This window comes from Equus quagga, chromosome 14, assembly GCF_021613505.1.
Source record: "Equus quagga isolate Etosha38 chromosome 14, UCLA_HA_Equagga_1.0, whole genome shotgun sequence".
Classification (NCBI taxonomy): domain Eukaryota; kingdom Metazoa; phylum Chordata; class Mammalia; order Perissodactyla; family Equidae; genus Equus; species Equus quagga.
The window spans coordinates 86,864,034-86,977,551 of NC_060280.1; the positions used below are offsets into that span (position 1 = coordinate 86,864,034).

At 42.1% G+C, this 113,518-nt stretch overlaps 3 protein-coding genes across 3 annotated transcripts in view; 2 read left to right on the forward strand and 1 right to left on the reverse strand.

The window, feature by feature from the left end:
* Nucleotides 1-4,890: 4,890 nt before the first annotated feature.
* On the reverse strand, nucleotides 4,891-34,633 carry LOC124252045 (zinc finger protein 709-like). The gene is made up of 4 exons (XM_046685142.1): nucleotides 34,530-34,633; nucleotides 7,798-7,924; nucleotides 7,533-7,593; nucleotides 4,891-7,139 (listed from the first exon to the last, which is right to left on the reverse strand). The coding sequence occupies exons 1-4, from the start codon at nucleotides 34,530-34,532 to the stop codon at nucleotides 5,744-5,746; spliced, it is 1,587 nt and encodes a 528-aa protein (XP_046541098.1). The 5' UTR covers nucleotides 34,533-34,633; the 3' UTR covers nucleotides 4,891-5,743.
* A 12,633-nt stretch (nucleotides 34,634-47,266) lies between these two features.
* On the forward strand, nucleotides 47,267-69,590 carry LOC124225642 (zinc finger protein 14-like). The gene is made up of 5 exons (XM_046638288.1): nucleotides 47,267-47,573; nucleotides 66,768-66,893; nucleotides 67,093-67,153; nucleotides 67,550-68,381; nucleotides 69,546-69,590. The coding sequence occupies exons 2-5, from the start codon at nucleotides 66,860-66,862 to the stop codon at nucleotides 69,588-69,590; spliced, it is 972 nt and encodes a 323-aa protein (XP_046494244.1). The 5' UTR covers nucleotides 47,267-47,573; nucleotides 66,768-66,859.
* Nucleotides 69,591-94,352: 24,762 nt separating this feature from the next.
* The window catches only part of LOC124252040 (zinc finger protein 709-like), a 52,405-nt gene continuing 33,239 nt past the window's right edge, over nucleotides 94,353-113,518 (forward strand). Inside the window, exon 1 of the mRNA XM_046685139.1 lies at nucleotides 94,353-94,486. Within this exon, the coding sequence (XP_046541095.1) occupies nucleotides 94,484-94,486 (3 nt within the window). The 5' untranslated portion in view covers nucleotides 94,353-94,483. The remainder of the gene's footprint in view (nucleotides 94,487-113,518) is intronic.

Here is a 113,518-nt window from a genome sequence, read left to right on the forward strand (position 1 = left end):
TTGTTTGGGTTTTTTTTTTTTTTTGAGGAAGATTAGCCCTGAGCTAACATCCATGCCCATCTTCCTCTACTTTATACGTGGGATGCCTACCACAGCATGGCTTGCCAAGCAGTGCCATGTCCGCACCTGGGATCCGAACTGGGGAACCCAGGGCTGCCGAAGCAGAATGTTCGCAATTAACCGCTGCACCAGTGGGCCAGCCCCTACACTGCCTTGATTTTATGTAAAGAAACACTAACAGGATGATGAAGCAGTGATCAACACTGGTCATGTGAGGGAGGCTGGAGTCAGAGCAGAGGAGCGGGGCAGGACGTGCAGGCAGGGGGTCTCCTTAAGTGAGTTTCTTCTCAATGGAATGTTTAGCCCTTCCAATGGATTGTTTACATTAAATAAAAACAGAAATTTTTAAGTACAATATTTTCCTATGCTTAATAATTATTAACTTTTGGTTTATTCACTAATATGTGTACACTATGGTCAAGCCAAGTTGCCACGGGGATATTGGCTTGTGGTTTTCCTCTCTTCTTCGTCTGGCTTTGACATGAGGGACATGCTGGCCCCAGAAAATGAGTTTGGCAGTGTTTGTTCTATTTCAACTGTTTGGACGAGTTTAAGAGGGGTTGGTGTTACTTCCTTGAATTTGTTCTTATTTGGTGTTGGTTCATCCAGGCTTCCTAATGTTTAATTCTTTCTTGGTAGGTTGCATGTTTTTATGAATTTATCCGTTTCTTCTAAGTTATACAATTTGCATCTAAATATTCATCATGGCCCCTTTTGATCTTTTGGAGACATCTGCTGTACTCTGTCCTCCTTCATCTCTGATTTTATGTACTTGAGTCTTCTCTCTTCATTGTTGGTCTAAGAGTTTCTTGATTTTATTTTTTTTTAAATGGAAACTATTGTTTTTCTATTCCCTATTTCTGCTTTAATATTTATTATTCCTTAACTTTAGCTAACTTTGGGTTTATTTTGTTGTTCCTTTTCTGCTTCCTTCAGGTGTAAGTTTATGTTGTTAAGTTGATATCTTGTTTACATAATATAGGTGTTTTTCATTATGAACTTCCCTTTTACTACTCTTTATACTTCATCCCACAAGTTTCTTAAGTCTTTTCATTTTTTTCTTGTGATTTTGTATGTGTGTGTGTGTGAGGAAGACTGGCCCTGAGCTAACATCTGTGCCAACCTTCCTCTAGTAGGTGTGACACCTCCACAGCATGGCTTGGTGACCAGTGTGTAGGTCCACACCTGGGATCCAAACCCACAAACCTTGGGCTGCTGAAGCAGAGTGTGTGAACTTAACCACTGTGCCACCAGGCTGGTCCTTGAGTTGTTTGTTTGTTTTTGAGGAAGATTAGCCCTGAGCTAACATCTGCTGCCAATCCTCCTCTGTTTTGCTGAGGAAGACTGGCCCTGAACTCACATCCATGCCCATCTTCCTCTACTCTATATATGGGATACCTGCCACAGCATGGCAAGCCAAGCGGTGCCATATCTGCACCCAGGATCCGAACCAGCGAACCCCCGGCCACTGAAGCAGAACGTGTGCACTTAACTGCTGTGCCACCAGGCCGGCCCGTGAGATATTTTTTACATTTCCTTTTCCTTGTTTGGCAGCACATATGCTGAATTACCTTTTGATTTTTGTCTTTGAGTCAGTGGTTTGTCCGAGTGTATTATTTAATTTCCACATATTTTCACAATAAGATTTGAGATAAACAGGCCTTTAGTGTGAGTGTTATGATTTCTTGAACAGGAGTCAGACTATGTTTAGTGTTTGCTGCAGGTGGAGGGGTCAGGGGCTTCATGGTCTGCAGTGTCCTTGCACTTATCTCCCTGGTGTGTTTGGGTTTCCCTAGAAACTCATTCTTAAATAGAATCTGTGTCTTGCAGCTCTGTTTTCATCCAGTGTTTGTATCCTGAAGCCCTGCTGATATGGTGTCAGGTATTTGGAATGGAAAATGTCCTCATCTGTTACGATGAAACCTGCAATGTTTTGATGGTAAAGAATCCCTGGACCGTGAACTTCAGAACAGGATCCTAGCACTTATATTTCCTCCACTTGTGTCAGAGAGGAACCTGAAGTGACTGCAGGTGTCTGTTTGCACTTTGCCCAATCAGAGAAGACTTTGCACATTAGTTTTCTTTGAGGAATGGTCTATGTTACAGACAAAATGCTTGTTGTGTATATGAGAATGTCTCCCCCCATTTCCTGCATGAAGCAAGAGGCATTTTTTTTCTGATCTTCACTATGAGGACCAGGTCAGGTCTGCTGAAGGAAACATGAATTTTGCGAGCCCATATGACTGCCCCAACCCAGAGTTTTTAACTCTGAAGATAATCCATACTATGTCTCCAACAATCCATCCACTACAGTTTACATGGTCCTAGATATTTGCTGACTCCAGACCTTTCTCCTCCCAGTACACAGTAATTCTCTACGTTTGCCTCTCTCTCATTTGGGGGCACTGTTTGCCAGGTAACCATGTAACCTCCAATCTCTCACAGATCTGAGGGGCTCCTTTTCAGAGTGTCTAGTGTTGTTCTTGTGAAGGTGAGATGATCGCTCAGCGCTATTTACATATCAGAACAGAAACTATCCATTCACATCTGTTGCCCTGTATTTTCCCTTGTGAGATGATATCATTTTCACTTATCGATGCTACTGCTAGAGCCATGGGGGTGGTTTGTTTTTCTTTGGTGACCAGTGCATCTAAATCATTATCACACAGGGATCTCTGCATTTGGATTTCTTTTGCTCATCTTATAAAAATTCCCTACCCTGAAAACCTGTGCCTCACGCAAGACTTTCAATGGGCTACGTTCTGTTGTATCATTGTTCTTTTTGGGGCAGGATTGACACCTGACCTAAAATGGGATTGGATGCAAGGCTGATGCTGCCACAGGCATCAAGTGAATAGAAATGTTTACTACTCACAGGTAGGTTCCAAGGAGTGTAGGGCAAAGGTAAGCAGGCTCAGGTGGTTGATGCAAAGGACAATGGGTTGGCCCTTTAAGGAGTGTGGGGTAGAGGCTGCAGGTTTTAATGTCTGACCCTCCTACCCACTGACACAAAGAAAAGGGGCGTGTGATCCTTCCTGACCTGTTTACCATTGATGACCAGGCAGAGTGAGCAGGAATCTAAAGCTGATTGAGAGTCAAATATCAAAGATGACGTCGGTGTCATTATTGAAGTTCACTCCTGTTGTTCATTAACTGAGTAATGACACATCTCATTTAAATGAATTTGATTAATTAAAAATCCATGTGACTAAAACAAGGCACACAACTAAGATGACAAAGCCTCAAAACCACATTTGAATCCAATCATTCTGAAGTGTTGGAGAGAAAGGAAAATGTGTCAGTGTGGTTCCACAACTCTGGTCAAATATTTAATTAATGCTAGCATTTATTTTAATTTGTCTCATTTGTTGTGTCCTTGGAGACACCCTGCCAGTGCAGCCTGCCCACATGCAACGAGCAGCCCTTTTAGGGAACAGAGCTCTCCATGGCTGGTTAATAAATAGTCCAAACCCCAAGGAGTCAGCAGCTAACATGGCTGCCAGGGGGTTTTCCTTCAGGGAAACATCTCAAACACTAGCTGTCCGCTACAGGTATTCTGAGTGTTTGGGACATTTCTTGATTGGCATTAAGGATGTGTTTGTTGAATGACATCATGTGTGCCCAGGTAGCAGTGACTCCCACGACAATGAGCACATTTGTGCAAATGGTAGGAACACAGCGTATTTGTGTTCAATGGGCTCGAGGACACAGGGTCCACAGACCACAGGTGACATTAGGAGGAACACCCAGGAGTGGGATCTAAGAGTGGTGGCCAGGGGGCATTATTACAGTAGACCAAAGACCTGCAGGAGTGCCCATTCTGACAGGAATGTCTGGTATAGAAAGGCTCTACTTAGAGGTGCCAGTGAGCCTGATGATCAGGACAAAGTACTAGGCCCCAAAGACTGGGCATGAATCTAACTGATGACTCAAACAGCAGAAGGCCTATTTGCAAGAAAGCAAGGCTTGTCTCAGTGAGCCATTAGCCAGCCTATGAGGGGGTAGCCCAGAGTTGTAAGAGAGGTACAAGGTCCACTGAAAACCTTCTTTAAAAGCCCAGTTTTTTGTATTTTGATAAATGATTTGATATTGTCAATAATTTCTAGAGTATCTTGGTGAACCCTTGCATTTTGGTTTTAGGAGGTGATGTATGATAGCATAATAAATTTTTCTATATATTTCTACCATGGATTGAGCATAACAAGTGCCCCAGAAAAGGCGGTGAGGGGCCCTACAATGTCTATTCACCCTAGCTGTAAGGAGCCTTCATCAGCCTGGAGGTGATGTCCAGTGACTTTTTTTTTTCATATTACCTGCTTTGATCAGTCACTAAGGTATCCATGGCAGAGGAGGGAAGTCTCTTGAATTGTGCCTAAACCTTTAGGTTAGAACTGTTGCCAATCTTTTTTTTTTCCTGCTTTTTCTCCCCAAATCCCCCCAGTACATAGTTGTATATTTTAGTTGTGGGTCCTTCTAGTTGTGGCATGTGGGATCCCACCTCAGCATGGCTTGATGAGCGGTGCCATGTCGCCATCCAGGATGAAACTGACGAAACCCTGGGCCGCCAGAGCAGATGACGCAAACTCAACCACTTGGCCACGGGGCTGGCCCCAGCAACGGATTCTTAAAGATCCAGTTCATATTACCCTTACTGACATAAAGCAACTTGAGGGTGATATGTCCAGTTCTAGATCTGTTTGCCCCATCACAAGTCTCTACTTAATTCTTAATTAATTAACTAATTAATTAATACTTAATTCAAAGTCTATTGACCAAATACAAATCAGACGGAAGGAAAAAGAGCAAAGGCCCAAATGGGAAAATAAGAATTCGCAGTACACTATACACTCTGATTATCTTGCCACACATAAAAACTTATCCCAACAGTTTAATAGAATAGGAACTGCAAATAGGCTCCTATACCCGCCACCTCAGAAAAGGAGCTTTCTCTAAGAAATGTATAATACGTACAACAGATGAGGCATATCCTGGAACTGCAATATAAAGTCAGTAAAAAAGTCCCAAAGACTACAATGTGTCATTTTTCAATGGCCCCTTAACACAATTAAAACATTTTAAAACAATTAAAGAGAAGACATTAACTGATTTAAGAAAAAAAGAAGCACCTATTAATGTTTACATAGTATTGATGAAGGATGACTTGCACAACTATCTCACCTCAATATTCATTTCTGAAAGTTATTAACAGAAATCCAAAATCCAATGTGGCACTTTAAGAGGCTTGGTAAACAATATAATTACAACTTTTATAACAACTCTTCCATGTTGAAAGTTTTCTAAAACTCTACATAAAATTAATTTCTATCAAGCTTTCTCATGACTTACATTTACATTTCTTTTTGGTGGGAGTTTCACAGAGAAGGATGTAAGCCAATTGAAGTCCTTCCCATGCTGTTTACATTCAAGAGATTATCATCAAGTGCGTCCTTTCACACCTTCAGAAAAAACTGGGATGACAAAAGGCTTTCCCACATTCTCTACATTTACATGGTTTTTCCTCTAGCGTGCATTCTTGTAGATCCTCAAAAGTTTGCATGAGAATTAAAGGCTTTCCCATTTTACTGACATTCATGGGATTTCTCTCCAGTGTGACTTCTTTCATGTTCTGGAAGTGAACTGAGAAAACTAAATGTTTTATTACCTTTTTAAATTCATAGGGTTTCTATCTATTATGATTTCTTTCATGTTTTTGAAGAGAACTGGAAGACATGAATGCTTTACTGCACTTTTTACATTCATGAGGTTTCTCTGCAGTATGAGTTCTTTCATGTGCTTGAACATTACTGGGAAAACGGAAAGCTTTACCACAAAATTTACACTCATAGGGTTTCTCTCCAGTATGTGTTCTCTCATGTTTTTGAAGAGCACCGGAAGAACTGAATGCTTTACTGCATTCTTTACATTCATAGGGTTTCTCTCCAGTGTGACTTCTTTCATGTACACGAAGAGAACTGGAACAAGTGAATGCTTTACTGCATTTTTTACATTCATAGGGTTTCTCTCCAGTGTGAATTCTTTCATGGACTCGAAGAGAACTGGAAGAGGTAAAAGCTTTACTGCATTTTTTGCATTCATAGGGTTTCTCTCCAGTATGAGTTCTTTCATGTTTTCGAAGAGAACTATTACAACTGAACGCTTTACTGCATTCTTTACATTCATAGGATTTCTCTCCAGTGTGACTCCTTTCATGTATCTGAAGAGAGCTGGAAGAAGTAAAGGCTTTACTGCATTTTTTACATTCATATGGTTTCTCCCCAGTATGAATTCTTTTATGTTGTTGAAGTAAACTGGGAGAAATGAATGATTTACTGCAATTTTTACATTCATAAGGTTTCTCTCTAGTATGAATTCTCTCATGTTTTCGAAGAGAAGTATTACAACGGAAGGCTTTACTGCATTCTTTACACTCAAAGGGTTTCTGTCCAGTATGAATTCTTTCATGTACTTTAAAACTTTGGAGTAAACTGAAGGCTTTACCACATATTTTACATACATAAGGTTTCTCTCCAGTATGAGTTCTTTCATGTAATTGGACATTACTGGGAAACCTGAAGGCTTTACCACATATTTTACATTCAAAGGGTTTCTTTCCAGTATGAATTCTGTCATGTTTTTGAAGAGAACTATTACAACTGAAGGTTTTGTTGCATTCTTTACATTCATAGGGTTTCTCTCCAGTGTGACCCCTTTCATGTATTTGAAGAGAACTGGAATAAGTGAATGCTTTACTGCATTTTTTACATTCATAGGGTTTTTCTCCAGTATGAGTTCTTTCATGTATTTGAAGAAAACTGGGAAATCTGAAGGCTTTCCCACATTCCTTACATTTATAGGGCTTCTCTCCATAGTTTTGATAGTCATGTGGTTTCTGTTCAGTGTGACATCTAACATGCCTATTAAGGGATGAATGATGCATGAAGACTTTTCCACATGCACTGCATCCCCATGGTTTAGCTCCTATAGGTTGCTTGTTCAGATTTAGATTTGGAATAAGGCTGAAGTTTTCTCCACATTGACTACCCTCTTCACTTTCACAGAGTCTCACCACCATATGACTTCTGTAAAAAAACGAGAAGCATATTTTTAATGATTTCTTCATTAATGGCTTTATATTTGTTACATTTATTATTATTTACAGGAAAAATTTAGGTTTTCTACGTTTGCTGAATACTCAGAAATTGAACATACTGAATGCTCTGCAAGAGGACTTCACTTTTGTCATTATCTAAACAATGATATTCCTATCTAGGATTTGTTAACTTATTTCCAAGTGAACTATTTTGCAAAAACTGCACCTCTACATAACAGTTCTAACAGTATATTTTGTGAAAAATTTCTAGAGAATAGCTAAATTTGAAGCAAGGATTAGTTTTCTTTGCTTCTTCTCAAAATTTCATAAAATACCAGAATTCTCATGTGAGACAATGTTTTCTAATGTGACTGTGACTCACCTTTGCTTTCTCCCCTGGTCTTTGTACTGATCTTCAATATCATGATCTTCCCATGTTTTTCCTGAAATGCAGACCCAGAGAGTTGATTTCAAAGCATTAGATATTATAGAAAAAGCTTCATATTCCAAGTCCATAATGGGCTATGACCATTTCTAGTTTATTAACCAGTGTCTCCGTTTCCACATTCTACATCTTGGAACAATATTAATGGGAAAGAAACATTTGTTCTCTAATTGATGAAGTGAAAGAATGTCCTCATTCTTACCTATTGAGGCCAGGTTCCTGAAGATTTCCCACATCACTTCTCTGTAGAGTTTCTTCTGTGAAGGATCCAGTAAGGCCCACTCCTCAGGGGTAAAGTTCACAGCCACGTCCTCAATGTCCAGTGAGTCCTAAGACATCACATATATGGTTAGAGTAGGATGCATATGTGTAACAGCACTGAGGACCTCTATTCCATTTGTAGGAAGGTTACATATGATTCTATCATCTCGAAACATTAAATCTATGTTATGATCATCAAAAACTCACTGTTTTTCTGAACACATATTATCAATTTAACAGTATCATGAACACATGGAAATTATTTACACATCTTAATGTGATCACAAAACACTGCGTTTTTCTCTATTTACATGGTCCAGAGCATGTTTAGCAATTGAAGAAAGTGTATGCAAATGAAACAGTTATTATCCTTTTAAGACTGATGGTTCCTTGTAAGAAAAATTCTTTCATCTTATTTCTTATTACCCACTTAGTTACAGCATTCCATGAGGCAGAGAGTCAAATCTGTATGAAGTCACAATGGATAAAAACATAGTGAAGAACTGGAGGCTCTGTTGTCTAGTCCCATCACCAAAGAGAGAGTCCAGGAGGAGATCTCGTCAAGATGGCGGTGTAGGCAGGCTCTGAACTCACCTCCTCCCATGAACACAACCAGGTTACAAGTATTTTTGGAAAAGTTACCCTAAAGAGAAAACTGAAAACTGGATAAAAAGAACCCCCACCACAAGGGACAGTCCTGACTGCGACGGAAGAGGCAGAAATTCCTTCTGGAGAAATAAAAGCCACCTTCGCGAGTGGTGGAGCCTCACAGCCAGCTGGGCAGGAGCCACCCTAACGTACGTAGCCATCCCTGGAGAAGTGAGGACCTGAGCGGGGGCATGTTACTGCTATAAGCACCCTTCAGATTCAGCACAACTGAGACGAGTGTCCTACTGTCTGGCTTCGCTGGCTATTAACTGCAATGGAGAATACCCCCAGAAAAGCTATCTGATGAAAGCCAAAAAAACCAGCTCTTAAAAGAGCCCATGCACAAATTACCCATCTCAGAGAGCAACCTAAAATCACCAGGAAGAAGGCTACAGTCCTTTGGTGAAAACAGACTCACCTGGTAGGCTCTGGGTGCATCTCGGTGAGAGGTGAGACCCCTCTGGAGACTGAGACATTGGTGGCGGCCATTGTTATGACCTAGTTCAGGCATGCTGACACAGACGCTGGCAGAGGCCATTGAAGCTCTTCCCTAGGCCTGTTAGCCCAGGGGTCTGCCGCACCCACTACAGCGCAGATTTAATCAAGTTCAGCCAGGGCAGGCAGCCCACCCTAGGGACCAGCCCCACCCAACAACAAGCCCTTAGGCTACTTGTCAGCCTGCATAGACTGGGTGTCTACAGGCAGGCAAGTCTGTCCACTTCTGTGGAGCAGGGCCTGTGTGAGGACCAGGTGAACTGTGGGGGGCATTCGTGGAGAGGTGGGGGCCTCTACAGTGAGCCGACTGGATATGCTCCAGGGGGTCAGGAAGTGTGCATGGGCCAGGACTGTGTTGACAGTGTGTGTAGACCTGTGAGGGGTGGGGCTTATCAGTGGCAGAATACCTGTGCTTCACAAACAGGCACAAAAAGTATCAGCCCAACCTACCAAAGCCTGAAACAATTGGGTGCTCCCATGCCTGGGGCCAGCCCTAGTCAGCTGCAATCCTAAGAGAGCTGACAACAGCCTTGCAGGCCTAAGGTCTACAGCAACTGTAAGCCCCTGAGCCTAGCAACTAGCTACACTGGGTACCTATCCAATTAACAGGAAAACTGCAAGAGAAGTGTGCTATTAGACCTTGTAGTCAACAGTGCTGGGGTTCCCCAAACCTAATTTACAAACAGCCAGACAAAGAGGGAAAGCCTAGACTCCCTGGGTACCTGCAGTAAGAGCAACCCTGCCACAGTAGAAGGACACAAGTAGCCCACACAGGGGTCACTCTTGAATCATTTGGACTGGTGACGAGACGGAAGCACACTTCTGGGCCTCAAAAAGCATCCCTTACCTAAGGCCACTTCTCCAAGATCAGGAGACATAGCTGACTCACCTAATACATAGATATAAGCACAGAGAAAGAGGCATAGTGAGGAGGCAAAGGAAGACATGCCAAGCAAGGGAACAGGACAAAACTCCAGAAAAAGAACTAAATGAAACAGAAATAAGCAATTTACCTGAAAAAGAGTTCAAACAAAAACTCATAAGGATGCTCACTGATGTTGGGAGAAGGCTGGATGAACACAGTGAGAACATCAACAAAGAACTGGAAAATATAAAAAAGAACCAATTAGAAATGAAGAATACTGGAAATGAAAAATTGACTAGAGGGACTCAATAGCAGTGTAGATGATACAGAAGAATGGATCAGCGAGCTGGATGAAAGACTAGAGGAAATCACCCAAGTTGAAGGATAAAAGAAAAAGAAAAAAGAATTAGAAAGAAGGAGCACAGTCTAATGGAACTCTGGGACAATACCAAGTGCACTAACATTCATATTATAGGTGTCCCAAAAGGAGAGGAGAGAGACAAAGGAGCAGAGAATCTATTTCAAGAAATAATGGCTGAAAATATTCCTAACCTAAGGAAGAAAACAGACACCCAGTACATGAAGCACAGGGAGCACCAAACAAGATAAGCCCAAAGACACCCACACCAAGACATATTATAATTAAAATGTCCAAAATTAAAGATAAAGAGAGAATCCTAAAAGCAGCAAAAGAAAGGCAACAAGTGATAGGAAAGCACATGAGGCTATTGGTGGACTTCTCAGCTGAAACCCTGCAGGCTAGAAGAGAGTGGCATGACATATTTAAAGTTTTGAAAGCAGAGTCCAGGAGCTGGTAAAAATCAAACTTTTAACAAAGCCCAGCTGGCCACATTGTCCTCCAGGCCATCATTACAAGTAATCAGATGCAGCTGGCTGAATGTAAATATTCCTGTGGGGAAGCATTGCTTTTAACCTGTGTAATGTTTATTATAGAGTCAGTTCTTCCTTTTTATATATGATTTGATGGGGATAAAAATTTATTCGGAATTTAGCACTCAGACATAAGGAAGAAGGCATGACAACTCAGACCATAAAATCCCTATATTCATGTGCCTCAGGGCTACTTCCCACCAATTTTTACAACACACCGTGAGATAATAATGTACCATAAGAGCTCTTCCAGGTCAAACACTAAAAGTGTAGCCTAGGCCTAGCTGGCCTCAAGGGGCAGGGTAAGAGCTGCAGAATGCAGGGAGTTCACAATGGTCTGATGGTAAATTTGCCCATGACTATAACATATGTGAAGGATTTAACAGTGCTTTCCACCAAAAGAACAAGAAATGTCCATTCTCCAACTTTAAGATGAGTTTTTCCTGACCAGATACTGTAAATGACGCCCTGCCAACTCATAATCCTGCACTTAAGGAACTTAGAAGTTATCATTCTTGATATAAAAGGATGAAAATGAACAAATCTAAAATCAAAAACTCTTAGATCCATGAGATCCTTGAGGTCATATGGTAAGCCAGTGTCTCCATAATGGGAAGAAGAAAAAAAAAGTGGCATTGTGAAATAAGCCCCAGAGATTCTGTAGTTATCAAGGCCTCTGCTAAACAGAAAATCTATTTCACCACAGTCTCATGCAAAGACAAGAAGAACAAAAAAGAGAAAACCCAATATCCATGAAGCCTAGGACCACCCTCTTAAACGGAAGGTTTAAAAAGATATGTTGGAAATACCTGAAGGAAATGGAAGACAGAGAGAAACAGAAGAAACAAGTGAAGTAATAATCACCAAAATATCCTAAAGTTAATGATAAGCAGCAAACTCTATATCCAGGAAGCTCAGAGAACACGAAACATGATAAATTACAAAAGTGCACACCAAAGCATGTTACATTCAAACTAGAGAAAAATGAAGGACAGAAAATGTACTGAGAAATGCCAGAGAAGAAACACCCCTCAGGTATAAAGAAAAAAGGATTTAAATTAAATTGGACTTCTCTTCAAAGACCAGGCAAGAGAGAACAGAGTAAAATATTTCAAGGTTTTTGTTTATTTGTTTATTGAGGAAGATTAGCCCTGAGCTAACATCTGCTGCCAATCCTTCCTCTTTTTGCTGAGGAACACTGGCCCTGAGTTAACTACTGCCAGTCTTCCTCTTTTTGCTGAGGAAGACTGGCCCTGAGCTAACATCCATGCCCATCTTCCTCTACTTTATACGTGGGATGCCTACCACAGCATGGCTTGCCAAGCAGTGCCATGTCCGCACCCGGGATCCGAACTAGTGAACCCCGGGCCGCCAAAGTGGAATGTACGCACTTGACCGCTGTGCCACTGAGCCGGCCCCTCAAGTTTTAAAAATAAAAAAACACTCTCCTCTAGAATTCTCTGTCAAGCAAAATCATCCTTCATAAAGAAAAGAAAAATAAGGGTATTCTGAGACAAAAATTGAGGAAATTTGTCATGACAACAGCTACCTTTAAAGAAATGTCAAAAAAAAATCAGAAATAACAAATGATAAAGCTAAGTGATTAGAAAAATGAAGGTAAAATATTTTTTATATTCCTTATAATTAACATAACAGATGTTACTTTGTTTAAAATAATATTAACCACCATGTATTTGGTAATGAGAGGCTTATGGACAAGTGAAATAATGAGAGTAATATGACAAGGGACAGGGAAGGCAAAATTGGGAATGCTGTGTTAAGAGCTACATGCACTACATGAAGTGGTATAGTGTTACTAGGCAAAGGAGGTGAGTTAGATGTAAATGTATGCTACAAACTCAAGGGCAACCACAAAATGTTTTTTAAAAAGATGTGGGGGGCAGGCCCAGTGGCAAATCAGTTAAGTTCGTGTGCTCCAGTTTGGTGGCCTGGGATTCTCCAGTTTGGATCCCAGGCGCAGACCTATGCACTCCTTATCAAGCCATGCTGTGGCAGGCGTCTCACATATAAAGTAGAGGAAGATGGGCACAGAAGATGGGCTCAGGGCCAGTCTTCCTCAGCAAAAAGAGGAAGATTTGCAGCAGATGTTAGCTCAGGGCTAATCTTTCTCAAAACAAACAAACAAACAAAATATATATATATACCCCAGACTTTCTTATCAGCCTGACAGATAAGAAGGTCTAGGGGAAAAGGGAGCATGAGGATTAAGTTTTCAGAAGCCAAACATCAAATACATGGACCCTAGCCACTCAATACAAGAACAAACATGGGTAAGAATAACAGGCATTCACACTGGCTTGTTTTTACATAAAGAAGAATTAACAGGATGGTGAAGCCGTGATCAAAATTGGTCATGGAAGGGAGGATGGAGTCAGAGCAGAGGAGCGGGGCAGGACATGCAGGCGGGGAGTCTCCTTCAGTCAGTTTCCTCTCAGGAATTTTTTAACCTTCCCGCACATTTATTTAAAATAAGGAGACAAACTTATATACACATATTTTCCAATGGTTGATTGTTTTTAATTCAATTTGCTTTTAAAAATTAATTTAATTTTAACATTTCCACATAGGAAACCACAGCAAGATTTACTCCTTTATACACTAATGGATATAAAACTGCAGATAATAAAAATTTAGACATCCTTTTCTAACAGAAAGGAAAAGGAGCATTATAGAATGTCCCTCCACTATATTCACACTGGGGATATTTTCAGGAAGGAGTAGCATATTATAACACATAAGGGGTTTGCAAATTAAGCCCTCTGATAAACTAGGAATTCCAAGGATTCACATAAGCTTTGATGTGTTTCCTCATATCAATGAAAATAGAAATTCAAGTGCTTTTTCCTCACATCCATTAAAACAGGAATTCATTTGCCTTAGGAATTGTATAGCCTTTTAAATGTCAAATTTCTCAAGGAAATAGACACACAAAATCTGATGTAAAATAGGAAAATGTGCACAGAACTAGGAACTTAAATACACCCATCTCACATCTTGAGGTTCTCTTGTCTAAATGGAACAAAATATTCTATTTGGTTCCCCCAATTTTCTTGTCTTACTCATATAATATCACTCAATCAATTTATGTTTTAAAACCCAAAGTGCTAATGGAAACTAGAATCAAAGGGCTGCAATCTTCAATGGATAAAGGAATCCGAGGACAGAAACATGAATATTGGAATCAGCTCATAGAAGCAGCCTGCTTGCCCAGAGTTCAGAATGAATGCCTACACTCAGAAAGTTGACCATATTCCCAAATTTAGGGTCTAGACACTCCCAAATGAGATGTCACCCATCACCCCTAGACTGGGTGAGTCCCTGGTGAAGGAGGGTGGGGACCCCAGAGCAGCCACAGGAATGAACTCTGGGAGCCCCACACACACTCCCTCTCCTGTGAGCATGGAGGCACTGCCTCCCCCAGGCTCCCACTCTCACATGTGAGGAAACTCTCAGCTGGATTCAGTTTAAGCTTCTGACCCCATGAACTCCAAATTCATGAACCCTTTGTCCACAGAACACAACACCTGATCTTCACAGACTTTCTCACTGTGCACAGATTACACTCTCAGTGCACCTACAGTGTGGGGGCAAAACTCAAACAATGTCTAAAATGTCCAGGCCTAAGAACCACAACCACAGCCTCAGAAAGGGCGTCACTCCCCACCCCATGAGCACGTGCACCCCCAGCTGTCCAGGGCTCTGCAGCTCCTCTCAGGATAAGGGCTCCTTCCATGGGGGTGTGAGCAGTAGGACACCTGCAGGGGGAGGACCCCCAGGAAGGACAACTGGGCCTTCAAGGCCTTCCCTCTGCAGGCCCAAGGGGGCCTTAGCTTGGGTCTTGGACTGGGGGCCTCTGCTCCCCACAGGAGATGCTTTGGAACATCACTGTTATTTATTTAATTTTTTATTTTTTGAGGAAGATTAGCCCTGAGCCAACATCTGCTGCCAATCCTCCTCTTTTTGCTGAGGAAGCCTGGCCCTGAGCTAACATCCATGCCCATCTTCCTCTACTTTATATGTGGGGCGCCTACCACAGCATGGCGTTCCAAGCGGTGCCATGTCCACACCCGGGATCCGAACCGGCGAACCCTGGGCCACCGAAGCGGAATGTGCACACTTAATCGCTGCACCACCGGGCGGCCCTCATTGTTATTTTAAATGACACAAACCCAGCATTTGAATAACCCAGCAAAATCACTTAAACCCAGTCCTTCCAGGGAAAATAGAGAAGAAAATTATAAGGTACTTTTACTAGTTTGAGAAGAAAATCCAAAATATCTATTCCTTTCACAAAAAAAAATCAGCTTATTATTACTCTTACTGAGCAAGGTCATGCCAACTGATACGCACAGAAGCTGATACCAAGAAGAAACAGTTAACTGTGCAATTGTTTGGGAAGGAGACAGAAGGAAAGGCTCTCAACTCCGTCTCCCTCATCCAAAGCATGGGGTGAGGTTGAAGGCAGCAGGGAGGGCCAGCTGGGATGTAAAAGCTCTGGCAGGACGAGTTTTAATTGGCAGATCAAAACATTTTCTTCTGCACAGGCTCCTGGCTGGCTGGCCTCCCCTGAAAAATAGCTTTAACATCCTGTTGTTAAGATGTGGTTAGTGATGGGAGATTACCAGGAAAAGACAGTAAATAAGAGTAAAGTTGTCATGTAGATTTAACTCACTGCATCTCTCTTGATGAGTTTCTAGAGATTTAGAGTCATCCTGCCCTTCCTGGCACAGAGATGTAGGCACCCTTACAAATGAACACTTCTCATATATGTAAATTTCCCTTACAAAAGGGTAACTTCTACTAGGTTTTCAGAGCTTTTCCTTTGTCTGCTATTTTTTAATCATCATCAGTTCAAAATAGCCCTTATACCAGAAACATATATTTTGGGCTGGCAAATTCTGTTCCTGGTCCTGTGATTACATTATTTCCATGGCAAGAAATCACACTTGACACTTGTGGTCTGCATGTCTAAGGCCTGGAATTTCATTTGGAAACATCCAAAAGTAAAGAAAAGACCTGAGAAACTTACGACACACATTCAGGAGAAGAAATAGTGAAACAATTATTCTTAACAAGTGGAATGTAACATAGGAATATTATTATTATTATTTTGAAATTCACCAATGTGTTGCCTGTTTGGAAATATTTTATATTGTCTTCCAAGGTGCATTGATAAGTACATTTACCTTCATGAAAAATGGAGACTTAAATAAGTGAATGAATCTTTTCTAGGGCACAAAACCAGGGAGGGGCAGTGTCGACAGGCCAGATTACACAAGAAATTTTCTCATGAAGAACCTCCACCGAAAGGACTTCCCATAGGATGTCTGGACCCAGAAAGCTCCTGAAGGGAGAGGCACAAGGATTTCCTGCAATGTAGTTCCAGGTGGGTATTCTCTGCTTTCCCCGTATGTAAAATATCCACACACAAATAAGATCTTTAAAATACTGCATCTGTTGGAAATGCACCAGGGAGGAGGAGGAGGTGATAAAGATGCTGTGAATCGGAGAGGGGAAGTTGGCTTTGGGAATGCGAGGAGGGATCTGAAAATTCAGAGACTTATTGTCAATCCTAGGAAGAACGAGCCTTGGGGGCACAGCATGGTGGATTTGAGACCCTGCTCCCCAAACATTTGGAAAACTCAGGAAAAATCCAGTGCCCCCTAGGGAGAAAAGGAGGCACTGAGGACCCCAGAGACCACAGCATCTCGCATGCATGAACTCAGGAGACAGGGTCACCAATGTCCCTGACGACCCTCTCCACAGTCACCATACAATCTGGGAAGATGTGTGGCTGTGGGTTCAGAGCTGCCCAGAGAGGCTCCAGGGATGAAGTCACTGTGCTAAGTGACCAACAGGATGCCCAGGGTCCCGACTGCCTGCTCAGGCCCCTCACTGCCAGCCAGAGGGGACAGAGGTCCAAGCAGCGCCAGTGGTGGCCTCAGAACTGCAGACTCCGAAGTTGACCATGGGGAGGCCAGGTCCTAACACTGCCGATTCTGACCAGCCCCTCCTCCCTATCCCCTCGCCCCAGGGCAGCACACTCAGCATTTCTAGGTGTCCTGGTTCTCCCCGAGTCCTTCCTAGAACACCCATTACCAGTGCAGATCACAGTGTGACAGAGGCTGTGGCAGAGCCACCAGGGACTGTTAATGGAGGCAACAATCCACCCTGAGCATGTCAGGAGCAAGAAGGGAGGTCCAGGTAGGTGCAGTGAATCGTCCCACCCACCTGCCCCAGCAGCTCCCCTAATTGGACAGTCCAGAAGGCCCGCCCACTCATGCCTGAGTGACAGTGTGCAGGTAGGGGAGTTGCTTGGCTCAGCTAAACCAGCCTAGGCTGGTGGCTGGAATGAATTACCTGGCACATTTGCATTTACACAGAACTTTTTCCTGGCCTGGGGCTGCCCCTGTTTTCACCCAGCTCTTTTTGAGCACGTGGGCACCCTCGTGCACTGGGAACTCCTGAGTGAGTTTCAAATGGAGCAAGTACAGACCATGAATGTGGGTGACCCAGGCCAGGCCACACTGAAACAAGAGGGTCTTATGTCCTCTAGATGTCAAAGGCTTGTCCTAAGACTGCGAGGCCAATCATGGAACTGTGACCCTTGCTTAGAAATGCAGACACTTGAATGTGACCTCACCATCTGTAACAAAGAGTCAGGCTCCATTTTAATCTGTGATCCTTGCTAGCGATGAGCCTTCCACCCATCCCTCCCCACCCCACTCATTTGGTCCTTAAAGAATCGGAGAACAATTGGCCCTCATGGGAAGTCTGAATCCCACAGCCCTAGCCAGGGCCCAGGGACTCTTCTCAGTCTGACCACAGGGTGTGGCATGTGCTCATTAAAGTCCCAGGTGTACATTTTACACTGGAAGGAAATTTATTTTGGATCAATTTTTGACCATCTCCCTAGAGACCTTTCAAATGTTAACCACTATAACATCTGAATCTAAGGCAAGTGATTGCTATTTTCACTGATACAACAACAACCATAAATCATTATGTAAATATGGATAGACCTGGAAAATCTTCCTCATACCCCTAGCTTATAGAGGTATAACTGACTAAAAAATTGTCTATATTTAAAGATTACAATGTGACCATTTGAAATACATATACAATTTGTATACTTGAAATTTACTAAGACAGTGTATTAAGCATTCTCACCACACACACACAAAGTAACTAAGTACCTAGGAGTGGAATGGATAGGTCATACGGTCATTTTAGGTTTTACATTTGAGGAACTCCCACACCTTTTTCCATAGTAACTACACCATTTTATATTTTCACCACCAATGTATGAGAGTTCAAATTTCTAAATATATCCTCAACACCCGATACTACGTCACTTCATGACTCTGGCCATCCTAGTGGCTGTGAAGTGGTCTCTCCCTGGGGTTTGATTTGCATTTCCTTGATGACTAACAATGTTCAGAGTCTTTTCATATGCTCTTAACCATTTCTCTGTCTTCCTTGGAAAAGAGTGTGTATTCTGAGCCTTTGCCATATTTAAATTCAGTTGTTTGACTTTTTACAATTAAGTTTTCAGAGGTTTTTAGATACGTCTGATGCAAGTTCCTTATCAGAATTACAATTTGTAAAATTTTCTTTCATTCTGTTGGTGGTGTTTTCATGCTCTTGAATTAAAAATTTTAGTATGTACCAAATTTTTTTGATCCATTCATCTGTTGATAGGCACTTGGGTGACTTCCACCTTTTGGCTATTGTGAATAATGCTAATATAAACATGAGTGGACATATATCTAAGTCCCTACTTTCAATTCTAATTCAATTTTGAAAAGTAAAATTGCTAGTTCAGATAGTAACTCAGATTGTAATTTTTGAAAAGTTCCCATCATGTATTTCATACCATCAACATAATTTTATATTCCCAGTGACAGTGCACAAGGGCTCCAAAGGGTGTTTTCACTCTCTTGATAGTGTCCTTTGAAGCACAAAAGTCATTAATTTGATGAAGTCCAAATTACCTAATTTTTTTCCATTTTTGTTATTGCTGCATTATCTAACAATTCTTCGTCAAATGCAAGATTAGGAGGGTTTTCCTGTGTTTTATCTAACTGTGTTATAGTTTAATTTTACACTTAGGTCTTTATCCCTCCTGGTAAATTATTGTATGTGGTGTCATGTAAGGATAAAACCCTCCTGTCTTCTGCATATGTCTATCCACTTGGCCTAGCACAAATTTATGAAAAGAATATTCTTGACTCATACTTGGCACTTTTTTCAAATATCAGTTGACCACGAAAGTATGGGTTAAGTTCTCAAATCTCAATCTGTTCCACAGATCTGTATGTCCATCCTTGTGTTAGTACCACACACTCTTGATTACAATTGCATATTACAAAGTTTGAAATCCGGGAATTTTAGTCCTGCCATTTTGTTTTTCTTTTTACAGATTCCTCTGGCTATTCTGGTTCCTGTGCAGTTCCACATGATTTTAGGAAAGAGCTTCCCAATTTGTGTAAAGGAATAAGCTGGGATCATGCCAGGTAAGTGCTGAATCTCAGATCATTTGGGGAATAGGGCCATTTCAGCAAAGTCAAGTCTTCTGATTTGTGAAACTGGGATGTTTTTCCATTTATTTTTACATTTTTAATTTCTTTGGGCCATTTTTTGCAGTTTTCTGAGTATTCATTTTGTACTTCTTTTGCTAAATTTATCCCTAAGTATTTTATTCCTTTTGATTTCTCTGTCAAGGCATTTCTTAATTTCATTATCAGATTGTTCATTGCAAGTGTATAGAAATACAATTACTTTTTATGTTTGATCTTGTATCCTACCTTAATTATCAGTTCTAATAATTTATTTAGCAGATTCCTTAGAGTTTTGTAAAAACAAGATATCTCATCTGGAAGTAGAGATAGTTTTACATCTTTCTAACCAATCTTTATGCATTTTATTTCCTTTTCTCACACAATGGCTCTAGCTAAAATCACCAGTATATTCTAGAATAGAAGTGGCAAAAGCAGACATCCTTCCCTGGTTCCTTAACTTCAGGGGGAAGCATCCCGTCCTTTACAATTAAATATAGCATTAGCTGTGGGTTTTCCATAGATGCTCTTTATGATGTTAGGAAATTTCCTTCTATTCCTGGTAATCTGAGTGCTTTAATCATGAAAGGGTACTGGATTTTGTCAGTTACATCCCCTGAGTCTATTCTGCCATTTTTGCTTATAATCTATTGATATCCTTTATTACATAAATGGATTTTGACTTTTTTTTTTTTTGAGGAAGATTAGCCCTGAGCTAACATCTGTGCCCATCTTCCTCTATTTTATATGTGGGACGCCTGTCACAGCTCAGCTTGTCAAGCAGTGCCATGTCCGCACCCGGGATCCGAACCGGCCAAAGTGGAATGTGTGCACTTAACTGCTGCGCCACCAGGCTGGCCCCGCACCTGATCTTAACAGAGTGAACGGTTCTCAGCCCATCCCGTGTGACAGAGGGGTGACCCCTGACTCACAAACCAATCTCCACAGGAGGGTCCACCTGTCCCTCCTGATGGTGAAGGACCTTCACACTTCCTGGGCCCACACAGTACAGTAAGGTCACCTCTGTAAGAGTCACAGCTCAGGAGCTTCAGCAGGGGAGAGTCAGTGCCCACGATGGCTGCAGGGATCACCATGTTCCAGCCCCTCACACTGCTAGGATCACTTCCAGAAACGCGCCCCTCACCATGTGCCCCTTCCTCACTTCGCTCTCCCATTGAAGCTCAGTGGGCACAACAAAGGTCTGTGCGTCCTCCCCCAGCCGCCGTGTCCTCTGCTGTGGTCTCTGTGGTCTGGGATCCATCACACCTGAGGTCTCGCCTGCGTGCAGACCTCATGCAGGTCAGCCCCATGGGCCATCCTCACCAAGGCCTTGATCACTGCCCTCCCTGGAATATTCACTGGTGGGGGAAGGAGATCTTACCACATCAGACCCCAGGTCTCCCAGCCACAGAGACAGGAAAGCACTGGAAGTTGTTGCAAGAGCAGGAAGGGATGTAACTTGACCCATTTCTGCCTTTTCCCTAAAAGAAACAGTGGGCCTGGCCTCTGACAAAGGAGGGGGCTTGCAACCTCCTGCACCTGCGCACTTCAGGAAAGTCAGAAATCCCCACCATTTCCCCACTTCCTTTGGCGTGATGCCCTGTGAAGGGAGAAGGCACTGTGACTGTGGAGGGTCTGGCTGAGACTGACATTTCCCACAGGCCTCAGGGCTGGAAATCTGAAGGGTGATTCCTGTTCCAGAAAAAGTAAGCACCAGCCTTGGTGGGTGGGCCCCAACTCACTCTGGAGGCAGGTTCTGAGGTGAGGGAGCCACACATGGTCAGCACATGAGCCACTGAAACCACATGGTGGAATGTGCCAGAGATCTCAGGGAGTAATTTAGGTACAGCCAGGTGCATGAGGGACTCCCAGAGCTTGGACAAGGGCAGGCATCCCTTTCTGACATTATTGGTGGTATTGAGACTATTGTGAAACTGTGCTTGTTTGTGCACAAGTGGTATTTATGTGACAGTGGGGAGTATTGTGTTCTGGGGCCTGCACCTCATGACACGAGTTCTGGGTTCTGCCACTGCCTAACCTCACAGTCACCTGGGGTTGCAAATGTGAAAACAAATACAGGAAATCTCATTTAAAGTGGAGTCTTCCTTCTCAAACAGGAAGAAGTGTCCTTCCCATTCCCCAATAGAAGGAAGCTACCTGCCAGACCCCAGCAGGAGGAAGAATTTCTCCTTGCCTAGCAACAGCCCAGCCAATGAGAAACCACCACACTCAGCCACTGTCATCACCTGGAACTCTCATTCTCCTTCAATGGACTTCTGTTCCAAACAGCCCCTCCCAGCTTCTAGCTTCTTCCTTTCCTTTATAAAAGCAAATCTGTCTGTTCTGTTCTCCCTACCTGCCTATGGTTCATCATAGTTTGCATGTCCTGAATGTACTACCTTTGCTATTCCCAAAGAAACTCATTTTACTGGTAAAAAAAAAAAAAAAAAAAAAGTGGCTCTTTTAATTTTTTTTTTTTTCCCAAAGATTTTATTTTTTTCTCCCCAAAGACCCCCGGTAGGTAGTTGTATATTCTTCGTTGTGGGTCGTTCTAGTTGTAGCATGTGGGATGCTGCATTAGCATGGTTTGACAAGCAGTGCCATGTCCGCGCCCAGGATTCGAACCAATGAAACACTGGGCCGCCTGCAGCGGAGCGCGCAAACTTAATCACTCGGCCACGGGGCCAGGCCCCGGCTCTTTTAATTTTAAGGTCAACACAACAGAGAAAATTTCCAGAGTGGGACAAGTGTTCCATTTAAACATGCTTCCCAGCAAGGAGGCACAGAATAAGCTTGAAATGGGAAACAATAGCTGGAATTGGCCTCAAGACCTGCTCTGGGGAGACAATGTTGCTGTCCAAGGATTAAATGAGGATGTTCTCAGAGAGATACCACTTGTGGGGATGTGTTAGATGCACCTTTATGTTTCAGACCACCGCATTCCCAGGATATGACCTGAGAAAGCTTGTGCCAACTTCAAGATGGACGCCAGAAGCCCTGTCACTTTCTCACCAGTTACGTGACTGACATGAAAGCAGGTGTAGCCCTAGAGGGAGTTTTCTAATTCAGACTGGGTACCAGGAACAGTCTATAGTGGCCTATGTCCTTCTTCCCCAGTCCTTCTACTTCCTAAGAAGGAACCCAAGGTGGTAGAGGGAGGTGTTGCACGTGTACCAATCAAAGTTCAGGAGAGTTTAACATTCTCCTAGCATGTGAACACATTTTTGTTGTTTTCTATTGTTTTTAGTATATTCACATACTATTTTTAGAGTAGTTGTGAGTTTTCATAAATGTATAGTAATACCACCATCAGGATGGAGAACATTCATCTCATGGTGTCCATTTGGACTGAACCCTCCCACCCTTAAAAACTGATCTGTTTCATGGGGCCGGCCCCATGGCCGAGAGGTTAAGCTCGCACCCTCTGCTTCGGCAGCCCAGGGTTTCACTAGTTCGGATCCTGGGTGTGGACGTGGCACTGCTCATCAAGACATGCTGAGGCGGCATCCCACATGCCACAACTAGAAGGACCCACAACTAAAATATACAACTGTGTACCGGGGGGCTTTGGGGAGAAAAAGGAAAAATAAAATCTTTAAAAAAAAAAAAAACAAAAAAAAACCCCTGATCTCTTTCACGTTCTTACACCTTTGCCTTTTTCCAGAATGTCATATAAGTGGAACACCATGTTGTCTTATGGGTCTCCTTTGGAAACTCTGATTTTGTAAAAGCGTATAACTATATAAACTTTGCAGTTTTCTTGTGAGTTTATAATTTTTGACATTGCCCATTATGTCTTTAAGAGATTCTTCTGTTATGAGCTGTGTAAATTTGGGTAAGACCTCGTGGTTAACTTTCTTCATTTGCATCATGGGAGGAAGAATGGGGGCAGGGGATCAAATGAGATACTAATAAGTATAAAATCACATAATCTCTACAGTCCTAGAAAAACAAATTAGCACTAGAAAAAAGGAAACTAGTTTAGATTTCCATTGTTTTTTAGTGAAACAAAAGCTGTCAAGTTTTATTCCATCTTCCATAACGTCTCCTGGAAATGTAAACATATGGAAATGATCCCTGAATACAGTAAAAATAGGCTTTGCGGGCTTTGTACATCACTGAAACAAAAACCTCCTACCTACTCCTCTTATAAAAAGGCATAGAAAATTTCCCAGGTGGAGGATGTCAAATATACCTCCTATGCCAACACACAGAATGTTACTCAAAATGAATGATACTCTGTGTGTCTACAGGTCACTTCAGTTATTACTCGGATCATTACCATCTAAACATTCATCACTCTTTTTAGTGTTTTAACAAGGGTTTAACATTAAACTTGCAAAGATAGCACTATACTCATAGGAAAACCCATGATGGGCTACACCTGTGCAGATGATCAGACACACCCCACCCCCCTGAGCACCCCTTCCACAAACTGCGACAAAATCAAAGTTTTCATGGGATAGAAATTATGGCACTTGGTCTGAATAGCTGCTAAATGATATGATGAATCTAAAGGCAATTTCAATGGATAAATTCTTGGACTCCTACAATCTCCCAAAGCTTAGTCAAGAAGCAGCAGACAATTTGAACAGACCAATCACAAGGAAAGAGACTGAAACAGCAATCAAAAACATCCCAAAGAATAAAACCCCAGGACCAGACGGCTTTCCTGGAGAATTCTACCAAACTTTCAGAGAGGATTTAATACCTCTCCTTTCCAAGCTATTCAAAAAAATCAAGGAGGATGGAACACTTCCTAACACATTCTACGAAGCCAACATCATGCTAATACCAAAGCCTGACAAGGACAGCACAAAAAAAGAGAACTACAGGCCAATATCGCTGATGAACAAAGATGCAAAAATTCTCAACAAAATTTTGGCAACCTGAATTCAGCAATTCATCAAAAGGATCATACATCATGATCAAGTGGGATTCACACCAGGGACACAGGGATGGTTCAACATCCGCAAATCAATCAACGTGATACACCACATCAACAGACTGAGGAATAAAAACCACATGATCATTCAATAGATGCAGAGAAAGCATTTGACAAGATCCAACAGCCATTTATGATAAAAACTCTGAACAAAATGGGCATAGAAGGGAACTACCTCAACATAATAAAGGCCATATATGACAAACCCACAGCCAATATCCTACTCAATGGGCAAAAACTGAGTGCCATGCCCCGAAAACAGGAATGAAACAAGGATGCCCTCTATCACCACTCTTATTTAACATAGTACTGGAGGTTTTGGCCAGAGCAATTAGGCAAGAAAAAGGAATAAAAGGAATCCAAATAGGGAGGGAAAAAGTGAAACTCTCGCTGTTTGCAGACGACATGATCTTATATATAGAAAACCCCAAAGAATCAATTGGAAAACTTTTAGAAGTAATCAACAACTATAGCAAAGTTGCAGGGTATAAAGTCAATTTACATAAATCAGTAGCATTTCTTTGCTCTAATAACGAACTAACAGAAAAAGAACTCAAGAACATAGTACCATTCACAATCGCAACAAAAAGAATAAAATACCTCGGGGTGAATTTAACTAAGGAAGTGAAAGACCTATACAACGAAAATTACAAGGCTTTTCTGAAAGAAATGGATGACGACATAAAGAGATGAAAAGACATTCCATGTACATGGATTGGAAGAATAAACATAGTTAAAATGTCCATTCTACCTAAAGCGATCTACAGATTCAATGCCATCCCAATCAGAATCCCAATGACATTCTTTACAGAAATAGAACAAAGAATCCTAAAATTCATATGGGGCAAGAGAAGACCCCAAATTGCTAAAGCAATCCTGAGACAAAAGAACAAAGCTGGAGGCATCACAATCCCTGACTTCAAAACATACTACAAAGCTACAGTAATCAAAACAGCATGGTACTGGTACAAAAACAGGTGCACAGATCAATGGAACAGAATTGAAAGCCCAGAAATAAAACCACATATCTATGGACAGCTAATCTTCGACAAAGAAGCTGAGGGCATACAATGGAGAAAAGAAAGTCTTTTCAACAAATGGTGCTGGGAAAACTGGAAAGCCACATGTAAAAGAATGAAAATTGACCATTCTTTTTTCACCATTCACCAAAATAAACTCAAAATGGATCAAAAACCTAAAGCTGAGACCTGAAACCATAAGGCTACTAGAATAAAATGTAGGCAGTACACTCTTTGACATCAGTATTAAAAGGATCTTTTCGGACACCATGCCTTCTCAGACCAGGGAAACAACAGAAAGAATAAACAAATGGGACTACATCAGACTAAAGAGCTTCTTGAAGGCAAAGGAAAACAGGATTGAAACAAAAAAACAACCCACTAACTGGGAAAAAATATTTGCAAGTCATATATCTGACAAAGGCTTAATATCCATAATATATAAAGAACTCTCGCAACTCAACAACAAAACATCAAACAACCCAATCCAAAAATGGGTTGGAGACATGAACAGACATTTCTCCAAAGAAGATATACGGATGGCCAATAGGCACATGAAAAGATGCTCATCATCGCTGATCAGGGAAATGCAAATCAAAACTACACTAAGATATCACCTTACACCCGTTAGAATGACAAAAATATCTAAAACTAATAGCAACAAATGTTGGAGAGGTTGCGGAGAAAAAGGAACCCTCATACACTGCTGGTGGGAATGCAAACTGGTGCAGCCACTATGGAAAACAGTATGGAGATTCCTCAAAAAATTAAAAATAGAACTACCATACGATCCAGCCATCCCACTACTGGGTATTTATCCAAAGAGCTTGAAGTCAGCAATCCCAAAAGTCCTATGTACCACAATGTTTATTGCAGCACTGTTTACAATAGCCAAGACGTGGAAGCAACCTAAGTGTCCAGCAACAGACGAATGGATAAAGAAGATGTGGTACATATATACAATGGAATACTACTCAGCTGCGAAACAGAACAAAATCATTCCATTTGCAATTACATGGATGGACCCTGAGAGAATTATGATAAGTGAAATAAGCCAGCGAGAGAAAGATAATCTGTGTATGACTCCACTCATATGAGGAATTTAACATTATGGACTAAGAACAGTTTAGTGGATACTAGGGGAAAGGTGGGGTGGGGGGTGGGCACAAAGGGTGAAGTGGTGCACCTACAACATGACTGACAAACATTAATGTACAATTGAAATTTCACAAGATTGTAACCTATCAATAACTCAATAAAAAAAAAAAGACACTTTATCACCTTATAGCTTAAGTAATTCCAAAGGATTCAAGAGGATTTTGCTAAGAACTAAGAACAAAGATCAAATATCTTTCTTCTTATATCACAGAAGGTCAACCCCAGAGACACAGGCTCACTGAAAGATTGAGACCAAATCACTGGACCGGAGGATGCTTCCCCTCTGCCCACACCTCCCTCTACATCAGCTGGGCTCTTGTTTAATAGTAGTGGACTACAGCGAAAGAACTACACGCTTTCCAGTAACATCAGGAGGAAGGCAAGGATGTCCCCTCTAACCACTGCTTACCAACTTTGTACTGGAATTCTTAGTTAATGAAATTAGACATGAAAAGGAAATAAGATACATAGATTGGGAAGCAGAAAATAAAACTGTCCATGTGGCACAAGATTTCCTATGAAGAAAATCTCGAAGAATTCTCAATAACAAAGAAACCCCTTGAACTAAGAAGAGAGTAGAGGAAGGTTGAAAGATAAAATGTTAATATACAAAAGTCTATTGTTTCCTATAGATCCACACAAAGATGAAGTGAACTCATGTTTTACAAAGGACCAAAGACAATTCAATGGGAAAACAGCCTTTTCAACAAATGTGACAAAAACTGGCCATCCACATGCCAAAGAAAAGAATCTAGACACAGACTTATACTTTTCACAAAAATTAATTTAAAATGAATCATAGATCTTAGTATAAAATGCAAAACAACACTCCTAAAAGATAACATAGGAGAAAATCTAGGTGACTTTAGGTTTGGTGATTAATTTTTAGATACACCACCAAAAGCAAGATGCAAGATAGAAAAAAAAATTAGTTTGACTTCATTAAAATGGAAACCTTCTGATTAGTAAAACAGTGAGAATGAAAACACAAGTCATAGACTGGGAGATAATCTATGGAAATCATTTATCTGATAAATGACTGGTACCCAACATCCAAAGAACTCCTAAAACTCAACAAAAGACAAACCACCCAGTAAAAAATGGGCAAAAAATCTGAACACACACTTCAACAATGACTTAGATGGTAAATAAACACATGAAAACATGCTCAAAATCATATGTCACTAGGAAATTACAAATAAAAGAAGAATGAGACATCTCCAGACACTTATTACAATGGCTGAAATTAAATACACTGAGAACACCAAAAGATGATGAAGATGGAGGGCAACAGGAACCCTCATGCATTGCTGGTGGGAATGGAGAAGGGTATGCCTAATTTGGAAGAGAGGAAGTTTCTTGAAACAAAGCCTACTCTTACCAAACAATAACGCAATCACACTTCTTCAAATTTACCCAAATGAACTGAAAACTGATGTTCACAACAAACTCTGCATGTGAATGTTTATAGAAACTTTATGCATAATTGTTAAGACCTTGATGTAAGCAAGATAATTTCAATAGGTGAAAGGATAAACAATCATGGGTCCATCCATAGGATAAAAATTCTTCAGTGATGAATAGAAATGAGGTTGTCAAGCCAAAAAGACATGGAGAAACTTTAAAGTCATATTGCTAATTGAAAGAAGCCAATATGACAAGGCTACACACTGTATGATTCCAAGCATATGACAATCTGGAAAAGACAGAAGTACAAGACACTGGAAGATCATTGGTTTCTAGGGATTTGGGGTGGGAGGGAGGGATGAATGAATAGGCGGCACACAGGAGAATTTTAGAACAGTGCAAGTGTTCCATATGATACAGAAATGATGGAGACATGTCATTTTACATAAGCAAAACCCCAGAGAACGTATAAGAGAGAGTCTACGCTAAAGTAAACTATGGACTTTTGTGCATCAAACTGGCTCATCAAAAGTAACAAATGTATGACAGTTATACAAGATAGAAAATATAGGGCAAACTGTGTGGAAGCAGAGGGATTATGCGGGAAATCTCTGTACTTTCTGATCAAGTTTTCTGTAAACCTAAAGCTGATCCCAAAATAAAGTCAACTAGGACAAAAAGATAAAGACAGATACATTACTATTCACCCCTGATAAATGGCAGATGACAGAAACAGTTCATGTTTCATCCCATTAATTTGATCTTATTTCAATAAGCCATTATGGTGCTCTATGAGCCCTGCACCCTGAGAAATTGGAAGAGAGAAGAAGTTTCCACTGAATGCCTTGTTAAGAGCCCCGCACTGTATATTCTGAGAAGTGAAATGAGTGCCTCTGTTACTATCAGTAGTGTCTGGAACTCCCACGAGGATAAGGAGTGTCCCGGTGAGGCTTTGTGTGTGGCTTTCATATGTGTAGAGACAAGTGTTATTCGGGTTTCTATTGTAGGTAACTGTGAGGCAAGAGATCCCAGGAATTCTTTTACTACAAAGGGGCAAATCTCAGCGAATCTTACATAGTCTGTAATGTCTGCAGCCAGAGCCAACTGTTGGTGAGCACTAAGAGGACTGTCTGTTTAATGGTCGGTGTGATGACCTTTGGGTCCAATCCCTCATCAGAGATATTCCAAGTAAGACATGAAAAGCAACTCTACCTGAACTCCACTATGTACGAATGAGGTGAGGTGTCCCTAAAGTCTGTGCATTCTCATTGCTTTTAACTCAGGGAGTCATAAGGAGCTCCCCAGGGAGTCTGGGGGTCTGAGAGGGGTGACCTCACTCAACACCATGGTACCTGGCAAGGGACCGAGGAGAAGGAAGGCCACCCCCTCCTGCAGGTAGGATATCCCACAGGTCCCAGGTTTGGCTCCATCATGTCTCCAGGGGGTCTCAGTAGCCATGCTGAGCTCTTGGAGAGCTGTATCCACATCCCAAGGCAAACTGGACTGCTGGATAGATGGCCCGATGCTCAGGGCCGTCTGCTTTCAGACAGACTCATAAGTAGAGGTCATTGCAGCTCTAATGACACGTGTGGGGCCCAGGGCAGGTTCTTGGACAACTTAACGCTCTCGTGGGTACCCCAGGAGGCAGAACAGGAGGTCACTGAGGCCCCTATAGTAAAAGAAACTCTGAGGACACATAGGAGTGTTAGTTGTATGACAATTTGAAGAGAGTCTCCAGACATTTGTGGTAGGGGTGCCCACTCAAGGTGCAAATTTGCAAGGAACAGCACAAATAGGCTCAAGTAAAATTTGTAAACAGGGAATACACTGCCTCCCAAACATCAAGAGATACCAGTAGATGCTGTGAGTGCTGAACAATAGGTATTTCTTCATAGTGTCACAGAAGCAGCGGGTCTCAGATTATCGAATAATTTTCAGAAATTTAACAAAGTTGTCAGGACCTCACATTCCATGTGTGGCAATGTCCCACCTACTTTTTATGGGCTCTTTTCTTCAATATTTCTAAGTCCTGAATGTCCTCAGAGGATGTGTCAGTAATGTAACATCGTCCCCGTGTTCTTGGTGGAACCAAGATGCAGTTCAGACCCCGCCTGCAATGACTGTGGGAGGGCACAGCTGTGGAAGATCCATGAGGATAACCCAGTAAAGGGGCATCATGTCCCTTCAGAGGGGAAGGCCAAGTGCAGCTGGGAGGCTGTGGACACAGGACTGGACAGAACAGACTTGGCCACATCTGTGACAGCAGGGTATTGATCAATTGCTGATCGGTTGTAGTGAGGAATATGTAGCCCCCATACTGTTGGGGACTGGGTATAGAGGTCTGTGTGGTGCAAACACAGCTGCAAGGTTGAGGTGAACCACTCTGAGGTGTCAATCATTCTTTCCAGGTTTAATTAAGACAAACTGGGCTGTTAAAAGGAACAATGGGAATAATCAACCTGTCACTAACTAGGTTTTCTAAATAGATTTCAATCCTTCAAGACCCTGTGTAATTTACATTGGGACATAGTAACTACTTGATTTGCGGGGTAAGGTCCCTGGGGTCCCAGTTTGTCAAGCAAATTTGTAAGTGGCAAAGACTACATTTAAGTTTAACTCTTGCTCGCTGGATCAGAGCTTCCCAGCTCACTATGGGATATTGTAGGACAATGGGTGTTATGACCATGGAGAACTTAGGCAAGACCATAGTTCTGATGGCTGAAGATGAAACATTTGTCCTATTTGTCCTCTATGTTATATTCATTAACACCCCTAAGTCATCAGGGGCACTTTTGGTAAATTTAATGGGATCCCAGGTATAACTGTAATTTGACACCTAGGATTGATTAACTGAAGGTTTCCGAATTAGTGCATTACATCAGAGAGCAAAATTAATTCAAAACTATGTTGTAGAGGCCCAAAGCCAAGCAGTGTACCTTGATTTGTTCTGTTATATAAATTCTTTTTGCATATTTTGGATTTCCAATTGGTTCAAACTGGACCTTTGAGTATTTTTTCTGTTGTTCCCCCACCTTGTACTTGACTGTTTTGGGTTTTTTTTGGTCATCTGTTATACTTCAGGGGAAAAGGCATCCTCTCTACCCTGGTATTTATATATTTTTGCTTCTCAAGAGCCTCAAAAAGTGCCATCAAGCTTGGGAGCCTCCCCGATGACAACTGGGTGCTTAGTGAGTTTAAGGTCCCTGGACTTAAGTCAGGTTTTAAATAATCCCTTTGCTGTGCCACAGGGGTGCCACGGGTGTTGTCCCCTATAACCCCGAGGGTCAGGATCTTTGTCTTAGTAGAGGCAGGGGCAGGAGCAGCAGCAGAGGTTCTTAAGGGTCCTGGTGAGCCCTCTGGTATAAGGGTGTGAACTCCACCCTCCATGTATTGGCTGCCCTTCCCCCTCTTTGTCTTTTTAGATGACAGCTGTTTCAGGAGTGACCACGATGGGCCCTCCTCTTGCAGTGGGTATAGTCCCCCTGTGTTGCCCCCATTCCTGGAGCATTTCAGGGCCAAAGTAGCCTCTGTAACAGCTTCACTCTAACACACAGATAAATCCCACCAAAGACATTGAAACAGGACCACTTTAAGGAGACCCCAATCCCATAATCCTAGACTCAAATGCCTATAAATTCTTGAAATTGCCAACTCTGGGTGTTTGAACCTAGAACTGAGGCTTTGTGAGTCAACAATGCAACACGGGGCAGCACACCTCACAGCACGAGCTCCCCAGCAGGCAGCAGCCCACAGCGCATGCCACCACCAGGCAGCAGAGCAGGAGAGGAAGTCAGAGCAAGAGAAGACAGACCCAAGGGTGGGGTCACGTCTGGACAGGCTGCTCAGGGTGCCAACTGTTATGGTCACCTGCAGAGGGGTGGTTCCCTTGTTGGGACTGATGCCAGGGTAGCACAAACACACCTGCATGCACCCACACACACACACACAGGGTAAGAAAAGGCTTAGGACTCACATCATAGAGGTCCGAGGGGAGGGCAGGGCCGGCCTCTCAAGCAGCTCTGACAGGGCTCACGTCCTCTCTTTCAATCAACTTACAGTCTCAGGGCCCAAGTGCTAAGGGAAACTAGAGCCAAAGGGCTGCACTAGTCCACCGATAAAGGAATCCAAAGGAAAGAAACACAAACACTGGAATCAACTCAGATGAGCAGCCTGCTTCCCACAGGACAGAAGGAAAGCCACAGTCAGAAGGTCCCATGTTCCTGACTCTCCTGGTGGAGACAGAGCTCTGGAGGAGGTCAGTCCCTGGAGAAGGGGGGGGGGGGCGCACCTGAGCAGCCACAGGAAGGAGCTCTGGGAGCCTCACACATCCTCCTCTCCCCAGGGAGCAATGCACATGCTCCCTCTCTCAGGCTCCATTCTCACAGTGAGGAAACTCAGCTGGATCCAGTTTAAGGTTCTGACCCAAATGGACCTCCAGATTAATGGGCCCTAATCCAGGACACAGAGCTCCTGACTCTCACAGACTTTCTCAGTGTAAACAAATTACTCTCTGAGTGCACCTACACCGTGGATGCAAAACTCCAATTATGTCTAGGAACAGGCCCAAGGAACCACAGTTACAACCTCAGAAAGGGCGTCACTCCCCACCCCATGAGCACGTGCACCCCCAGCTTTCCAGGGCTCTGCAGCTCCTCTCAGGACAAAGGCTCCTTCCATGGGGGTGTGAGCAGTAGGACACCTGCAGGGGGAGGCTCCCCAGGAAGAACAACTGGGCCTGCAAGGCCTTCCCTCGGCAGGCCCAAGGGGGCCTCAGCTTAGACTCACTGCCCTCATGCCCCTGCCCCCCTGGACTTTTTTTGGACCACCACTGATATCTTAAATGACACAAACTCAGTGTTTAAACAATCCAGCTCAAACACTCCAACCATTCTTTATATGAAATGAAGGAAGAACATTGTATGGCATTTGCTGGCTCAACAAGAAACCTCACATTAAAAAGTAAAAAAGATATTAATTATTTCCATGACAAGAAATCATTTTATAAACTGTAAATACTTGAGCACTTCAGGTCTGCCAGTCTAAGCCCTGGAAATCCATTTGAACTCACCCAAAATAAACGAACAGACCTCAGATTTTTTTTTTTTTTTTTTTGAGGAGAATCAGCCCAGAGCTAACATCTGCCACCAATCCTACTCTTCTTGCTGAGGAAGACTGGCCCTGAGCTAACACCCATGCCCATCTTCCTCCACTTTATATGTGGGACGCCTACCACAACATGGTGTGCCAAGCGGTGCTGTGGCCGCACATGGCATCCGAACCTACGAACCCCGGGCCTCCCAGAAGCAGAATGTGCGCACTTAACTGCTGCGCCACCGGCCGGCCCCAGATCTCAGAATATTACTAACATGCTCTTGGAGGAAAAAAGATAATTTTTAAATCATGCAATGAACTACTGGAATGTTTTTTTCCTGAAATTCACCTCTTTCTTTCCTGTTTGAAAAAATGTTATACTGTCTTTCAAGCTGTATTGATGAAATAAACTTTTATTCACTGAAAACCTGAGACAAGAGAAAGAGAATTTATCTTTTCAAGCTGACAAACCCAGGGAGGGGCAGCGCTGACTGGACAGATCACGGGGAAAGTTTGCCCAGAAGAACCTCCAACCAAAGGATTTAGGATTGAACGTCTTCGCCCAGGACACAGCCTGGGAGGAGAGGCCGAAGGAGTTCACACAACGCGCTTCCAGGCGGGGATTCGCTACTTTCTCTCAAGTAAAACATCCACAAACAAGAAACAAACCCTTTTAAAAGGGCCGCCCATTGACTGTGGGAAAATGATAAACAAAATATTGGGTCAGGGAGCCGGCCCAGGCCGAGTGGTTGAGTTCGCGCGCTCCGATTCGGCGGCTCAGGGTTTCGCTGGTTTGGATCCTGGGCGCCAACATGGCACCACTCATCAGGCCACGCTGAGGCAGCATCCCACATGCCACAACTAGAAAGATCCACAACTAGAATATACAACTATGTACTTTGGGGAGAAAAAGCAGGGGGGAGAAATAAAAGAAGAAGATTGGCAACGGTTGTTAGCTTAGGTGCCAAACTTTAAAAAATATATATATATATTCTTATATACATATACATATATCGGGTCTGTTCGTAGTTGATGACGACGCTGTGACTCGGAGACGGGAAGTTGGCGTTCGGGAACGTGAGGAGGGATCTGGAAATTTAGGGATTTATTGTCGGTCCTGGAAGAGCTGGGGGCACAGGGTCGTGGATTTGAGACGCTGCTCCCCAAACATTCAGAAAACTCGGGAGGAAACGGGTCCCCTCCGAGGAGAAAGGAGGCCCTGGGGACCCACAGACCGCAGCCCCTCCGCGCACGGACCCCGGAGCCCGAGCCCCGACCGTCCTGCGGACCCTCCCGCGGGGCCCAGCACCGTCTGGGACACGCGGGGCTGCGGGCGCACAGCGGCCCAGAGACGCTCCGGCCCCAGTCGCCGCGCGCAGGGACCACAGGACGCCCGGGGCCCGGCTGCCGGCCCCCACGCTGCGGCCGGAGGGGCCTGAGGGCCGAGCGGCGCCACCGCGGACTCGGGGCCGCAGACCCCGGAGGGGACCGCGGGAGGCCGGGCCCGCCCCGCCGCTTCCCACCAGCCCCTCGTGGCCCAAACCGTGTCTCCGAACCCCCGGCCAGAACTCTCACCATTGCTGAGTTTCCTGGGTCCCAGGCGTCCTTCCTATGACTTGGTACAGGTCACCGCGTGACAGAGCTGGCAGCAGAGCAACGCGGTGACTTTAACAGCAGACGACCTGTGACCGGAAGGACTGTGGAGCGATAGGAAGTCGGAGGTGGTTGCCCAGTGTCGCCCCGCCCATCTGTCCAGGAGCCGACCCTGATTGGACAGTTAGAAAGCCCCACCCCCCCAGTCCTGAGTGACAGCAGGATGGAGATTATCTGTCTGAGCCAACGCGACATGGAAATTGTCGTCTCCCGGGACTATTTCATTGAAATGCGATGCTACGAGGCCACTCGGGGAACTGTGACCTTTCTTTGCAAACACACTTAAAATCACCTCCCCATATGTCATAATTAGTCTGTCTCCACTCTGATGTGTGATCTTCCACCCGGCGCTTCCCCACCTCCGCTGATATATTTTAAAGAATCCTATGGCCTCCTAAGCCCTTAGCCCTGGTGGGAAGTTGGAGCCCGCGTCCCCAGCTGGGCGCAAGGTCTCTTCCCAGTCTAACCACAAAGTATGAGATGTGTTCATTCAGTTCTCAGGTGTACGTTTTACCCTGGAGGGAAATTTATTTTAGATCATTTTTTTAATGTATCCTGAGAGAAGTTTGAAATGTAAAAGTCTATGATATCCCTAAGGAAATTCGGTTCCTATTTGGACTGATATAACAAAAAAAACCAAGAAAAGCCTATGTAAATGTGGGATGTACTGGAAAGTATTCACATGCTTAAGAGATCGGAATGCAAAACTTTTGCATTGCAAAACTCAATGCATTTATCCAGTTATTTGAACAGTTGTGGGTTTTTTCAGAAACAATACACATACAATACAGCAGAGCCCTCTAATGTTAACAACTCACTGTCTTCAGTATATTCACAGATACTGTGCAATCATCACTGCAGTCAATTTCAGAATATTTCCATCACCTGAGAAGAAACTCCTATACCCTTAACCTCTCACTGCCCTATCTTCCCACCTAGCTTCTTCAAGTGCCAGACCTAGACAGCCACTAATCTATTGTCTGTCTATAAATTTCCATATTTGTTGACTTTCATATGAATGAAGTTGTATAATATGCGGTGTTTGTGTTTGACTTCATTCATGTGGTATAATTTGTTCAGGGAATTCCATGGTGTAGCATGTATGAATACTTCATTTTTTAAAATTGAGATATAATTGACAATCAACATTATATTCATTTCAGGTGTACCACAATAAGTCTACTCAACAGCCATCACCACACAGAGTTATATATATATTTTTCTTGTGTTGAGAACTTTTAAAATCTACTCTCAGCGAATTTTAAATATACAATTCAGTATTATCAATTATAGTCACCATGCTGTACATTACATCCCCATGACTTATTTATGTTATAACTCGAAGTGTGTACCTTTTGATTACCTTCTATATTTATTCCATCAAAGTTACATCTTATCCACATTAAGTGTATAGTTCATAGTTTGAAGTACACTGACATTGTGAAACCAATCTCCAGAACTCTTTTCATCTTGCAAAACTGCAACTCTCTGTGTATCAAACAGCAATGCCCACTTGCCCCTGACCCCCAGGCCCTGACAACCACTGTCCTGCTGTCTCTATGAATTTGACCACTCTAGATACCTCATATTAGTGGAATCATACAGATTTTGTCCTTTTTTGACTTCCTTGTTTCATTTAGCATGATGTCCTCAAGGTTCACTCATGTTGTAGCATGTGTCAGAATTTCATGTCTTTTTTAAAGCTGAACACTATTCTGTTCTATGTGTAGACCACATTTTGTTGATCCATTCATCCGTTGATGGACACTTGGGTTGCTTCCACTTTTTGGCTACTGTGAATAATGCTACTGTGAACACAGGTGTGCATATATCTGTTTGAGTCCGTGTTTTGAATTCTTCTGGATATATACTCAGAAATGAAAATGCTTGATCCTCTGGTAAGCCTTGCTGTAATATTTTTAAAAAGTCCCATACTGTTTTCCACAGTGGTGCCATGATTTTGCTTTCCCACCAGAAGTGCACCCGGGTTCCCATGAGTGTTTTCACTTTCTTGATGGTGTACTTTGAAGCAAAAACGTGATTACTTTTGACAGAGTTCAAATTATCCATATGTGTTTACTTTTGGTGTTATAATTCTTTGCCAAATCCAAATTTTCCTCTTTGTTTTTTCTAAGAGTATTATTGTTTTACCTCTAGTTTAGGTCTTTGATCCATTTTGGTAAATTATTGTGTGTGGTGTAATGTAAGGGTCCAACTTCATTCCTCTGCATGTTTTATCCAGTTGTCCAGCACTAATTTTTTTAAAGAATATTCTTTCCTCATTCTTGGACCTTTTTTGACAATCAGTTGACCATAGATGAATAGGTTTATACCTGCAGTCTCAGTCAAATCCATGGATCTCTGTCTGTCCTTGTGTCATTACCACATTACCTGGATTACCATGCTGAGAAGTCAGATTTTAAATCAGGAAATGTCAGTCTTGTCACTTTCTCTTATGTTTTCAAGATTGGTTTAGTGATTCTGGTTTGCCTGCAATTCCATATAATTTATCAAAAGCTCGCCAGTTTCTATAACGACGTCAGCTAAGATTCTGATAGGGATTGTGTTGGAAATCCAGGTCATTCTAAGAAGCACTGTCATCTCAACAGTGTTAAATCTAAGGATCCATGAACATGGGCTATTTTCCCTTTCATTTATTTAGTTAGTTAGTTAGTTATTTTTAGGGTTCACTATTTTTTTTCTTGCCTCCATTGGTTAGGGAGTAATAAAGAACAAGGGGAAAGACAGCATCGCTCCAAGGTCTTTGCTCATTTTATTAAAGATTTGCAACATCTGAATATCCAAACCCCTCCCAACCTCACTTGATTCTTTTTAACTTCCAAAATTCAAATCAAATCTTTGACAATAAAAAAAGTTTATTGGTTATTATTATGAGAAATTAGTTTCAGAGAAAATGTGGCTAGAAGAGGATGTTTCTCCACCTACCCTCAGAATGCTTGCAGCTCTGTGGTTGATATCCCTTTGCATGTGTGTATGTTCACTAATGATCATCCAATAGCAGTGGTACATGGTTTGTAAATTTACAATATATGAAAGTATATAATAATTTTTCTGTCACTATGTGATTACCATAATTATGCATTTTTGATACAGCTCCCTTCTTTTTCATTTTACCTTTTGACCCCCTCCACCCATTTCTGCAATCTCCCCCACCCCATGCCTTTGGCAACCACCACTCTGTTATCTATATCCATGAACTTGGTGTTTTTGTTTATTTGTTTGTTTGTTTTAGATTCCACATATAAGAGAGATCATACAATTATTGTCTTTCACTATCTGATATATTTCACTTAGCATAATGCATCGAGATCCATCCATGTTGTCACAAATGGCAAGATATCATTCTTTTTTATGGCTGAATAATTTCCATTGTCCATTTATACCACAATTTCTTTATCCATTTATTTATTGGTGGGCACTTAGGTTGTTTCCATATCTTGGGCTATTGTAAATAATGGTCCAGTGAACATGGGGGCGCATATATCATTTTGAGTTAGCATTTTTCCTTTCTTTGGATAAGTCCCAAGAAGTGGAATTGCTGAATCACATGGTAGGTCTATTTTAATTTTTAATTTTTTTTTTGAGGAAGATTAGCCCTGAGCTAACTACTGCCAATCCTCCTCTTTTTGCTGAGGAAGACTGGCTCTGAGCTAACATCCATGCCCATCTTCCTCTATACATGGGACACCTACCACAGCATGGCTTTTGCCAAGCGGTGCCATGTCAGCACCCGGGATCCTAACCGGCAAACCGCAGGCCACCGAGCAGCAGAACGTGCAAACTTAACCGCTGCACCACCAGGCTGGCCCCTATTTTAATTTTTTGATGAACCTCCATACTGTTTTCCGTAGTGGTGACACCACTTTACATTCCACCAACAGTAAACAAGGGTTCCCTTTTCTTCACATCCTCACCAACATTAGTAATTTCACATTTATAGATCTTTATGAATTCTTTAATGGTGTTTTGCAGTTTTGGGAGTATTTTCTTTTCTTTCTTTTTTTTTTTTTTCCTGAGGAAGATCAACCCTGAGCTAACATCTGTTGCCAATCCTCCTCTTTTTGCTGAGGAAGACTGGCCCTGAGCTAACATCTGTGCCCATCTTCCTCTACCTTATATGTGGGATGCCTACCACAGCATGGCTTGCCAAACAGTGCCCTGTCCGCACCCAGATCCAAACTGGCGAACTCTGGGCCACCAAAGCAGAAAGTGCCCACTTAACCACTGCACCACTGGGGTAGCCTCTGGAGTATTTTCTACTTTTATTAAATTTATTCCCCTTTTATTCCTTTCGATGCTACTGTAAGTAGATTTCTTTTGTTAATTTCATTGTCAGATTGTTCATTGCAGTGTATAAAATGAAATTTATTTTTATATACTTATTTTGTATCATAAAAATTTGCTGTACTTGATTATCAGTTCTAAGAGGTTTTCAGTGGATTCCTTAAAGTTAAGTCATATACAAGTGAAGATAATTTTACATATTCCTATCCAGCGGGGATGCATTTTATTTCCTTTTCTTTCAATACCATTCTGGCTAAAATATCCAATACATTGTCAAATAGATGTGGCAAGAACAGATATTCTTGTGTTGTTCCTCATTTTGGGGAGAATATCCCCAAAATATCCAGCCTTTCACCTTTACATATAACATTAGCTGTGGGCCTCCTATACTTGCTCATTATCAGGTTCAGGAAATTTCCTTCAAATCCTGGTTTGCTGAGTGTTTCTACCATGAATGGATGTTGGATTTTGTCAAATATTTCCTTTGTGTCTCTTGAGAAGATCAAGTCATCTTTCTTTTCACTCTATTAACATGATGTCCTACATTAATGGGTTTTGAGAGGTTAACCCAGCCCTGCATCCCTGGAATTAATCCCACCTGGTCATGATGTATAAATCTTTTAGGTTGTTGCTGGATTAGGCGCTAGTATTAATTGAGGATTTTTTGGATCCATATTCACAAAGGAAATAGGTCTGCAGTTTTTTGGTGATACTTTCGTCTGATTTTGGTATCAGGATAATACTGGCTTCACACATGAGTTTGAAGTGTTGTGTTGATTCTGTTTTAGGGGATTTCATGAAGAATCACTATTAAAGCTTAACTGTGGGGGCCCGCCCCATGGCCGAGTGGTTGGGTTTCTGCAGCGGCCCAGGTTTCGCCAGTTCGGATCCTGGGCACGGACATGGCACCGCTCATCAGGCCACGCTGAGGTGGCATCCCACAGGGCACAACCAGAGGCACTCACAACTGAAATGTGCAACTGTGTACTGGAGGGATTTGGAGAGAAAAAGCAGGGAAAAAAAAAAAAGAAGATTGGCAACAGTTGTTAGCTCAGGTGTCAATCTTTAAAAAAAAACAAACCTTAATTGTATGTTTTGGAGAATTCTGCTGTGAATCCCTCTGGGTCTAGGCTTTGCTCTATGGGTAGCTTTTTTTTTAAGATTTTATTTTTCCTTTTTCTCCCCAAAGCCCCCCGGTACATAGTTGTATATTTTAGTTGTGGGTCCTTCTAGTTGTGGCATGTGGGATGCCCCCTCAGCATGGCTTGATGAACCGTGTCATGTCCACACCCAGGATCCAAACCAGCGAAACCCCTGGCTGCTGAGGCTAAGCGCATGAACTTAACCACTCGGCCCCCAGGCCAGCCCCTATGGGTAGCTTTGTTTACTAATTCAACCACTTTCATTTATAATTCTAATCTGATTGTCTGTTTCTTCTTGAGTCACTTTTGGTAGTTTTTGTAGTTCTAGAAATTTGTCCATTTCATCTGTTATCTAACATGTTTGCATGCAGTTGTTCATTGAATTTCTTTATAATCCTTTTTATTTCTATAATATCAGTAGTAAGAAAATCCCCTCTCTCATTCTGATTCCAGAGATTTGAGTTGATTCTTTTTCTTCAAGTCAATGTAACTAAATTGTCTATTAGCTCTCTATTGTTAATCTTGTTGATCCTTTCATAAAACCCATATTTGGTTTCATTGATTTTCTTTGTGGGTTTCCTATTCTCTATTTTCTTAATTTCTGCTCTGATTTTTATTATTTCCTTTTCTCCTTACTGTTGGTTTGGTTTCTCATCATTTTGAATGTGTTAGATAAGAGGTTAAGTTATTGATTGAGATCTTTTTCTTTGTTAGTTTATTGCATTTGTGGGTATAATTTTTATCTATTTAGTGTTTTTGATCTTGCCCGTAAACTTTGGAATATTGGGCCCTCCTTTTCATTCATTAAAAATGTTTTCTAATTTCCTTATTGATTTCTTTCCCCCATTGGTTATTTCAGAGTGTCTTGTCTTGGGCAAAATGTGAGTTTGCCCAAATTTTCCCAAGATAGTCATTTCTAATTTCATCTCATTGTGGTCAGAGATCTTGATTTTTTAATTCCTAGCATTTTAAATTTATGAGGTGTTTTTTACGGAGGGGGTATGATCTACCCTGGAGAAAGGTTCATGTGTGGCTGAGAAGAATATGTATTCTGTTGTATAAGAAGTTGCATACTAGATGCCAGACGCCTTGTTCATATGCCCCCAAATGATTCCACATTTGGAAAACAGCTGTAATTGACATCCCAACCTCTTTAAGATTATGATATTCTAAATCCACTCTGCTTAGTTGTTTTTTTTTTTTAAGTAGACTATTTTCTCTCTTTTTTTGAGATTTTTTTTTCTTTTTCCCCCCAAAGCCCCCTGGTACATAGTTGTATATTTTTAGTTGTGGGTCCTTCTAGTTGTGGCATGTGGAACGCCACCCCAGCATGGCTTGATGAGCGGTGCCATGTCTGCGCCCAGGATTCCAACCGGCAAAACCCTGGGCCACCGAAGCTGAGTGCTCAAACTTAACCCACTTGGCCATGGGGCCGGCCCCAACTCTGCTTAGTTTTTTAACAAATAAACATGCAAATTAAAGAAGGTGATAAAAATGCCCCCATATATCTAAGGTCTTTGGTGATAGAACTTATCTCTGCAGTTCCTCCGTGGCTAGGGTGTTACTTCTGGGTTACTATCTTTGTTGGGGAACAGATCAAGAAGTACCCACTTGGCCTTTCCCACAAGAATATGCCTCACTAAAAGGGTTAGGAAAGCAACATATGCATCTTGCACATTAATAAGTACACCTATTTTCATTATGTATCTTGGGTGTAATGAGCTAATCTATTTTCATAACTTTGGCACTTACAATTGATTATTTTTGTAAGACTTGTGCATGGACTTTGAACATTTTATTGGAAAATTCATATTTTGTTTTTGATTATTGAGAGCTATTTAAACTATTAGTGATATTATCTTTTTCTCTATATTATTATTGAAAACATTTTCCCTGGCAGTGTTTCTGTATCTTTTATTATTATCAATGATATCTTTACATTTTTTAGCTTATCAAATTGATTTAACTCCTCTTTACATTTTTCTTGGGATGTCATGACTTCCACTGTCTAAGTATACAGAAATACTTTCTGATGTTTACTGTCAGTATTTTCATTTTATCTTTTAAAATGAGTAACTCTTTGTAGAGAATTTATTTGGATGTAGCAGATAGGAAAGTTATAGACTGCCACAATTCATCATCTATCTTGTTCCATCCTTGTGTCTGTTTATAGACCATCAAAGATTCATCTGGGGCCAGCCCAGTGGCCCAGCGGTTAAGTACGCATGTTCCGCTTTAGCGGCCCGGGGTTTGCCTGTTCGGATCGGGGGTGCGGACATGGCACCGCTTGGCACGTCGTGCTGTAGTAGGCATCCCACATATAAAGTAGAGGAAGATGGGCACGGATGTTAGCTCAGGGCCAGTCCTTCTCAGAAAAAAGAGGAGGATTGGCAGCAGTTAACTCAGGGCTAATCTTCCTCAAAAAAAAAAAAAAAAATTCACCTGACTAGTCCATGGCTTCTCAACATTGACACTACTGACATTTATGACAAGATAATAGTCTTTGTCGAGGGTACTAATTTGTGCATCAGAGGATCCTTTGATGTCTGTAGCAATGGTTCCCACCTCCTGCAGTAATCACAGTCAAAAATGCCTCCAGATGTTGCCAAATGTTCCCTGAGAGGCAAAATCACCCCTATGACAAACAACTGGTCAGTTCTCATGGCAGTAGCAGACCCTTAAATTATCAGTCCTCATTGCTTTTTGTAATTGGTGCATCTGGTGAAACTTGTTCTTCTTCATCATTTATTTGCAATCATTTCCTGAATACCCTTTGGACCTATTTTCAGAGGTATACTTTAGAATTACTGTATTAAGAGGCAGAAAGAAAGATCCTCATGCAAATTTAGGGGAAATGTCTTCAAATATGTGGCTGTGTGTAGAGAGAGCTGCACCTTTGCTGCAGGAGTCCTTCACGCACCAAGGTTAATTATATATCTGTGGTGTTGATGCCTCTGTCACCTCATCAGGAGTCACTCACACTTGTCTGCATATTAATCTCAACATGGCATTAGGCCTAAATCTCCAAACTTATTATATATTTTGCAGAATGTGATTTTAATTCAATAATATGTGTTCTTATGTGCAATGTATGTATTTAAACAATGTTCAGAAAATTAACCCCTTATCAGTTGCAGTAATTTTCCAATTATTTTAAGTTGTCAAATCAACAATGCTATCATCTCTAACAACAATATTGCTTCCACCATCTTATTCATCAGATTGATTATTGTGTTTTCTGACATGAGATTATAGATGAAAGCACGATAAACACTTGGAGTGAAAAAAACATCTTTGGTTGTTGTTTAGATTGGTTCCTCCTTTCAGTGGGTTGCATCTCACACATGAGTTTCTCTTCATGCTCTGCTCCCAAATGTCCTCTATGAGTACTGGGCTTGCCTGGCAGTCATTGTGCCTGACAGTAACCACAGGACTTTAGCACCAAGAAATGAATAAAAATACAGTGGCACCCTCTGCAGATTTCAACCAACAGCAAGGGCAATCTATTCCATAGTGGGATTCCATAAGGCTAGTGGGGAAGAAGAAAGTTGTTTCTGATTCTCACAGAGGGCCCATCCTAGTTAATGAATCATTTTCCTAATTTCATAATAGGAGGTGAACTGTGCTCCGTGGCATAGCTTGGTCTGAGTCAGGCAGCCTGGTGATGAATCGAGCCCCTTCCTGACTGCCTGTGTAAAGTCACAGCCGTCACTCAGCTCCCCTAAGTCTCAGTTTCCTCTCTTATCAAATAGGATCATGCTAGCGCTTCCCTGTTAGAAATCTCTGGAGATGAAAAGGAAAGAGCCAGTCCACCTGTGGTGCTGAGCGCAGTGCCTTACGCTCAGTAAGCCTTCCTACAGTGCCTTTATTATTAGTGTCAGCATGCCTGTTACTATTTTCGCTGTCATTGTCATTATCATCTTTATAATGACTTAGAAAGCAGAATTCTCTCTGTGGAATCTACAACATTTTACACTGCAGATGACCCAATGATTCCTTGACATGTAAGGTTGCAACTGGCCTGTAAGATTACGGAGAACTAAAGCTTTTAATAAAGTTCTGTGATGACTATTTTGATTTCTTCTATGAGTGCTTACTTTCCCATACTTTGAAATCTTCACTAAATACATCCTGTGATAATTAGTTTTTGGTGATTCATGCCTTCCCCACTAGACAGAACAATTTATCCTTCCTCCCACCACTACCTCAAACTCCACGTCATAGTTCAGTCAGACCATGGAGAAAAAATAGTTTTAAAAGTGTAAACATTCATCTTCATGCTGTGCCATTTAGAGGTACTTCATTCTTCCCAGCATAAGAAGGATCAGTTGCTCTCTCATTTTCATTCAGAAATAAGAGCATGTTAGTTCACAACCTCGAGAGTTTGGGTGGCATCTGAAACTGGCTCCTGTCCACGGAGGGCAAGGAGAGACTGAGCAACGAGGCAGATCAGTCCAGATGGGGAGGTGGCAGTTTTAATAAGCAAGGAACTTGCATATGAGGCTTGTCTTAGGCGAAGCAAAATGAGTAGATCTCCACACCCACCTGCCAAAAACTTAAAATTTTATATAGAGAGTTTAACGGGGTTCAGCAATGGGTACAGTCCAGATGGTCTCAGCAACACATTATTCTCTCTAGGCTGCATCCTTGAAATGGCTCTTAGTTTGGGAACAGTGGGCAGAATGTTTATTCCAAGGACAGGGGAGTGGGTAAGGAGGCTCCAATTGCCTGTCTAGCTGGAGGGTCAACCAGTGGTCATGTTCTCACAATAACCTCCTCCAACAGAGCAGCTTCTTTTATCTTGAGTAACTCATTCCAGTAGGGCCATTTTTCAAAGTCATAGAAAAAATCTCTCTCTCCATACCTACAAATAACTCCCTGTGCTTCTTAAGCGGAGCATTTGTTTGGTTAGAAGACCAACTTGTAGGGTATTCTTGAGTCCTCATGGGCTTCCCTCAGTGCAGGTGGATGCACCAACCCTCTAAGTATATTCTGGCCCACATGTTTGCCATGATGGAGATTAACAGGAACCACGTGCTATTACTAAATTCAACCTTAAGCTATCACGTCTATGGTGCTGACCACAGTGACTAAAGGACCTTTGAGAGCACCATAATCTGACCTCAAGAATGAGTGAGACTGTCCCTAATGTTACCTGCAAGAATTAGAACAATTCATCAATTCGTCAAAGCAGGCAGCACACCCCCAGTTTCTGACCAGATGAGGCCACTACTGGAACTGTACAATTCCCACAGGTGGAAATGAAAGTAGGGTGAGGAAGGGCCGTGATGAAATGTACTTTTCTCAGAAGCATGTTTCTGAGAGTGTGTAAGAGTGGAGCCGGACTTATGCATCTGCCCAGGTGAGTGCACATTCTTAGGATGGTGTGTCCTTTATTTGCAGTGAACATGAGGAGTTAGGACACAAAATAAAAAAAACAGAGGCATTCCTGACTTAGGAAATCAGAGTGACTTCCAAGAAAACCGCTTCTAGACTATTATTTTCCAGATAGTTCTTAATGGGCAGATGAAAAACAGATAATGAAATGGAAATATCTTCTGCATCTCTCAATGCTTGATGCTGAATATCCACAGAACTTTTCTTCCTACATTGGACGGGTGACTGATCGATGGCGCTACTGCCCAGCAGTGTTCCCCCTTGTATGATGAGCACTACTTGCAAAGTGGGCCCTTCTTTTCTATTTCATTGAGATCACTTATGGTTCTTTGGTTCTGCCCCTCAGTTTCCATCTGTCTGATGGCCTCCAAGGATCCTTCTGTCCCTGGGCATGGTGGAGTCATTGCTGAAGTTCAGGTGAGCTTGGGTGTGGTATTTTGACTCAAATGATAGCAAAGGCAAGCATTTCCTTAGGGAATTGGGAGAAAGTTGTCAGAATCGGTATCTGTGCAGATTATATGGAGAAGATGCCTGTCATGGACTGATTCCAAAGTTCTCTGTTGGAATGAATGTTACTGTCTAGTGTCTTAGACTCACCCATCAGTGAGAAGATTATTGAGATAAAACCCAATTTTCTGATGTCTCATTCCAGACAGATTAAATAGTGTAACCACAGGTAAGGTGTGGGTCATGGCCACAGAGACTGATTTCACCACCAGTGAAAAAGTATCCTTTCTTATGTTTTCCATGGGATACAATTTTTTTTACATCAGAAACGTTTTCTGAATACATTCTGAATACTCAGAAGTCACTCCTTCTGAAATGATGGTTTTTACTCCCAATACTTTCCTTCTGAATCTGACTGACCTGTCAGAAAGATGCATCCCTGATGTTGTAACCTAACTCAATGGGTTACTTCTTGGTGATTGTGGAACCAAAAAGCACAACCAAGGCCAAAGTAGGTGAATAAAGGTTCAATTACACAAGCAATGTAGAACACCAGGCATCTCGCCCAAAGCAGCGCCTCCCCAAACCAGGGTTTGAGGATCCTTTCATTGTTAGATCATAGTACAGTTCATGAATATTCAGTTAAGGAAAAGGTGGGAGATAATGGTTTATTGCCTAACAGTCATGTTCCTTTAAGGCTCATGGGTAGCGTCTACACATGCTACTACATACATCTCATGATCTAGAAATGGCTGCTTGGTCCCTCCCAGAGGAGGAGAATTTAAAATGCTAATGAGATTTTAATAGGCATATTCAGTTTAGTTCACTTAAGAACGGTTTGAGGCGGCTGCAAGTGGCACCAGCTAGCTTGCTTGTGGGAATTTTCTGTGGTTAGGCTCTTCCAGAAACTTTCCCTCTGCAGACGCTCAACAGATAATCTTAGTTTTTATCAGATATTTGATACCTCTTTCTTTGCCCAGTTCCCTAGTCACAGTATCTGTGCCTGTCTACATATCTGGCAAAAATTTGTCAGACTCCAGTTGTCAACAAACATCAAAATACAAATCTAAGTATTGCATATGGAGAGGTGACTTTCAGTTGTGTGTTATAAAAAAGGACCACAAATCCAGGAGTACCCTCCCAGCGCTCCATTTCAACGCAAATGTCCGTGCAGATGACGAGTTCTGACCGGCATTCTGCTCAGACACCTAAACTCAGGCGGCTGTCACTCGGACACAAGGTGGGGGGGGGGGAGTCTTTGCAACTGTCCAATCAGAGGCGGAAGCGGGGCTGGTGGGTGGGGCGAAGGGTCCCAAGCCGCCGGAAGTTGCTCCTGCTCCAACGGCGCTGGGGACCGCGTCTCCCCGCCGTTAAAGGTTCCGCGTGACTCTGCCGCCTGTTCTGTCCAGTTATGACGTGTAGCGACCTCGGGAGTCAAAGGAAAGACACTGGGGGACCCAGGAGACCTAGAAATGGTGAGGTTTTGGGTCTGGAGTCAAGATGAGGGGGAGGAGTGTCTGACCCATCGAGACTTTCCTTCTTCATTCGTGCTCGGGGTCCATTGCTGCCTGCTGTTAACGGTCCCTGGTGACTCTGCTTCAGCCTCTGTCGCTGTGACCTGCACTGACCGTGGGGGTCATAGGAAGGATTCAGGGGTCCGGGAGCCCTAGAAATGGTGAGTGTGCGACCTCGGGGTGAGGACGCAGGAGGAGGGGCTGGTGGGAAGCGGCGGGGCGGGCCCGGCCTCCCGCGGTCCCCTCCGGGGTCTGCGGCCCCGAGTCCGCGGTGGCGCCGCTCGGCCCTCAGGCTCCTCCGGCCGCAGCGTGGGGGCGGGGCCGGCAGCCGGGCCCCGGGCGTCCTGTGGTCCCTGCGCGCGGCGGCTTGGGCCGGAGCGTCTCTGGGCACCTCTGCGCTCGCAGCTCCGCGTCTCCCCACATGGTGCGGTTGTTGAAAGCCATCAATAAATTGTAAGGATTTTCTGAATAGCTACCCAATTGTGTTTTTAGTTGAGCCATGTTGGACGTTGAAAATGGCACATGGACTCCAATGATCCCCATTTCCCCATTTGCTACCTCTCGAGGGGGAAATATCCGGGATTATAAGAGGGCCCACTGCTCGTATGATCTGCGGGACTTGAGCAGATTGAGGACTCAATTTTAGGTTCCTCCTGGTGGGGACGGGTATTCTGGTCTTTGAGTCCTCCGGAGAGATTAATTCAGCACGAGCTGCAGGGGCCTTAGGAAGAGGTCTAACAAGGCAGTCGTCATCTAATATATCAGGGGTAGGTTTTTGTACTTTAGTGGGGGAAGCTAGACACATGCAACAGCCCGCTCTGAGTTCAGGATCTTGATATAGGGCCATGAATGCTTGAATATAAAGGATTTCGGACCATTTTCCCAGGTCGTGGCAAAATAAGTCTAGCTGAAAAATAATATTAAAATTTACGGTGCCATTCATGGGCCATTTTTCCTCATTCAGAGTATATTGAGGTCAAATAGTATTACAGTAAAAGATGCCTCTTTTTCTTTAGATCTTGTAGATCTGTAGATCTTTTGCCCAGTTATTTAAAAGGCAACCCAAAGGTAAGTCCTTACGAATGGAATTAGAAGCTCCCATGGTCCTAAGAAGCAAAAAAACAAAAGAAGAGAGATAAAAGAAAAGGGGCCATTACCTTGAAAATCCCCCGACCCTAGGGCAGCGTCCTGCCCTTTGGCCTGTGGGGTTCCTATAGCAAGGGGTGATGGGGGCGTCTCCCGGCATTGCATCCCTTGGATATCATTCCTATTATGCGTGGCAGTACTAGGTGCCTGGTGAGTGGTCCCAGAGACAAAATAATAGAGAAAAACAGAGGAGAATTTTATGCTGGTCTGGGGGACATTCTACCCAATTGCATCCTGGAGCCATTCTCCCAAGAAGGGGTTCCCATACTCAACCAAAGGTTAGAGTTTGGTACTTTGCTTGAACTGGAGTCCCAGTTGGGACTTTCCCTTGGTTCAGAGTGTGGTCAGGAGCCATCGGGAGGTATACCAATCCAGCTAGGAAAAGAAACCTGCCAGGAGTCTTGGAGGTTGGCGACTGTGCTAATGACTTAAGTGGTTGACTCGTGCCCATGTAAAACTTATATATTAGAGATAGGATTAGGAAGGAATAGGGTTAATTCATTCTTCATCACCGTTAGGCTTGAGGTACTGGTTCTCTTCGGGCTGAATGCCATAGTTTGCCCCATAGAGTAGCCACAGGAGCAAACTTGGATTCATACAGCTGTCCGAGAAGGTTCCCGATGAATAAGTGAATTTAGATCCATCCTTGAAAGAGAGGAAGGCACAAGGAAGAAAAGTGCACTTACCAGAACTTCAGCTCACAAGCCAGTGAAGCAAGATCCCTGTACGGGGCACCAGAAGAAATGATGGGGCTCAGTGAGCCGAGGAGTCGAAAGAGATTTCTTGGATTCTCAAGGTCTGGTAGTAGTGCTCCTTTATTCAGAGACTAGCATGGGGACAGGACCCATGAACAGTAAGAGCTGCCATGGGTTGAGGGTAGGGCTAAATTTATAAGGCATAGATATGTGAGTTATTTCTTTGCAAAACAAAGGAAAGATCATGTAGTAAAGTCATTAAAATGGAGGTGGGGTCTGGTTATCGAGTGGTCGTATAACTTTGGATACGAATCAGGTCAAGACCTCCTATACTTCCTGGAGGATGATATGGATCAGTATGTAGGCCAGAATGCCTTGGGCTTCTCTCCCTGGGGTAGTCTTGATCCACATCATAACCACCTGGAACTATGTTGCGTGAACTCCTCCTGCCTCTACTCCCAGGGTCTTTCTGGGCACAGACATCCTAGGGGAGGTCCTCTGGGTAGAGGTTTCACTTGAGAAACTTTTCAGGATGATCTGCCCTATTAGCACTGTCCCTACCTGAATTAGTCACCTTTAAAATATTCATTCACTTTATTTCACTCTCAGTTTTTCAATGAATAAAAATTTATTTATTCAGTACAAATTGAAAGACAACATAAAATATTTTGAAAGAGACAAGAAAGGGGTGAATTTCAGAAAAAATGAAATATTCCAGTTTTACATTGCACGTACTAAATTCTTCTTTCCTTTTTTCCTCTCCCGTCGTGGGTAGTAATATTCTGAGGTCTGTTCTTTCATTTTGAGTAAGTACAAATAGATTTCCAGGGCTTAGACTTGCAGACCTGAAGTGTTCAAGTAGGATTAATAGTTTGTGAGAAAATTACGTGTCGTGGAAATAATACTATATTAACATCTTTTTTTTCCTCCAGAATGCAACACATTCTTGTGGGGTTTCTTGTTGAGTCAGCAAAATGCCGTACAGTTTTCTTCCCTCATTTCCACATAAACACTGGTTGGAGTGTTTTAGCTGGATTATTTAAACACTGGGTTTTTGTCGTTTAAAATATCAGTGGTGGTCCAAAAACCTCCAGTCGGGGCAGAGGACTGAGGGCGGAAAGTCTAAGCTAAGGCCCCCTTGAACCTGCAGAGGGAAGGCCTTGAAGGCCCAGCTGTTCTTCCTGGGAAGCCTCCCCCTGCAGGTGTCCTACTGCTCACACCCCCATGGAAGGAGCCTTTGTCCTGAGAGGAGCTGCAGAGCCCTGGAAAGCTGGGGGTGCACGTGCTCATGGGGTGGGGAGTGATGCCCTTTCTGAGGTGGTAGCTGTGGTTCCTTGGGCCTGTTTCTAGACGTATTTGGAGTTTTGCATCCACAGTGTAGGTGCACTCAGAGAGTAATTTGTTTACACTGAGAAAGTCTGTGAGAGTCAGGAGCTCTGTGTCCTGGATGAGGGCCCATTAATCTGGGGTCCATTTGGGTCAGAACCTTAAACTGGATCCAGCTGAGTTTCCTCACTGTGAGAATGGAGCCTGAGAGAGGGAGCATGTGCAACAATTTTTCCCTGGGAGAGGAGGATGTGTGGGGCTCCCAGAGCTCCTTCTTGTGGCTGCTCAGGTGCCCTCCCCTCCTTCTCCATGGACCGACCCCCTCCAGGGTTCTGTCTCCACCAGGAGAGTCAGGAACACAGAACTTCTGACCGTGGCTTTCCTTCTGTACTGTGGGAAGCAGGCTGCTCATCTGAGCTGATTCCAGTGTTTGTGTTTCTTTCCTTTGGATTCCTTTATCGATGGACTAGGGCAACCTTTTGGCTCTCGTTTCCCTTGGCACTCGGGCCCTGAGACTGTAAGTTGATTAAACGATGGGATGTGAGGAAAGTAAGAAATTTAAGAAATTTTTTGATCAGTTTTCTTTTGTGTGTGTCTGCCAGACACGGTCCTGCAACCACTGCAGCCCAGTGACACAGTCGGGGCACACGAAGCATGGGAGTTGCAAAGCAACCCCTGCAGGAACAGCCGAGGGTCCTCCTTGCTCAAACTGCTGTTACTAGTTGCTGTATTGGCTCTCTTCATGACGCTTGTGCTTACCCAGGGGAGTCTGCTGGGAAAGGTAAATCCCACTGTAATATACAAGAAAGACCCTCTTCTGACTAACACTCCTTCAACATCCCCAGGGCCCTGCCACAGAAAGAGGGTCATTCAGCTGGGATATCGGGGAAGACCCTTCCCAAACAAATATGGGCCTATCCCCTTGGCTTCCCCTATAGTCATTACAGGCAGAGAAATACCCCGGGCCATTAAGGTAGAAGGACGCTGATGGTAGCCCCCTCCCAGGGAACAGGGCTATGCAGAGGTTACCTCCCACACCTACGCCACCTACATCCACTCTATGGAACAATGGCTGTTCGAAATAAATAGGAAATATAGATGGGACTATTATGACACGTGGGGGCGCTGGAAAGAAATAGATGAAAAGAGGGTTAAAGGGTCAAATGTCTCAGTGTGGGAGTTATATAAGAGGATGTGGGGACCTGTATGTGCCTGGTCTAAATGTACCTTGGCTTACCTTTGCCCCAAGGCTTGTTCCGTCCTCCAGCATAACCCGAGTCTCGCCCCCTGCAAAGAATACTGTAGAGATCTATAAATATTAACTGCACTTACCCAGAAAATGAAAACAACAGCTCTTTCCCAGGACTGAATAAGGGAAGTAACATTTAGAAACTGCTGATGACGCAGATAAATTAAGGAAGTAAAATGATATCATGGGGAAAAATCAAGCTACTTCAGGGGAGAAAATAGATGTACCCCAAACGCTTATGTAATCCTCAAAATATATATATATAAATGCACGCTTGACAGTAAAGACTTCAGACTTGCTTCCACCAACTTGGCGTGCGGTCTCAATCTCTTCGCCGACGCCGTTCATCCCTCAGGAACCTGGACTCTGTTGGAGCTGGACTCCGGCACATGTCTCTAGAGAACAGATTAATTTAAAAGAGTAAAGCAATTAAATTCTATTTTAATAGGTGTGAGGAAAACTTCTGAAAGCCTCTGTATATCTTTGAAAACCCAATACAGTTAAAGATTTAAACTCAAACTTTGATTGCATTGTAATATGCCGCTTATTACTGAAAATGCCCCCAGTGAGAGATGTACGGGAAGGACAAACTAGGATGCTGCAGGTCCTTTTAGTTAGAAAAAGACTTGAAAAATTTATTTTCTATGATTTACACTTTTGTAACAGTTACAAAATCTAGATGATCTAGATCTACAAAATCATTAAATCCTAGATCAGTTTCCTATTACGAGAATTAAAATTAAAGAATATAAACTTCCCTGTTTTTTAAAAATAATTCTGTAAGACAGCAAAGTCTAGCTTAAGAAGATTCACTGGCAACATATGCTGGTCCCCTCCTGTACTTTTGCTAAAGTAAAACCCAGATACAAGCTTTGATCATTTTTGAGCCTCCTATTAGTGTTTCTTTATCTAAATAAATCAACAATGCATATTTTTCTTACCTGCTTTGTCGTTATAATGAACAGTCAGACTCCACATTTTTGGGTGACTGCTCACAGGTTAAGCCTCACCCACCCACTTCCCCTTGTGCCCCCACCTGGACAAGCTGAGGAGGAAGCCTGGGTGCTCTCTACTCTAGAGCAGGCAGGAGATTCCACCACCCCAGCCCCTGCCTGTGTGCAGAGCTCTTGCCCCGGGCCCACCCCCAGGCCCACTGAAGCCCCAGGCCAGGCTCCATTCCTTGCTTTCTGAGCCCTGTCAGAGCTGCTTGAGAGGCTGGCCCTGCCCTCCCCTCAGACATTATTATATGAGTCCTAAGCCTTTTCCTACCCTGTGTGTGTATGTCTGTGTGTGCCACCCTGGCATCAGTCTCGACAAGGGAACCACCCCTCTGCAGGGACCATAACAGTTGGCGCCCTGAGCAGCATGTCCAGACATGACCCCACCCGTGGGTCTGCTCTTGCTGTGACTTGCTCCCCTGCTCTGCTGCCTGGTGGCGGCATGCACTGTGGGCTGCTGCTTGCTGGGGAGCTCGTGCTGAGAGCTGTGCTGCCCTGTGTCACACTGTTGACCTTACCAAGCCCCAGTTCTAGGTTCAGCTGACCAGAGTGGGCAGTTTGAAAAATTTATAGGTATTTGGGAGCAGTACTATGAATTTGGGGCCTCCTTAAATGAATGCTGGGTCAGTGTTTTTGGTGGGATTTATCTGTGTGTTAGACTTAACCTGTGACAAGCTGTGTTGGCCTGGCATAATCCAGGGATGAGGGTGGTAGACAGGGACTATAAGCTTTGCAGGAGGTGGGTCCATCAGATGGTCACTGCTGAAAAAGCAGTCATTTAAAAGAAAGACAAGCTGTAGGTGGTGAGCTGAGCCCACACTCCTGATAACAGCGGGCTTCCCATCACCCTTCAGTACCTCTGCTGCTGCCCCTGCCTCTACTGCCATGAAGGTCCTGGCCTTCAGGGTTGTAGGGGACAACACCCATTGCACCCCTGTGGCACAATGTATTAGTTCAAACTTGACTTAAGCCCAGGGTTTAAACCCTATAAAGCAGTGTCATGGGTAGGCCCCTAACCCTGATGGCACTGTTGTGAGTCTCTTGAGTGGAAAAAAATTTATAAATACCGGGATAGAGAGGAATCCCCTCCCCTGAAGTGTATCCCATGAGGAAGAAAATGAAACAGGAAAGATAGGAGAAAGGAAACAATAGATAAATTACTGAAGTAAAGGTCCGTAATTTGGGCCAGTTGGAAATGTTTTATCCTATGGATGTACCCATGATTGTTTATCCTTTCACCGATTGAAATTATCTTGGTTACATCTAGGTCTTGACAATAATGCATAAAGCTCCTGTAAACATTCATGTGCAGGGGTGTTCGTGAATATCTGTTTTCAGCTCATTTGGGTAAGTTCAAAGAACGTGATGGCTGTATCGTATGGTAAGAGTAGGCTTAGCTTAAGAAACTGTCTTTTTTCCAGAGTAGGCATTCCATTCTCCGTTCCCACCAGCAGTGAGTGAGGGTTCCTGGTGCTCTCCATCTTCATCACCTTTCGCTGTTCTCACTGACTTAATTTCAGCCATTCTAATAAGTGTCTGGTGATATCTCATTCTTTTATTTATAATTTCCTAGTGATAATATGATTTTGAGCATCTTTTCATGTGCTTATTTACCATCTGTATGTCATTGTTGAAGTGTGTCTTCAGATCTTTTGCCCATTTTTAACTGGGTTGATTGTCTTCTTTTTGTTGAGATTCTGGAGTTTTTTGGACTTTTTGGTTACCAGTTCTTTATCAGATAAGTGATTTCCAAAGCTTATCTGTCAGTCTGTTACTTGTGTTTTGACCGCTTAACACTGTGTTTCACTGAGCAGAGGTTTTCCATTTTAATGAAGTCAAACTTATTTTTTTCTATCTTGAATCTTGCTTTTGGTGTTGTATCTGAGAACTAATGACCAAACCCAAGATCGTGTAGATTTTCCACTATATTTTAGCACTGTTGTGGTTTTACATTTAATATTAAGATCTATAGTTAATTTTGGTGAAATTTATCAAATCTGTGTCTAGATTCTCTTGTTGCTGGCCAGTGGATGGCCAGATTTTCTGGCAGAATTTGTTAAAAAGACTACATTTTCCTTGATTTGTCTTAGGTCTGTTGTCAAAGATGTTCATTATAACTGTGTCGACCTATAGGAAACAACTGACTTTTGTCTGTTAACAACTACTTTGTCTATTCAACTGTCCTCTACACTCTTCTTAGTTCAAGGGGTTTCTATGTTATTAGGGATTCTCTGAGATTTTCTCCCTTGACAATCTTGTGCCACAAAGGTAGTTTAATTTCCTGCCTCCTGATTTGTGTACCTTTTATTTACTTTTCATGTTTAATTGCATTAGCTAAGAATTCTGGTACAAGGTTTGCTAGGAGTAGTGAGAGGGGACAGCCTTGCCTTGCTCCTGATCTTACTGGAAAACATCTAATTTTTTCAGTGTAGTCCACTAATATTAAACAAGAGCCCAGTTGATGTAGAGGTAGGTGAGGGCAGAGGGGAAGCATTCTGCAGTCCATTGATTTGATGTCAGTCTTTTAGTGAGCCTGTGTCTCTGGGCTTGGACTTCTATGGTATAAGAAGAAAGATATTGGATCTAGCAAAACCTCTTGAAACCCTCAGAATTACTTGAGTGATAAGGGTGATAGAGTCTTTGTTGTTTTAATGAGGCAACTCTTGGCCAGCTCCTAGATGGCTTCAGGATGGGGGTTGGACACTGGAAACCCCAGGCCTTGATTAGAGGCTTGGAACTTACAGTCCCAGCTCTGAGCCTCTGTAGAGGAGAGGGGCTGGAGCCTGAGTTAACCACCAATGGCCATTCATTTAAGAAATTGTGCTCATGTAATGAAACTTCCATCAGAACCCTTGAAGACAGAATTCAGAGGGTTTCTGGGGTGGTGAACACATCCAGCTGCTGGGAGGGTGGAGTGTCCACACAGGATGGGGAATCTCTGTAGCCCTCTCCACCTCCACTCCCCTCACCCATACCACTGCCCTACTTTGTCCTATGCATCTCTGCCTTTGTCTGTTCTTGAGTTGTATGCTTTATAGTAAACCAATAATAGTAATTAAAGCAGTTTGCTGAGATCTCAGAATCATTTCAGTAAATTACCAAATGTAATAAGGTGTGGAGGGAATCTGTGAATTTGTAGACAGCTGAGTAGAAATGCTGGCAGCCTGGGCACCCCTTTTGTGGTTGACATCTAAAGAAGGGGCAGTTTGTGGGACTGAGCTCTTATCCTGTGGAGTCTGACGTGAACTCTTGGTACATAGTATTAGAATTAAATTGAACTGATGGATGCCTCTTTGGTGATGTAGAGTTGGAGAAGTGGCATTGGAACAGAGACCAAATAATGTTAGGAGGTGAAAAAAATTCTATCACCCTCACACGTGCGCCACCTTTGAGAGCAGAAAAGGCTAGAAGAGACTCAAGTTGGCTCTTTCCCTCCCCAAAGGTCAGTTAGACTCTGGAGGAAAATCCCAGTCAGTTATGCTCTTGTGAAATAGATTACTTTTAGGGCATGCTTGTGAAGAACAGAGTATTTGGGGTATATTTTTAAATGGCTACATTTTCTCTAATTGTGGAGAAAATGGTTTACCCTGTGACCTCAATTCTCTGATGGAAGTGTTGTTGATTTCAAGTTTTTTGGCTTTTTCCTTCTGAGGACTGGAATCCAGCTTTTGAGCTCCTTGTACGAGAGACCAGGACTAGAAGTCTCTGACTCCTTTTCCCCCCAGTTTTATTGAGAAAAAATTGACATACATGGCTATAAATTTAAGGTGTCCAGCATGATGGTTTGATTTACACGCATAGTGAAATGCTTACCACAGTAGATCAGCTAACATGCATCTTATCATATAGACACAATAAAAAGAGGAAAGAAGAAAAGAATAATCTCTCTGTGATGAGAACTCATAGGATTTTCTTTCTTAACAGCTTTCCTATATATCACACAGCAGTGTTAGCTATAATCATGTCATACATTACATCTCTAGTAGTTATTTATCTTATAACTGGAAGTTTATACCTTTTGATCACCTTCCTCCAATTGCCTGCCCCCTCCTACCTCTGGTAATCAACAGTCTGATCTTTTTTGCTTTTGTTTTTTCTAGATTCCAGATATAAGTGAGATCACCAAGTATTTGTCTTTGTCTAACTTATTTCAATCTGCATAGTGCCTCTTAAGTTTCATCCGTGTTTTCACAAATGGTAGGAATACCTTGTTTTTTATGGCTGAATAATACTCCATTGTCTATATATTTATATATACCAAAACTCTGCATCCATTCATCCATTGATGGATGTATATCTTCTCTATGGTAGGTAGGGGCCTCACTGAGTGAGGATGTCATCATTGATCATTGTTTTCCCACCATCTAATTTGTCTTAAACACTGTTGGAGGAACTGCTCGGGTGTGGATATAAACGATGGATAGCAATACCTAGAGTCTTGCATTCTTGCGATTGACAGAAATGGTTCCCCATAAAGATAAAGGCATAGTCATGTTTCAACTTCATTTTAGCCATGGTTAAACCTTTTACTGCATGTGCTATTTCATCATGATCCAGAGACATGGGTATCTGGAACTCAAAACTTCCATTGCTTTGGATAATGGGTAGTTGTGTTATTTGTGTTTCTGATTAATATGAGTTGAAAGGACTTGAAATTGCTTTTTAATACAGCATATCATTTTGCTGCTATTCAGACTGAGTGAACAGTTTGTACCCCATGAAATCTTAGAGTTTCTCCCAGTTCTAGGAAGGAGTCTGGTCATTTGCACAACTGTAGCCCATCATGGGTTTTCCTATGAGTAGAATGACACCTGTGCAAGTTCAATGTGATTTCCTGATTAAAACGTTAAAAAGAGCTATGAATATTTAGCGGGTAATAATCCAAGGAATAATTAAGGTGACCTATAGACAGAGGCACAGTATTGTTTTGAGTAATATCCTGTGTGGTGGCAAAGGAGGTAAATTTGACATCCTCTAACTGGGAAAATTTCTGTGCCTTTTTATAAGAGAAGTAGCTGGGAAGTTTTTGTTTCAATGATGTGCAAAGCCAACAAAGACCATTTTTATTGTTTTCAGGGATCATTTCCATATGTTTACATTACCAGGAGATGTTACGGAAGAAGGCATAAAACTTCAAATAGCTTTTGTTTCATTAAGTAACAATGGAAATCGAAACTTGTTCCCTTTTTTTCAGTGCTAATTTATGGTTTCTTAGCAGTGGAGAAATTATGTGATTCTATAATTATTAGTGTATCATTTGATCCCCTTCCCCATTCTTCCTCCCATTATACAAATGAAGAAAGTTAAGCATAAATTCTTACCCAAATTCACATAGCTTATAACAGTGAAATCTCTTATTTTTGAGGGCATAATGGGCGGTATAAAAAATTTCAACCTCACAAGAATGCTGCAATGTTTGTGTAATTAGGCTCTTTAACAAGTATTTGGAAACAAAGTTTCCAAACAGGACTCATAAGACAACGTGGTGTTCCACTCATATGACATTCTGGAAAAGGCAATAGTGTGGGAACCTAAAACAGTTCAGTTCTTAAGGCTGGGAGGGTGCAGTACAAATGGGCACCATGAGAGAGTTCCTTTGGGGTGATGGAGTGTTCTCCATCCTGATGGTGGTATGACTACACGTTTCTGAAAACGCACAACTACTCTTAAAGTAGTATGTGTATATGCTAAAAACAATTAATAGAAAACAACAAAAATGTTTCACCTGCTAGGAGAAAGTTAAACTCTCTTAAACTTTGATTGTGTTGTGTACCACACTTCCTTCCACCACCTTGGGTTCTTTAGAAAAATGTGGAAGGACTGGGGAAGAAGGACTTAGGCCATGATAGACTTGTCCTGGTACCCAGTCTGAATTAGAAAACTCCCTCTAGGGTTCCACCTGCCCTTATGTCATTCGCATAACTGGTGAGAAACTGATAGAGCTCCAGGCCTCCATCTTTGAGTTGACAGCAGGTTTCCTGGGTCATACCCTGGGAATGCGGTGGTCTGGAACATAAAGCTGCACCTGACACATCTCCACAGTGGGCTCCGCCTGGGAACATCCTAATCTAATCCTTGGACATCAACATCATGTCTTCCCAGAGCAGGTCTTGAGGCCATTTCCAGCCCTAAAGTTTCCCATTTCAAGATTGCTTGGGGCCGTCCCCATTGCCAAGTGGTTAAGTTCGCGTGCTCCACTTCAGTGGCCTGGGATTTCGCTGATTAGGATCCTGGGCGCAGACATGGCACTGCTCATCAAGCTGTGCTCAGGCGGTGTCCCACATAGCACAACCAGAAAGACCCACAACTAGAATATACAACTATGTACTTGGTGGGGCTTTGGGGAGAAGAAAAAGAAAGATTGGCAACAGATGTTAGCTCAGGTGCCAGTCTTAAAAAAACAAAAAAGTTGCTCTGTGCCTCCTTGATGGGAAAAATGTTTAAGTGCAACACATGTCCAACCACAAATTTTCTGTTGTGTTGACCTTAAAATCAAAAGAGCCACTTATTTTACCAGTAAAACAGGTTTATTCAGGAATAGCAGAGGAAGTACAATTCAGGACATGCAAACTATGGTGAAACATAGGCAGATAGAGAGAACAGAACAGATAGGCTTGCTTTTATAGAGGACAGGAGGAAGCTGGAAGCTGGCAGGGGCTGTTTGGGACAGAAGTCCATTGAAGGAGAATGAGAGATCAGGGTGGTAACATGGCTGAGTGTGGTGATTTCTCATTGGCTGGGCTGTTGCTGGGCAAGGAGAAATTCTTCCTTCCTCCTGCTGGGGTCTGTAAAGTAAGCATCTTCTGTTGGGGAACAGGAGGGACACATTTTCCTATTTAGCGTCTGCAAGATGTGGTGAGTAGTAGTGTGTGAGAGCTACCCCTTCAGGGCTTCTGGACTCCATTTTAAATGAGATTTCCTATATTTTCACATTTGCAGCCTCAGTTGACTGTGAGGTGAGGCAGTGGTAGAACCCAGAATTCATGTCATGATGCACAGGCCCCTGGAACACAGTACTGTCACATAAATGTCACTCCTGCACCAACAGGCAATAGTTTCAATACCACCAATCATGTCAAAAAGAATTGCCCTGCTTTGTCCTAGCTCTGGAAGTTCCTCAGGCACCCAGCTGTACCTAAATCACCGTCCCTGAGATCTTGGACACATTCCATCCTGCCATTTCAGTGGCTCATGCACTGACCACAGCCAGCTCCCTCACCTCAGAACCCACCTCCACAGTGAGTTTGGAACCCTCCCACCAACGCCAGTGCTTACTTTTTCTGGAACAGGAATCACCCTGCATAGTTCTAGTCCCTGAGGCCTGTGGGAAATGGTGATCTCAGGCAGACCCTCTGCAGTCATGGGCTCCCTCCCTTTAAGTAGTTCCCAGAATGCAACGGGTACCATGCCAAAGGAAGTGGCAGAAATGGCAGGGGTTTCCACCTTTCCTGGAGTGCACAGGTGCGGGAATTGGTGCCCCTTTTCTTTGTTGGAGGTCACACCTACTGTTTCTTGAATGGAAAGGCAGAAATAAGCCAAGCCACATCCCAGTGTGCCCTTGTGACAACTTCCAGTGCTTTCCTGGGTCCCCAAGGTGATGTCTTTGTCATTGGAGACCTGGGGGCAGAGGTCAAAGGCCTCCTCCCCCCATAAGCAAATGTTCCAGGGAGGGCAGTGATCAAGACCTTGGTGAGGATGGCCCATGGGGCTGACCCATGTGAGGTCTGTGCACAGGTGAGACTTCAGGCAGTGATGGATCCCAGACAGTGAAGACCACAGCAACGGAGATGGTGACTGGGTGAGGACTCACAGACCTTTGTTGTCCGCACTGAGCTTCCAATGGGAAAGCAAAGTGAGGAAGGGGCAGGTGGTGAGGGGCGTGTTTCTGGGAGTGATCCTAGCAGCCTGAGGGGCTGGGACATGGTGATCACTGCAGTCATCGTGGGCCCTGACTCTCCCTCTTCAGGCCCTGGGCTGTGGGTCTCTGGGCCATTATCTCTGAGAGTTGGTCAGGTTTCAGCCAGGATAAGCAGGGACAAGCAGTGAATACTTCTGGCAACAGTAAACAACCTCCTGGACTCAAGGTGTCCGCAAGGAGGGAGCAAAAAGATACTATCTTGATAAGGTCTAGAGTCACTCCCAAAGATAGCCACAGGAAAGAACCAATAACTTGCATGTCTCCAGCAGGCAGAAAGCCAAGCCAGGTGTTCAGGACATAAAACAAGAGAAGTAAGAAGGCAATAGCTGTCTTTGGGAGAGAGGAGATCAATAACCAATTGTTTTGGATTTCAAAAGGAAGGGACAGTGTTAATTTTTTCCCTCTCTTGACTGGGCCCCACAGACCACTATCCAGGAGAGCAGGCTCTGGTGAGAATTCTCACCCAAAGCCGGCTTTTGCCAGTTCTCCCAGGATTCCATCTGCAGGCTCCAAGTGGGGTTTAACGTAGACGGCATAGCTCTCCTATTTACCAGAATTTCCCAAAGTTTTTCCTTAATTGCAATTATAGTTTCTATTGGCTGTTTAAGGGAATAATGTAGTAATTTGCTAGAAAATCCCTGAGTCCCCTCAGCATTTGGAAGGGCCTATGTGGAGGCCTTCCTTTGAAGGTAGAGATGGTGGTGTCTGTCAGAACTTTTGTTTATTGTCTTTGTTTTAGGTATGTCAATCTTTAATTTTTCATTAGATTTTTGAAATGAAACTTTCAACAATCCGTTTTTGTAACTGAGTCTTGTTTTAAATGCCTTTCTTAAATGATCTTATCTAATTGGGACAGTCCTTGTAATAACCATTGTTATTTCCTGAGAGCTGACAGCAGTTTGGTGGGACCCTTAGCTGTAAATGGAGCATCACCCACGTTTCTGTCCAGCCTGATCTAGCTGCACATGGGGTGCAACTCACACTTCTACCCAGCCTTGTGTTGGGGCCGCAACCTGAAGGCTACCAAGTCCAGCTCTCAGGACACAAAAGATCTTATTAAGATTTGGCCATTTTTGTTGATATTCAAGCTTCCAGGACCACAGTTCTTAGATATAAAATAAGCAGGTGTCTCTGAAGGTGGCACACTTAGCTCTTAGATTTGATGGATTCTGTTTCTTCTAGCTAAGTCTTCAGGCTTCTTGGAGACAAAATCAGAAAAGAGATGTGCCTCTGGGGTGGAGAATATGTGATGTTTCAAAGTGCACATCATTGCATGGAAATTTGCTTGAGGTTGGTGGGTGACCTAGTGTCAGTCTGACCCATTCCATGACCAACTTACCCTAACATGGGAGCCTTTGCTTTAGGTGGCAAGCACTCTAACAGCCCTTAAATGCCCTACCCATGCCTACTAATTTTTGTGGCCTTTCTGTCCCTGAGATCCTCTTTAGCCATAATGTTTATTTACATAAAAGAAGAAAAACAAACTCATGCACCTGAACATACCAGCAGTAAACAAAATATGTTACTGCCGAATGGCCAAGAAAAATGCCCAGTGCACACCATCACTTTCCAACATGGAACCTGGGACTAGGAGATGGAGTGAACCAATGGACCTCAACACACAGGGACTGTGGACTGATGCCAAACAGATGGAAACTGGGGCTGCCACCGGCAGTTCCCAACATGGATTCCAAACAAATGAGGGTTGCAGGCTGAACTGCCAGCGGGGTGCCACATGGAATCTAGGGACAGAGTCCAGTGTGGGGCTTCCAGTGAAGTGGGGCCTTGTGGTCTTAACCACCAGCAGTTCCCAGTGTGGCACTAGTGATTCCAGAAAAATGGGGAACTGACTGGAAATGCGATGAGATTGGGAGCTTTAGGCAAAGATAGTGGAGCTCAGAGCGAAAGAGAACTTATCCACAGCCCTTGGAAGGCTCAGGAAAGACAGAACTAAAAAGGGGTTATGGGTACCACTCCTGTGTTGATCATTGTCCCAAGTGCTGTCAGAAGTTTGCTTCAGATCCTGATCCTGCCATCAAATCTGTTAAATAAAAATTCAGCTGAGTAAATTTAAAGATCTATTTGGCTTTATTGAGCAATACAGGAATCAGGCAGCATCCCATCTAGTAAGTAGAGAGGAGCTCCAAGGGTACAGAAAGGGAAAGGTTTTAAAGGCAGGACAAGGAAGTCATGAAGAGAAAAAAAGGATTCGTTCAGATGAGGTTATCTCCCTTTGTGGGAAAAAAGGTCTGATTAGGTGGATGACCTCATCTTCCTTTAGGGGATGGAGAGGCCCATGTGGCACATTACCTCATTGGTCCTGACCAGAAAATCCCAGAATGATGTATGTTCTTGGGGAAGAGTGAAGCTGCAGTTAGGTTAGATATTAACCCCAGGCTTGGTGTTGTGGGAATAACAAAAGTGACTCCATTTTGGGCTTGTGGTTTTATTTTTAACAATCGTTTATAATCAAATGACTAATATATTTTTAACAGGAAGCCAGAGCTCTATGTGTTGTCTAAGTAATTTTTTTAAGTGTGCGATAAATTTTAACAAACCATAAAAAGTTAATTTTCTCAATTCTGTGTCTCTACAAAATGAGAAGTGATATTACAGCCTGTAGTGCCATTGTGTATCAAGCTGGAGAGAGTTTACTGAAAGGGGCAATGTATTAAATGCACTGGTGTGATATATTAATATGAGGAGATCCTCTGACCCGCTCCCCAGTGAAACTGATGAAAATTGTTTTAAAACAATCATTTAAAGCCTCTGGAAATTGTCCTAACGGCAAATGGCAAATGAGGAACATCTATTCAAGAAAATAAGTTTTTTGTGAGAAGGAAAGAGTGTGCAGAATTTGAACCATGTCCACTCCTTACCAACTTTCAGCTCAGGAAGTGAACTCTCCTCTCTAGAGTACTGTACCCAGAACCAGAAGACATGACTCTCTCCCCCTCAGCTTCCAGAACAAGGGCTTCTTCCTATAATGAGCAGGACTTCAACATTACCCATCCTGCCCTCAGCTGCCTGTTGTTGAATTTAATCCCCTCATTGGTTCGCATGAAAACTGGGGACCCTCTTCTTGCACCCAGCCCCTTCTCATGGTGCGGAGGCTCTGCTGTGCTCATGCTGTGCTGAGAATGCTGGGCGCTGATCACTCTTGCCCAGCTCATGAGGTGGCTGTAACATGGGACAATCAAGAGAATCTCTAGCTGCTGTCTCTCCACTGCACTGATGTTTCAATCCCTAAATTGGGATTGTCATTCATAGTGAGTCTTGCTGTTGTCCCCATCACAGCTCCAGAGTCCTGGAACAGAGATTTTGCCTGAACACTGCAGAGGAGCCGGCCATAAAACACAAAGCTCTTAATTCCTTCCCAAAGAAGTTAACTTGACCCCAGCAAAAGATCATGAAAAATTCAAGTCAAATGATACTCTCAGAAATGTGGAGAATGAGGTGAAAGGCAATTAGTAGATTTGTGTATGTAGTGAAGATACTGCTTAGAGTGTAGGCTGACTAGTTTCTGGAAAGAACCAGATAATTCGAGTGCTGAGAGGATACTACCAAGGGTCAGAACAAATATCAAACAGTGACCTGAGAAAATATTTCTACAAAGGAGCCAGAATTTGACATTGGTGAAAACAGTAGAGCAATCAGCCAGCAGTTAATCTAGTTTAACCATGGGCTGTGTCGGTGATGGAGGAAGAGAGCCTTACCAGTCCCACTGTCTCCTGATGGTAGATGCACCCAAAAGCCATGCTGGATTCTAGGAGATGCATTAGAGGTTTCTCTCTGTGTGGAGGATACAGACTTAACTAGAATAATCCACCCAGTTACTGAACAAAGCTAATAACAATAAAAAGTGCAAGTAGGAAGGAGACCAGAAGCCAGAGTTGCTAAAACATATTACCTAAAATGAGTGGTTTGCATCAAAAATATGAGACATGCAAAGATACAGGAATGTAGTAACTATACACTGGGGGAAAAACAGCAATTGAAAAATTAGCCAACTCTTACAGGAAACCCCAGTAAAATGAACAAATGTTGTCTCAGCAGAGAAAAGGGAGGTCAGAAGGCAACAGATAACATAGTCAAAGTGTACAAAGAAAATACCCATCAACCAAGAATCCTACATTTGTTATATTATTTATAAGAAATATAAGTGATATTTTACCTTGATTTTTTTCTTTTTCTAAACCTCTACCTTTATCATTTATGTTCTTATTGATAAATTTTCAAACATTCAAAGTAGGTATACTCATGAAAAATTTCTTCGATTTAAATCTCAGAAAATCCTTATTTCTCCTTTATTCTTGAAGAATTTTTCTTGACAGAGAATTCTAGGGGACTTTTTTTTGTTTTCAAAACTTTACATATTTCACTCTATTCTCTTCCTGCCTGCATGGTTTTTGAAAAGTCCAGTTTAATTCAAATCTTTGTTTCTTTATACCTAAGATGTGTTTCTTCTCTGTCATTTCTCAATACATTCTCTGTCTGATTTTTCTCCAGTTTGAATATGATGTTCTGGGGTGTGCACTATTGCAGTTTATCATGGTTAGTGTTCTCTGAGATTTCTGGATGTGCTGTTTGCTATCATTAATTTTAGGATATTTTGGTGATTATTACTTCCCTTGTTTCTTCTGTTTCTCTCTTTTCTTTCAGGTAGTCCCATTGTGTAAACCTTTTCTGAAAGAGGGTTGTCCTAGGCTTCACGGGTATTGTGTTTGTCTGTTTTGTTCTTTTTGGCTTTGCATTGGGCTCTGGTGAAGTAGACTTTTTGTTACTACAGGCTGTGTTAAGAACAGAATATCTGGTTACACTTCAAAATGCCATCTGTTGTATCTTTTTCCTAATTTGGGGGGACACTGGTTTGCCCTACGACCTCAAGGCTCTCCTGGCTCTAAGAAGAGTTGTTCAGTTCAAGTTTGTTCATTTTCTTGTGAGGTCAAGAATGACAGCTTCTAAGCTCCTTAAGTGTGGGATCAGAAGTTGGCAGGGCATCATCGAGAGTGGCAGACACTTCCTGATGAAGTTGAAGAGTGGAGATTTTACGTTCTTTGTAGGAAATCATTCACATGTTTGATAATCACTGGCAAATTGACTATCAAACCATTGTGAACTTCAGTGAACTCATTAAGCAATCCGTAGCTCTTAACCTGCCCCTCAAGCCAGCAAGGCTCAAGGTGCACTGTTAGTGTTTCTCTAGAAAGAGCTGTTCTGCACATTCTCATCTCTTTGTAGGTTCTAAAAATTGGCAGGAAGTGGCCTTGAGGCACATGAGTATAGGAATTTTATGGTATAATTTGTCATGTCTTCTTCCTTGTGTCTGAGCTCTAAGTTCCAAATAACTTTCTGGCCCCATCAAGCTATATAGAGAAAGAAAGGAAGAACTGAGTGAGTCTATGAGAAATATTACACAAGTTGAAAGCAATGCTTCCTCACAAGAATATTTACATTCAACCAGCTGCACCTGCTTACTTGTAATGATGGCCTGGAGTAATTTAGGACAATGTGGGCAACTGGGTTTCATTAAAAGTTTGATATCTACAGGCCTCCTGGACACTCTTTTTGGTGATGAGAGTAGATAAAAAAGCTTCCAGTTCTTCACTATGTTTTTATCCATTGAAACCTCATGCAGGTTTGTCCCTCTACCTCATGGAGTGCTGTAACTGGTGGGTAATAAGGAAGGAGATGAAAGAGTTTTTCTCACAAGGAATCGGCCTCAAAATTATAATATTTGTTTCATTTTTGTCTTTCCTTGTATCCTCTGTATCCTGCCACTACAGAGAAATATGATGTAATGTGATCACAGTAAAAATGTGTAAATAATTTCCATGTGTTTGGAATTCTGTTAAATTCATGAAGAAATGTGTACAGAAAATGAATGAGTTTTTGATGATGGCAGCATAGAATAAATGTCTGGAGACGACAGAATCATACACAACCTTCGTGCTTATGGAGTATAGATCCCCAGTGCTATCAGCCTTATGCATCCTGCCCTACACATATTTGTGGTGTTTTAGGACTCAGTGGCCATTGAGGACGTGGCTGTGACTTCATTCTGGAGGAGTGGGCTTTACTGGATCCTTCACAGAAGAAACTCTACAGAGATGTGATGTGGGAAACCTTTAGGATCCTGGCCTCAGTAGGTAAGAATGAGGACATTCCAGCATTTCACCAATGAGAGAACAAGTGTTTCTGGCCCATCTGGTCCAAGATGTAGAATGTGGAAGTGGGGGATATTGGTAAATAAACTAGATGTGGTCATAGCTCATTGTGGACTTAAGTCTAAAATTTCTTCTATAATTTCTAATACTTTGGAATCATCTTTCTGGGTCTTCATTTTAGGAAAAATATGGGAAGATCATGATATTGAAGATCAGTACAAAGACCAGGAGAGAAAACAGCGGTGAGTCACACAATGGAAAGCACAATAGAAACCACTGTGCAATGTGAGAATTCTGGTATGTTATGAAATTTTAAAAAGATGCAAAGGAGACAAATAACCCTTGCTTCAAATTTAGCTATTCTTAGAAAATTTTCATCAAATATGTGTTCTGAAATGTGATGTAGAGGATCAGTTATTGCAAAATATTTCACTTGGAAACAATAAACTCTATAGAGGCATATCACTGCTTTGGTAATATGAAAGCCTCTTGTAGAGCATTCATTATTCAATTTCTGAGAATAGAGACAAGACAGAAAACCTAAACTTTTCCTATGAATCGTAATAAATATAACAAATGTAAAATCTAAGTTATGAATTAAATTTAAGAATTATTAATGTGCTTCTTATTTCTTACAGAAATCATATGGTAGAGAGACTCTGTGGAAGTGAAGAGGGTAGTCAGTGTGGAGAAAACATCAACTTTATTCCAAATCTCAATCTAAACAAGAAAACCGCAGGAGCTAAACCATGGGAATGCAGTGCATGTGGAAGAGTCTTCATGCATCATTCATCCCTTAAAATGCACGTTAGATGTCACACTGAACACAAACAACATGACTATAAAAAATGTGGAGAGAAGCGATGTAAATGTATGGAATGTGGTAAAGCCTTCACATTTCTCAGTTCTCTTCGAAGGCATGAAATAGCTCAGACTGGAGAGAAGCCCTATGAATGTAAGAAATGCAGTAAAGCATTCACTTCTTCCAGATCTCTTCAAGATCATGAAAGTACTCATACTGGAGAGAAATCCTATGAATGTAAAAAATGCAGTAAAGCATTCGCTTGTTCCAGTTATCTTCAAAAACATGAAAGACATCACACTGGAGAGAAACCCTATGAATGTAAAAAATGCAGTAAAGCATTCAGTATTTCCGCTTACCTTCGAATTCATGAAAGAATTCATACTGGAGAGAAAACCTATGAGTGTAAGAAATGTAGTAAAGCATTCTCTTCTTCTAGGTCTCTTCAAGTACATGAAAGAGCTCATACTGGACAGAAACCCTATGAATATAAAAAATGTAGTGAAGCATTCGCTTCTTCCACTTCTCTTCAAAGACATGAAGACATCACACTGGGGAGAAACCTTATGAATGTAAAAAATGCGGTGCAGCATTCACTTATTCCACTTCTCTTCGGCTACATGAAAGAACTCATACTGGAGAGAAACTCTGTAAGTGTAAAAAATGCAGTAAAGCATTCACTTGTTTCAGTTATCTTCAAAAACATGAAAGAACTCATACTGGAGAGAAACTCTACAAATGTAAAAAATGCAATAAAGCATTCACTACTTCCAGTTATCTTCAAATACATGAAAGAATTCACACTGGAGAGAAACCCTATGAATGTAAGAAATGTAGTAAAGCATTCACTTCTTCCACTTCTTTTCGAAGACATGAAAGAAGTCACACTGGGGAGAAATCTTATGAATTTAAAAAATCTGGTACAGCATTCGCTTCTTCCAGTTCTCTTTGAAAACATGGAAGAAGTCACACTGGAAAGAAAGCCTATGAATGTCAGGAAAGTGGGAAAGCCTTTATTTCTCATGCAAACTTTTGAGGATATGCACGAATGCACACTAGAGGAAAAAGCATGTAAATGTAAGGAATGTAGGAGAGACTTGTCATCCCAGTTCTTTCTGAAGGCATGAAAGGACTCACGTGATAAAAACCTCTTGAATGTACACAGGGTTGGAAAGACTTCAGTTGGCCCATATTCTTCTCTGTGAAACTCCCACCAAAAAGAAATATGAATGTAACTCATATGAGAAAGCTTGACGGAAATTACTTTGTGTATAATGTTCTAGAAAACTTTCAACATGAAAGAGTTGTTATAAATATGTTGTGTTTACCAGGCCTCTTAAAGTGCAACATTGGATTGTGGGTTTTTGTTAATTACTTTCAGAAATGAATACTGAGGTGAGAGTTCTGCAAGTGACCCTTCATCAATACTACGTAAGATTAATAGGTAGTGCTTTTTCCTAAAGTCAGTTAATAATATTTTCTCTGTAATTTTTTTTTTTTTTTTTTGAGGAAGATTAGCCCTGAGCTAACTGCTGCCAATCCTCCTCTTTTTGCTGAGGAGGCCCTGAGCTAACATCCGTGCCCGTCTTCCTCTACTTTATACATGGGATGCCTACCACAGCATGATGTGCCAAGTAGTGCCATGTCTGCACCCGGGATCCGAACCAGCGAACCCTGGGCTGCCAGAAGCGGAACATGCACCCTTAACCGCTGCACCGCTGGGCCGGCCCCTGTGATTTTTTTTATAATGTCTCAATTGTTCTGTGTGAGGTGGCCATTGAAAAATGACAGTTTGTACTTTTTGAGATTTTCTTACTGGCCTTGTATTGCAGTTCCTGGATATGCCCAGTCCCTTGTACATTTGGCTACTTTCTTAGAGAAAGCTCCTTTGATGTGGTGGTGGGTATAGGAGCCTATTTTTATTTTACACACTATTGAACACTTGGAATAGAATTTATTTATGGCAAGTTTGTCAAAGAGTATGCTTTGCTGTGAATTTTTTTTTTTCACATTTGGGCCTTTGCTCTTCCTTGTGACTTGTATTTGGTGAATAGACTTTGAATTAAGTAGAGGCCTGTGATAAGGCAACAAATTCTAGAGCTGGACATATCACCCCTTTATTGTCTCATGTCAGTGGTTAATATTAAGACCTAGATATTTAAGAATCCATGCCCTTTGTACTTTCATGTTGGAATTCACCAACCGTGTCACTTGCGTGAGATTTCAAAGGCAGAAGCAAACAAGGCCTTAGTCAGATACTGGAGCCACCACACAGGGAGAGAGATAGTTCCATTGGAGCTTTGAGGACATCTTCCTCAATCCCATTTTCTGGATTCTTTGCTTTTCTGTGGAAGAGTATCTTGAAAACCACCACTAACTGATTTCCATTTTCTTAGGGGTGTATTTTCCACTGGTGTTTTCACAAATTTCTCATCAAAGATGCAATTAAAGTTAGGCTTTTTCTACAAGGCCTCTTGTGCCCACCAGGAAGCTTACTGAGAGTTTGTGATTTTGAGTATTCTGTGATTCCCCTCTTCTCTAGATGATGTCTGTAGAAGGTCTAATTTGTATACGAAATACCTTATGCTGTTAATACTGCTAATGAGTATTTTTTCCTGATTTACCATGACATCTACATTGGGGCAGTCAAAAGAAGTACTTGGGAGTTTGTTTCTCTGCTGCCTTGTGCAGCGGCTGCCTTGACTCAGTTCTTCCATGTGAGAACAGTCACCTTTCTCACGTCAGGAAGACTGTGTGTGTTTCCTTTTACTTGTAGCTGACCATATTCCCTCAATATGTTTTCAATAGTGTTTGATTGTATGTCATTAAAACTATGTACATTTCCGTGTGAAATGAACATTTCTGTAGTTTCACTGATGTATTTTGTCAACTGTTTTCTAAACCATTCTGTACTAATAAACATTGTGGTTTTATTTTCTCAGATTATATTAAAATTCATTTTAATTATTGGTTTTCAGATATACTTTGCAATTTTATTCATTTAATCATTATACATTATGAGGTAATTTTCAAATGTACATACAAATTCAGGTATGTTTTCCTCAGGCAAACTTTAATTTTTATTCTTTTATAGTTAATATTTTTGTCATGAAACTAATTTGTAATTTATTCTGAACCCCTAACTTAAAAATCATGGTTTTTTCAGTGCCCTCTTGCCAGTGACCTGCATGGTTGCACCTGTAGTCAAAGAGAGGGATGTAACAAATTCTAATAAAAATGATCACAAAGCATAAAGGACTGAGGTATGACAGTAACAGGGTGCTCAAAAGGACTTCTAAAAGAGTTTCGACAAGTGGTTGTTGATTTGATTCCTATTCAAGGAGGAAGGTCCTTTTCTGTCTGACAGCCGTGAGGAGGTAAACTTAATTCTAACTTTGTAAGCATTTTGTCCTTGATAAAATATAATCATTGTTTTCTAGAAGGCAAAACCAATGTCGTGAAGCTGAAGTTAATTTTTAAGAAGTTCCAGTCATTTTAGTAAGAAGAAGGAAAACAATCATTTTTATGAGTTTGACTTTTATCCCTTATCATTTTTACCTCTATGGTGACAAAATACTGTTTTGTTTTGGAAACTGTGTACTTTTAATGAACCAGCTGTCGGACACTTTTCAGCAGGGTAAGACTTGGCCTTGCAGTGGATGCAGCCAGCTCCCGGTCCTCTGGAACAGCTTTGCTAGGTTTGCTTTTCCTACTTACAGTCAAAACACTGATGTATTTCCTATGGTGAATTAGACACTGTTTACTATGAAGTACCTCATTGAAATACATCAATTCACTTCTTAGCATCCTACATAATATTTTCAATATCTCCTTTATGACTCAATGGAGGGCTTTGAGTTTAGGTAAATTGTGAGACCACACAAACCTAGCAAGGGAGAGAGAGGACCACTGTGCCAGTCAAGCCTTTCTTTCTCAGACACTATGCTCTTGATGCTAGTGTTTCAGCATCCCTCACCTGCCATGCACTTGAGAGTCAGTGTACCCAATGTAGCAGAAATAAGGCATGGTAGGATTTGGATATAGTGCTTGAAACAAACAAGTTCTTGCAGTCCTGGTGCTTATGTATTTGTGGGAAATGAGAGATGATTACAACTAGTAAAGCTTTGTTTATGAGATGGAGACAAGGGCTTTGAAGGAAAGTGAAAAGAGCATTGAGCTAGTAGAGAGCTAGTAATGTCCTCCTTGAAGGTGCACACATCTATGAGGGCAGGAGAGAGTGAGGATGTCGTCGTCGTTTAGAGGTGATCCTCTCAGGAATAATTGAGGTGAGCTGCAGGGATAGTATTTTGAGTAATATCCTAATTGAGTATAAAAGGAGAAAAGGAAAATTTTCCACATCTTTCATCAGGAGTGGCTGGAAGTCTCTCGTGTCAGTGATCCACAAAGCCCTGGAACCCACTGAGCTGATCACAAGTTTCCTTTCCCTGTGCTCAGGTGTCCAGCACATGCTGTGGAAAAGTGGGAAACAGCAGTAACAGCTGCAAGGTTTAAAACAGCAAAGGAAATGGAATGTTTTCCATTTTTCTTGAGTGTTAATTTATGTATTGGAGGGGTTTTGTTCAAACGGGCACCACAGGAGTGGTCTTTTCGAGTGATGGTATGGTTTCCATCTTTTGATGGCAGTATTTCTATACATTTGAGAAAACTTATGAGTGCACTTAAAATATTTTATATATGTTTATATATGTGTTGTATATACAGTTAATAGGAAAATAACTCATATGCGAGAAAAATGTTAAGCTCTCTTGAACCTTGATTTTTACGTGTTCAGCTCTTCTTTCCACCATTTTGAGGTTTTTCTTAGGCAGCATGAAGGACTGAGCAAGAAGATTCAGTCCCCAACAGGCCTTTGTTGCAGCCCTGCCTTAATTGAGAAAACCCCTAGGGTTGCACCTGCCCTCAGCTCATACTCATAACTAGGAGTGAAGTGAGAGGGCTCCCAGAGTCTGTCCTTGATTTTAAATCAGGTTCATGGACAGATCTTTGGAAATACTGTGGTTCTAAAACATAAAAGTGTGTCCCCATTGGGATCTGCCTGGGGACATCCTCATTCATGTGCATCCCCATCAGTTCTTCTCATTGCCATCCATAGACCATTTCCAGCTGTTCATTGCCCAACTCGCGACTACTCTGTTCCTGCTTACTTGGAAACGTTCAGAAATCTATGCGTGTCCCACTCTTGAAAATTTCCCTGAGGCAGCATGGGGGTGCTGCAAGCTGAGAGGGTGGCAGAAGCAGTGTAGATCCGTGTCATGGGCACATTCTGTTAGCCACAGTGACCACAAACATCCCATATTTATCAGATCTGCTTGCTTACTTATTGATACAACACTTAGAAATTGACTGAATTTAATAGGGAAATAAAGGGCTCTAGTAAAGTCAGTAAATGAAAAACGCTCTAAGTCTAGGCCCAGTTGGCTTCAACTCGGAATTTTCCAAAATACTCAAAGAAGGTGTATTACAGATTCTTCACTTGCTCTTCTAAATAATAGAATGGCGAAAACACGTCACACTCATTTTGTGAAGCCAGTACTACTGTGATACCAAAACAAGTGTATTGCCAAAAAACCAGACCCTTATTTATTTTGTGAATATGAATGCAAAAGATCACCACAAATACTAGCAAGCCCAATCCAGCAACATATAAAAAGAACTATATGCCATGACCAAGTGGGTTTCTTCTGAGGATGAAAGATTGGGTTAAAATTTCAAAATCCATTAATGTAATGAAAGATATTAATAGAGTAAAAATAAAAAATGGTGGGGCCGGCCCCGTGGCCGAGTGGTTAAGTTCGTGCGCTCCACTGCAGGCGGCCCAGTGTTTCGTCGGTTTGAGTCCTGGGCACGGACATGGCACCACTCCTCCAGCCACGCTGAGGTGGCGTCCCACATGCCACAACTAGAAGGACCCACGACTAAGAATATACAACTATGTACTGGGGGGCTTTGGGGAGAAAAAGGAAAAAAATAAAATCTTTAAAAAAGAAATAAAAAATGGCAAGATCATTTCAATAGACTCAATGAAAATAATTGACAAAACCAGTACCCTTTCATGATTAAAACACTCAGCATACGAAGAACAGAAGGAAATTTTCTTACTTCATAATGAGCATGTGTGGAAAACCCACAGATAATGTTATATTTAATGGTGAAAGATGAAAACTTTCTCCTAAATACAAGGAACCAAAGAGAAGTGTCTGCTCTTGCCACTTCCATTCTAGAATGTACTAGAGATTTTATCCAGAAAAGGCAAGAAAAGGAAATAAAATGCATGCAGATGGGTTGGGAAGATACAAAACTCCATGTCCAAATAGGTATCCTGTGTAGGGATTTAGAATATGGCACATCAAAATATGGCACATTAGCATATTGATTATTTTGAGTTAAAGGTACTGGAGAAACAGCCATTGCAAGAAAGACACTCTGGTCCTCTTTGTCTCCCTAAGGCAGGAGATGAGTTTTCCATGTGAACAGTACCCTCCTTGAACCACGAGGGCAGAAGGCAACCTTATCAGAGACAGGGAATTTAGGGCTGAGAAGGCTGTATAAACAAATGTTGGTTTTTCTTCACCATTTCCTACCCCTAGCGCAAACCCCTCAGCCTTGTCAGTTCTTCCATAATTTACTGTGCCTTTATCTGAAAGGCATAAAAGCTTTCTGCTCTGATTGCTTCTTTAGGTCTCATCTTTTTAAGTGACTCCCATACGTACGTGATTAAATTTGTTTTCCCTCTGTTACTCTGCCCCACATCACTTATTAGACCAGCCAAAGAACCTAGAAGGGAAGAAGGGGAAAGTTTTCTGCCCCTAGACTTGCATATAGAAAATTCTGAAAAGTCCACCAAAAAGCTATTAGAACTGATAATTGAAGTCTGCAATGTTGTAGAATACAAGATCAAAATACAAAAATGAATTGTATTTCTATATGCTTGTAATTAACAATCAGATAATGAAATTAAGAAAATAAATGCATTTGGAGTAGCATCCAAAAAATAAGATACTTAGGAATAAATTTAACAAAGAAAGTACAAAATGAGTACTATGGAACCTACAAACATTAGCAAAAGAAATCAATAAATGTATAAATAAATTGGAAAACATCCTGATTTCATGGGTCAGAATACTTACTGTTGAAATGGCACAGCTTCCCAAAATAATCTGAAGAGTCAACACCATACTTATCATAATCCCAGATGATTTCTTTATCAAAATTGGGAAGTTGATTTTATGTGATATTGCAGGGAATCTGAATAGCCAAACCATTTTTTAAAAGAAAAGCAAATTGTTTGGACTAACATTTCCTGATTTCAAAACTTTGTACTAAGCAACAGACATCAAGATCATGTGGTATTGACACAAGTTTAGACACAAATATCTGTGGCGTAAATTGAGATTAAAAAAAACCCCACACAGCTACGGTCACCTGATTTTGTAAAAAAGTGCCAAGAATGGGGACAGAATATTCATTTCATAAACTGGTGCTGGGCCATGTGGATAGCCATATGAAAAGAAAGTACTTGTACACTTATATCATACCACGTATGATCATTTACCAAGAAGAATAAAAGACCTTAATGTAAGAGTAAAACTATAACACTCTTAGATAAAACATAGGGAAAACTTCCTGACCTTGAATTTGGCAAAGAACTGTTAGAGATAAGATTAAGAGGAAAAAAGGTAATTTAATCACTTTTGTGCCTCAAATGATACCATTAAGAAGGTGAAAACAGGGGCCAGCCCCATGGCATAGTGGTTAGGTTCTGCACATTCTGCTTCTGTGGCCCAGGTTCACAGATTCAGATTCCTGGTGTGGACCTACACCTCTCATCAGCCACATTGTGGTGGTGACCCACATACAAATAGAAGAAGATTGGCACAGATAGTAGCTCAGGGCTAATCTTTCTCAAGCAAAAAAATAAATAAATAAAATAAAGAGGAATGGCAACAGATGTTAGCTCAGAGCGAGTCTTCCTCAAAAAAAAGTAAGTGAAAACACCCTTTGGAACACTTGTGCACTGTTGCTGGAAATATAAAATCATGTTCAGTTTCTAAAAAACAAGGTGGCAGTTCCTCAAAAAAGTACAAATTGAGTTACCATCTGATCAACCAGTTCTATTTCTGGGTAAGTAGCCAAAAGATTTGAAAGCAGAGACTCAAACACATCGATGTCCGCTCGTGTTCATATTAGCATTATCTACAATAGCCAAAAAATTAGAAGTGTCCTTCGGTAGTTGAATGGATCAAAATTCTGCTAGTGGCTTTGAATATCTCCACCATCTAGATGGTGCCCATGATTTTCCCTAAAGACTAATGCCTAGTCACCATGTGGTCAGTTTTGAAGAGAAAAACAACTATTTTTAGTTACCGCCTAGGAATTTCAGAGTCTGACAACCCTGCTCACACCGAAAATCTGGATGTCGAGTATATGTAATGGCCAGTGCCTAAAGGTCAGGGTATTGGTGACCATTTGGACAGGGTTGGTGACTTTTAAGCATTTATGCAATTGATCCCATTTTAGAGGGTTAGAATTCCCTAGCTAGTATCCATACCTGGTGGCATCTGCATACTTGTATTAAAAATATGTAAATATCTGTTATAACCTAATAATAAACAGTCAAATAACTCAATTTAAAAGTGGCAAAGAATGTGCATACATATTTTTCTAAGAAAGGTAGACGAATGGCCGAGAGCATATGAAAAAATGCTGGACATCATTAGTCATCAAGGAAATGAAAATTAAGACCTCAATGAGATACTAATTCATAATCACTAGGATGACTAGAATCCAAAAATGAGATAATATCAAATCTTGTCAAAGGTCCATGGAGAATTTCAACCCTCACACATGGGGGTATGAATATAAAATGGTGCAGCCACTCTGGAAAACAGTCTTGGAGCGCCTCAAAAATTAAACCTAGAATCACCATATGATTCATCAATTGCTTTCCTAAGTATGTGCCCCCCAAAAATGAAAACATGTGTTGGAACAAAATTTGTACATGAATTTTATGGTAATATTGTTTCTAGTAGCCAACAGGTGGAAACAGTCCAAATATCCGTGAATGGATGCATGGATAAACAAGTTTTATCCATCCACTGGAATATTATTTGGCCATGATAATGAATGACATAGTGATACATGGTCCAACATGGATGTACATTGAAAACATTGTGCTATGTTACTGAAGCCAGTCCCAAAGTCAATGTCAGTACACACATTGAATTATTCCATTCCTAGAAAAGACCCAAATAGGGAGATCCATAGAGACAGAAAGTAGATGAGTGGTTGTCTAGGGCTGGGAATTGTAGAAGGAAGAGGAGAAGATTGGGAATGATAGCTAAAGGGCAGAAGAGTTTCTTTTTGAGGTGACAAAAATGTTCAAAAATTGACTGTGGTGAGCCAGCCCTGATGGCCTAGTGCTTGCAGTTTGGCACAGTCTGCTTTGGTGACCTGGGTTCGGTTCCTGGGTGTGGAAGCGCACCCCTCGTCTGTAAGTAGCCATGCTATAGTGGTGGCTCACGTAGAAGAACTAGAAGGGCTTACAACTAGAATATACAAGAATGTACTGGGGCTTTGGGGATAAAAAAAGAGGAAGACTGGCAACAGATCTTAGCTCAAGGTTAGTCTTTCCCAGGAAAAAAAAATTGTGCTGATTTCACATTTCTAGAAATACACTGAAAGCCATTAAAATGTACAGTTTAATGAGGTGCACTGTACAGTATTTGAATTATATCTCAATAAAGCTATTCAAATAAAAACTGGCTCAAAAGTTTTTCAATGCAAGATTTTCAATCCAGGCTCTTAAGCATATCAGTTTCCAAGTTAATCAACACATCCTTCCCCTCACTGTGTTATAGTGTGTGTGTGTGTATGTGTGTGTGTGTGTGTGTGTGGTGAGAATGCTTAAGATCTACTCTCTTATCAAATTGCAATTATACAATATACATATAACAAATGATCATGTTGTAATTTTAAAATAAATTTTGTCACTTCAGTGAAGCTGGGGGAAAAGTGGTTGCCAAATGCATCCCAAATTTACACAATGATTTATTTTCCTTATATCCATGAAAATAGGAATTCAATTACCTTAGGGATATGATCACATCCCTGTAGAGTTTCATCTGGGATGGATCCAGAAGAGCCCACTCCTCCATGGTGAAGGTCACAGTCCCATCTTCACGGGCCACAGAGTCCTAAAACATGACACATATGTATACAGGAGGATGGGTAAGATGGACAAGCACTGGGGATTTATATCCACTTCATAAGGAGTTCACATATGACTCTGTGGTCTCCCAACGTTTATTCCATGAGTTGGTCATCAGAAGTATTACTCTCTGGCCACACTCACTTCCTGATAAATTTAACAGCATCATGAAAACGTGGAATGTACTGGTGCATTTTCACTGTGATCACTTCAAGTCTTCATTGCTTTCTACTGTCAGCGTACAGAACACCTCAGAGAAATGCTATATAAATGAATGAAATGTTTCTATTTTAAGCACATCAATTCTTTGTGGGAAAATTCCTCATCTTCTTCTTAATACCACCATGTGATGCAGCACCCCATGAAGCACAGCCTCATAGCTGCATGAAGTTTTACCAAAACTTCCAGTGAAGAAGTGAAAGCTCTTTATTGTGTTCCCATCACCAAACATGATGGGCCTAGAGGCCTGTGGAATCCAACTTGTAAGAAGATCCAGCTGGCCATGTTGTCCTGAAGTCCTCCAGGCCACGTCAGATCCAGCTGGCTGAATGATTTTTTTTTTTTTGTAAAATTGGTCTGAGGTTTCGCCCCACCATCAGGATTCATTTTTGTGTGTGAACCAATCTTGTTTTATTTTTATTTTTTTATCAAGTCCATAATAGTTTACATCATTGTGTAATTTCAATTGTACATTATTTCTTGTCTGTCACCATATAAGTGCTCCACTTCACCCCCTGTGCCCACTCCCCACCCCCCTTCCCCTGTTAACCACTGAACTATTTTCTTTCTCCATGTGCTTCATTATATTATATGAGTGAAGTCATCTGGTGTTTGTCTTTCTCAGTCTGTTTATTTTGCTTAGCATAATTCCCTCCAGGTCCATCCATGCTGTTGCAAAGGGGATAATTTTGTCTTTTTTATGGCTGAGTAGTATTCCATTGTATATATATATATATATCACATCTTCTCCATCCAATCATCAGTTGATGGGCACTTGGATTGTTTCCATGTCTTGTCTATTGTGAATAGTGCTGCAATGAACATAGGGGTGCATATGTTACTTTGGATTGTTGATTTCAAGCTTGGGTAGATACCCAGTAGTGGGATAGCTGGGTCATATGGTAGTTCTGTTTTTAATTTTGGGGGAATCTCCATACTGTTTTCCATAGTGGCTGCACCAGTTTGCATTCCCACCAGCAATGTATGAGGGTTCCCTTCTCTGCACACCCTCTCCAACATTTGTTATTTTTAGTCTTAATGATTATAGCCATCTTAACAGGTGTAAGGTGGTATCTCAGTGTAGTTTTTTTTTTAGTTTTTACTGGTTACAATCTTGTGAAATTTCAGTTGTACATTATTGTTTGTCAGTCGTGTTGTAAGTGCACCCCTTCACCCTTTGTACGCACCCCCTATCTTACCTTTCTCCCAGTAGCCATAATCTGTTCTCTTTGTCTGCATTTTTAAATTTTTCATATGAGTGAAGTCATGCAGAGATTGTCCTTCTCTATCTGGCTTATTTCGCTTAACATAATTCCCTCAAGGTCCATCCATGTTGTTGCAAATGGGACGATTTCGTTCTTTTTTACGGCTGAGTAGTATTCCATTGTGTATATATACCACATCTTCTTTATCCAATCATCTGTTGATGGGCACTTAGGTTGCTTCCATGTCTTGGCTATTGTAAATAATGCTGCTGTGAACATTGGGGTGCACAGGACTTTTGGAATTGCTGACTTCAAGCTCTTTGGATAGATACCCAGTAGTGGGATGGCTGGATCGTATGGTAGTTCTATTTTTAATTTTTTGAGGAATCTCCATACTGTTTTCCATAGTGGCTGCACCAGTTTGCATTCCCACCAGCAGTGTATGAGGGTTCTTTTTTCTCCACAACCTCTCCAACATTTGTTACTATTTTAGTTATTTTTGTCATTCTAATGGGTGTAACGTGATATCTTAGTGTAGTTTTGATTTGTGTTTCCCTGATGATTATGGATGTTGAACATCTTTTGATGTGTTTATTGGCCATCTGTATATCTTCTTTGGAAAAATATCTGTTCATATCCTCTGCTTATTTTTTTGATTGTGCTGTTTGTTTTCTTCTTATTCAGTTGTGTGAGTTCCTTATATGTTGTGGAGATTAACCGCTTGTCAGATATATGATTTGCAAATGTTTCCTCCCAACTGGTGTGTTGTCTTTTTGTTTTGTTTTGTTTTGAGGAAGATTAGCCCTGAGCTAACATCTGATGTCAATCCTCCTCTTTTTGCTGAGGAAGACTGGCCCTGAGCTAACATCTGTGCCCATCTTCCTCTACTTTATATGTGGGATGCCTGCCACAGCATGGCTTGACAAGCAGTGCATAGGTCCACACCTGGGATCCGAACGAGCAGCCCCTGGGCTGCTGAAGCGGAATGTGCGAACTTAACTGCTGTGCCACCGGGCCAGGCCCTGTCTTTGTTTTGATTCTAGTTTCTTTTGCCTTTCAGAAGCTCTTTAGTCTGGTGAAGTCCCACTTGTTAATTTTTTTTGTTGTTTCCCTTGTCTGAGAAGACATGGTATTCGAAAAGATCCTTTTAAGTTTGAGATCAAAGAGTATACTACCCATGCTATCTTTCAGGAGTTTTATTGTTTCAGGACTTCAAGTCTTTGATACATTTTGAGTTTATTTTTGTGTATGAGGTCATGGTTTACTTTCATTCTTTTGCATGAGGCTGTCCAGTTTTCCCAACGCCATTTATTGAAGAGACTATCTTTTCACCATTGTATGCTCTTGGCACCGTTGTTGAAGATTAGCTGTCCGTAGATGTGCGGTTTTACTTCTGGGCTTTCAATTCTGTTCCATTGATCTGTGTGCCTGTTTTTGTACCAGTACCATGCTGTTTTGATTGCTATAGCTTGTAATACATTTTGAAGTCAGGGATTGTGATGCCACCAGCTTTGTTCTTGTTTTCCAGGATTGCTTTGGCTATTCCGGGTCTTTTGTTGCCTAATATGAATTTTAAGATTCTTTGTTCTATTGCTGTGAAGAATGTCATTGGGATTCTGATTGGGATTGCATTGAATCTGTAGATTGCTTTAGGTAGTATGGACATTTTAACTTTTTTTTTTTTTTTTACATTTTAACTATGTTTATTCTTCCGATCCATGTGCATGGAATCTCTCCATTTCTTTATGTCATTATCTATTTCTATCAGTAATGTCTTGTTGTTTTCCTTGTATAGGTCTTTCACCTGCTTGGTTAAATTTATTCCAAAATATTTTATTCTTTTTGTTGCAATTGTAAATGGGATTGTATTCTTGAGTTCTTGTTCTGTTAGTTCATTATTAGAGTATAGCAATGCTACTGATTTTTTTAAGTTGACTTTGTACCCTGAAACTTTGCTGTAGTTGTTAATTATTTCTAATAGTTTTCCAATGGATTCTTTAGGGTTTTCTGTAGATAAAATTATGTCATCTGCAAACAGCGAGAGTTTCACTTCTTCATTGCCTATTTGGATTCCTTTTATTTCGTTTTCTTGCCTAATTGTTCTGGCCAAAACCTCTAGTACTATGTTGAATACGATTGGTGAGAGTGGGCAACTTTTGCTTGTACCTGTTCTCAGAGGGATGACGCTCAGTTTTTCCCCATTGAATATAATGTTGGCTGTGGGTTTGTCGTATATGACCTTTACCTTGTTGAGCCACTCTCCTTCTATACCCATTTTATTAAGAGTTTTTATCATAAATGGATGTTTGATTTTGTCAAATGTTTTCTCTGCATCTGTTAAGATGATCATGTGATTTTTTCCCCTCCTTTTGTTAATGTGGTGTATCATATTGATTGATTTGAAGATGTTGAACCATCCCTGTGTCCCTGATATGAATCCCACTTGATCATGGTGTATGATCTTATTAAAGATTTTAATTTTCCTTTTTCTCCCCAAAGCCCCCTGGTACACAGTTGTATATTTTTAGTTGTGAGTCCTTCTAGTTGTGACATGTGGGATGCCGCCTCAGCATGGATTGATGAGCAGTGCCATGTCCGTGCCCAGGACCTGAACCCACGAAACCCTGGGCCGCAGAAGCAGAGCACAGGAACTTAACCACTTGGCCACGGGGCTGGCCTCTGATCTTTTTAATGTATTGCTGTATTTGATTTGCCAATATTTTGTTGAGGATTTTTGCATCTATGTTCATCAGCGATATTGGCCTATAATTTTCCTTCTTTGTGTTGTCTTTGTCTGGCTTTGGTATCAGAGTGATGTTGGCCTTGTAGGATGCATTAGGAATAATTCCATCTCCCTCAATTTTTTGGACTAGTTTGAGAAGAATAGGTAATAAATCTTCGTTGAATATTTGGTAGAATTCTCCAGAGAAACCATCTGGTCCTGGACTTTTATTTTTGGGGAGGTTTTTGGTTACTATTTCAATCTCTTTCCTTGTGATTGGTCTATTCAAATTCTTTATTTCTTCTTGATTCAGTTTTGGGAGGTTGTAAGAATATGAGAATTTATCCATTTCTTCTAGGGTGTCCAGTTTGTTGGCATATAGTTTTTCACAATATTGTCTTATAATCTTTTGTATTTCTGTGGTATCCATTGTAGTTTCTCCTCTTTCATTTCTACTTTTATTTATTTGAGCCTTCTCTCTTTTTTTCTTAGTGAGTCTGGCAAAGAGTTTGTCAATTTTATCTTCTCAATGAACCAGTGCTTGGTTTTACTGATCCTTTCTACAGTCTTTTTTGTTTCAATTTCATTTATTTGTTCTCTAATTTTTATTATTTCCCTCCTTCTGCTGTGTCTGGGCTTTGTTTGTCTTCTTTTTCTAATTCTGTTAGTTATAGTTTTAGATTTTTTAAAGATTTTTATTGTTTGTTAACATGGGCCTGTATTGCTATAAATTGCCATCTTAGGACCGCTTTTGCTGCATCCCATATGAGTTGGTATGGTGTATTTTCCTTCTCATTAGTCTCCAAATATTTTTCATTTCTCCCTTTACTTCTTCAACGACCCATTGGTTGTTCAGTAGCATGTTGTTTAGTCTCCACATTTTTGTTCCCTTCCCAGCTGTTTTCTTGTAGTTGATTTCTAGTTTCCTAGCATTATGGTCAGAAAAGATAGTAGGTATGATTTCAGTCTTCTCCAATTCATTGAGGTTTGCCTTGTTTCTCGATATATGGTCTATCCTTGAGAATGTTCCTTGTGTGCTTGAGAAGAATGTGTATCCTCCTGTTTTGGGGTGGAGTGCTCTCTATAAATCTATTAAGTTCATCTGGTCTAGTGTTTCATTTAAATCCACTAACTCCTTGTTGACTTTGTGTCTGGATGATCTACCCATTGATGTAAGTGGGGTGTCGAGGTCCCCTACTATTATTGTGTCATTGGTAATATCTCCTTTTAGGTTCATTAATAGTTGCTTTATGTACTCTCGTGCTTCTGTGTTGGGTGCATATATGTTTATAAGCATTATGTCTCCTTGGTGGAGCATCCCTTTTATCATTATTTACTGCCCCTCTATGTCTCTCTTTACCTGTTTTATCCTGAAGTCTACTTTGTCTGATATAAGTATTGGCAACACCTACTTTCTTTTGTTTGCCATTAGCTTGGAGTATCATCTTCCATCCCTTCACTCTGAGCCTGTGGTTGTCTTTAGAGCTGAGATGTGTTTCCTGGAGGCAGTATTTTGTTGGTTATTGTTTTAATCCATCCTGCCACTCTGTGTCTTTTGACTGGATAAGTCAATCCATTTACATTTAGAGTTGATTATTAATATATGAGGGCTTAATACTGCCATCTTATCACACATTTTCTGGTTCTTCTGCATTTCCTTTGTTTCTCATCCTGTGTATTTCTGACTACCAATTTGATTGCTAGTTTTCTGTGTTGGTTTTCTTCATTTTCTCCTTGTTTATCATATACGTCTCTGTTCTAATTATTTGTTTAATGGGTACCTTTAGGTTTGCACAAAGCATCTCATAGATGAGATAGTCCACTTTTCCTTAGACTTTACTGATTCTATTCCTTTCTTCTTCCCCTTCTAAGTTATTTTTGTCATATCTTATTCCATCTTGTGTTGTGAGTTTGTGATTAATAATGAAATAATTTTTGTTTTGGTGTTTTCCTTCTCTTTATCCTTGATGTAAAAGTAAAGTATTTGCCAACCTGATCTGATAGAGAGCTGCCATTTTCTGATTATTGCCTACCTATTCATCTCCTTGCTCAGGGCTTTGTAGCCCCTTTCCTGTTTTGTTTGTTTTCCTTTCAGGTGTGAGGGCCTTCCTGAGGATTTCTTGTAGGGGATTCTTGTGGCAATGAACTCCCTTAGCTTTTGTTTATTTGGGAAAGTTTTTTTGTCTCCATCATATCTAAAGGAGATTTTCACTGGATAGAGTATTCTTGGCTGGAAGTTTTTATCTTTCAGAATTTTGAATATATCATTCCAGAGATTGAATATATCTCTCCTAGCCTGTAAGGTTTCTGCTGAGAAATCCGCTGAAAGCCTGATAGGGGTTCCTTTGTTATTTTATTCTGCCTTGCTGCCCTTAATATTTTTTCTTTGTCATTGACTTTTGCCCACTTTACTACTATATGCTTTGCAGTAGGTCATTCTACATTAACATAGATGGGACTTCTGGTAGCGTCTTTCACATGAATTTCCATCTGCTTCCCCAGGCTTGGGAAATTCGGCACTATTATTTCTTTGAACAAGCTTTCTGCTCCCCTCTCCTTCTCTTCACCCTCTGGAATACCTATAATCCTTATGTTGCATTTCCTAATTGAGTCAGATGTTTCTCTGAGAGCTTCTACATTTCTTTTTAGTCTTAGTTCTCTCTTCTCCTCCCTCTGAAGCATTTCTATAGTGTTGTCTTCTATATTGCTAATTCAGTCCTCCATAATGTCAGCTCTGTTGTTTACGGAGTCTAGATTTTTCTTTATCTCAACTATTGTGTTTTTCTTCTCCAACAGTTCTGATTGGATTTTCTTTATAGTTTCAACCTCTTTTGTGAAGAAGCTCCTGAATTTGTTAATTAGTATCTCTCTGTTTCTTATAACTCATTGCGTTTCTTCTGATAGCTATTTTAAATTCTTTGTCATTTAGTCTATGGATTTCTGTGTCTTCAGGGTTGGTTTCTGGGTACTTGTCATTTTCCTTGTGGGCTGGAGACTTAATATGCTTTCTCATGCTGCTTGATGGTGTGGATTTTTGCCTCCACATGGTGTTATTATCTGGTCGCCACTGTCATGTGCCTCCACTGGGTGAGGATCAGGTGCTGTCTATTCTGGGCCCAGCATGATTAGGAGCTCCCCAGCTCCAGCCACTGACTGCTTTTCTCATTGTGTGATGCTCTGGATGATGGCAGATCTAGAGCACTAGGCAGGGGGAGGGGTGCTCTCCTTCATCTGTGCTTCCCTTGGCCTCCACTTCTCACTCTGTGTGATCAGGACTGGAGTACCAGGAGGGAAAAGGGGTACTTTCTTACATCTGCATGCCTCCCCCAACCACTGCCTCTCTCTCTGCATGGTGCTCTGGGCACTCTTGGGGCTCTGCCAGCCACCGCTTCTCTCTCTGTGCCTCACTCCAGGTGACTGTGGGGCTAGAGCACTGGGTGGGGACAGGGCACCTCTCCTCAGCTGCGCACCTCCCCCAGCCATGGCCCCTCTCTCTCCATGCTGTGCTCTGGGCAACCGTGGTGCTGGAGTGCCAGGCAAGGATGGGGCACCTCTCCTCAGCTGCACACTTCCCCCAGCTGTGGCCCCTCTCTCAAAGTGCCGTGCTCTGGGTGCCCATGGGCCTGGAGCATCAGGAGGGATGGGGCACCTCTCCTCTGCTGCTCACGTTCCCCATCTGTGGCCCCTCTATCTCTGCAGAGCTCCTGCCAATCAGTTTCCACTTCCTCCAGAGGATCCAGCCCCACCCCCACCCTCAGACGTATGGCTGTGTGCGTCTCTCATACATCTTTTGTGTTGCATATATGTCCTCTGTTGGTGTATAAATTTCCTTGTGGTTGTATTTTAGATGGGAGAGTCCAAGGGAAGAACTCACTCTGCCATGATGCTGATGTCACTCCCAGACTTTCTTATCACCATGTACAGATGTGGGGCACAAGGGAATGAAGGAGGGATGAAAGTTTAAATCTGTCAGCAGTCAAACATCAAAAGGAGGAGTCAGAGACTTTTGGTCTCTGGTCTGGCTTGTAAGGAGCTTAGAAACCAGCTTCCAGTCCTCAGAAGAACACAGCTGAAGAACTTAAAATCAACACTTCCATCAGAGAAATGATGTCATGGAATAGACTGCTATTCCCCAAATTAGAGAGAGAGTCCAAAAGTAGCTATTTTAAAATATGCCCAGAATATTCTTTTCTTAACAAGGCATGTCCTCAAAACAATCTATTTCACAAGAGGATAACTCACTGGTATTTTCCCAGAAGCTAACTGACCTGAGGGGAGGGAAAGAGGCAACTTATGTCTCTTCTAGCCTTTTCTGTTCTCACAGGTGGGGCGCTTTTGAGGATGATAGGATATTTTTTTCCCCTCCAGACACCAACTATGTGGTGTCTGTTCCAACGCCACTTCTCCAACTCTACATCACCAAATAGATTTAAATAGAACTGTTAAACATCTAACATTAACTACTGAGAGTTTGCGTCAGACTCCACAGGTTAAGAGCTCAGTCCCACACACTGACTGTATGTCAGATGCCATCCACAAATGGAGTGCCTAGGCTACTGAAATTTCTACTCAGCCATCTACAAATTCATAGATTCCTTTGACATCCTGTCAGGTTTGGTAATTTAAGGACAATTCTGAGAACTTAACAAAGCACTTTACATACTATTATTGTTTTATATAAAGGATACACCTCAGAAACAGACAAAAGGTAGAGATGCATAGGGCACAGTAGGGTTCTGGTATGGGTGAGGGGAGTGGAGGTGGAGGGGGCTGCAGAGATTCCACATCCTCTCTGGACACTCCACCTTCCCAGCACCTGCATGTGTTGACCAACGCAGAAACTCTCTGAATTCTGTCTGTAAGGGTCCTGATGGAGGTTTCATTACATGGGCTCAATTTATTAAATCACTGGCCGTTGGTCAACTCAGTCTCCAGCCCCTCTCCTCTCTGCAGAAGCTGGGAGGTGGGGCTGTCTGTTCCAAGTCTCTAATCAAGGCTTGGTTTTTCTGGTGTCCATCCCCTATCCTGAAGTCTTCTAGGAGTTACCCCAGAGTTGCCTCATTAAAACAAAACACACTGTGTCACCCTTATCACCCAAGTAATTCCAAGGGCTTCAAGAGAATTTTGCTAGGAAATGAGGACGAAGATCAAATATCTTTCTTATTATATCACAGAAATTCAAGCCTAGGGACACAGGCTCTCTAAAAGATTGAGACCCAATCACTGGACTGGAGAATGATTCCCCTCTGCCCACACCTACCTCTACATCAACTGGGCTCTTGTTTAATATTAGCGGACTACACTGAAGGAACTAGATGCTTTCCAGTAACATCAGGAAGAAGGCAAGGATGTTCCCTCTCACTACTCCTAGTCAACTCGTACTGGAATTCTTAGCTAATGCAGTTAGACACAAAGAAGAAATAAGAAATATACAGACTGGGAAGCAAGAAGTACAAATGTCTTTTTGGCAAATGACAAGATTGTCTATGGAGAAAATCTCTAAGAATCCCAAATAATAAAGAAAAACCCTTGAACTAATGAAAGAGTAGAGGAAAGTTGAAGGATAAAAGGTTAATATGCAAAAGTCAATTGTTTCCTATAGATCCACACAAATATAGCGAACTCATCTTTGACAAAGGAGCAAGAGCGATGCAAAGGGGAAGCATCCTCTTATCAAAAAATAAAGCCAGAAAAACTGGACATCCACATTCCACAAAGAATAGAATCTAGACACAGCCTTTATACTTTTCACAAAAATTAACTCAAAATGGATCATAGGACCTAGTGTAAAATGTAAAACTCCAACACTCCTAAAAGGTAACACAGGAGACATAATAATAATATTCTGTTCTATGTGTGTACCACATCTTGTTGATCCATTCATCTATTGATGTAAACTTGGGTTCCTTCCACCTTTTGGCTACTGTGAATAATGCTTCAAGAACACAAGTATAGGGGCTGGCCCCGTGGCCGAGTGGTTAAGTTTGCGCGCTCTGCTGCAGGCGGCCCAGTGTTTCGTTGGTTCGAATCCTGGGCGCGGATATGGCACTGCTCATCAAACCACGCTGAGGCAGCGTCCCACATGCCACAACTAAAAGGACCCACAATGAAGAATATACAACTATGTACCGGGGGGCTTTGGGGAGAAAAAGGAAAAAATAAAATCTTTAAAAAAAAAAAAGAACACAAGTGTACAAATATCTATTTGAATCTTTGTTTTGAATTCTTTGGGGCATATGCTCAGAAATAGAATTGCTGGATCATGTGGTAACACTCTCTGTAATTTTTGAAAAACTGCCATACTGTTATCTACAATGGTGACATGATTTTACATTCCCACCAGAGGAGCACAGGGGTTCCCATGGGTGTTTTCACTATCTTGATGGTGTCCTTTGAAACACAAAAGTAATTAATTGCAGTGAAGTTCCAATTATGTGTTTGGTTTTTTTTCTTTTTTACATGTTTCGCTTTTGGTGTCATATCTAATAATTCTTTGCTAAATCCAAGGTCATATTTTCCCCAGTGTTTTTTCTAAGAGTACTATGATTTTACTTCAGATTTAGGTCTTTGATTCATTTTGGTAAATTATTCTATGTGGTGTAATGTAGGGGTCTAACTTCATTCTTCTGCATGTTACTATCCAGTTGTCCCAGCACCAATTTTTTTTTTTTTGGTTAAACATCTTTTTTTTTTTTTAATTAATGTTATGATAGATTACAACCTTGTGAGATTTCAGTTGTACATTATTGTTATTCATGTTGTGGGTACACCTCTTCCCCCTTTGCCAGCACCAATTTTTGAAAAGAATATTCTTTCCTCATTGTTGATACCTTTTTTCCAAATCACTTGATCATAGATAAGTGGGTTTATATCTAGAATCTCAATTGAGTCCATTGATCTGTGTGTCTGTCCTTGAGGCATTACCACATACCTTGATTACTATGCTGAGTGGTCAGACTTGAAATCACAAAAAGGTTAATCTTACCACTTTGTTTTACTTTTGAAAATTGGTTTGGCTATTCAGGTTCCCCTGCAATTCCATATAATTTATGAAACAACTTGCCAATTTCTATTGTCAACTTAAAAACCAAAGTTTCCTGTGATTTTTATCTCAAAATGAGTTTATTCAAGAATAACAAATAGAATTGCTATTTGAGATGTGCCTGGTACGGCAAAGCAGTGGCAAATCCAGCAAACAAACAAAAGGAGCTGCTTTTATAGAGAAAAAGGGGGAGTAGGGGGGGTGCTGTTTTAAATTAAAATCCATGGTGGGGAGTAACAGCTCAGGGCAGGAATGGATCCTCATTGACTGAGGTGCAGCATTTGTCATTGGCTGGGCCTTGGCAACGTAAGAAGAGAAATCTTCCTTTGGTTTAAAGTAGTTTTACTTCCTGTCAAAGATGAAAGCCATGCTCTCTTCCTGTTTGGTGCAACTGAGGATGTGTGGTAGGGCATGAGAGCTCCCCATACAGGATTTGCCAACTCCAGTATAGTTAAGGTTTCTTTGATTAATATCTGCGGTTATAAAGAAGTCAGTTGAGATTCTGATAGGGATTTTGTTGAAAATCTAGATCGTTCTGGGAAGTATTGCCATCTCAACTGTGTTAAATCTAAGGATCCATGAGTATGGGCTTTTCCCCGTTTATTTATTTATTTATTTGTAGGGTTCACTCTTTTTTTCCTTGCCTCTATTGGATAGGGAGTAATAAAGAGCAAGGAAAAAGTTGGCATCACTCCAAGATCTTTGCTCTTCTTTATTAATGATTGGTAATGTCTAAATATGAAAGTCCCCTCCCAACCTCACTCCATTCCTTTTAATTTCCCAAAACGTAAATCAAATTTTTGCCAATAATATAAGTTTAATGGTCATTATTACAAGAAATTAGTTTCAGAGAAAGTGTGACTACAAGAGAGTTTTTCTCCACACACCCTCAGAATGCTTGCAGCTCTGTAACTGATGTCATTTGCATGAGTGTCCATTCATTAATGACCATCCAATAGCAATGGGGCATAGTTTCTAAGTTTTAAATATATAAAATCATATAGTCATTTTTCTATCACTATATCATTATCATAAATATACATATTTTGGTACAACTCACTTTCTTTTGTTGTTTTTTTTTTCATTTTACCTTCGACTGCCTTCACCCATGTCTCTCTCTCCCCTCTCCCCACCTCTGGCAACCACCAGTCTGTTCTCTGTATCAATGGGATTAGCGTTTTGGGTTGTTTTTTGTTTGTTTTTATTTTAGATTCTCTATATATGAGAGCTCACACAATATTTGTCTCTCTGTCTGACTTATTTCAGTTAGCGTAAGGCCGTCAAAGTCCATCCATATTGTCACAAATGGCAAGATTTCATTCCTTTTTATGGCTGAATAATATTCCACTGTACATGTATACCACAGTTTCTTTATCCATTTATTTATTGACGGACACTTAGGTTGTTTCCATATCTGTAAATAAGGTTGCAGTGAACATGTGGGTACATATATCTTTTTGAGTGAGTATTTTAGTTTTCTTTGGATAAATAACCAGAAGTGGAATTGCTGAATCATATGGTGGGTCTATTTCAAGTTTTTGTGGAACCTCCATATTGTTTTCCACAGTGGCTGCACCACTTTACATTCCCACCAACAGTCCACAGGGTTCCCTTTTCTTCACATCCTCACCAACATTTGTTAATTCACACTTGTAGATCTTTTTTTTTTTTTTTTGATGTTTTGCAGTTTTCAGAGTACTACTTACTTTATTAAATTTTTTCCATTTTATTATTTTGATGCTATTATAAATAGATTTCTTTTGTTAATTTCATTGTCAGATTGTTCATTGCAGTGTATAAAATACAATTTATTTTTATATACTGACCTTGTTTCATACAAATTTGCTGTACTCCATTATCGGTTCTAATAGATTTTTCAGTGGGTTCCTTAGAGTTTTCTATTTACAAGACAAGACACATGCAGGTGAAGATAGTTTTACATCTTCCCACCCAGTCTGGATGCTTTTTATTTCCTTTTCTTGCAAAACTGTTCTGGCTAAAATTGCCAGTACGTTGTCAAATAGAAGTGGAAGGGCAGACGTTCTTGTTTTGTTCCTCATTTTGGGGAGAAAATATTCAGCCTTTCACCATTAAATATAATATTAGCTGTGGGTATCCCATACTTGCTCATCATCAGGGTCAGGAAATTTCCTTCAAATTCTAGTTTCCTGAATGTTTCTATTGTGAAAGGATGTTGGCTTTTGTCAAGTACTTACTGAGTCTATTGAGACAATCAGTCCATTTTTGCTTTTCACTCTATTAAGATGATGTGTTAGGTTAATGGATTTTGAGAGGTTAACCAGACCCTGAATCCCTGGAATTTATCCCACTTGTTCATGGTGTATAAATCTTTTAAGTTGTTGCTGGAGTAGGTACTAGTATTAGTTGAGGTTTTTCTGGATCCATATTCACAAGGAAAATAGGCCTGTAGTTTTTTTGTGATACTTTTGTCTGATTTTGGTATCATGATAACACTGGCCCCAAAATGAGTTGGAAGTGTTGTGTTGATTCTGTTTTGGGGGAGACTTTGTGAAGAGTCCCTGTTAAGTCTTGATTGGATGTTTTGGAGGATTCTGCTGTGACACCCTCTGGGCCTGGGCTTTTCTTTATGGGTAGTTTTTTGCTTACTAATTCAACCACTTGTTCTAATTCTAATCAGATTTCCTTTTTGAGTCACTTTTGGTAGCTTGTGTATTTCTAGGAATTTATCCATTTCATCTAAGTTATCTAATTTGCTTGCATACGATTGTTAATTCCTTTATAATCCTTTTCATTTCTGTAATCTCAGTAACGATATTCCCTCTCTCATTCTGCTTCTAGGAATTTGAATCTTCTCTCTTTTTCTCTATGTCAACCCAGCTAAATTGTCTACTAGTTCTCTGTTGTCAATTCTGTTGATCTTTTCCTAAAACCCACATTTGGTTTCATTGATTTTCTTTATGGGTTTTCTATTCTCTATTTTTTAAATTTCTGCTCTAATTTTTATTTCCTTTTCTCAATACATTTGGTTTGGTTTCTCATCCTTTTGAATGTGTTAGGTAAAAGGTTAGGTTACTGATTTGAGGTCTTTGTTAGTTTAGGTATTTATAGGTATACTTTTTATCTATATAGTGTTTTCAATGTAGCCCATAAAATTTCTTATATTGTATCATTTTGTTATTCGTTAAAAATGTTTTCTTGGGGCTGGCCCCGTGGCCGAGTGGTTAAGTTGGCGCCCTCCGCTGCATGTGGCCCAGTGTTTCGTTGGTTCGAATCCTAGGCGCGGACATGGCACTGCTCATCAAACCACGCTGAGACAGCGTCCCACATGCCACAACTAGAAGGACCCACAACGAAGAATATACAACTATGTATGGGCGGGCTTTGGGGAGAAAAAGGAAAAAATAAAATGTTTTCTAATTTCCTCATTGAGTTCTTTGACCCACTGGTTATTTAGGAATGTCTTGTTTAATTCCCTCATATTTGCATGTTTCCCCAAATTTTCTGAAGATATTGATTCCTATTTTCATTCCATTGTGGTCAGAGATCTTAGTTTGTATTTTAAATTTTAAATTTCCTAGTATTTAAAATTTATTAGGTATTTTTTAATGGTGAGGATTGATCTATGCTAGGCAAAGGGCCATGTGTGGTTGAGAAAAATATGTATTGTGTTGTGTAAGAAGGTTTAAGGAGTTGCACACCAGATGCCACAGACCCTGTTCACATGCCCCAGTAATGATTCCAAATTTGGAAAACAGGTATAATTAACAGCCCAAGCTCTTTAACTTTATGTTATCCTAAACTCACTCTCCATAGTTTTGTAACAGCAAACATGCAAATTAAAGAAGGTGGTAAAAAATGCCCCCATATATCTTAGGTTTTTGATGATAGAACTTATCTCTTCCATTCCTCCACAGATAAGGTGTTACTTCTGGGTTCCCATCTTTGTTGGGGAACAAATCAAAAAGCACCTACTTGGCCTTTCCCATCAGAATATGCCTCACTAAAAGGGCTGGCAAATCAGCACGTGTATTTTGCACATAAATAAGTACAACTATTTTGATTCTATATCTTGGGCCTAATGAGCTAACCTATTTTTATAACTTTATTAAGCATTTATAATTTTATAAGGTTTGTGTGTGGCCTTTGAATATCTTTATTGTATATTTATATTTTGTTTTTGATTATTAAGACCTATTTAAACTGTTAATGATATGATCTTTCTCTCTCTGTTATTATTGAAAACTTTTTCCCAGGTGGTGTTTCTATGTCTTTTATTATTATCAGTGATATATTTACATTTTTTAGTTATCAAATCTATTCAAATTTCATTCACATTTTTCTTGGAATGTCATGACTTCTACTGCCTAAGTATACAGAAATACTTTCTAATGGTTTTTCAGTATTTGCATTTTATATTTTTTACTCTTTAACTCGGTACCCCATATACAATTCTTTTGGATGAAGGAGACAGGAAGTTATAGACTGCTACAATTCATCATCTGTTTTGTTACATCCTTGTGTCTGTTTATTGTTAGCTCATAGTACAGTTCATGAATATTCAGTTAAGGGTGGGGCACGAGATCAGTGTTTACCGTCTAACAGTCATGTTCCTTTAAGGCTCATGGGTAGCAGGTACCGATGCTACTACATACATCGTATGATCCAGAAATGGCTGCTTGGTCCCTCCCAGAGGAGGAGAATTTAAAATGTTAATGAGATTATAATGGGGAAAGTTCACTTCAGACCAGATTGCTAGATCTGGCTCCAGCTAGCTTGCTTGTGAGAACTTTCTGTGTTTAGGCTCTTCCCGACACTTTACATCTGCAAACACTTCAACAGATAATGTTAGTTTTTATCAGATGCTCTGTACCCCTTTCTTTTCCTAGTTCCCTTGTCACAGTGTCTGTGTCTGTGTACCTATTTGGCAAAACTACATCAGACTCCAGTTGTCAACAAAGATCAAAACGGAGAGACTGATTACTGCATACGGTGAGGTGACTTTCAGTTGTGTGTTTTTGTAAAGAAGGATCACAGCACGAGGATTCCCCTCCCAGCACTACCTTTCAACGCAAACGTCCCTGCAGAGGACGAATTCTGTCTGGCATTCTGCTCAGACACCTAAACTCAGGGGGCTGTCACTCAGACACAAGGGGGCGAGTCTTGCGAACTGTCCAATCAGAGGCGGCTCTGGGGCAGGTGGGTGGGGCGAAGCGCCAACCCCCGGAAGTTGCTGCTGCTCCAGCCGCGCTGTGGATCGTGTCTCCTCGCCATTAAAGGCTCTACGTGGCTGTGTCGCCACTTCTCTCGCCTTGTGACCTGTACCGACCTCGGGAGTCTTAGGAAGGTAGCCAGGGGACCCAGGAGACCTAGAAATGGTGAGTGTGCGGCCCCGGGGTGAGGAAGCGGGGGGAGGGGCTGGTCGGAAGCGGCGGGGCGGGCCCGGCCTCTCGCAGTCCCCTCCCGGGTCTGCGGCCCCGAGTCCGCGGTGGCGCCGCTCGGCCCTCAGGCCCCTCCAGCCGCAGCGTGGGGGCGGGGCCGGCAGCTGGGCCCCGGGCGTCCTGTGGTCCCTGCGCGCGGCGACTTGGGCCGGAGCGTCTCTGGGCCGCTGTGCGCCCGCAGCCCCGCGTGTCCCAGACGGTGCGGGGCCTGCGGGAGGGTCCTCAGGACAATCGGGCCTCGGTCTCCGGGGTCCGTGCGCGAGAGGAGCTGTGGCGTCCCTAGTCCCTCTTTTCTTACCAGATGGCACCCGTTTTCTCCTGAATTTTCCATATATTTGGGGAGCGGAGTCTCAAATCCAGGACCCTGTCCCCCGAGTCTCGATCTTCCTAGTACTGACAATAAATCCCTGAATTTCCAGTCTCTCCCCGAATTCCCAAATGCCAACTTCCTGCCCGCGACTCACAGCATTATTATCAACTATTTGGCCTCCTTGTTGGATTTGAAGCAGATTCAGTGTTTTAATTGTTTTCTCACCGTTAATGGAGGGCTGTTTTTAAAAGATTTGTTTTGTGTGTGTGGATATTTTCCATGAGTGAAAAGCAGCCTATAACCACCTGGAACTACGTTGTATGAAATCCTCCTGCGTCTCCCCAGGATCTTTCTGGGCGCAGACAGCCTGTGGGAAATCCTCTGGGTACAGGTTCCTCATGAGAAACTTTCCTGGATGATCTGTTCTGTCAGCACTGTCCCTACCTGAGTTAGTCACCTTTAAAATATTCGTTCACTTTATTATAGTCTCAATTTCTCAATGAATAAAAATGTATTTAACCAACAGGACTTGAAACACAATGTAAAATATCTCCAAAGAGTCAATAAAGGTGAATTTCAGGAGAAATAAAATATTCCGGTTTTACGTTGCAAGTGCTAAACTTTCTTTCACCTTTTTTCTCCCATCGTGGATTGTAATATTCTTAAGTCTGTTCTTTTATTTTGGGTGAGTTCAAATGGATTTCCATGGCTTAGACTTGCAGACCTGCAGTGTTCAAGTAGGATTAATAGTTTATAAAAAAATTTCTTCTCTTGGAAATAATACGATATTATCATTCTTTTTCCAGAACGTGATATATTCTTGTGGGGTTTCTTGTTGATTTAGCAAATTGCTGTACCATTTTCTTCCCTCATTTCCACATAAAGACTGATTTGAGTGTTTTCACTGGGTTGTTCAAACACTGGGTTTGTGTATTTAAAATATCAGTGATGGTCCAAAAAGTCTCCAGTGGGGACAGAGGCCTGAGGGCAGTGAGTCTAAGCTAAGGCCTCCTTGGACCTGCAGAGGGAAGGCCTTGCAGGCCCAGTTGTCCTTCCTGGGGAACCTCCCCCTGCAGGTGTCCTACTGCTCACACCCCCATGGAAGGAGCCTTTATCCTGAGAGCCCTGGAAAGCTGGGGGTGCACGTGCTCATGGGGTGGGGAGTGATGCCCTTTCTGAGGTTGTAGCTGTGGTTCCCTTGGGCCTGTTTCTAGACATAATTGGAGTTTTGCATGCACAGTGTGGGTGCACTCAGAGAGTAACTTGTTTACGTTGAGAAAGTCTGTGAGAGTCAGGAGCTCTGTGTCCTGGATGAGGGCCCATTAATCTGGGGTCCATTTGGGTCAGAACCTTAAACTGAATGCAGCTGAGTTTCCTGACTGTGAGAATGGAGCCTGAGAGAGTGAGCATGTGCACTGTTCCCTGGGGGGAGGAGGGTGTGTGGGGCTCCCAGAGCTCCTTCCTGTGGCTGCTCAGGTGCCCTCCCCTCCTTCTCCAGGGACTGACCCCCTCCAGGGCTCTGTCTCCACCAGGAGAGTCAGGAACGTGGAACCTTCTGACCGTGGCTTTCCTTCTGTCCTGTCGGGGGCAGGCTGCTCATCTGAGCTGATTCCAGTGTTTGTGTTTCTTTCCTTTGGATTCCTTTATCGATGGACTAGTGCAGCCCTTTGGCTCTAGTTTCCCTTAGCACTCGGGCCCTGAGACTGTAAGTTGATGGAGAGATAGGATGTGAGGAAAGCAAGAAAATCGTTTCATTTTTGTGTCAGTTTTTCTATGTGCGTGTCTCTAGAGAACATAGAAAGTAAAGAGCTAAAGCAATTGAGATTCTATTTTAATTGGTGTGAGGAAAACTTCTGAAAGCTTCTGTAAACCTTTGAAAATCCAATACAGTTAAGGGTTTAGACTCAAACCCTGATTGCATTATAGTGTATAATATACTATACTCCTGAAAATACCCCACTGTCAGCTAAAGGGGGAGGAGAAACTAGGATGCAGCATGTCCTTGTAGTTAGAAAGAGATTTGAAAATTTTGTTTTGTATGGTTTACACTTTTGTAACTGTTAGTTTTTAAAGGAATTAAATCTTAGAATGGTGTCCTATGTACAAGAGTTAAAATTAAAGAATATAAATTTCTTTGTTTATTTGAAATAAATCTATAAGACGGCAAAGTGCCAACCTATCCTGGTCCTTTCCAGCACTGCTTCTCAAGTCACCCCGAATACACAATTTTGATTGTTTTTGAGCCTCTGTTAATGTTTCTTTATATAAATCAATTGAGAATGCATATTTTTCTTACCTACTTTGTCGTTGTAGTAAGCAGTCAGATTTGACATTTTTGGGTGACTTCTCACAGCTTAAGCCTCAGCCACCCTGTTCCTCTTGTGCCCCCACCTGGACAAGCTGAGGAGGAAGCCTGCGTGCTCTCTCTTCTCGAGCAGGCAGGAGATTCCCACCACCCCAGCCCCTGTCTGTGTGCAGAGCTCTTGCCCCGGCCCCACCCCCAGGCCCACTGAAGCCCCAGGCCAGGCTCCATTCCTTGCTTTCTGAGCCCTGTCAGAGCTGCTTGAGAGGCCGGCCCTGCCCTCCCCTCAGACCTCTATGATGTGAGTCCTAAGCCTTGTCCTACCCTGTGTGTGTGTGTTTTGTGCCACCCTGGCATCAGTCTCAACAAGTGAACCACCCCTCTGCAGGGACCATAACAGTTGGCGCCCTGAGCAGCATGTCCAGACATGACCCCACCCGTGGGTCTGTCTTCTGCTCTGACTTGCTCCCCTGCTCTGCTGCCTGGTGGCACATGCACTGTGGGCTGCTGCTTGCTGGGGAGTTGGTGCTGTGAGCTGTGCTGCCCCGTGTTGCATTGTTGACCCGCCAACCTCAGTTCTAGGTTCAGCTGACCAGAGTGGGCAGTTTCAAGAATTTATAGGCATTTCAGAGGAGGATTATGGGATTGAGGCCTCCTTAAATGAGTCCTGGGTCAATGTCTCTGCTAGGATTTATCTGTGTGTTAGAGTGAAGCTGTGACAGGAGCTAGGTTGGCCTGACATACCTCCGAGATGGTGGTGCCACAGGGGGGGACTATACCCTTTGCCAGAGGTGGGTCCATCACTCCTGAAAAGAGCTGTCATTTGAAAGAAAAGGGAGAGGGGGAGAGACAGGCAGTAGGTGGCAGGTTGAGTCCACACTCCTAACACCAGAGGGCTCCCCAGGCCCCTTCAGTACCTCTGCTGCTGCTGCCGCTGCCTCTACTGCCACAAAGACCCTGACCTTCAGGGTTATAGGGAATAACACCCATGGGACCCCTGTGGCACAAGGGATTAGTTCAAACCTGACTTAAGCTCAGATTTTAACCCTATAAAGCAACCAGTTGTCATGGGGAGGCTTCTAACCCCGATGGTACTGCCTTGAGGCTCTTGGGTGGAAACAAATTATCAATACCAGGGTAGAGAAGGCACTCCCTCCCCTGAAGTGTATTCTGTGAGGAAGAAAACAAAACAGGAAAGATCAGGAGGAAGCAAACAGTAGATAAAATCCTGAAACAAGGTCCACACTTTGACCCAATTGGAAATCGAGAATATACTAAGAGAGTTTACACAGCAAAACAAACGGAGGTGCACTGCTTGGCTTATGGGCCTGTACAACATAGGTTCTGAATTAATTTTGCTCTCTGATGTAGTGCACTAATTCAGAAACCTTCAAGCAGTTAGTCAATACTAGGTGTCAAGTTACACTTATACCTGGGATCCCAGTAAATTTAAGGAAGGTGCCCCTGATGATCTTAGGGGTGTTAATGAATATAATGTGGAGGACAAGTAGGACAAATGTTTCATCTTTAGTCATCAGAACTATGGTCTTGCCTAAGTTCTCCGTGGTTATAATACCCATTGTCCTAAAATATCCCATAGTGAGCTGGGAAGCTCTGATCCAATGAGCAAGAATTAAAATTGAATGTAGTCTTTTCCACTTACAAATTGGCTTGATGGAGCTGGCCTGGTGGCACAGCGGTTAAGTTCGCACATTCTGCTTCTGTAGCCCAGGGTTTGCTGGTTCGGATCCTGGGTGCACACATGTCACCGCTTGGCAAGCCATGCTGTGGTAGGCATCCCACGTATAAAGTAGAGGAAGATGGGCACGGATGTTAGCTCAGGGCCAGTCTTCCTCAGAAAAAAGAGGAGGATTTGCAGCAGATGTTAGCTCAGGGCTAATTTCCTCAAAAAAAAAATTGACTTGACAAGTTGGGACTCCAGTGACCTTACTCCACAAATCAAGTAGTGAATATGGCCCAGTGTAAATTATCCAGGGCTTTGAAGGATTGAAAGCTGTATAGAAAATCTAGTTAATAAAGGGTTGATTATTCCCAGTGCTTTTTTTTTTCTTTTTGAGAAAGATTAGCCCTGAGCTAACATCTGCTGCCAATCCTCCTCTTTTTGTTGAGGAAGCCTGGCCCTGAGCTAACATCCGTGCCCATCTTCCTTTACTTTATATGTGGGACGCCTACCACAGCATGGCTTTTGCCAAGCAGTGCCATGTCCGCACCCAGGATCCGAACCGGCAAACCCCGGGCTGCCAAGAAGTGGAATGTGTGACCTTAACCGCTGCGAAACCGGGCCGGCGCCCCCCCAGTGCTTCTTTTAACAGCCTAATTTGTCCTGTTATTAAACTTGGAAACAGTGGATGACACCTCAGAGTGGTTTACCTCAACTTCAGACTGCTGTTGCACAGCACAGACCTCTATACCACCTCCCCACATTATGGGAATTACTGACCACAACCAACCAGCAATTGATAAGTATCCTGCTCTCACAGTTTTGGCTAACCTTGTTCTGTCCAGTCCTGTGTCCACAGCCTCTCAGCTGCACTTGGCCTTCCCCTCTGAAGGGACAGGATCCCCCTTTACTGGGTTATCCTCATGGATCTTCCACAGCTGTGCCCTCCTGTAGTCGTTGCGGGTGGGGTCTGAACTGGTTTCTCCAAGAAGTCAGGTTTGACATTACCTTGATGACATCTCCTCTGAGGACATTCAGAACATACAAATATTGAAAAAAGCTCACTAAAAGTGGATGCGACATTGCCAAGCATATAATATGAGGCCCTGACAACTTTGTTAAATTTCTGGAAATTATTTGATAGTCTGAGACCCGCTCCTTCTCTGGCACCATGAAGAGATAGCTGTTATTTCCCTCAGCACCCACTACATCTACTAGGTTCTCTTGATGTTTGGGAGGCAGTATGTTCCTTGTTTACAAGTTTCCCTTGACCCCATTTGTGCTGTTACCTGCAAGTTTGCCACTTTGAATGGGCATCCCCAGTTCAAAAGTCTGGAGACTCTTCAAATTGTCGTACAACCCACACTCCTTTAGTGGCATCAGAGACTCCTTCACTACAGAGGCCTCAGTGACCTTCTGTCATCCTCCTGGGGTACCCATGGTGGTCTTAAGTTGCCCACAGGCTTCTGATGCAAGAACCTGCCCTAGGCCCCACACTATATGCCATTAGAGCTGCAGTGACCTCTTCTTACAAGACTATTCTGACAGTAGATGGCCCTGAACATGGGACCTTCTATCAGGCAAGTCCATTTTGACTTGGGACCTGGGAAGGGCACTCCAAGAGCTCAGCATGACTCCTGAGACCCCCTGGGGACGTGATGGAGCCAAACCTGAGCCCTCTGGGATATCCTGCCTGCAGGAGGGGTGGTTGACCCTGTCCTCAGTCTCTTGCCAGGTGCCATGATGTTGAAGGAGGTCACCCCTTTCCCAGATCCTCAGGCTCCCTGGAGACATCGTTAGGATTCCCTGACAGAAAAGCAATGGGAGTTCGTAGACTTTAGGGATGACATTGCCACATTTGTACATGATGGAGCTCAGGCAGAGTTTCTGCTTTTTATATCTAAAATGGGACATCTCTGATGAAGGACTGGACTCAGGTGTCATTACATCAATCAGTCATCTTAACACCAACCAAAAACCGGCTCCAGCTGCAGACATCACAGACTTTGTGGTAAAAGAACTCCAGGGGTCTCTTGCCTCACAGTTACCCACAATAGAAATCAAAGGAACACTTGTCTCTACACGTACGCAGGCCACACGCAAAACTTCACCAGGACACTTTTTGTCCATGTGGCAATTCAGACACTCATTTCACTTCTCAGAATACACATCGCTGCGCTCTAAACAGGGCATTCAGTGGAAGTTTCTCCTCTCTTCCAAGTCACAGGGTGCAGGCCTCAAAGAACAGCATTATGGCTTATTGAAATAAGGTCAAATTAAGAGAATGAAAGATGGTCTGTTTCTGTCATCAGTTAGTCAACAGGGGTGAATATTAATGCACCTCTCTTTACCTTTGTCTGACCTAGTAGACTTTACTTTTTTTTAAGAGCTGCTTTAGGTTTACAGAAAACTTGTTTGAAAAGTACAGAGATTTCCCACATAATGCCTCTGCCTCCACACAGTTTGCCCTGTATTTTATATCTCATATTACTGTGGTACATTTGTTACATTTGATGAGCCAATTTGATGCGTGAAAGCTCATAGTTTACACTAGTGTTGACAGTTATACAATCTCTGGGCTTTGGCTAACGTCAAATGACTCGTCTCCATCATTTCTGTATCATTTGGAATTCTTGCACTGTCCTAAAAATCTCCTGTGCTCCCCTTATTCATTCATCCCTTCCTTCCACACCCAACTCCCTGGCAACCAATGAGCTTTCATTGTCATGTACTTGCATTTTTTTCCAGGATGTCATATGCTGGGAATAATACAGTGTGTAGCCTTGTCATATTGGCTTCTTTCCCTTAGCAATATGATTGCAAAGTTTCTCCACGTCTTGTTCACTTAGTAACCTCATTTCTATTTATCGCCGAAGAATGCTTCATCCTGTTGATGTACCAGTGGTTTATCCATTCACCTGTTGAAATTGTCTTGGTTGCATCTTGACCATTATGCATAAAGCTCATATCAACTTTCAAGTGTAGGAATTTTGTGAAGATGAGTTTTCAACTCGTTTGGGTAAGTGTGAAGAGCGTGTTTGCTGCATCATATGTGTAGGCTTAGTTTTAAGAAGTTGCCTTTCTTCTGAAGTGGGCATACCAATTTCCATTGCCACCAGCAGTGAATGAGGGTTCCTGTTCCTTGCCATCTTCACCATCATTTGGTGTTCTCAGTGTTTTAAATTTCAGCTGTTGTAATAGTGTCTGCTGACATTTCGTTCTTCTTGTAGTCGCAAATTCATAGTGACATATGATTTTGACCATGTTTTCATGTGGTAATTTACCATCTGCATGTCATTGCTGAAGTGATTGTTCAAATCTTTTTCTCATTTTTCACTGGCTTGTTTGTCTTCTTTTTGTTTTGGGTACCAGTCCTTTATCAGATAAGTGATTTTCAAAGATTTTCTGACAGTTTGTCACTTCTGCTTTTCTTCTCAACACTATGTTTCACAAAGTGGAAGCTTTTCATTTCAATGAAGTCAAACTTATTTTTTTCTGTCTTGGATCTTATTTTTGGCGTTGTATCTAAAAATTAATCTCGAAACTCAAGGTCATCTAGATTTTCTCTTGTTTTATCTTTTAGGAGTTTTGTAGTTTTACATTTTATACTAGGATCTGTGATTCATTTTGAATTAATTTTTCTGAAAAATGTGAAGTCTGTCTAGAATCTTTTTCTTGCATGTGGAAGGCTAATTTTTCTGGCAGTATTTGTTGAAAAGACTATGTTTTCCCATTGAATTGTCTTTGGTCCTTTGTCAAACGTGTTAACCATATTTGTATGGCTCTATACAATCTATATTAACGTTTTATCTTTCAACCTCCTCTACAGTTTTCTTAGTTCAAGGGGTTTTCTTTGTTATTGAGGATTCTCTGAGATTTTCTCCGTAGACCATCCTGTGCCACAAGAACAGTTTTATTTCCTACTTCCTGTCTATGTACCTTTTATTTCCTTTTCCTGTCTAATTGCATTAACTAAGAATTCCAGTCCTAGTTTGACTGGGAGTGGTGAGAGGAGACATCCTTGCCTTCTTTTTGATGTTATCAGAAAACATCTAGTTCTTTCAGTGTAGTCCACTATTATTAAATGAGAGCCTAGTAAATGTAGAGATGGGTGTGGGCAGCGGGGAAGCATTCTCTATTCTGATGTTTTGGTCTCAATATTTAGTGAGCCTGTGTCCCTGGTGTTGACCTTCTGTTATACAGAATGAAAGATATTTGGTATACATCGTCAGTTCCTAGCAAAAACCTCTTGAAGCCCTTGGAATTCCTTGCATGATAAGAGTGATAGTCCTCCTAGACGGCTTAAGGTTGGGGGTTGGATGCCAGAAACACCAAGCCTTGATTAGAACCTTGGAATTTTCAGCCCCAGCTCACAGCATGTGTGGAGAGGAGAGGGGCTGGAGACTGAGTGCATGATTTAATAAATTGTGCCCATGTAATGAAACCTCTATTGGAACCCTTACAGACAGAATTCAGAGAGTTTCTGGGTTGGTGAACACATGCAGGTGCTGGGAGGGTGGAGTGTCCAGAGAGGACGTGGAATCTCTGCAGCCCCCTCCACTCCCCTCACCCATACCACTGCCCTACTTTGCCCTATGCAACTCTGCCTTTTGTCTATTCCTGAGTTGTATCTTTTATAGTAAACCAATAATAATGAAGTACTTGGCTGAAGTCTCAAAATCATGTAAGTAAATTACGAAATGTAATCAGATGTTGAGACAATCTATGAATTTGAAGATTTATGAGTAAAACTGTTGGCAGCCCAGGCACCCCATTTTTGGTTGACATCTGAAGAAAGGGCAGTTTGTGGGACTGAACTTTTAACCTGTGGAGTCTGACGTGCACTCTGGGTGGTAAGTGTTAGGATTGAATTGAACTGATGGATGCCTCTTTGGTGATGTAGAGTTGGAGAAGTGTCATTGGAACAGACACCAAATACTTGGTGTCAGGAGGGGGAAAATCCTATCATTCTCACAAGTCCCCCACCTTTGAGAGCAGAAAAGGCTGGAAGAGACTCTAGTTGGCTCTTTCTCTCCCCCGGGTCAGTTAGGCTCTGGGAAAATCCCAGCCCTGTGAAATAGACTGCTTTTAGGGCATGCCTTGTTAAAAACAGTATATTTGGGGTTTGTTTGTAAATGGCTAATTCTTTGTCTCTGTTTCTAATATAGAGACAGTGGTTTACCCTGTGACCTCACTTCTCTGACGGAAGAGTTGTTGATTACAAGTTTCTTGGCTTTTTTATTCTGAGGACTCGAATCTGGCTTCTGAGCTCTGTGTATTACAGACCAGAGACCATGATTCTCTGACTCCTTTTTTGCCAGTTTCATTGAGAAAAAATTGATACACATGACCGTATAAATTTAAGGTGTGAAACATGATGGTTTGATTTATACATATTGTGAAATGATTACCACAGTACGTCAGCTAACATCCTTCTTCTTGTTTAGGTACAAAAAAGAAAGAAAGAAGAAAAGAATAATCTCTGTGATAAAAAATCTTAAGATTTACTCTCTTAACAGCTTTCCTATGTATCATTCAGGAGTGTTAGCTATAGTTATCATGTCGTACATTACATCCCTAGTACTTATTTATTATATAACTGGAAGTTTGTACCTTTTGACCACCTTCCTCCAGTTGCCTCCCCTCCACCTCTGATAATCAAAGGCTGATCTCTTTTATGTGAGTTTACTTTTGTTTTTTATAGATTCCACTTAAAAGTGAGATCATAAAGTATTTGTCTGTTTCACTTAGCATAGTGCCTTCAAGTTTCATCTATGTTTTCACAAATGGTAGAATTCCTTGTTTTTTGTGGCTAAATAGTACTCCACATCTGTGCATATATACCACACTTCTGTATCCATTCATCCACTAATGAATGTGTATCTTCTCCATGGCAGGTAGAGGCCTCAGTGAATGAGGATGCCCTCATCGATCATTGTCTTCCCACCATCTACTACATCTTAAACACTGTTGGAGGAACTGCTTGGGTGTGGATGTAAACAATGGACAGCAATACTGAAAGTCCTGCATTCCCCTAGGAATGCAATGGTTCCCCATAAAGATAAAGGCATAGACAGGGTTCATCTTCATTTTAGCCAGGGTTAAACATTTTGCTGCATGTGCTATTTGACCACGATCCAGATACATGGCTGTTTGGAACTCTAGAATTCCATTGCTTTGGGCCACGGGTGTTTATGATATTTATGTTTCTGTTTAGCATCACTTGAAAGGATTTGAAATTATCTTTTGGTTCAGCATATCATTTTGCTGCTATTCAGACTGAGTGACACAATTTGTACACTATGAAACCTTCAGGTTTCTCTCAGTTTGAGGAAGGGTTCAGGTCATCTGCACAGTTGTAGCCTGTCATGGGTTTTCCTAGGAGTAGAGTGATATCTGAGCAAGTTCAGTGTGATTTCCTGGTTAAAATGTTTAAAAAAGCTATGAATGTTTAGAAGGTAATGATCCAAGCAATGGCTGAGGTGAGCTGTAGACAGACACACAGAATCATTTTGAGTAATATCCTGTGTGGTGGCAAAGGAAGTAAATTTAACATTCTCAACCTGGAAAATTTTCTATGCCTTTTTATAAGAGGTGCAGCAGGGGCCGGCCGCATGGCAAGTCGTTGAGCTCGCGCAGTCCGCTTTGGCACCCCGGGGTTTCACTGGTTCGGATCCTGGGCGTGGACATGGCACTGCTCCTCAGGCCATGCTGAGGTGGTATCCCACATGCCACAACTAGAAGGACCCACAACTAAAAATATACAGCTATGTGCTGGGGGAACTTGGGGAGAAAAATCAGGAAAAAAAAGATTGGCAACAGTTGTTAACTCAGGTGCCAATCTTTAAAAAAAAGAAGAAAGGAGCAGCAGGGAGATATTTTTCAGTTATGCGCAAAGCCCATTTTTATAGTTTTTAGGGATCATTTCCATATGTTTACATTTCCAGGAGGTGTTATGGAAGATGGGGTAAAACTTGACCGCTTTTTTTCATTAAACAACAACAGAAACCAAACTTGTTCCCCTTTTTTTTCAGTGCACATTTGTTTCCCTAGCAGTATAGAGATTATGTGATTTTGTGATTATTAGTATCTCATTTTGAACCCCTGTCCCCGTCCTTCCTCCCATAATACAGATGAAGAAAGTTAAGCACAGGGTCTTAACCAAATTCACACAGCTTATAACAGAGCAATCCCTTTGTTTTGAAGGCATAATGGGCAATGCCAAAAATTTTAAACTCACAAGAAACACTGCAAAGTTTGTATAATTATGCACTTTTACAAAAGTGGCATCAGAATTTCCAAACAGGACCCATAAGGCAACATGGTGTTCCACTTCAGTGACATTCTGGAAAAGACAAATGTATAGGAAAATAAAACAGATCAATTCTTAAGGGCGGGAGGGTTCAGTACAAATGTCCATGAGAGTGTGCCTTTGGGGTGATGGAGTGTTCTCTGTCCTGATGATAGTGTAACTATACATTTGTGAAAACTCACAGCTACTCTTAAACTAGTATGTGTATATACAAAAAACAATTAATAGAAAACAACACAGAGATGTTCACATGCTAGGAGAATGTGAAACTCTCCTGAACTTTGCTACATGTGCAACACTTCCTTCCACCTCCTTGGGTTCCTTCTGAGGAAGAAGTGGAAGGACTGGGGAAGAAGGACATCGGCCACTATAGACTGTTCCTGGCACCCAGTCTGAATTAGAAAACTCCTTCTAGGGCTACACCTGCCCTCATGTCATTCACATAACTGGTGAGAAAGTGATAGGGCTCCCGGCCTCCATCTTTGAGTTGACACCAGGTTTCTTGGGTCATATCCTGGGAATGCGGTGGTCTGAGTCATAAAGGTGCATCTGATACATCTCCACGTGGGATCTGCCTGGGCGCATCCTAATCTAACCCTTGGGCATCAACATCCTGTCTTCCCAGAGCTGGTCTTGAGGCCATTTCCAGCTCTTAAGTTTCCCATTTCAAGACTTCTGTGTAGCTTTTTGCTGGGAAACATTTTAAATGCAACACCTGTTGCACTCTGGGTATTTACTCTGTTGTGTTGACCTTAAAAAACAAGAGTTATCTTACTAGTCAAATGAGTTTATTCAGGAATAACAGAGGAAGTACAATTTAGTATATGCAAATAATGGGGAACCACAGGCAAGTAGGGAGAACAGAACAAACAGGCTTGCTTTTATTATTTTTTATTTATTTATTTTTTTATTGAGTTAATGATAGGTTACAATCTTGTGAAATTTCAGTTGTACATTAATGTTTGTCATTCGTGTTGTAGGTGCACCACTTCACCCTTTGTGCCCACCCCCCACCCCACCTTTCCCCTGGTATCCACTAAACTGTTCTCTTAGTCCACATTTTTAAATTTCTCATATGAGTGGAGTCATACACAGATTATCCTTCTCTAGCTGGCTTATTTCACTTATCATAATTCCCTCAAGGTCCATCCATGTTATTGCAAATGGAATGATTTTGTTCTGTTTCGCAGCTGAGTAGTATTCCATTGTATATATGTACCACAACTTCTTTATGCATTCATCTGTTGACGGGCACTTAGGTTGCTTCCATGTCTTGGCTATTGTAAATAATGTTGCAGTGAACGTTGGGGTACATAGGACTTTTGGGATTGCTGACTTCAAGCTCTTTGGATAGATACCCAGTAGCGGGATGGCTGGATCGTATGGTAGTTCTATTTTTAATTTTTTGAGGCATCTCCATACTGTTTTCCATAGTGGCTGCACCAGTTTGCATTCCCACCAGCAGTGTATGAGGGTTCAGTTTTCTCCACAACCTCTCCAATATTTGTTACTATTAGTTTTAGATATTTTTGTCATTCTGACGGGTGTAAGGTGATATCTTAGTGTAGTTTTGATTTGCATTTCCCTGATGATCAGCTATGATGAGCATCTTTTCATGTGCCTATTGGCCATCTAGACGGGCTTGCTTTTAAAGAGGAAAGGAGCATGCTGGAAGGGGCTCCTTGGAACAGAAGTCCATTGAAGAAGAGTGAGAGTTCAGGGTAATGACAGTGGCTGAGTGTGGTGGTTTCTCATTGGCTGGGCTGTTGCTGGGCAAGGAGAAATTCTTCCTTCCTCCTCCTAGGGTCTGTGAAGTAAGGTGCTTCCTGTTGGGGAATGGGAGGGACACTTTTTCCTGTTTGGAGTCTGCAAGTTATGGGGAGGAGTAGTGCATGAGAGCTCCCCCTTCAGGGCTCCCTGACTCCATTTTACATGAGATTGCCTGTATTTGTTTTCACATTTGCAGCCCCAGGTGACTGCGAGGTGAGGACAATGGCAGAACCCAGAATTCATGTCATGAGGCACAGGCCCCTGGAACACAATACTCCCCACTGTCACATAGCCATCCCTTCCGCACCAACAAGCACAGTTTCACAATAGTCTCAATACCACCAATAGTGTCACAAAGAGTTGCCCTCCCTTGTCCTAGCTCTGGGAGTCCCTCAGGTACCTGACTGTACCTAAATCACTGTCCCTGAGATCTCTGGCACATTCCACCCTGTGGTTTCAGTGGCTCCTGCACTGACCATGCCCAGCTCCCTCACCTTAGAACCCCACTCCAGAGTGAGTTTGGAGCCCACCCACCAAGGCCAGTGCTTACTTTTTCTATATCAGGACTCACCCAGCAGACTTCCAGCTCTAAGCCCTGTGGGAAATGGTGATCTCAGCACACCATCTGCAGTTGTGGGGCCCCATCCCTAATTATCACTCCTAGAATGCGGCAGGCCCCATGCCAAAGGAAGTGGCTGAAAATGGCAGGGAATTCCTCCTTTCCTGACCCACACAGGCAGAGGTGATGCCCTCCCTTTGTAGGAGGCTAGGCCCACCATTTCTTGAAGGGAAGAGGGAGAAACTAGCCAAGCCATGTCCCAACCTGGTCTTGGAAGAATTTCCAGTGCTTTCCTGGGTCCTCAAGGTGATGTCTCCATGGCTGGGAGAATTGGGATCTGAGGTCCCAGAGCCTCCATCCCCCCAACGAGTGAACATTCCAAGGTGTGGAAGTGATCAAAACCTCAGTGAGGATGGGCAATGGGGCTGACTTGTGCCACATCTGCACACAGGTGAGACCTCAGGGGGTAATGGATCCCAGACTGTGGGGGACACGGTGGCCAGGTGAGGATGCACAGAGCTTTGTTGTCTGCACTGAGCTTCCACTGGGAAAGCAAAGTGAGGAAGGGGCACATGGTGAGGGGCGCGTTTCTGGAAGTGATCATAGCAGCGAGAGGGGCTGGGACACGGTGATCACTGCAGCCATTGTGGGCCCTGACTCTCCCTCTTCAGGGCCTGGGTTGTGTCTCTGGAACATTATCTCTGAGGCTTTGTGACTTCAAGTGTCAGTGTGTGGGTGTGTGCACATGTGTGTCCAGTGAGAAAACCTGTGTGATTTTGTCTGTCTGGGGGGCTGTGTGTGTATGTCCTTAAAATCTGGAATGCTGTTATGTCATTTGGTGCCTAACTGCCCTGGTAGCACCTCCTCACCGTGTTGAATTGAACTGACACGAGCAGACAAATCCTTGTCTCCTTTCTGATTGTATTCATCGTGTGTTTTATTATCAGTTTCTTAAGATGTTTTGACATCTCCGGGGGCCTCTCAGACATAGGGAGACCGTGCCCCTCCCAGGGGCACCTCATTCCACGTTGGTGGTGGACAGCTTGTCTGGAGCAGGCCTCTAATGTGCATACTGCCCCATCCAGTGCCCTGTCCCTACAGACCTCCTTATCTGCCTCTCACACGCCAGACAGTATTCCCTGCCCTAAACCCACCCGGGGCCAGGAACCAGATGACTGAGGACCGTCCCTAGGCCCCAAAGGCTGCTGGGATTGTTCAAAACAGCCAGTCCTGAGCTGCTCACTCTGCCCTGACTCACGTTTCCTGTGGGACCCAAATGAAGGCTGTGACCCAGGTTTGTGTCCCCCTCCTGATTCTGCCTCCTGAGCAGCCCTGATGCAGCCCCTGTGACCCTGCCTACCATGGTGTGCACTAATCTTGGGAAATGTAAGTAATATAAATCTTTCAATGACATTAGCCTGTCCATGTTGTTTTAGTCACCTCCATAAATTAAAATCTCAAGGGTACAAAGCAGACAGTGACCCTAAAGAGAAAGTGTTCAGTGAAGATGGTGGCGCCACCGTGGGAGGACGGAGTGAGGTCTGTGGGAATGTGAGTCCACAGCACAGCTGATTTTCCCAAGGAGCCTGCAGCAGGGGACATGGGGGCTGAGCGAGGAGATGCTCACCTTTGGTCCCCTCACTGAGCTCACAATAGGAAGGCAAAGTGACAAAGGAATAATTCATGGTGAAGAAGTTTCTAGAAGCATTTATAGCAGTGAGAGTGGCTGAAAAATCATGACTCCAGCCACTTTGGGCCCTGACTCTGCCATCAGTCTCCCATTTTGTGTTTTTTGTAGGGATGTCCTGTTTGTACTGTGTGGTGTCAGGAAGGGTGAAATCCCTTCCCCATCTGGAGGGGCTGAGACCCCCTCTTTGGGGTTTGGTTTGGGAGCCAGGAGACACCCCTCTACCAGGTGGGATGGAAGTGAGAACAACACACTTTGTGAAGACCTGGGCCTGTGATGAGGTTTGAGTAAGGTTTCCTTATGAGTGTGTGTGTGTCTGTCTCTCTATGAGCCCTGATATGCAAGATGTACTGGAGTGACAGGCCTTCTGGTAGTTGCTTTGCTCAACAAAGCAGAGCAAGTACCTCAGTTTGCTTTAATGCTGACATTTTATGAGATAAAAAAGAAGATATAAATTAAATTATACCATGTGTCTGGTGATTAGCCCTAAAGAGTGAAGAAAATTGGGGAGGAGTGCTGAAGGCCTGGGCTCTGTGTGTCTGTGAGCCATTACCTCTGAGGGTTTGTGAGTTTGTGTGTCTGTGTCTGTCCTCCTATATGTACCATGACAAAGTCTGTGTAGTTTTGCATATTTGTCTGTGGAGCTTTGTGTGTCTGTCCTTTGAATTCTGGAGTGGTTGATTTTTCCCATGTTCTTGCCTAACTGCCCTGGTAGCACCTTTCTTACCCCGATGGGTAGAACTGGTGAGAGCAGACATCTCTGTCTTCTCTCTGATCTGAGAGAGCAAGCCCGCAGTCCTTCACCATCAAGAGTGACGTCAGCTGTGGGTTCTTCACTGATGCTTTATTTCAGGTTGAGGCAGTTGACTGAGTCATCACAGATTACTGAGTGTTTTCCATGTGAAGGGCTGTTGAGCTTGGTCTAATGCTTGTTTGTATCTATTGAGATGATCCTGTAATTTTTGAGGTTGATTCTATTAATGATTTTCAGATGTGAAACCAACATTTCTCTCCTGGGTTAAATGCCACATGGTCATGGTGTTTAGGTCATTTTACATATTGCTGGATTCACTGTACTAGTATTTTTTGGAGGCTTTTATAAAAAAGTCATTTGATTACTGTATTATAGTGTAATATATAATATAAAATTAATGCTGCATATAGTGTGTATATGTGTATATATATATAGAGGAGAATGTAGAATACAGTTTATATATTTATATATGGTATATTTACTCTATTACCTGTATAGTATAAGTAGCATGTAGTTTAGTATTATACATAATTAGTTTATATAATATATAAGTAGAATAGATTATATAATTAACACATGTATAATTTTGTAGTGGACAGTATAGTGTTATACTTTTAACGAATAGTATTACTGTCTTATCAGTCTCTAGCATAGTGGGTATCATTACCATGTCTGTCCACAGAATTATTCAAATGAGTTGCTCCCATCCTACCGTGGGAACGTAGGGGCACCTCAGTGTCTTGATACCCCAAAGCCTGCCTCCCCCACCCCGTTTGTTTTCTCTGCTTCTGAGTGCAGCTGAGGTGTCAGTATGGGTTTCAGAAATTGTAACTAATTTATCAGCCTGAGGGTTGAAGTGAAGCTCTGCAGTTTGATGTTTAGTACGTGCAGAGACATGTGTGAGCTTCTTATGTATTTGAGTATTTATAAGCAAGATTCCCCCAGAGTGATTTCTCCCAGAAGGGTGATTAGGATAAGGAGTTGATCTTGTTCTTGTAGCCAGGCAGCTCAACCGTTGGCAATTAGCTAAAAGTCTATAAAAATGTGAAAATGAGGTCGACTGTCGACCAGGGAGTTTGACTAATCCTGCTGACCGCTGGGTCCCATCTTTGATCTGGGATGGCCTGGTTAGGGACAGCAGCAGTAGCTCTCCAGTGCTCTCCATCACATGTGCTCGTGGCACACCACCATTGATATGACATAGGTGCAGGATTTATTTTTCATGAACAAGAAAGCAAAGCACATTTCACAATTTAAACCACATGATCTTTTTATATCAAAGGGAAGAAAAATTATGTACTTTAAATTAGAAATCCTGAAAAGACTTACAAGAAGTGAATTACATTGTTATCTCCATGAGCACGTGGAATCTAGATGTCAATGCTAGAATTCATGCTAGGAGCAGCCTTCAGGCACACTTTTAAATCTCAGGCTGAGTTTTTGAGTCTTGGTATTCATGATAAACGTTTCATGATAAAAAAATTTGTAGGGAGGGGTGGGCGGAGCAAAATGGCGGGGTGAGCTGACCCGGGATTCTCTCCCCTCCAAAATACAACAAAAGATTGGAAGAACTGAATTTCAGAGAATAAACATAATGCCAGCTCATTAGAGACCTACAATACCAAGAAGGCGGAGATCATAACCTTGCTTACACCTTCGGAGGCGCCAGAACGGTAGGAGAGAACATCGCTCCCTCCCCTAGAGTCTGCGATCACTGTGGGGTGGGTCGGGAAGGAGCGGGGGAGGGGCCGCGCGAGCGGGGGATCATCCAGGACTCCTGCCGCTGATTCAGTGGAGACCCGCTGACGGGGGGAAAGCTTCCGTCCGCGGGGACCCTATAAATCAAGGGCCTTGGGAGACCAGAGAACAGAACTGATCTGAACCCAGACCGGCGCCTTTGAGTGACAGCCCCTCCCCCCTAACAAAGCCAGTGGGCGCAGCCATCTTGCCCTGAAGGTGGAGAGCTAACACCCCACTCTCGACCCCCATCTAGTGGCGACAGGCTGTAACTGCAACTGAATTCTACCACCATGAGAAAAAACCGCTCCTCTACCATCCAGCAATTTATAAAAGCCCCAGACCAGAAGGAAAACAATAAAAACACAGAATTAAGTCCTGAGGACTTGGAATTAGGTAAACTAAGTGATAATGAATTCAGAGCAGCTATAATAAAAAAACTCAATGAGGTAGAGAGAAAGATAGAGAAACAAGCCGAGTTCTGGAGTTACTTCACAAAAGAGATTGAAATCATAAAGAAGAATCAAACAGAATTACTTGAGATGAAAAACACAATGGACCAGATAAAACAGAATATGGATTCCCTGAATGCCCGTGTAGACAACCTAGAGGAGCAAATCAGCATAATCAAGGACAGACAGGCCGAATGGCGCCAGACAAAGAGAGAGAACTAAGAATTTAAAAAAATGAGGAAAATCTCAGAGAGATAATGGATTCAATGAGGAGTAAGAACATAAGGATCATAGGAATTCCCGAGAATATGGAAAAGGAAAATGGAGCAGAAAGTGTGCTTAACGAAATTATTGAAGAGAACTTCCCAAATCTAGGGATCAACGGAGAAATGTGTGTAGAGGAGG

Coding starts and splice junctions, on each gene's coding strand:
- LOC124252045 (XM_046685142.1), bottom strand. Junction 7,594..7,797: donor CAGGAACCTGGCCTCAATAG/GTAAGAATGAGG, acceptor TCTGCATTTCAG/GAAAAACATGGGAAGATCAT. Junction 7,140..7,532: donor GACCAGGGGAGAAAGCAAAG/GTGAGTCACAGT, acceptor GTTTTTTTACAG/AAGTCATATGGTGGTGAGAC.
- LOC124225642 (XM_046638288.1), top strand. CDS start 66,860: ATGTGGGAAACCTTTAGGATCCTGGCCTCAGTAG. Junction 67,154..67,549: donor GACCAGGAGAGAAAACAGCG/GTGAGTCACACA, acceptor TATTTCTTACAG/AAATCATATGGTAGAGAGAC. Junction 68,382..69,545: donor CTGTAAGTGTAAAAAATGCA/GTAAAGCATTCA, acceptor CTTGTATTGCAG/TTCCTGGATATGCCCAGTCC.